Raw genomic sequence first — 136,808 nt, 5'->3', positions numbered from 1 at the left:
TGCCGCCCCAGGCGCTCCAGGTACTCCCTCAGCATCTGGATGATCTGCAACGAGGGGCGGGGCTGAGCCGCTCGGGTTCCAGCTAGGCGGCCCCCAGAGCGCTGCCGGTGGAGCAGAAGCCAAACGGGTCAGAGGGAAGCACCCAGGAACCCTAGGGCTGGAGGCAGCGCCCGCCCAGCGCTTGTTTGCTGCTGTTGGCTCAGCACGAGGGGCACTCACCTGCTTCACCTCCAGCCGGACGGCCTCCAGGCACTGGGAGTGGCCTTCCTGCAGGATGTTCAGCTTCGACTTGGCCAGGTGCAGGGGCGTGCGGCCAGCCCGGTCCAGGGCATCCACGCGGGCCCCTGCGGGAGCAGGCCAAAGTAAGCACAGATGGCATGAGGGCAAGGGAGGAGGGCAAAGGGGAAGGGAGCACATACCTCCTCGTAGCAGGGTAGTGATGACAGGGACATGGTTGGTGCAGGCCGCTGAGGAAGAAGAACAGGGACCTGAGAGTCCAGGACACCAGGGCTTGGCCCTGCGTGCCCGTCGGAGGGAGCAGGACTGTGACTCCCAAGTGTGTCCTCTCGGGTCACACTTCCAGAGATGGCATCACCAAGGCAGCCATGGGGCGGGTCCAACTCCCTCCCTGTACAGCTAGGGAGACTGAGGCTGGGAGATGGGACCTGCCTCACCGCGAGCCACAGTGTGGGGCAGCCACGGGGCAGCCACAGGACAACCACAGGCTGCAGGCTCACCTTCCCTAGCAGAGCCCTGCTGATAACGCAGCTGTGCCCAGGGAATGGCCCCCTGGTGACCGAAGGGGAAGGCCAGGGGACACAGCCTGGGGGGCCCTCGGGGCTCAGGTTCTCCCCAGATGACAGGAGATCCTGCTGGCAGTTTGCAGGACCCCAGGCTCTCCATCAGAGGAGCCCACCTGTGCTGCAGAGAAGGGTGTGCTGAAGGCTTCTCAGGCACTTACCCAGGTGCAGTGGCGTGTTCCCCAGCCCATCTCGCTGGTTGGGATCAGCCCCATGGTCCAGGAGCAGCTGCACTGGAAACAGGAAAACCCACGAGGAGCTGTTGGAGGACTTCTATGGACTGGACCCTAACCCCCACCCCTAACCTAGCTAAAGAGGCTTCCTCAAAGTGTGGGACACCGAAAGCAACATGGTTCTCTATGTTGTTTTGTTCATTCATTCAGTCGTTCATTTATTCATTCGCTCACTCCTTCACTCACAGAGTTTACGTGCAGGACTCTGAGGGCCAGGGACTGAGGATTCTGGGAGAGCCTTCTGGCCTATGCAGGACTACGAAAGGACTGAGCTTTTAAGCGTTAAAGAAAGTTCTTTCAATAGCAGTGGCTGCTAGTGAAGGTTCTCAAGGACACTTTCTGCTCTTTCCACAGCCAAGTGCCACAGTGGGAATTAGGCCAATAGCTGATGCTGATCATCCCCCTCCCTGAGTCTCTATGCCACCTCTAGGGTGGGCTGTGGTGTCGCCAGGGGACATCAGTTACCCAGATGAACATGCAGGTAGACTAATGCATATGATGTGGTCAGGCTGAGCCGCACGCCATGTACAGAAACAAATGTGAGACGCATCATAGACCTACATGTGAAAGCTCTAGTCTGGCTTGTAGAAGAAAACAAGACTATATCTCCTTGACTTTGGAATAGGCAAAGATTTCTTAAAGAGGTCACAGAAATGTCAACCATAAAAAAGAAAAGATGGATACATTGGATTCATTAAAATTAAGAACTTGGGTTCATCAAGACACCACTCAGAGAACAAGGCAAGATCAGAAAAGTTAAGTCATTTATATTTGATAAATGATTTGTATCCAGAATATATATAAAGAATTTCTACAAATCAATAATTAAAAAAAAAAAAAAGACAACCAGGCAGCTTGTTTTAAAACGTGGACAAAGTTTAAAAAAAAATAAAGATAAAATTAAAATAAAACGTGGACAAAAGACTTGAACAGGAACTTCACAAAAGAAGATACAAAAATGGCCAATATGTACAAAAGAGGCTACAAAAATGGCCAATATATACATACTCAACATTCGTGGCCACAAGAGAAACGCAAATTAAACCACAATGAGATGCCACCATGCCAGAATGGCTAAAATTAAAAAGAGACAATACCAGGCACGAGCAAGGCTGGAAGAAAATGTGGAACTCTTACACTGCTGGTGGGAGGGTACACTGGGACAGCCACGAGGGGAAATAGGGTGGAAGTAGAGTACATTTAGTACATTCAGTACTAAAGCTAAATGTACTCGTTCCCTGGTGAGCCACAACTCCATGCCTGAGACAGTATCTAACACAGTTAAATGCTTATATCCACAAGTCACAGGTACAAGAATGTTCCCAACAGTGTATTCATAAGAGCCCAAACCTGGAAACAATATAAACGTCCATCAACAGTAGAATGGGTGAACTGTGGGAAATCACACAATGAAATACCATCCAGCAAGAAGAAAGAAGAAACTCCTGATACAAACACTCAGGGATAAATCTCAGGGATGTAAGTTTGAGTGAAAGAGAATACAAAAGAGTGCATACTCTATGCTTCCATTTATGTGAAATTCAAAACCAGGAAAACTCATCTATGGTAAACAAGGTCTACACAGGGGTAAGGACTGAAAGGGGCATCAGTAGGCTGCTGGGGTGCTGAAACTATTCTTTTTTCTTTCTTTTTTTTTTTTTAAAGTAGGCCCTATACCCAACATGGGGCTTGAACTCATGACCTTGGGATCAAGAGTCACATGCTCTACTGCCTGAGCCAGCAGGGTGCTCCTGAAAATATTCTTTTTTTTTTTTAAGATTTTATTTATTTATTTGACAGAGAGAGACACAGCGAGAGAGGGAACATAAGCAGGGGGAGTGGGAGAGGGAGAAGCAGGCTTCCCTCCGAGCAGGAAGCCCGATGCGGGGCTCGATCCCAGGACCCTGGGACCATGACCTGAGCCGAAGGCAGACGCTTAACGACTGAGCCACCCAGGCGCCCCCTGAAAATATTCTTTATCTTGATCCAGGTGGTGGTAATGCCAGGGCATACATAGAGAGTTCACTGTTTATAAGTTATACCACATGCGAAAAGGACTCTAAAAAGGGGGAAGGATGTTTGTCCTGCTGGTGCCTTGGCACTGAGTAAATGTTGCCTGAATGTCTTGAAGGCCTGGCCCCAACCCTGGCTGTGCAGACGCAGATCTTCCCCCAGCACCTCGGCCAGCCCTGTTCCCTCCCTCCTGCCCAGGACTCACCGATCTGGTCGTTGCCATTGCAGGAGGCGAAGTGCAGAGCTGTGCGGCCCTTGTCGTCAGCTGCGCAGGGATCGGCGCCATCTTCCAGAAGCTGCTGCACTGACACCACCAAGACAGAGGGGCGGGGGGACAGAGAGGCAGTGCTAGCTAAGCAGCGGGCCCCAGGGCGTGAAGAGGGATGCTCAGGGGCACTTCCAGGCAAGGCACTGAGAAGGCAGGGGAGAGCTCTTCCCGCCTGGATGCCAAGACAAGGGACTTGTTCTCCTGAGGGCATGACTGAGGACCACAGATTCTGGCTGCTCGAACTCTGAGTCTAGGGACAGAACATCATAGAAGGGTCTTGGCCCTCAGAGTCAGGAGTTCTAGCGTCACAGAAATCCCTAGCACAGACTCTGGCCTCACATCCACTTGGATACACATCCATTCCGGTCGGACACAGCTGCTTGAGCTGTTGGGCGATGCCTCCTTTGCTCCTGGGAGGTGGCCCTCCGGAGAGGCCAGAGTGCAGATGTGGGGCTGCACCGACCAAGTCCCAGGCTCAGCTGAGCAACGAGGACAGGAGTACGTTGCCAACAGCATGGGGCAGTGGAAAGAGCTGGGCTGGGGGTAGGAAGGCCTGAATTTGGGTCCCAATTCACCAGCAAATGGGAATAATCGCCCTGCCCATCTCCAGAGCTGCTATGATGAGAATAATGGATGTGAAATGCCTTCTCTGCAAAACACGGAGCCATTATAAACTGTGAGGCATTACGCGCCACATGTGTATGTCCAACTGAAATGTAGAAATTGCTGCCAGACATCATTTTAGAGCCACCAACAGTTTAGTCTCCGCCAGCAAATCTCTCAAGGACTCCAGACAAAGCCCAGAATCCCCTCCTCCTCTTTCTCCTCAGGCTCAGGTGGCCGCTCCAGCTCCCGCGTCTCCTCAGGGCCCTGTTCACCCTGCTACTCTAACGTGAACAGGCTGTGCCATTTTAGGGCGTTGGAGCGTACGTTGAGCACCAGCCTGGCACCAGGCACCTGTCTGCTAAGCCCCCTGCCCACCCAGCCAAGCATCATGTCCATTTCACAAACCAGGAGAAGTGTCCCATTCTGTGAAGGGCCCCAGGTACACTCACCCAGCTACCAGGAGGCAAAGCTGGGAATAGAAACCCAGGCTTCTCTAGCTCCAGAACTTCTGCCTCTCCAACTAAATACATAACTTCAGTTTTTCTGGGGGTTTTGTTTTAGAAAAATGGTATCACTTTATATTGTCTCCAATTATATCGTTTTGTTTATCTTAATACCTAGGATCAAGATCGGACTTGTTCAGCTCCATGAATGCTGTTGACTGATTGAAGAAATGAATAAAGGTGGCAGGAAAAGGTTTATGAGAGTGGAAGAGAAAGAAGAGCTTCCAGTCAGTTCACCAAAAGCTAGCCAGCCAAAGAGATAAGACAAAGCTAAAAGAGTCCCCTCTCTGTTAGGACTTGCGCAGTTAGTCTTCTTGGAAAGCACTTCGAGAACTCATCAAAATACGCACACCTTTGGACGTGATAACCCCATACCTGGGAAATTATCTTAAAAATGAAAAACTGGGGCTCAGTTGGTTAAGTGTCCGACTCTTGATTTCAGCTCAGGTCATGATCTTAGGGTTGTAAGATCGAGCCCCACGTCAGGCTTCATGCTGAGCATGGAACCTGCTTAAGATTCTCTCTCTTCAAAAAAAAAAAAAAAAAAGATTCTCTCTCCCCCTTTCCCTCTGCCCTCCCCCGCAAAAGAAAAACCATTGTGCAAATATATGACTGACTAAATAACTTTTGCTTTGTTCCTCTGAAGGCCATAGTGGGCATCCATTATAAATTGTGGTTATAACTGGAGAATGGAATTATAAGGTAATTCCTGCTTTTCACCTTATAAGCTTAAAAAAAAAATCATACAGCCATGTATTCATTCTGTCAATAGGGAAAAAAAGACATTTCCCTTTTGAAAAAAAATGAATGGTTACAAAAATCATGAAAAGTTACGCGGGATACAAAATTGTGTATCCGGCACAGTTTGCAAGCCCATTTCTCTGCATAGGAAAAAGGACTAGGATAGTCACCAATATATTTACAGAGATTAGTTCCTGTGCTGATTATGGATGTTTTTCTTGCATATTTCCCTCATCTCCCAAACATTTTAAATGTATATTTTTTTCATATATATGAAAATATATTATGATTTAACAGTAGCAGGGCATCAATTTTGTGTCCATTACAACTGCTTAACTACACCAAAACCCCAACAAACATGCAGAGAAGGAAAAGGAAATGCAAACCATAAGAGAAAAGGAACAGAGCCTAACCCCACAGCCAGGGTCACCAGCAGAGTCCTGCAAGAGGCTGGTCAATCTGATAGCCATTTAGCTTTGAACATGGGTGTGTTAGAGACTCTGACTGGAACATTACAGCATTTCTGTCAAAACACTGAAACCACCATGTGTGTACCTGATTCAAGATGAACTAGGCTTTCTGTGGAAGGGAAGTATAATTCAAATATTCTCCAGCCACACACTAGAGATATTCAAAAGAGAACACTTATCATTTTTCCTTGAAAAGCTATCTAGGTTGCTGTTCAAATATTCCAAAATATTAAAGTTCATGGAAAAGAGACCAAAGTGAAGAGAGCTGGGGTAAGGGAACCATTTTAAGGCCCACATTTTAACACCCAGCCCCCTGAGGTAAATGACTTCCTCTCCACGCCGGCTGTAAATGGGCTCTCTGATCCCACGGCTCTCAAGCGACGCTCACGTCTTCTCTGTTGACTGTAGCAAACCACCACCACCAAAACAGAATGATGTCCACTTGAGGTAGGTAGGATCACGGCCCCCAAGATGTCCATGTCCTAATCCTCAGAGCTTATTGGACATGTTACCTTATGCAGCAAAGAAGACTTTGCAGATATGAATAAGGTTAGGGACCTTGAGCTGAAAAGATCATCCTGGATTATTCAGGCCCAAACTAATCACATGAGTCCTTAAAATCAGAGCACCTTTCCCTGCTGTGTGAACCAGAGACACAGCAGTGTGAGGACTCAGTCAACTGTTGCTGAAGATGGAGGGAGAAGACTATGAGCCACAGAGTGTGCGTGGCTCCTAAAAGCTGGAAAAGGCAGGGAAACAGGGTCTCCCCTAGGGCCTCCAAAAAGAAATGCAACCCTGCTGACATCTTGCTTTCAGCGTGGTGAGACCTGTGTTGGATTTTTGACCTCCAGAATTATGTGCTAAGAAATTTGTGTTGTTTTAAACGACTATGTTTGTGGTAATTTGTTGCAGCAGCCCTAGAAAACTCGTATCTGGATAAAATTACAAGTTTTCCCCTAGAACTTGTCCTTGTACCTCTGATGTTGCTACTGTCCTGTCAGCCAAGGAACGTTGGGGAGCAACAACAGAAAACCAGAGTGGCGTCCTGCTGGGAGACCCTCCCATTCCTGTCTGATGTTCTGTCAACTGAACAAGTTTGAGACCACTGACCCAACTACCACAAAGCTTTGGGGAGCAGTTGAAGGTGGTGGCTCTGTTCCGACGGTGGCTCTGCTGGCAGCTAAAGCTGACTGTCCATTCCCAGGAACCGGAAGTTCTAAAAAGCTTCTACCCTGCTGCTGGCTGCCAGGGATACAAAAGCAGACATGGTCCCAACATCAAGGAGCCCACAGAGTGATCAACACTATGACATCAGGAAGTTCAGGGTGACAGAAAAGCACAGGAAGAGTAAGCATCTAAGCCAGACTTATCTTTTGCGAGATGATTACAGTTATAGAATATATACAATGAGCCTCGTCCACAGGGTGAGCGGGCATACTGAATTCAAGCACTGTCTTCCCAGGAATGGGTTGCCCAGATTTTGCTTTCCTTAACCATCCCACGGAGTTAGACCTGGCTTTGCACACTCACCTGTTTCCACATCGTTGGCATTGGCCGAGTCCCTCAGCCTCTTCAGAGCTATAAAGAGAGGAAAACAGTTCCAGTTAAAACCAAAATAAAACAGTCATGATGAAGCTGAAAGTGGATGGCTGCCTAGTTAATCCACAGTTCACCCACGACAGCATCTAAAGGGAAAGAAAGGTACCAGGATACAAGAGACACTGGGAACAAGGAAAGACCGGAAACGTGGCAGAGCTAGTGAAAAAAGCCACATTTTGTAGCAAATCCTTCAAGGCCTTTGGAGCCAGATCTTGGCTCTGCCACTTATAGTAGCTGGGTGACCTTGAGCAAGTGAGTTAACCCTCCTGGGCCTCAGGTTTATCATCTGAAGAAAAAAGAAAAAAAAAAAACAAAACAAAACAAAAAAAAAACTTGAGCCCTGCCCTAAGAGCCCGGAGTTGTAAAAACAAAATGAAATGTTTAGATTGAAGCTCTGTGTGAGTCGGTTACACGGATAATCTTAGATTCTCCAAAAGAGGCCATTCCCAAATAACTTACTTAAATTTGGTAATTCCTAAGCAGAAACGTTTTTCTACTACAATGACACTACCTCTGTATTAGCGGCTAATAGAGTCATTGGAGAAATGGTCAAAATTGCAACCCAGATACATTTAATGATTCCTTACTTTTGTATAGCACTTTATGGTTTATATAGCACTTTCAAAGTCTCATTTAATTTCTACAGCATCACTAAGGTGTGGGTGGAATCACAGATACTCCTAAAGGGGACACTAAAAGGCCCCATTCTTAAATCTGTCAGGGCCTTGATTTCCATGTCATCCACAACATGTGAAAAACAGTACAGTGGACATAAAAGAACAGGAGTCTGAGTCTGGCAGAGGTGGGTTCTGATTCCAGCACAGCCACTTACTAGCTCTGTAACTTGGAGCAAGGCAATCTCTCCGAGCCTCAGTTTCCTCTTCCATATAATGGGGACAGTATCTGGATCTCAGTGAGTTATTGTGAGCATTAAAAATGATCACATACCACCCAACCGTGTTTGGCACACAACAAAAGCAGAATAATCTCTCCGGATTCATCACCTTACTTAACTCTGGCAACATCCCTGTAAAGCAAGTATTGTACTCATGTACAGACGAGAAAACTAAGGCTGAAAGGTTCTAGTTTGCCTGAGGCTTCAGCGAGGCAGAAGAGTCCAATCCCGGTCTGTGCATTTAAACAAGCTGGTAGAACTTGGCTACAGGCTCTGGCCTCCCTTCTCTGATAATAAAAGCATTCGCCAGTACCCCAACCTGTTTTTTGTTTTTTTTTTAATCTAATAAACACCTGGAGTCACGAAAAGTTTCTATTCAGGAATTACCAAGCGCTTCAAGACCGTCTCTTTCACATTCACGGTCCTTAGCCGCTCTACATCCTGATTACTACTAGAAGGAGACTCCGGGGTCACTGTGGGCCCGGAGCTCGGTCGTGCGAGGACCCCGTCCTGGTCGGGGTCGGGGGAGGTCAGGGCCCCGCCTCCCGCCGCGCTCCTCACCGTGCACCTCCTTGCCCGTGGGCCCGAGCCGCCGGTGCGGCCTGGCGGCGCGCCTCAGCCGGCCGGCGGGAATCTTACAGCGCAGCTCATCGCGGGGCTCCGCGTCCTGCTGCCACAGGACATGGAGGTAGCGCAGCGGGGACTGGGCCCCGCCGGACGCCCGGCCCGGGAGGCCCGCGCCGCCGCCCAGCGCGGATCCGAAGTCCGCGAAGGAGAAGAGGCCCTCGGGGCCCGTCAGCGGCTCCGGCGCCACGGCGCACTCGCCCTCCGAGCTTGAGTGGCCCGAGCGCGGCTCGTCGTCCGCGCCCCCGGCGGCGGCTGCCATGGCAACGGCTCTGCGCGGGCCTGGCCGCGGGAGCCTCGTTCCCGACCGACCAACCGACCCGCTTCCTCCGCCCAAAGCCTCGCTGTCAGCGGGCGAGCGGGCGGGTCCGGCCTGCAACCACGGCAACCGAGCGAGGGGCGAGCTCCCGTCTCCAACAGCCAACCGGGCGTAGTACGGGCGAGAGACTTGAGTTCCGGCAGCATGATTGACGGACATAAGAACCAATCACGAATTTGAACCGCCCACGCCCTCGCCGTACGTCCCCACCGGAGCCAATAAAACAGCTAAGCTTATGACATTCTCTCTCTCTTCCCCCCACCCATTTCCCCCACCGGGTCCTGGGAAAGATAACGGGCAGATACTTTAACCAATACCGTTAAGATGATCTGCACCCAATCACTAAGGAAGACGAAGAAGCCGCGCTATAGGGGTAAATACAGATGCATTTTAAAGCAATGGACGTAAAAAAAGGACTTCCTGGTGGGAAGTGCATAGTGTGACCAGCAAAGTGAGGGTCAGACTCGACGCTCGCTGAGGTGCTCACAGCCCTATGGGGGCGGACGGAGCCGCAAACACTGAAGGGTTCCGTGCGCGGTGGATGAGCTTCGCAACCCCTCTGACAGCCAGTACCCCATAAACACTTCTCTAAGGTGGACAAGGAGGACCATCCCTTTTCTACAGATAAGGAGTTGAAGCAAGAGAGACAAGGGACTTGTTATGGATGCCCAGCTCTCTTTGGACCAGGGCTTTTGTCCAGGAGAAGTTCTTCCTTCTCATTCGACCCAGTAAAAACATAATCTTTCTCTGACTGTTGAAAACCGCTTTCAAAATTTGTAGTGCTCTCAGAACACCACTGTGAGGTTTCTCATGGTGCTGTATGGAGACAAACGCTGTTTATTTGATCTCCTCTGCCCCGTAACAGGTAAGTACATATATGCCAACTCCACTGGTAGCTACAAGGAAACCGAGGAAAGAAATGAACACTGAATATGTGTCATATTCCATATACCAAGTGCTTGATATATATTACACCATTTATTTCTCCCTTACAAGAACCTTAGCAGGTAGATATTATTATACCTACTTTGCCAATCAGGAAATTGAGGTTCTGAGATGTTATATGTACCCTTGCACGGGGTTAGAAAGTTGAAGAACTAGGATTTGAGCCCCCAAAAGTCCTCTCTTTCCATCACACTGTTTTCTTTAATGAAGAGCCTGCTGGAACCCTGGGTCCAGAGAGTTTAAGTGACAATCTGGGTATTTATACTTTACTCCTGCTGAATGTACCTGGAAATAATTTCATTACTCATTCCTCCTCTTTTTCCACGTAATAACCTCCCAAGTAGCCTTCATCCCTCCAGTCTCTCTTTGTAGGATTCAAGGTGCTCCTGCTGGCTAAGGCACAATTCTCTTTGTGTCTGTAGGATTTGTCTACCCATTGAGTTCAGGTTTAAAGTGCAAACCCTTTATCCTAGCAGTCAGCCATTGTATTCCTCCTACTAGCGGGGCTGGTCCTCAGTCAATCTAGTCTACTAAATATGTGTGCGTTGGTACAGTTTTTTCATTTGAACAGGATCTCTAAACATTTAGAGGTGATTGTTACTTCTCATTTTTAAATCAACTTTGTTGGGGCGCCTGGGTGGCTCAGTCGACTGTTAAGCGTCTGCCTTCAGCTCAGGTCATGATCCCAGGGTCCTGGGATCGAGCCCCGCATTGGGCTCCCTGCTCTGCGAGAAGCCTGTTTCTCTCTCTCCCACTCCCCCTGCTTGGGTTCCTGCTTTCGCTATCTCTCTCTCTGTCAAATGAATAAATAAAATCTTTAAAAATAAATAAATGAACTTTGTTGAAGTATAAATTACATAGCCCAACCTTCTGTGTGTTTCATGAACCACTTGTTATTTGGATTTGAAGAATAGGATGTGTGTTGAATATGAATCCAGTTAGCCTCAGCCTCTGGGCTTTAGACTGGAACTTGAGCCGTATTCCCCCATAATGCCTGGCTTAGCATCTGGCACCACCACATTGTAACCACCACACTGACTGACTGAGTGACTGACCTATTCATTGAATGAATGAATGAGTTAACGATAGTATAGCCCAGTGGTTAAAACCATCAACTTTGGAGCCATAAATATGGGGGGCTATGGCTTTGAGCAAGTGACTTTACTTTTCTGAGCCTCAATGGAGGTAATAGCAGTACCTATGTCATATGCTTATCACAAGACTAAATGATATGATGTGAGTAAAACACAGAGCTTGGCACAGAACTAGTGCTCAAAAAATGGTATCTAGTGCTATTATTATAATAAATAAGGGTAGAATGCAGGCTAGGGCCCATGCAAATCCTATGCAACAGTGGGCCCATCACACTGGCTTGAACTTTTACCTAAGGGTACTGCAAGCATTCATACTAGTCATTTTTATTTGGTTCGTCAGCAAATAAAACATAAAGCACTGGGTGGGAGACAAAGAAAGTACTTACAATGTTTGCCTTTCGGAAAAACCTTCTACCTGGGAATCCAGGGACTTGGGCTCAAAGTCCCATCTGGCCCAAACTCACCTCATGGTGTGAGGTTAAGTGTTTCCTTTCTTTAGGCCTCAGTCTTCCTGTAAGAAGGTATTGTTCTAGGTCAGAAAGTGACACTGGCTCAGGCTAGATTCAGTAGGACTTTCCTTTCATTCTTTCCCTCATTCTGTTGGCCTTCACAGTATTTTAGAGCAATTTGAACTGATTGCCAACATTTAAAAATTGAGAGCTTTCACGGACATTTTTTAGATGTCCAGATTCTTTTTTTTTTTTTTTTTTAAGATTTTATTTATTTATTTGACAGAGAGAGACACAGCGAGAGAGGGAACACAAGCAGGGGGAACAGGAGAGGGAGAAGCAGGCTTCCCGCCGAGCAGGGAGCCCAATGCGGGGCTCAATCCCAGGACCCCGGGGCCACGACCCAAGCCGAAGGCAGACGCCCAATGACTGAGCCACCCAGGCGCCCCTAAATGTCCAGATTCTTTTAAAAATGGGGAGATATGGCAATACAGGACCAGCCCTCCCACATGGCAACAGATGGCTGGAGCTGCACAGCAACTTTCCCCTTTAGATGGGACATGGTGTTGTGGCTTGCCACAGTCCCCACCACTCCCTGTTGAGGCTTAAAGGCAGTTGGCATTTATTGCCATATTGTGCTGTTGTTTTTCTTAGGCAGAGTTAACAGGAAATGAATATATGTCTTGTCTTCATTAAATATGGAATATGAAAACTAGTGTGGAGGGAAATGATCTAGTATCTGAAAATATGTCATATGGTGATTGCGTGGCTTTTTAATATCATGCTAGAGAATTGCTCGTAAACCCACGTAAGAGCCATCTGACCCTCTGGGGAAATTTAACTTTGACTAACAATTGATTAGCATCCAGTGATGTTTTCTAACTCTGTAAAGTTAGAAGTTAGCTTGTAGGAAACTAATATGATGCAATAATTTTTGCGTGTCTGATGAAGGAAATAATCCCAAAGATTACAGTTGTATTATCCTATAGGGCATGAAATATGATCAGCAATCATAACTCAGTATTCTTTACTCTTCCCAAATTCTTTCCAAACCAGCTCTGTCAGGCTGTTGGTTCCTTCATTAACAATTAAATAAGCTCGCTCTTTATTGGTATGAGAATTATTTCTTTAATTTCTTAAAGGTATTAATCTTTTGACAATGACATTTTTAACAATGTGAGAATTGTTCTTTTAGGCTAGAGACAGCCCTGTGTTTTCAGAAATGTAAGTGATTATTGGGGCGCCTGGGTGGCTCAGTCAGTTAAGGGTCTGACTCTTTTTTTTTTTTTTAAAGATTTTATTTATTTATTTGACAGAGAGACACAGTAAGAGAGGGAACACAAGCAGGGGGAGTGCGAGAGGGAGAAGCAGGCTTCCCGCCGAGCAGGGAGCCTAATTCGGGGCTTGATCCCAGGACCCTGGGATCATGACCTGAGCCGAAGGCAGACGCTTAACGACTGAGCCACCCAGGCGCCCCAAGGATCTGACTCTTGATTTGGGCTCAGGTCATGATCTTGGGGTCCTGGGATCAAGCCCCATGTCAAGCTCCAAGCTCAGTGGGGAGCCTGCTTGGGGATTTTCTCTCCTTCTCCCTCTGTCCCCCCCCCCCCCCCCGGCTCATGGTCTCTCTTTCTCTCTCTCTCAAATAAATACATCTAAAAAAAAAAGTGATTATTTATTGGGTTAAAAAAGAGACAACAGGGGCGCCTCGGTGGCTCAGTTGGTTAAGCGTCCGCCTTCGGCTCAGGTCATGATCCCAGGGTCCTGGGATCAAGTCCCACATTGGACTCTCTGCTCACTGGGGAGCCTGCATCTCCCTCTCTCTCTGCCTGCCACTCTGCCTACTTGTGCTCTCTCTAATAAATAAATAAAATCTTTTTTTTTTTAAGATTTTATTTATTTATTCATGAGAGACAGAGAGAGAGAGGCAGAGGGAGAAGCAGGCTCCCAAGGAGCAGAGAGCCCGATGCAGGACTCGATCCCAGGACCCTGGGATCATGACCTGAGCTGAAGGCAGTTGCTTAACCAACTGAGCCACCCAGGCGCCCATAAATAAAATCTTTAAAAAAGAGAGAGACAACAGGTTCCAAAGGGAGTCACTTGTGCTAAGTCCTACATCAGCAAACCAAAACTTAATACCTAACCTAATTGCAGCTTCAAACCCACCCCCCACCCCCCAGAATGTAGCCTTTAACCAGTCACCATAGGGTTACCTGGTCAGCACTAGTGAAATAATCTGCCGGAGAGAGCCCTTCTGTTCTGCTTAGGAAGGAGACCTTGCCTGCAAGTATACATTCTTTGCAAATAATTTCTTTTTACTGTTCCCTTTCTGCTTTTAAAAAAAAATTTTTTTTTAATTTACATTATTTCTCTTAAAGTTGTAAATCTTACTTTTTTAAAAAAGATTTTATTTATTTGAGAGAGGAGAGAGAACACAAGTGGGGGGAGGGCCAGAGGACTGGAGCTGACACAGGGCCCAATCCCAGGACCCCAAGATAATGATCTGAACAGAAATCCAGAGTCAGACAGTTAACCGAGCCACCCAGGCAACCCCCACCTTCTGCCTTTTAAAACTTTTCCTTTTCTTTTTTTTTTTTTTAAGATTTTATTTATTTATTTGACAGAGAGAGAGACACACAGCCAGAGAGGGAACACAAGCAGCGGGAGTGGGAGAGGGAGAAGCAGGCTTCCCGCCGAGCAGGGAGCCCGACGTGGGGCTCCATCCCAGGATGCTGGGATCACGACCTGAGCCAAGGCAGACACTTAACGACTGAGCCACCCAGGTGCCCCAAAACTTTTCCTTTTCTACAGCTCAGCAGAACTCTTTTCTATTGCTAGATGGGCTACTGCCCCATACATGAGTTGTTGAATAAAGCCAACTTGATCCTTAAATTTACTCAGTTCAATTTGTGTTGTGAACAGTGGGCAAGAACAATAGTCTTAATGTCCGCAGTGAAAGAAGGGATACAACTTAGCATGTCAGGAAACAGCCTGCTACTTCACTGTTTCTGTTTTTTGTTTTTTGTTTGTTTTTTGTTTTTTTGGTCTAGTGGACTCCTTGTACCAGATGACCCCTAAGGAACCTCTAGTTCTGCCTTGTAGAGACTGAGCTACTGCTCTCCCAGGGCCCACATAATACTGCAGTAAAGGAGGGTGGCAGGAGTTTGTGAGACCATGCTCAAGAGAGCGAAATAAGCAGGACAGTAAGTGAACTATAGACAAATGCAGGTTTCTTGGGAAGAGGAGCTTGAAGTGAACCCTGTTGAAGAGATCAGGCAGACTGTAAAATGTAATGGTTTTTCTGAGTTAGAGAGTTTTGGCCTCAAATCCCAGGCAAAAGAAGATCAAGAGAATCAGGGCAGCTTTTCAGCTGCTGAATCCTCTCAACGACTCCCCCAGGTAAAATTATTCCAGGAGCTTTGGTCTGTCCACAGTTTCTTTGCCTTTGAACTACTGCTTTTCCATTAACAAGGGAGCCTTGCAAAATCAAACACTCTGTGATCAGACCTTTCATAGTCTGTAATGGGGTTCTGGCTGCTTTCAGGTCAGGTTGCATTTCTTTCTTCCTTCCTTCCTTCCATTATTTATTTTTTTCAAAGTTGTGTTTCTAAGCAGGCTTAAGGTGCTGCCAAGCAATGGCCTAAGTTTCATTTCAAATGCAGTTCTACAAATATGGATTGAGAATTGCAAGCAGGAAGTGTGAAGTAGTATTACAATACTAATGAGATGATAGTGGTTTGGACAAGAATGATGGAAACAAGGTGGTAAGAATTGAGAGGGAATATTTTGAAGGTAGAGCCAGCAAAATGCAGATGCACTGAAATGTGTGGTATGAGAGTCAAGTCCATGGTGGTTCTGAAGGCTTTGGCCTGAGCATCTGAATGCATTGAAGTTGCCCTTAACTAAGATGGGGAATACTGTGGGAGGAACAGGGTGAGGTAGAAAACCAGAAGCTCCACTGGGACATGTTAAGTTTGAAGTGCCTTCAGACATGCAGGTACTTACATGGGCCATTGAGCCCACTTCTGGGGTGGGATCTGGGATGGAGATATAAATGTGGGGAGTCAACAGCATATGAGTGATACTTAAACCTACTGGACCGGACAACCCACCCAGAGAGTAAAGGGAGATAGAGAAGAGACCAAGCCCAGGGAGAAGAAGCAGTCCACTAGTTAGTGATTGGAGAGATGAGGAGAAATCAACAAAAGAAAGTGAGAAAGAGGGGCGCCTCGGTGGCTCAGATGGTTGGGGCAGTTGCCTTCGACTCAGGTCATGATCCCTAGGTCCTGGGATCGAGTCCTACTTCTGGCTCCTGGCTTGGCGGGGAGTCTGCTTCTCCCTCTCCCTCTGCCTCTCCCTCTGCTCATGCTCTCTCTCTGTATCTCAATGAATCTCTGTCTCAAATGAATAACTAAAATCTTAAAAAAAAAAAAAAAAGTGAGAAAGAGTAGCCAGTGAGGAAGGTCCTCTCAGAGCCTTACTATTCTTTAAGTTAGAGTGTACATCCTGTAAGAGGTAGAAAGTAACAAATACATACATGTACATGAATATACACACACACATACACATAATTAGATGGTTATAAACAAGGGATCCAAGTTTCTGGTGACTGAAGCTTACCCGAGGAATAATAAAGAATAAGAAATTACAGGTGCCTGGGTGGCTCAGTTGTTAAGCGCCTGCCTTTGGCTCGGGTCATGATCCCAGGGTCCTGGGATCGAGCCCCGCATCGTGCTCCCCGCTCAGTGGGAAGCCTGCTTCTCCCTCTCCTGCTCCTCCTGCTTGTGTTCCCTTTCTTGCTGTGTCTCTCTCTGTCAAATAAATAAATAAAATCTTTTTAAAAAAAGAATAAGAAATTACAAAAACCAAACTAGGTAAGAAAGAGAATGTTTATTTAGTACAAGAAATCACAACACAAATTGTGGGAGAAATCAGCCCATTACAAATTACAATTTGTAACTTCACCCAAAAAGCTGACAAATAACACAAACATCACAAAGTCCAGAAAAGAAACATGTTTGTTAGTTTTCTTAAACACCTCCATAATACTTTTTCTTTTTCAGGCTGAATATGCTTTGATCACCTCTTTATATGACAACAATTTTGATCATTTTCCATAATGAGTGGAAAAATAATTTCCTCTAGCATGTTAGATCAACATTTTTTATTTTTATTTTAAATTCCAGTATAGTTAACATACAATGTTAGATTAGGTTCAGGTGTAAAAAGCAAAGCAAAAAAGCGACCCAAGGGGCGGGGCAGGGCATCGCAATTCTAAACAGGATGCTCAGAGAACTGAAGGTGACAGAGCCAGCCTTGCAGATATCTGGGAGGAATGCATTCTATAATCTACACCAGTAAATGTGAATGCGAAAGACCACAGGCAGACTGTGCCTCACAGGGAAAAGAAGGAAGAACTGTTTGCACAAGAAGCAGCGGAGGCTGGGTCCTAAGATGGGTTATACAAATTCCTGGTCACACAGCAAATCAGTAGCAGAGCAGGGACTGGAATCCAGATTTCTATCAGGTGTTGTGGATGGCAGACGACCGTACGAACGTCCTTGATCCACATGCTGGTTTCTGCTGGTTTTAAAACCCCATCCCTAACTCGAGGGTTCTCTGGGAGGCGAACCTACCCTACCTCCCGATGGGAAAATGACCTCAGCCTAAGCGTGGATGCTGCCGGGGTGGGTCCCAGGACTGCCTCCTGGGCCCCACACCACAGCTGGCCTCACACTGCCTGCTCCAACCTTATTGTCCAAAGTCGGCAGGCGCCTTTTCTCAATGACCTCTCGCCTGCATGGGACCAGTTCTCAACTTTTACACCAGTAAGTTCACCCTTCTGAGGCCGAATATTTCAAGACATGTCTTGCCGCAGGCAAACTTAACTTACACCTAAAACCAACAAGAGGCCCCCATACCCGAATTTCCCTTCTCGCGAGAAATCGCCTGAGGAGGCTGTCAGCCATCTTTTGTGTGGCATTATTTCTGGTGTCTCTTACTTTGCCCATTTGTTATGCCGAAGTAGTTCAACCTTATTTCTGAATTTACGCAAGCGCTAAAGAGTTACGCTTCTTTGTAGAGCCCCTGTTTGAAGAAAGAAGAAAAATTCAGGGGTTTGTTGTCTTCGTCCTTCTTAATATGGCGGTCTCATATCGCTAGGGGCTTCCTAAAGACTTCCGGCTTCCCGGCGGGCCCTGGAGGGCTGAACTTCCGGCCTCACGACGCAGGCGCGGGCCCCACTTTTCGTTCTTTCCGGCGGTGTTCCTGAGCCCCGCAGCCATGTCTTATCCGGCTGATGATTACGAGTCCGAGGTAAGCGGGTCCTGCGCGTGTACTGGGCTCCGCCATGGAGGCAGGGTTCTCTGAATGCTGGGCCCCGCGGTGAGACGGTGTCCGGGCCTCTCTGCCAGCCTCCACGGGCCGCGACCAGCTGCGGTCTGCCTTGCGGCGTGCGCGGCCCTCACGCTGTTTCCACTGCTTGCGGCTCCTCACCGGCCGGGTCTCTGCCCGCCCACTTCGCAAGTCCGGTCTCCTCGTCCTCTCGTTTTCCGAGATCGGAGACGGAGGCTGGTTATGGGTTGTTTCTGTAACTTAGTTCCTGTGGGCTTGGCTCACTTGTCAGTCCCCGTTGGTTCCCACAGCCTCTTGTGCTTTGCTTTGTTGCACGCGTAACGTTGTATTTTCTGCTAATTCTCCTTTCTCTCACGGGCATGTGAGTTTCTCAAAGGTCGGGATTGTGTTTTATCCACTTTTGAATCCTTAGTACTTGGCACATAGGTCCTCGAACGAGCATTTTGGATTCATGAATTGGTGACTGTTCCTATCTCTCTTTCGTTAATAGGCTGCTTATGATCCCTATGCATACCCAGGCGACTATGATATGCACACAGGTGAGACTACGGGCTTGTCTGGCTCGCTGGGTACTTCTAGGGTTTGGCACCTTTTTGAATGTCTCAGAACAGCTCTGACGGGCATCTGTGAAACACTGCTTCTCCATGGTCCAGGTTTGGAGTCAGTTATTAGTTCTTAGAAGGAGGGTGGGATAGAGCCTAATAAATCAGGCCTTTTTCATGGTCCACCTCAAAGTCTCAGAAGGGAAGGCTTACTATCCTGGCTGTGGCTTCCTTATTAAACTACTTGCTGAAGAAGAAAATCTTGTTGTGAAAAATTAGTGATTCATACCAAGCCCAGATGAAATCTTTTTGGAAGGTTTTGAGGTTTCCTGAAATACTATAATGAGTTGGCTTGGCTTAGCATTTTGTAAGTGCCATGCATTTTTACAGGTATTTTGTGCGAAGTGTTTCGTTTAGTCCTTACAATAAGTACCTAAATTAACGTTGTCTCCATTTTCTCAGATGAGAAAACTGAGCAGAGAAGTTTAGTAACTTGCACTGTTGTGTAGGTAGAAAATAGCAGTCATTCATTCAATGAATATTAAGTGCTGGGACACTGGGTGGCTCAGTTGGTTAAGTGTCCAACTCTTGATCTCAGCTCAGGTCTTGATCTCAGGGTCTTGAGTTCAAGCCCCCTGTTGGGCTCTATGCTGGGCATGGAGCCTACTTAAAAAAATATATAAATGTATATATTTAAAATGTATGTGTATAAGTTGTCTCCTACTTACTTCCCCTTCCCACGGTTTTCCCCTCTCTTCCAACACACATATAACTGTTTTAGGTGCGAGGGTATACCTGAGTACAAGACAGACAAGGTTCTTGCCCTCATAGGATTTAGGTTCTAGTGGAAGTAACAGATAATAAGCAAGTATGTAATTGTAAATAATGGTAAATGTTCTGAAGAAACAGGACGATGGGATTGAGAGTGAGTTGGGGACAATTAAATCTTTGTTTAAAAGGGAATTGTACCTGATTTTATAGACTTGAGTTTTGTTTGGGGGATGGTCTTGCCCTTTTGTTTTGTAACATATTGGGTTTGAAAACACTTGGTAAAGTATTTATTATATCCAACCTCTAGGAGATCCAAAGCAGGATCTGGCTTATGAACGTCAGTATGAACAGCAGACCTATCAGGTGATCCCTGAAGTGATCAAAAACTTCATCCAATATTTCCACAAAACCGTCTCAGATTTGATTGACCAGAAGGTGTATGAGCTGCAGGCCAGTCGTGTATCCAGCGATGTCATTGATCAGAAGGTATATGAGATCCAGGACATCTATGAGAACAGGTACAGAGTGCTGACTGAAATGACCCTCTTTCTGGGTGGGACTGGTTTACTGATACAGCCCCTAAGGGGCGGGGGGGGGATGCTGTTTAGTCATTTCTCTGTAAAGAGAGTGCCCAAGGAGTTCTGTAATTCCTTGTGAGGAGACATGTTATTTTTTTGGACTGTATTCCTAGAACTTGTATAGGGCCTAAAATAATAATATCATTATCAGTAATCGTAGCAGCAATTAGTATGTCTGACCAGTATAGATCAGGCAGTGTTCAGAATGCTTTTCCTGTATTTACTCATTACTCTTCACAGTAACCCCATGGAGTAGGTAGTATTATTTTCTTTATCTTACAGATGAGGGAAAAAGCATAGAAAGGGTAAGTCATATAGCTAGTTGAGTGCATATGTTGAGTTTTGAACCGGCATAGCCTGATATCAGAGCCTAATTTTTTTTAAAGATTTTATTTATTTATCTGAGAGAGAGAGAAGGAGCAGGGAGAGGGGCAGAGGGAGAAGGAGAAAGCAGACTTCCTGCTGAGCAGCGACCTGGGGACCTGGGGTTGGATACAGGGACTCCAGGATCATGACCTGAGCCAAAGGCAGACACTTAACTGAGCCGCCCAGGTGCCCCCAGAGTCTAATTTTTAAGTTACTGTACAAGTTAATGCATAACAGGGTGAGCCAAACTTTGAGTGGTTGCTTCTGTTTTGAGGGGATTGCCCTTGTGTAATTGCATTAGAGATGAGACAGGTTAGTTAGGGTTGAGATAGTCAGAAAAGACTTCACCAGGGATATAGAATTTAAACCATTCCTGGGAGGGGTGCCTGGCTGGCTCAGTTGGAAGAGCACGTGACCCTTGATCTCAGGGTCGTGAGTTCGAGCTCCATGTTCTGTTTTTTTTTTTTAAAGATTTTATTTATTTATTCATGAGACACAGAGAGACAGAGAGAGAGAGGCAGGCTCCCCATGGAGCAGGGAGCCCGATGCGGGACTCGATCCCAGGACCCCGGGATCATGACCTGAGCGGAAGGCAGACGCTTAACCAACTGAGCCACCCAGGCACCCTCGAGCTCCATGTTGCGTGTAGTGATTACTTAAAAATAAATAAATAAATTTAAAATAATTAATTAATTCCTGAGAGGGTGGGTGGACAAAATGAATAGCCAAAGGCTTTTTGGATTAATGAATAGAATTAATCCATGAACTGTTTTTTCTTTCATCTCCAGGTCTTTCTAGTTGAAGTATGTAGATCAGTGCTGTCCCATAGAAATAATAACACTAGCCACAGGTGTGATTTAATTTTTTTCATCAGCTGCATTTAAAAAATGTAGAAGGAGGGGTACCTGGCTGTCTCAATCAGTGGAGTGTACCACTCGGTCTCAGGGTTGTGAGTTTGAGCACCACATTGGGTGTAGAGATGACTTAAAAAAAAAAGTGAAATTAATTTTCATAACTTCTTTTTTTTTTTTTAAGATTTATTTATTTGAGAGAGAGAGAATGAGAGAGCACATGAGAGGGGGGAGGGTCAGAGGGAGAAGCAGACTCCCTGCCGAGCAGGGAGGCCGACGCGGGACTCGATCCAGGGACTCCAGGATCATGACCCAAGCCAAAGGCAGTCGCCTAACCAACTGAGCCACCCAGGCGCCCCAACTTATTTCAACATCTAAAATATTACCACACATAATCAGTATTAAACTGTTAATGAGTTACTTTACTTTTTTTTCATGCTAAGTCTTCTAAACCCTATCTTTTGTATTTATACCACATCTCAGTTTGTGTATGTTGGAAATACCTGATCTCTATTTAGATTTCATAGCATTTACAATAGAAAAAGCAGATTCACATAACCAGGTAACTTAAATTTACTTGAATGTTTTCCAGTAACTAAGTATTGGTTTTTTGGTTAAAATTAACAAAAATTTGAAATTCAGTTCTTTAGTCAAAATAATCACATGTGGCAAATAATTACTGTATTGGACAGTACAGGCAGATATAGACTAGTTGAAGCCAAGCATGTGGTAGATCTTACTGTAGGAGAATGTGTGGTGAGAAGAATGGCTGGTGCCTTGGAAAATACAGTGTTACTGAGATGCTTTGTGTTTTTTTATATATTTTGAAGTGGGGACTTGAATATGTTTCTATGCTAAACTGAAAGATCTGGAGAAGAGGAGAGGTGGGGCTTAAGGAGAGTGGGAGAAAGCTGAAGTCGCTCCTGAAGGGATCAGGGCTGTGAGGCATCTTGGGCACCAGTGTTTGGGTTGGGTGCTGTGGGTCTGTTGTGGCATCAGACTGCAACAAACAGACTGATTTTCTTCCAAGTTTGGATAGGGGGAGGAGGCACAGTGCTCTGGGAAAGTAGGGAAAATATTGCTAAGGGGGGAAGGGTGGGAGTGTCTAAAAAGTAGTTACCAGATCAGGGAACAGTAAGCTGTTATGTATGAGTAGAGTTCATGATACAGAGGCAGGAAATGATCCTAAAGAGCATGGTGGTTGCATAACTGATAAAAAGGAGAGTGTTCACCGTATTAAGAAAAGTTGAGGTGTAGCTTTGGGTTGAGGAAAGTTGTAAACTTGGAGGGTTCTGGCCCTGACTTTGTTTCTGTGACATCTTCCTCTTTATGAGCCTGGGTCCTTATCCGTAAAATGTGTGGGTTGCCTCTTTGGTGCTTCCTGTTTTGGGGTTCTAGAATTTTTCTGCTTGATTTTCAGCTGGACCAAGTTGACTGAAAGATTCTTCAAGAATACACCTTGGCCTGAGGCTGAAGCCATTGCTCCACAGGTTGGCAATGGTAGGTATGCATTCTTTGTGTTCTGTATGCTGGATGGGATTCTGTGACTGAGGGGTCATGAGGAAGCTCAGAATAGTATGTCTGTTTTGCTCACTGCTTTGTTTCCTCAGGGCTTGGTACATAGTAGACCCTTAGTAAAGAACTTGTTGAGTGAAGGCGGAATAAACAAAGGGGACAGAGACATCTCACATGTGATGAAGCTGAATTTGAGATCTTTGTCCTGACTTGTTTCCATTTCCCCCTGTGATTTTGCGGGTCATTACATTCACTTGGGAATGGGCTGTCTGGCTTCCTCCCACCTTTCACTTTATGATGGTGTTTATTATATATGGTGTAAAATAGGAAGATCCAGCTTCATGCTTTTGCATGTACATATCTAGTTGTCCCAGACCAGTTTTTGGAAAGACTATTCTTTTTCCACTGGATTGTCTTGGCACCTTTGTTGAAATTGGTTATCACGTAAATGTAAGGATTTATGTCTGGACTCTCAGTTTAACTCCACTGATATGTGTCTATCCTGATGCCTGTGCCATACTGTCTGGATTATTGTAGCTTTGTGGTAAGTTTTGAAACCGGGAGGTGGTAAGTTCTCCAACTGTGTTCTTCTTTTTCAAAATTGTTGTTGGTCTTCTGAGTCCCTTGGATTTCCATATGAATTTTTTTTTTTTTAAGATTTTATTTATTTATTTGAGAGAGAGAGAATGAGAGAGAGCAAGCACATGAGAGGGGGGAGGGTCAGAGGGAGAAGCAGACTCCCTGCCGAGCAGGGAGCCCGATGTGGGACTCGATCCAGGGACTCCAGGATCATGACCTGAGCCGAAGGCAGTCACTTAACCAACTGAGCCACCCAGGCGCCCCTAATTTCCATATGAATTTTAGGATCAGTTTGTCCGTTGCCGCAAAGAAGTTAGTTGGGATTTTGATAGTGATTGTATTGAATCTGAAGATAAATTAGGGGAATATTCCCATCATATTAGGCCCTCTAATTTATGGACATGCGATGTCTTCCCATTTATTTAGGTGTTTATATTAATGACATTTTATAGTTTTCAATGTACAAGTCTTGTACTTCTTTGATATAGCTAGCATTTTTGGGGAACACTTTATTTTTAGTATTATTGGTACACAAGTTTAGAACTCATTTTGTAGGAGGTGTTATTTTCTGTGTTGCTCAGACCATAAGCTCTGTTTAATATGTTGTCTATAAAGAATGTAATATTGTGTGTGTTAACAGTAGCAATCTCAAAATACAGTTGACCCTTGACAGCATGGGTTTGAACTGGGTGAGGCCACGTACACATGGATTTTTTTTGATACAGTCCTGACCCTTAAGATGTTCTTAACATTTTCTTCTCTTTAGATTACTTACATATTGTATACCGTGGTAATAGAGTATATAATATGTATACCATACAAAATATGTGTTGACTGTTTATGTTATTGGTAAGGCTCCTGGTCAGCAGTAGGCTGCTAAAGTTAACAATTAAATATTTGGGGACTCAAAAGGAGTATGTGGGTTTTTGACTGTGCGGGGTGGGAGGGGGTCTATGGCCCTAACCCCCACATTGTTCAAGGGTCAACTGTGTATAATTTTAAACAGGTAAGTAATCACAGGGCTTAATAGTATAAAAGGAGATTTGATGTAAAAATCCTCCTCCCTCTTCCCTCCTCAAGTCTTCAGTTTCTCTAGAGCCATCTAGTGTTAACACTTTCTTCTTTATCCTTTCCGTTATAGTCCATGCATACGTAAGCAAATAGGAATGACTTGTTTCTTTTTTACATAGACCAAATGCCATTTTCTTGCCTTTTTAAAGTTTATTCTATTTTTGGAGAGTATTCTGCATTTCCAGGATTCCCAAGACCACCCCCAGGTTTGATGATTTGCTAGGACTCTGGGTATAGCTGTACCCACAGCTACAGAGCAAAGTTAGTAAAGGGAAAGGGCACACAGAGTGGAATCCAAAGGAAACCAGGTGCATGTATGTTATCAACAGTCCTTTCCTGTGGAATCACTTGGGATGTGCTTAATTCCTTGAGCAAAGAATTGTGACGTGTGAAAAGTTGTCTATCAGAGAAGCTTATAACACATTCAGTGTTCGAGGATTTTATTGGGTGCTTGTCTTGTGGGTACACCCTCTGCCTAGCATGTACCAAAATTCCAGGCTCCCAGAAGGAAGGCAGGAGTTCAGCATAAACCATAGTGTTGCACAGTTTAGGCTGCGCAGATTGCCCTTGTCGGGGTACTGGGGACCCTCCTGAAATCCAGGTTCCCGGATGCCAGCCAAGGACCAAATTTACTAGCCAAAGGATAGAAGTCTCAGACCTACTTTGTTAATTCTTTTCTGTACAGCGTCTGTACCCAAAGAACTTTTTTTCCTCCTTTCTTTTTAGTGGTTGTATCATGTCAATAGGATAAATTCTTTAGAATTTCTAAGTCGAAAGTACCCATGTGTCTGCAATTTTGATAATGTGACATTGCCTTTTTTGGAGCTATTACAATTTATTTATGTGTTGGTTTGCTAAGCAACTGGATAGCAAAAATCTAAGTGGCTAAGGGAAATGGATCTGAATGAGATTAAGATGAGGTTGAAAGATAAAACGAGGGGCTCATGGGTGGCTCAGTCGTTAAGCATCTGCCTTCGGCTCAGGTCATGATCCCAGGGTCCTGGGATCAAGCCCCGCATCGGGCTCCCTGCTCAGCAGGAAGCCTGCTTCTCCCTCTCCTACTCCCCTTGCTTGTGTTCCCTCTCTCGCTGTGTCTCTCTGTCAAATAAATAAATAAATCTTAAAAAAAAGGTTTAAAAAAAATGATAAAACGAGAGATGAATTTTCCTGTTGCATGTATTCTTGGGGTGTATTAGAATTTAGATTTCATTTTGTGTCTTAAATCATGTTTATTCCTCTCTTCCCTTCAAAAGGCTAAAACTGCCTGAAGACCCTAGTTGTTTTGTGGATTACTAAAGCAGCTCTTTGCCATCTCTTTCAGATGCCGTCTTCCTAATTTTGTACAAAGAATTATACTACAGGCACATATATGCCAAAGTCAGTGTGAGTATCTAACTGTTGTTGGTTCTATGCCATTTTTGCCTTTGGAACACAATCATTAGTTTCTGTTGGTTCAGTGTCCAAGAGTGGTTGGCATGTGTTTTGAGTGTTGAGAAATGACAGAGGGAATGATTGAATCCAACAAGTTGGGTGTCTGTCCCAGACAAATTGTGGTATGGCATAGCTTGTCTGTCCTTTTCAGTTTCTCCATCCCCACAGTTCCTGACTCGGCACTCACATTGATTGGGTTGCAGGATGCCATCCTAATGGTGTGTTCCCAAACACCTTCTATTGCCTCAGCTTGTGATGCCCTTGCTTTTTACCTTCAGTGCATGACTATGAGCCTTCTGCTCTCTGAAACACACATGAAACTGTCGCTGTGTGCCAGGCATAATACTAGGTACTTGGCAGGCATCTATACTCTAATCCTCACAGTAGTCCTGCAAGGCAGGCAAACTGAGGTGCAAAGAGGTTGCTTTTTCTCAAATTCATGCAACGAGTAGGTGGCAAAACTCCTTGTACCCAGGCCTGGCTTATTGTGATACCAGTGTTCTTTCTACTGTACTCTCCCAGCTTTGGGCACTTGTTTGATTCTTCTCTCATTTCTGAATTTTAGAATGCGCAAGTCTCTTAAAATAACTGTACTATTTATATACACCATGACTGAAAATCTCTATTTTTAGCCCCTGTTTATCCAAATCCATACTTGTATATCCAGCTGCCTATTCCACATCTCCACTTGGCTGTCTGATAGTCATCTCAAATTTGGGTGTTTTGTTTTAAGATTTTATTTTGGGGTGCCTGGGTAGCTCAGTCGGTTAAGCATCTGCCTTTGGCTCAGGTCAGGTCCTGGGGTCGTGGGATTGAACCCCACGTCAGACTCCCTGCTTGTCAGGGAGTCTGCTTCTCCCTCTTCCCCTCCCTACCTTGTGCTCTCTCACTTGCATGTACTCTCTCAAATAAAGTTGTTTGTTTGTTTTTTTTTTCAAAGATTTTATTTATTTGACAGAGACCGTGAGAGAGGGAACACAAGCAGGGGGGTAGGAGAGGGAGAAGCAGGCTTCCCGCGGAGTAGGGAGCCCCATGTGGGGCTTGATCTCGGGACCCTGGGATCATGACCTGAGCCGAAGGCAGACGCTTAACGACTGAGCCACCCAGGTGCCCCTAAATAAAGTCTTTAAAAAGGTTTTATTTATTAGAGAGAGAGAGAGAGTACTAACAGGGGGAGGGGCAGACGGACAAGCACACTCCTGAGTGAGCAGGGAGCCTGACAAGGGTCTCTATCCCAGGGCCCAGAGATCATGACCTGAGTCGAAGGCAGATGCTTAACTGACTGAGCCACCCAGGCACATCATATCAAGTTTAACATACCCCAAACGGAAGTCTTATTTTCCCTCTAAGCCTGTTCTCAAGTCAACCAACTCAATAAATAATACCACCATCCACCCAAGTGACCACCTTGGTGGTGGTCTTTTTTTATTTTTTTTTAAAGATTTTATTTATTTATTTGAGAGAGAGAATGAGATAGAGAGAGCATGAGTGGGGGAGGGTCAGAGGGAGAAGCAGGCTTCCCGCCGAGCAGGGAGCCCGATGCGGGACTCGATCCTGGGACTCCGGGATCATGGCCTGAGCCAAAGGCAGTCGCTCAACCAGCTGAGCCACCCAGGCGGCCCCTTGGTGGTGGTCTTGACTTTTCTCTCCCTCCAGCCTTGTAGCAAATCCTGCTCAATTCTGTCTTCAACATACTTCTTGAAACTACCCACTTCTCACCTCCATCACTGCCGCTGCCCTCGTTCAAGGTGTTATGTCGTCTCTTGCCTGAACCATGTAGCTGCTTCTGGTATCAGTTTCCACTCTTCACTTGAGCTTATTCTCAGCCTAGTAACCTGCAGGATCCCTTTGAGACATGGTCTCGTCAGGTCATGCTCTCCGTCACAATCCTACCATGACTTCTCATCACACTTAGAATAAAATCCCAGGTCTTCGTCATAGTCCTGCTTGATCTGGCCCCTGACTCCCTTGCTGGTCTTTCTTACAACTTTCCTTCCTTTCTTGGGCTCCTGGCCATACTCTGGCCCTGCAGAGCACACATCACTGGCTGACACTGTAGTGTTTGTTTACTTGGGTTTTGTTTGCTACCTGCACTAGAGGGTAAAACACCACCAGGGCATGGACTTCTTCTCGTCACTGCTATAATCTGGTGCCTAATCCTTGATGGTGACAGGTTAATTGTTGGAGCTTGTATGTGTACGTGTAAATGAAGGAACCTGGCACCATGATCTCTGCTTAGAGTATTTCCACCTTCTCACAGTCAACTTTCATCTCTCTGAAGACCACCTGACCTGGCTAGATCTCCTACCTTGCCACAGGAGCCACCGTCAGTGTAATGTAATGTAATGTGTAATGTAATGTAATGTGACACCGTCAGTGTCAAAGTAATGCAGAGGGCCATGTTTTTCTGGCATCCCAGTGAGATCTCTGACTACCTCATCTGATAGAAAGTAAAGGTTCCCTCCTACCGTTGCTGCTCTAGCTCAGGTACTTTGTGGACTAGGTTGAGAATCTAGCTAGCCTGTGTAACATCGCTTCTTTGGGAAGACCATGGCATCAGACCCACAGTACAGTTGGTTTTACCACCTCTCATCTTCCCTTTGGTCTGTAATGAAGATTCAGCAGAAGTTTATTGACTGTATAACCTCTTTGTTAGGTACCAAAGTACTTTCATATATATGATCCGTTTTAAACCCGGTGCGGGGCAGGGGGGGAGCTTATTGAAAGAGCATTTATTAACATTGGGCTCTTTCACTACATAGTCTCATGCTACAGAGGGATTGAATACTGTGTCAGAAGCTCACAGTTAGTAAGCACTGGGCCTAAAACTCCAGGGCTGTGTTCTTTCTAGCTCATCACAAATAGTATCATGTTGTTCCCCAGCTCTGAAATCTTCAGTGGTTGTCAGTTGCCAGCAATATCAAGTCTAGATTGGGGGTCAACAGCCTTCTGTGTAAAGGGCCAGATAGTTTTTTGGATTTGAGGCCATAGTGGTCTCTGTTGAATCTTCAGCTCTGCCTTTGTAGCAGCCATAGACAATGAGTGTATATGGCTATATGCCAGTTGAGCTTTTTATTTGCAAGAAACAGGTGATGGTGGATTTGCTGATCTCCCTGGCCTAGATTCCTGTTTGGCGCTGAAAGACCTCTACATTCCTAGCCTGTTGTAGTCTAGTCCAGCATAGTAGCGTTATCTGCGCTTACTCACCATCCTTCGAGCACCATGATTTTAGTTCTTTGCTTTTGTTAGTACTTCTGTCTGCTTCACCAGATCTGCATGCATGTTCTCAAATGGTCAGTTGAGGTTGTTTGCCATAAAGCCTAATCATTGTGGTCAGATACTCGGTGCCCTTTTGAACTGCTCTAGTACTGCTGTCTTCCCTCTGACTTGAGTGCTCTTTGCACAAGAAGGGGAGATTAGGCCTTGGTTCTCATGTGTGTTCAGCTCTCATGGCAGACCATGAGTAAAATATTTTAATATCTGTCCTGATGTCTCTGTTCTCTTTACAGGGAGGGCCTTCCTTGGAGCAGAGGTTTGAGTCCTACTACAACTACTGCAATCTCTTCAACTACATTCTTAGTGAGTTTGAGGTTTGGCCAGGGTGTGAGACTACGATGAGGCCTATTGTTAGCCTCCAGCTCTTTTTAGCAGGATTTTAACATGGGAGTGGGAAGGAGGGATGTCGCATGATTCATAGTTCTTTCAAGAGAAAAATTACAAAATGCATTCTGTAGGCTTACTAAGTGAGCATAGTCATTGCTTTGCGTCTGACTTTTCTGTGATCTCCTGCACAGATGCTGATGGTCCTGCTCCCCTTGAACTACCCAACCAGTGGCTCTGGGATATCATTGATGAGTTCATCTATCAGGTATCTGGTCAGCCTTGGTCTAATTTGAAATAACTAGTGCAACAAAAGAGCAGCTGTTATCATTGTTTGTGTTGTTAAAAACATGCTTGGGATAAAAATGTCCCATCACTGTGGGAACTATCCCACTGTGGTGGTCTTTGATGTCATGGTTTTCTGAAGAGCCAGGCCTAAGAGCTCTGGATATGAGCTTGGAAGGCAGCAGAGTTGAGCTGACTTGAGAGTTGATCTGGTTAGAAAAATAAAGGCGTCATAAGCTTTGGAGTCAGTTACTTTGTTTTTAAGTCTATATTCTGTTTCTGAAGAATAAATCTGAGGGACGCCTGGGTTGTTGGTTGAGTGGCCAACTCCTGATTTTGGCTCAGGTCATTATTTCGGGGTCCTGGGATCGAGCCCCGTGTCTGCTGCACGCTCAGAGTGGAGTCTGTGCACCTGAGCCCTTTCTCTCTTAAATAAATAAAATCTTAAAAAAACCAAACCCAGAACAATTGAATTTGGAAAAATACTTGTTTTCCATGAGTTTTATGGGGATGGTATAACTCTCACTGGGTGTTTCAGGAGAAATGAGTTTCTTAATAAAGCTGTTATTTGAGCTGCGTAGACCAAAGAGACTTACAAAGTGCTGGCAGATTGCGATTGGTATGCTGAAAAAGCCCCCCTAAGGCCCATTGAGAGAGAGGCTTATGAGGCTTCGGTGCCTTTGCACAGAGAAGGCCAAAAACCACACTGGCATTGTTTGCCTTTTCTGGCTCCTTGGTTTGTGTCAGCCCCTTTGGCATAATTTTAGAAGGTTGGTGGTCCTGTTGACTAATAGCAAGTCAAAGGAGGATCATCTGTGCTAAGGTTCTTCATCCTTCTTAAGACTATCATAATCCCTTGGGTTTAGCTGGTGTTCTCTTAAGGGGCTTAAAGTGCTCTCACTCTAGCAAAGACTGGCCCGCAAGAGCCAGGTGTGATTCCTCCCGGCCAGGTAGATGTCACATGGGGTAAGTGGCTTTTCCCTGCCACTCTGCTTTCATTTATTTTTATCAGTACAGGTAATGTGTGAATGTGTCATTACTGTTTAAAAACTTTGTGTTTTTCAAACTGCAGATAAAGTTTATTTTTATCTTTATTGTTTTTAAGATTATTTTCTTAGAGTGAGCGCCACAAATGCGCCCGAACCTCTGGGGAGAGAGGCATAGGGAGAGGGAGAAGCAGACTCCCCGCTGAGCAGGGACCCTGATGTGGGGCTTGATCCCAGGACCCTGGGATCATGACCTGACCCGAAGGCAGATGCCCAACCCGCTGAGCCACTCAGGTGGCCCCAAACTGCAGATAAAGTTTAAAGTGTCTTCCTTGGGGCGCCTGGGTGGCTCAGACGTTGGGTGTCTGCCTTTGGCTCAGGTCATGATCCCAGGGTCCTGGGATCGAGCCCTGCATCGGGCTCCCCGCTCGGTGGGAGGCCTGCTTCTCCCTCTCCCACTCCCCCTGCTTGTGTTTCTGCTCTCTCTGTCTCTCTCTAACAAATAAAATCTTTAAAAAAAAAAAAATAAAGTGTCTTCCTTGCCTTTGCGGAGGCATCGGTTATTGTCTGGAAAGATAGGCATTACATTCATGCTTCTCGGGCATTTATATAAACGTACGTATAAAATACACCATTTAAAAATGGTATTATGTTGGGGTGCCTGGGTGGCTCAGTCGTTAAGCGTCTGCCTTCGGCTCAGGTCATGATCTCAGGGTCCTGGGATCGAGCCCCGCATCGGGCTCCCTGCTCGGCGGGAGGCCTGCTTCTCCCTCTCCACTCCCCCTGCTTGTGTTCCCTCTCTCGCTGTATCTCTCTCTGTCAAATAAATAAAAATCTTAAAAAAAAAAAAAAAAAAGTGTTTCCTTAAAAAAAAAAAATTAAAAAAAATGGTATTATGTTGTGTAATTTGCTGTGATGTGGAACACTTAACATGTCTACGTAGAGATGGCTTTATTTTTTTTCTGCCATGTACATGATACGGATATACCACTGTTTTTGTGATGAAGCTGTGGGTGTACAGTTTCCACTATTAGAAACAGTCCATGAATATTCCTGTATGTGTTACACATAGGTCTGTCTGTAGAGATCACCAGAGGTAGAATTGTTGGTTGAAGAATTTTTGCTTTTTACGGTTTTTTTTTTTGTTTGTTTTTGAGAGAGTGAGAGAGTGTCTGCGGGAGGAGGGGGGCAGGGGCAGAGGGAGAGAGAATCCCAAGCAGGTTCCACATCTAGTGCAGAACCGAGACTGGGCTTGATCTGACAACCCTGAGATTGTGACCTGAGCTGAAATCAGGAGTCAGATGTTTGACTGAGCCACCCGTAGGTGCCCCGCTTTTTAAGTTTTTTAAAATCAGCTTTATAGAGTCAAAATTTGCATACAGTGAAATACTGATTTTAAGTGTGCTGTTGATGAGATTTAACAAATGTGTGTGCACCACCACAGTCAAGATGCAGAACACTTCAATCACTTTGGACCTTAATAAATAGTAATACCGTGTCCTCTCCAAGGGCTGTATCAAATTACATTGCTATCTGTAGCATTTGAGAGTTTTTCTCTGCTATGGATGTTATTGGCCTAATTTTTGTCTGTTTGATGGGAAAGAAATGGTAATCTCATTTTAATATGCATTTCTCTGATATGTGAAGAGATTAGGTATTTTCCCTGTTAATTAACCAATTTTGGTTTTCTTTGAAGTAATCCTCAGTATCCTTTGTTCATTTTTCTATCGGATTATCTTGTTCTTACTGAATTATGAGAATTCCTTCTATATTCTGGATACTCTTCTGTTTATTATAAATCTGGAAACTTTTTTCTGTGTTCTTAGGGGAAGGTGCTAATTTGGACTTAATTTGAAGAGCATTTTTGGGTCAGGTCATCTAGGACCTTGATTCTGGGTCACTGGTTTCCAAACTTGGTGTGCACCAGAATCGACCAAGGAACTTTTAAAAACTGGTCGAGAGGCGCCTGGGTGGCTCCGTCAGTTAAGCCGCTGCCTTCGGCTCGGGTCATGATCCCGGGGTCCTGAGATCAAGTCCCACATCGGGCTCCTTGCTCGGTGGGGAGCCTGCTTCTCCCTCTCCTTCTGCCCCTCCCCCTGCTCATGCTCACTCTCTGTCAAATAAATAAATAAAGTCTTAAAAAAAAAAAAAAAGACTGGTTGAGTGGGTAGATCTTTTGTGCTGTTCTCTGGGTGACTGAAGGCACCAGCCCATTCCTGGTTCCAGATAGAACCACTGCCTTAAGGAATACCTGTGGTGTGGGCCCTAGATGTGCCTTCCACTTGGTGAGGCCCTGTGGTCGATACAGAGGTGACTCAGACTGGGTTCCTGTCCCTGGTGAATGGATGGTCAGCTCCAGTAGGCAAGACTCACACATACAGACACCTAACCCTGTCTCCACCATGTTGTCATTCGTAATCCTGACTCGGGCATGGCACAGCCTAAGAGAAAAAGATCTATTACAAGCCACCCAGTTCTGACAGCCAGATCGACTGCATTGTGAAGCCCAGAGACATTAAATGACTCTAGGCTGTGTTTGACTCCAAATCGAATGTTTTTTCACAAACTACCTTTCATCTTAGAGATTTTTATTTAGCTGTGGAAGAAGTGACATACTTAGTAATGAACACAATTCAGTGTAATCAAAGATGGGTTTGCAAAAACAAGTAGCATACAGAACAGTTTAGCATGAGATGTGGTGCTGTGCCCTCCCCCTCGGACCCCAGGCACTGTCCCCCCATTTCAACATCGTGCGCCACTCCTGCCTCTCTCCCTTCTTCCCCACAGTTTCAGTCATTCAGTCAGTACCGCTGCAAGACTGCCAAGAAGTCGGAGGAGGAGATCGACTTCCTTCGCTCCAATCCCAAAATCTGGAATGTTCACAGTGTCCTCAATGTCCTTCACTCCCTGGTAGACAAGTCCAACATTAACCGGCAGCTGGAGGTGTATACAAGTGGAGGTGAGTGCTGCTTGCCATCTGTTCCAGGGGAAGAGCGGCCGTGGGGAGCGTGGGGGAGCCACGGCGGATTAGGTAAACGGCTGCGTGTCTTTGGTATTGGCTGTGAACAGCAGCCAAGGGCGGGTGCTGAGGGCTGTCGGGCTTGGCTGTCTGTAGGCCAGCACACTGAACCAGCCGGCACTCACGAGGTCTGATTTGCAGACACTCCTGTATCTCCAGGGCCTTCGTGTAGGTAAGCGCTTCTCACACTTTTTGGTGTCAGGACCACTTTACGATCTTTAAAGACTAAGAATCACAGAGTTTATCCGTATACATTTTTTTCCCTGTGAGAAGAGTGCCATTTTTGCAAATCTCCTTAGCACCTGGCATAGTAAGAGAGCTGGATTCTCATTCTGCCCCTGCCTTCAGTCTGTTAGAATTACAATATGCGGTTTGGGTTGAAGTATATGAGGGAGACCTGGCCTCACCCAGACATGGAGTTGGGAAAGGGAGGAGTATCTTAACAGCCTTTTCAGGTAGTTCTGCTGTTCTTTGCTACTGCATCCAAACTTGACAATGGGGGTTTCATACTGGTAAATTGCAGTGAGGAATCCGAAAACTTAGCAGTGAACTTTTACTTGGTTATGTTAAGGTTTACTGGTTTATCCTGCAGCTTGAATGGATCTTTTTACTCCTGCACAATTTTGTAAAATACTGGTTCATTGAGTTACAAAGATTTTCTCAATGTTGACATATTTTATTATACAACCTAGAAATACCACTTTCATCATCAGCCTCATTAGATAAGTCTTTATTTAGAAGCTGTTGGGCTCATAGTGGCAGATACATGTTTTTAAAACTAGAATTTGCCTAAAAGCTCACATTTTCATCGGCAGTGAGCACTCTCCCTTGTTTTTATTGAAGTGTAACAGGCTCACCTCATTCATTTTTGAAAAAATGTCTGCTAAATACCCAAATCTAAGTAACCGTAATTTGTGTGTCAGTCATTCAAGTAAAAATGGTGTTTTGTGGAAAAGTGGCTGGTTCTTTTACCACATATGGTGGGAAGGAACACAGTAATTACTGATAGAGTTTGCTGCCACTGCCTGGTTTATGCTAGGTTGTCAGTGGTTTTACCCACTGTTGTTTCTGCACCATCAGTGCAAATGGCATTTCAGTGAGAAAGACAAATAGCATCTAAGTGTTATTAGGAAAGTAGCTTTGACCTTATGAACTTCCCGAAAGTAGTGGCCTTGATGAGTAACTGCTCCTGATAAAAGGGGCCATTTCAGTAATCTCAGGGGTCTTGGAACCAACCAAACAAACAAACAAAAACCTGGCCCCCCGCCCCCCACAACTCTCCTTGGTAAATTTAAGGTTAGTATAAGGCCAAGGACACTTGGCCGGTCAGTCGGTACAGAGTATGTGACTCTTGATCTTGGGGTCATGAGTTTGAGCCTCACGTTGGGTGTAGATTACCTTTAAAAAGAAAAAAAAAAAAAGATGCAGGTCAGGCATGCTGCTTCTGGGTATTCCTTTGAAGGCAGTTATTCCCTATTGCAGGAAGCTTTAGAGGCCAGTAGTAGGTGAAGAGTCGACTCAGTGACACTCAAGGCTTAGGTTTACCTTCCTTCACCTGCCCCTATGGTCATAGTGTCTGTTTCTTTCAGGTGATCCCGAGAGTGTGGCTGGCGAGTATGGACGGCACTCCCTTTACAAGATGCTTGGGTATTTCAGCCTGGTGGGGCTTCTGCGTCTGCACTCCCTTTTGGGGGATTACTACCAGGCCATCAAGGTGCTGGAGAATATCGAACTGAATAAGAAGGTGATTACCTGTTTCCCCCTACCCCCCTACCCAGAGCCAGAGTCTGCTTTCAGAGACTCTGATCTATAAGGACAAATTTCAGGGATCAAAAAGAGGATTCTTCCCCAGGCTAGTTGAAAATTGAGACGTGGGGGAAGCACTGTAGTGAACATCTGCACGTAGACAAGGTGCTTTCTCTTTGTTGCTTAGTAACACTCAAAATGTTCAGTCTTTGATTCTACTTTCAGAACAATGATAATGGCAGTTTTTTACTTTTCATATTTTTACTATTCAAATTTTACTAGTAAAGGGATTAGTAAGAGGCTTAGTTCTAAGATGGTATAGACAATGATGATTAGCTGTGGTGGTTTTTCTTAGCCACAGAAAAATCAGTACTTTTTTGTTTGTGTGTGTCTTTGTCTTTCAGTCTTTCTTGTTTATCTGTCTTTATTGGGTTTATCTGGAAAAGCAAGGAAGAATACACACCTGAGGTGTGGAGGGATTTGGAGCTGAAAGAAATGTTAGGGTCACCTGATCCAGTGCTTTTCTGTTACATCTAACAATATGGAGTTCTCAGGTCCTATAACTTGATCAGTAAATGGTATGGTCTGAACTCAGAGCCTCTAACTCCGGAGCCAGGGCTTCCCTGGGTAGTTCAGGGCCTCTGTAAGGGGCTTCCACCTCAGCTGACACTGGGCCCTGCCAGCTTCCAGACTCTCTCTGGGATGAATTGGTTTTAGGACTCATGGGTGCTTCTCCCTCCCTGCACAGAGCATGTATTCTCGGGTGCCTGAGTGCCAGGTCACCACATACTACTACGTCGGTTTTGCATATTTGATGATGCGTCGCTACCAGGATGCCATCCGGGTCTTTGCCAACATCCTCCTCTACATCCAGAGGACCAAGAGCATGTTCCAGAGGACCACCTACAAGTATGAGATGGTAAGGAAGCCTCTGACCAGCTTGACCCCTTGGCACCTAATCCCCACAGTTTTTGGTAAACACTATCCAAAATTTTCCTTTTTGTATGTCTTTTCAATAGGATGATTTCTTAATGGCTGGCCTACTCTTAAGTTTCTTTTGTTGTACCTATTATTTCAGATCATTAACTCCTTGACGATAAGGACAGTATCTTTTGTTTTACTTTTGTCCCCCAGCATTTATTCAGCAACAATTTGAGTGTTCACTGGGTTCTGGGTATTTAAAAAGGAGTTAGATGTAGGTATCATCCTCAAGCAGTTTGCCATGGAGGAGGGAGGGTCCAAGACGTGCATAGAATTGGGAGGTTTCTTTTCTTTCTTTTTTTTTTTTTTTAAGATTTTATTTATTTGACAGAAAGAGATATCGAGAGCAGGAACACAAGCAGGGGCAGTGGGAGAGGGAGAAGCAGGCTTCCCGCTGAGCAGGGAGCCCAACACAGGGCTCGATCCCAGGACCCTGGGATCATGACCTGAGGTGAAGGCAGATGCTTAATGACTGAGCCACCCAGGCGCCCCAAATTGGGAGGTTTCTAGGCAGAGCAAAAGTGTTGAGACTTGGAAGTATGGTGATGTAGCAGGACAATGAACAGTTTTGTTGGAGGGTTGTAGAGTAGTCAAATTGGGGTGTTAGGTTCTGGGGTAACCTTCACTACCTAGCTGAAGTATTTAATTTTTATAGGCATTATGGTGCCATCAAAATTTCTGGATGACTCAGTCATAATAGTGTGGGAGGATTGATCTGCTGGTGAAGGATGGGGTGGACCAGGGAGAATTAGAAGGAGGCCCCAGTGAAGAATCCAGGAGCCAGCTGAGGAGGCCCCAGAAGTGGGCTGGAAGTTCAATAGAGCTAGAGGGTGGATTGGGAGAGACTTCGGGAAAGTTAACTGACCAGTGCAAGACCAGGGAGAAATCAGAGGTCTGTGCAGCGTGTTCTTGGGAGGGTGGTAGGGCCACGTTGGCAGTGGGGACCTCAGAAAGTCCATCTCATTTGATCCTGCACCAATTTCTCGCACCCCTAGATTAACAAGCAGAATGAGCAGATGCACGCGCTGCTGGCCATTGCCCTCACCATGTACCCCATGCGAATCGATGAAAGCATTCACCTGCAGCTGCGGGAGAAATACGGGGACAAGATGCTCCGCATGCAAAAGGGTGACCCACAGGTCTATGAGGAACTTTTCAGCTACTCGTGCCCCAAATTCCTGTCGCCTGTGGTCCCCAACTATGACAACGTGCACCCCAACTACCACAAGGAGCCCTTCCTGCAGCAGCTGAAGGTGTTTTCCGATGAAGTGCAGCAGCAGGCCCAGCTCTCCACCATCCGCAGCTTCCTCAAGCTCTACACCACCATGCCTGTGGCCAAGCTGGCTGGCTTCCTGGACCTCACAGAGCAGGAGTTCCGGATCCAGCTCCTTGTCTTCAAGCACAAGATGAAGAACCTGGTGTGGACCAGTGGCATCTCTGCCCTCGATGGCGAATTTCAGTCGGCCTCTGAGGTTGACTTCTACATTGATAAGGTATGGCTGCCTTCCAGCCTAGGCCTCTGGGGCCCTCTCTCTTCATCTGTTCAGCAATCAGTGTTTACTAAGCACCCACTCTTCTGAGCATTTGGGACTTAGCAGTGAACAAAATCAGCAAAGGTTTCTGTCCTCACAGTGACATTCTAATGTAAAAAAGTGGACAATAAACATTATAATGAAGCAGACCCTGTAGTAGGTGTCAATGCAAAATGAACAAACTTTTTAAAAATTTTTTAAAGAAAAGGGCACCTGGGTGGCTCAGTCAGTTAAGCATCTGCCTTTGGTTTGGGTCATGATCCCAGAGTCCTAGGATCAAGCCCTACATTGGGCTCCCTGCTCAGTGGGGAGTGTGCACCATCTCTCTCCCTCTGACCTTCTTTCCTGCTCATGCTCGCTTGCTCTCAAATAAATAAAATCTTTAAAAAATTTTTTTTAAAGATTTTATTTCATTTTTGAGAGAGAACGAGCCGGGGGAGGGGCAGAGGGAGAAGCAGCAGGGAGCTCGATGTGGGACTTGACCCCAGGACCTGGGATCGTGACCCGAGCCGAAGGCAAGACCCTTCACCGACTGAGCCACCCAGGCACCCCAACATTTTTTTTGAAGAAAAAAAAAGTTTCATTCTAGTCCAAGTTAAGATAGCTGCCTGGGATATAGTCTTCACAAAGAGGAGAGTGCTCCAGGGAAGGAATAGTTGGTGCAAGAGTCATATATGGTTTTGTTTTTGTTTTCGTTCTTGTTTTACATAGAGTTACAAGTTGTAATGAAAGACTTTCCAGAAAGGCTGTAAAACTGGAATCTTATGGGAATCAGCAAGTTTTTTTCTTATCTTTATGTTTGGAATGTTCCTTTTTAGTGGGTTTTTGTTTTTTTTAATGAAGCAGATGTACAGTGTGTATTTGGGACAGGAATAGAGCCCATGTTTTGAGGTTTTGCCAAGTCATTTTTGACCTTGGGTAAATGTTTTACCAGGAGCAGGGCCTACAAACATGAAAAATTAAAAGTTTCCTTTATTTTATCGCAGGTTAGAAACTGCCAAGTGCCGCGCAGTTAAGGGTAGTGGTAGTGGAAGGCAAAGGTTGCAGTATTACATAAGGTGCTCAGGGTAGCCTTTGTCGAGGAAGCGAAATTGCAGCTAAGACTTGAAGGAGGTGAAGAAATTCGCCAAACACATATCTGAGGGAGCAGCATTCCAAGTAGCTGGAGTGGTAAGGGCAAAGGCCCTGGGGCAGGAGTGGATCCAGTATGTTTGAGGGACAGCTTCATTGTGGCTGCAGTGACCTGGGATAAGAGGCTGTGGCAGAAGAGAAGATCAGAGAAGAAAGCGGGAAGGTGAGGTTAGACTTTCAGAAGTAGTTTAGCGAGTGGGAGCCATTGTCCTGACTTGTCCACCCTAGATTAGTGCTGTCTAGTTTTGAACTTCATGTAATGGACTGACAACAGCATGTGCTCTTTTTTGTGTCTGGCTTCTTTTCCTCAGTGTTAGATTTGAGAGCATTGCCATCCAGCGTTGCCATGCCCAGCAATAGTCCGTTGGTGCTTACTGTTCTGCGCTTGGCCCCCTGCTGTTGCAGGAGTTGGCTGCGATTTTCCCATTCTAATGCGGATGGACTTTTGAGTGATTTTGGTTATTACAGAAAGCGTACATGGTTTTAGAAAGTGGCTGTCAGTGGTGGTTCATTGAAGATGTTTTTTTAAGTGATTCATTTATATCTGCTTGAGAATGCAGAGTTATTTCTGGAAGGAGGCACAAGCAACGTCCTAGGCTCCTCTCAGGGGGAGGGGCAGGTTGAGGGGCAGTGTGAGTTTTCACTGTTGGATTTTAAGTTCAAGGTAACATTTTAATGTGCTTAATGAGGTTTTTAAAATAACTAAGTTCTGTTTTGTTTTCCTAGGTGAGTCTTTTTTCAGATTTAAAATATGCTAGACTCCTAGAATTGTTCTTTCCATGAAGTAACACCCTCCCCTCTTTGTTAACCCATGTGCGTACACTCAGAAGTAAAGAAGATGTACTACTCAGACATATGTGGAACCCCGATATGAACTTAAAACAGTCTGCTGAAATGAGTAGGCTGGTGTCTTTCATCTCTTCTAGAATATTTTTAGCTAATATCTCTTATTGACTCTGCTCTGTTTTCTTCTGGAGTTCTTACTTGATATATGTTAGACCTCATTCTGTCTTCGTGTTGCTTAAACCCTTCTTCCATCTTTTTTTGTCTCTGTTCTGGATAATATTCTTTTGATTGATTACTCTGTCCTTTTTGATCTCTTCAGCTCTGTTTTTGCTTTCTCTAATTTTTTAAAAATTCATGATCAAGTGTTTCCTTAATGTGCTTGGTTATTTATTTATTTTTTTTACTACATACAGTTCGTTGTTCTTGAAAAACTTTGTTGGCATTTTTTGAAGTGTGGGATGAACATTCATTCTTCTAGAAGGGATTTGCTTTTGCTTCTTCAAAGTGCCTGGGAACAAGCCCAGGCTACAGATTGTCAGAAGAATCACCTTGTGTTTATAATGTCCCCGGGAATGGGTCTCTCTCTTTACTTTTTTATGTTCCTCCCCCAACTTGGTGAGCGTTGCTTGGTGTCTGGAGTGGGATGGCTGCCCAGTCCTGGTCTGCCTTTAGCTTGAGGGTGTAGCCCTGTAGGGACCCAGCAGTGCACACAGGGTCTTCTGTAAGACTGGCCCTGGCCTTGGTTTGTCCCTCTGCTCGTCTTCTGGGATTGATGAGCAAATGCCCTCCGCGCAGAGCAGGCTTCTTTGTTTTGCTTAGAATGGTTTATTTTCTCTTAAGTAGCTCTTTACTGTCAGCTCTTCGATGCTGTGAGGAGATTTTTAAAAATTATTTATTCTGTATTTTTAGTTGTTTTGAGAAAAGTGTTGGTCTAAACATACTATTTTTTTGGGCAGTTTTTTAAAGGTATAACTTGTATAGCATAAACTTCACCATTTTATTTTATTTATTTATTTTTAAAGATTTTATTTATTTATTCATAAGAGACAGAGGCAGAGGGAGAAGCAGGCACCCCGCTGAGCAGGGAGCCCGATGCGGGACTGGATCCCAGGACTCTGGGATCATGACTTGAGCTGAAGGCAGACGCTGAACCGTCTGAGCCACCCAGGCGCCCTAAACTTCACCATTTTAAAGGATGTAATTCTGTGGTTAGTAATATATTCACAATGTGACACAGCCATTTCCACTGTCTAATTCCACATGTGCACAACTGCCTACTCATTAGCAGTCATACCCAAGTCCCCTTGTCCCCTAATCCTTGGCAAACCAGTAATCTGCTTTCTGTCTCTCTGGATTTGTCTTGTTTTTGATATTTGCTATGATAAAATATGTGGCCTTTTCGAGTTTGACTTCTTTCATTGAGCACGTTTTCGGGTCTCATCCAAGTTGTGGTGCATATCAGTACTTTATACCTTTTTATGGCCAGGAATTACTCCACTGTATGGATACACCACTATCCATTCATTAGTTGATGGACAGTTGAGTTGTTTTTACCTTTTGACTATTGTGGATAACACTGCTATGAATTTTTATGTACAAGTTTTTGTGTGAACATATTCTCTTGGGTGTATACCTACTTGGGGAATTGCTGGGTCAGTTTGGGTAGTTTGTTTTGAAAACTCATCTTGCTAAACCAAACCTTCTCATTTAGAGTTTATGGCTTTTGGAAGACTTGATGTTTGGCAGAACTTAGCTATCTCTGACATGAACAATCTCACTGAAAGTAGAAACATGTCAATAGGGAAGTTTTCCAGTGTTTTATTCATGCTTTTAAAAATCAAAACTATCCCTTGTAGTATCACATCAACTAAAGTTCTTTTCGAATTTATTCTCAGTGCCTAACATACATTCTTTGGCAGTATCGGTAATCTGCTCCATTCCCCTGTCATCACTTTGTAACCCCGCTGAAGTAGACCCAATTATCTGGATGGTCTTTAACAAAACACTTCTCGGGGCGCCTGGGTGGCTCAGTTGTTAAGCGTCTGCCTTCGGCTCAGGCCATGATCCCAGGGTCCTGGGATCAAGCCCCGCATCGGGCTCCCTGCTCGGCAGGAGGCCTGCTTCTCCCTCTCCCACTCCCCTTGTTTGTGTTCCTTCTCACGCTGTGTCTCTCTGTCAAATAAATAAATAAAAATCTTAAAAAAAACAAAAAATACCCACTTCTCCTGGGATGCCTGGTGGGCACAGTTGGTAGAACATGATTCTTGATCCTCAGGGTCATGAGTTCAAGCTCCACCTTGTGTAAAGCTTTGCTTCAAAATAAATACATAAAATACTTCTCCCAGGAATTAACAATTTGGTTATTACAAATAAAATTTTTATGAGGTTGTATTCATGTATTAATTAAATTACAACATAATTAAATACTAATAATATGATTCAAAAGTCCACACGTGAAAAAGTATTGTTTTTTTTTTTTTAAGATTTTATTTATTCATTTGAGAGAAAGGGAGCCACAGCAGGGGCAGAAGGAGAGGAGGAGGGAGAAGCAGGCTCCCCCCTGAGCAGGGAGCCCAAAGGAGAGCTTGATCCCAGGACCATGGGATCATGACCTGAGCCGAAGGCAGATGCTTAACTGACTGAGCCACCCAGGCACCCCATGAAAATGTTTTTGATTGCATGTTTTTGGGGTTATTATTTCTCTTAACTGGTTCACGTTTGTCTTTGGCAAAATGCTGCTTTCTGGGTTGTTGTTGTTGTTGTTGTTGTTTTGGTAAAGATTTTATTTTTATGTAACTCATGACCCAAGATCAAGAGTTGCGTGCTCTGCTGACTGAGCCAGCCAGGCATCCCTGCTTTCTTTCTGGCTTTTCTTTTTTCATCCTTGATTTAAAAAAATCCAGTCAGGGGCACCTGGGTGGCTCAGTCGTTAAGCGTCTGCCTTTAGCTCAGGTCATGATCCCAGGGTCCTGGGATCGAGGCCTGGCATTGGGCTCCCTGCTCAGCAGGAGGCCTGCTTCTCCCTCTCCCAGTCTCCCTGCTTGTGTTCCCTCTCTCACTGTCAAATAAATAAATAAAATCTTTAAAAAAAAAAAAAATCCAAAGAGATTCAGAGAGTTCTTGGGCCTTAACCTAGATTATGCAGGAATTTACAAGTAAAATGGTGTTCAACCACATTTGAGCTAAAAAACAAAATTTAGAATCTGGACTCATTTGCATCCTTACACTCCTAAACAGTATATGAGAATAAAATGCTGTCTTAAATGTTTTTATTGCTGAAAGATTTGTGTTCATTAAAAAAGACTTGAAAATAAAAATAGGGGCGCCTTGGTGGCTCAGTAGGTTAAGCACCTGCCTTCAGGTCATGATCTCCAGGTCCTGGGATCAAGCCCCGAGTTGGGCTCCCTGCTGGGGGTGGGGGTCTGTTTGTCCATCCCCCGCCAAATAAATAAAATAAATGGGTTAACAAGAAAATAAAAATCAAGCATCTGGAAAGAAAGAGCTGCTATCAACTGGTAATGCTCATAGGGTTCCCCCGCCCCCCCCCCCCCCCCGTTTGCTTTTGAAAAGCACCGTAGGGGTTTATGTAGCACTTAGCAGCATGGTTACTTGCAAGTCTTAAGTGGCTGTACCTCACTGCTTGCCTCTGACTCTGCTTTGCTTTTCCCATAGGACATGATCCACATCGCAGACACCAAGGTCGCCAGGCGCTATGGGGATTTCTTTATCCGGCAGATTCACAAATTTGAGGAGGTGAGAAGTCAGAGAGTGGTGTATGGGTTGGAGAAAGAGGTTAGGAACTAGTGGGGAGTTTTGAAAGTTTTTATTTTTCACTTCAAGAAAGCCTCGAGTTGGCCCTTTTTAAAGTTTCTGAGCGAGACTGGCTGGCTGCTTGGGGTTTGGGGAGTGGGGCTGGGCCTGTAGCATTTGCTGTGTCAGCCTTCTCTAGAGCATCTCTTTCCAAGATCTCTCTCTGCGGGTGGCCAGCTCTCCTCTCCCTCCCTGGTATTTCCTAATATGGGTGGATTCCCTGCCTGCTCTTACCCATCCCTCCCCATTTGGTAGTTATTCTCCGACCTAGACAGGTCTGGCCAGTTCTTGGAGGCAGAGGACTGGAAAGCTGTGTTTTGACAGACTTCATGTGTTTCACGTCTTGCCCTAGGAGAGGTCTTGTGGGTCAGGCCAAACGCTACGAGGATGCAGGGTGTGTGCATGCGGGTCTCCCTGTGGTCATAGCTGGAGCCACTTCATCCTGGTGTTCTGAGTTCTCCAGCAGAGGTCACTGCTATGCTCTGGTCCAGCCATGAGGCTCCTTCTGCAGGAATAATGCAGCCCTGGCAAGTTCAGCCTCTCTGAGCCTCGTGTCTTATAAAATGGACAGAGCAGTGTAGGGGGGTGGGGTGTGTGTGTGTGTGTGTGTGTGTGTGTGTGTGGTAGAAGAACAGTCTGCATGAATTGTGTAGGGCCATAGGAGTGTCAGGAGTGGAGCAGTGTAGGGGGGTGGTGTGTGTGTGTGTGTGTGTGTCAGGTAGAAGAACGGTCTGCATGAAATGTGTAGGGCCATAGGAGTGTCAGGAGTGGAGCACCTAACTGGGGCTTTATGCACCCAAGGTGGACACCCATGCCCGCATCAGAGACACCCCTTCCTGACTTCAGAGGGGCGGCCCAGGGGTCTGTCCTGGTGATTGTGCACACTGGAGGAAAAGGGTTGGTGAAATCTCCATATTTAATTTTGCTTTTCTTTTTCTTCTAGCTCAACCGAACCCTGAAGAAGATGGGACAGAGACCCTGAGTACATTCACACTCTTGTTAGGAACTTATTTTGAGGTCTTTGTAGGTGGGCATATTTTTGTCACCGTGAAGCCTTTACCTAGATCAGCCATCAGCCATTCAGCTGAATTGAAGTTTATTTGAATTAAGGACTGAAATGCTTTAAATAGGTCTCAGTAAAAGATCTTTGGAGCCAGATTTGTCATCTCATCATTGTTGTGGGGAATCTGTGGTCGAGGGCGACAATATGTGATTTCCTGTGACACTTTTCTCCTGATGCGTCAGTTGTTGGTGTTTCAGTTGAATTTGCAGTTCACAGGACATTCTCACATTCAGTATCTTATTTGCACCTCACAAGAATCCTGTGAGCATTAAGTGCCCTGCTATGATATGCGTGCATGTTAGCAGAGGTGCTGGGTCTTAGGCAGAAACTTGAACACCTCCTGTGGCCATGAACTGAGCTGCGAGGAAGCCAGGTACGCTGCTGACACCTCACGGCGCAGGCTTAGCAGTCATAGGCCCACTTCGCTGATGAGGAATCGCACTCAGGTTGTAAAGTGACTGCTCAAGGCTGTGTAGTTCTTTTTTTTTTTTAAGATTTTATTTATTTGTTAGAACGAGAGAGAGGGAGATAGTTCTAAAAAAGCTCCCAGCGACTACTTTTTCCTACCATTTTCTGCTGCCCATGTCTTTTATGCCTCACACTGAAAACCGTGACTTACGTTGTGTGCAGCCTCTCCCACCCTCAGTGAGTTTGATAACAGCTGCTTGTCAACACCTTCACGGCCAGTCACAACTGAGTTGTGTGCTTTTCACTCTCTGCAACTCCTTCCTTAAACGCCCAGAGGGTCTCTGCCATCTTGGGAAATTCCCTGGGAAGAGCCACCTCAAAACCTGGCAGCCCACACTATTTACTATCAGAGCCAATTTCTAACCTTTTTTTTTTTTAAAGATTTTATTTATTTATTTGATAGAGACACACAGTAAGAGAGGAAACACAAGCAGGGGAGTGGGAGAGGGAGAAGCAGGCTCCCCGCGGAGCAGGAAGCCTGATGCGGGGCTTGATCCTAGGACCCTGGGATCATGACCTGAGCTGAAGGCAGACGCTTAACGACTGAGCCACCCAGGTGCCCCAATTTCTAACCTTTTAACAAAACACAGACACAGATCTATCATTGTTGAAAATTTAGATCGTTGAAAACTTCACTGAAGCTGGTTGCCTCAGGTATCTCACCGGACCTACTCAACAACGTTTACATGTTCTTGTCGCTGCAGAAGCTTTGTATTCAGGAGTAAATCCTCAGGGAGGTCTGCATAAAGTTTATGCATCATCTCATTTATTCTGCAGCCAGGTAGACTTGGTATCCTGATTTTATTAATGAGGAAATTGAGGTTTGTGATAATCACATAGTTTGTCCAAGATCAAGGTAATAGTGAAAACAGGTCTTGTTTCCCCGATCTACTTTTACTTTACAAAGTTCTGCCCTAAGACTGGTAGGAAGAGATGAAGGAGCAATAGATAGCCCGTGAAAATCTGCATGGTCTATAAGCCCTAAAGCGAAGGCGTATTTCCTGGAACTTGGCAGGACAGGACTGGCGAGGCTGCTCTGTGTGTCCTGGTAACAGGGTTGCTAGGAATTCTTGAGCTAGACTTTGTGCTCACCTGGTATGCAGTGGGTTTTGTTTGAGTTTTCGGATTACGAGCTTAAGAACATGGAAAGAGCCACTGACACCTGGATTCGGGTCTGAATCGTGTCACTCAGGCCATGTAGCTCCTCTGGGCTGGTAGCCTAGTCTGAAAATGAAGGTGTTTCCCCAGGTTGTGAGGGGTGAATGTGGAAGTGCGATGTTGCCTGCTGATGTGCAGTGCCCTTGAGGGGTCTTCATGCCCGCCCCCAGGCAGAGCTGGGCCTGCTGCAGGTGCTGTCGTGGGGATTTGGATGGTAGGCATTTGCTGGAGTGAGCTGCGTGGCTTCCTCCTTACCCTCGGTGTTAGCGTGGTCCCTACCACCCTGAGGTGGGTGCCAGTATGGCTCTCGGTGGAAGCCCCTCCTTGTAAGTCAAGGGTAGGAGTTAGCATTTTGAATAGGGTAGCAAAGACCACACTGATGGGTGTCATTTGGGCAGAGACCTGAAGGGGGCGAGGAGGCAACCGTTGAGCTACCTGGGGGAGGTGTTCCAGAAAGAGGAAACTGCAAGTGCGGGCCATGAGGCCAGAGCATGTTTTGTGTGTTGAGAGAACATAGTGAAGGGGCCAGTTGGAGCGGAGTGAGCCAGGGAGGGAGGGAGAAAGGGGCCAGAGACGGGGGGACCTTCCCAGTCATCTCTAGGCTACAAGGACTGTGACTGAGTCTGAGTGAGGTGGGAGGTTTTCACCAGGCAGGTCACGGAACTTGGCCAAGAGCTAGAGTGGAGCCAGGATTTGAACCCGGGTCAGCCCAGTGTTCGAGCCTGTGCTGTCTCTAGGACAACCATCCTACCACTCCGCCCCACCCCCCAATGGGGGAAAAACAAAAGCAGCCTCTGTTAATGTAAGTCCAAACATTCACGGAGCTCTTGGTAGCCTTCCAAGCACTTATTCATCTGTTACCTTGCTGGATCCTGACAAGTGGCAGAGTCTGGATCCTGCCATGCGTTTTGATTGCCAGGCCAGTGCCAGCCAGACCTTACCCCTGCGGTGCCAGTCTGTGGTTCTCCGGCCTCCTAAAGGATGGCCTAACCAGCACCAGCCCTTAGGCTCTTCCCCCACCGTGAGTACTGAAGTTCGGCTCTCATGGCTCAGGAATTTAGACCCACCTGAGCAGCCCCCTGGGCTTAACTTGTTTTACATTCAAATCCAGAGTCTCATAGTTCATGTCAGTCTCTTGTCTCCATCATTAAAACTATGCCAGGTCAAGGTGTGTGGTGTCTGACACAGCCTTTCAGCACTCTCCTTACTGTGCCAGGGGACAGGCCATTTCAGGAGCTCAAGGTCACACAGACCCAGTGTGTGAGCGCTTGGCTTGGGGCCACTTCCCAGTAGCTTGGTCTGGGCCCAGCAGCAGTGCTGGGCACCCAGCAGCCCTCGGGGGCAGTTGGGGGGGGGGAGGCACAGCTGAACTCTGCCTGGTACCGCTCGAGGAATGCAGGGCATTCAGCAGCTGCGGCCAGCTTGCAGCACTTTTATTCCAGCTTGCCCAGAATGGAAGAAGCAGGGTTATGGGCCTCCCACACATACAGGGAGTGCGGGTTTTGTGAGGGAATGGGGAGCCCCGGGTGGTGCCCGTTACCAAAGTTCTGCACCAACAAGACAAGGCGGCATAGCAAAGTGCGTGGGGTTGGGCTTGGGCCAATCTGGGTTTGAATCCCAACTCCATATATATGGGCTGTGTAATCTTGGGCCAAGTTACTTAGCACCTCATTGTCTCACACACCTGCCTTAGAACTGTTCTGTTGATTAGATTATGCAAAGTACTTAGCCCAGCACCTGGCCATAGTGTGTTTAGGGATTAGCTGGCCGTGACCTTGGAAGTCAGAGTGCTAGATTACAGGGGCAGAAAGGTCTTGTGTAGATCTGCATGGCTAGTTTGGGGTGGAGCTGGGACTCTCAGCCTCCAGATTCATCCAGGGGCTTTCTCCACTCCCTGTTCTCGGTGCCCTCAGCGGCAGGCCTGTGTAAAGGCACTGAAGAGACCGGTTCACAGAAAGGCTGAGGCACCTGTCTAGAGAGGCCAGCCACAGAGGAACGGGCCCTCATGCAGTGGCAGCTGCAGGCATGGGGGGAAGTGGGAGACTTCGAGAGCGATTTGGGGAAGTCACAGAGGACGGGACTTGGTAGTTGGCTGGAGGTGGAGGCGGAGGGGAGAGAGCTGGCCAGTCCTCTGGCTTTTGCAGCTGGGGAGATAGTGAACTCTGAGATGGGGGAGTAGGTGGAGCAGGTTTGGAACAGGAGGCATGTGTAGGTAGGTAGAGAACTGGGTTTGGGCCTGAGTTTGCGGGTCCTGTGGGGCATCCAGGTGGAAATGCCCAGGGTGTAAGAATTTAGGCAGAGGCAGTGAACAGCTGGGGCTGGAACCCTGATCTTCAGACGCCAAGGCTAGAGCTGGTTCCTCGGTACATAGACCAGCCTCTGGCGGCCTTGGCTACCATTCCACGGTGTCTCTGTCTGGCTTCCTATACACTGGGCTGCAAACCAAAGATGGGGTTTGACCGGCCGTGACCTTGGGTGGCTACTGATCACCTCCTCATCTGCCTAATGAGGTAGGGAGCCCAGCTGTTCGAGGGCTGCAGCATTCTGGGTAACATCCTAGGACTCAAAGGGGCCGGGAGTCCCTCGAACACTAGAGGCAAGAGAAGCAGCACTTAGGAGCCATGTCCTTTGCAGTAGGGAGAATAAGCTGAGTGAATGATGAGTGCCTGAAAAAGTGAGTGAAAGAGCATTGAATGAAACAATGTAAGTGTATGAATAAGTGATGGGAGTGTGCCTTACATCCTTTCTGGAACGGAGAGGCAGAGAATGAATAAATGATGAATGTGCGTACTATCTGGCAGGCTTCAGCCGGTGGGAGCTGTGTGCCCGTGCTGACTCCTCACAGCGGCCTTTCCTCCCCACCCCCAGCCTGCCTGCAGCCTGCAGAGCTGGGGGTCTGGGTCCGGATGGCTCTGGGTCCAGAGCCGCGCCGGTGTGGGGGGGAGGGCATCAGGAAGAGGCTGCGGGGGAGGGGCACTCTGAAGGTCCAAAGCCTAACCAGCAATTTCCTGATGTTTTCCGGAGAGCAGGGGCTATGGGAAGCTGCAAATCATCCTGGTTCCTGTGGCTCCACATTCCTGTCCAGCCGGCAGCTGAAAATCCCAGCTTTTCCTTATTTCTGGCCCCACCCTGTCCCTATCGAGCCACTTGATCAAGATCAAGGTACCTCCCTTCTGCCCCCACCCCCACCCCCTTATGTTCCCCTGGGGCCAGTGGACATGGGATGGTGGCCGCCTTTCTGGTCATGGTTAGGAAGTGGCAGGGAGCCTAGGTCCCAGTCCTGACACCGCCCCCCCTCACAAGCAGGGACATACCTGGCGCGTCAGTTAACTTGTCTGAGACTCGGCTTCCTCTTTGGTCAAATCCCCCACCTGCCTCCTGGGTCCTCTTAGTCTTAGCATATAAAGCTGGGGAGTGTGCTGTGAGTGTTGGGTTTACATCCGTCCCCAGGCGTGTTGTGCTGCGTCACCTGGAGGAGAGGCATACCCTCTCTAACCTCTGTTCTATTTAGCGGAAAAAGCAACTCCCTCTCGGAGCTTCCACAGCAAAGTCTCACTTTCTGTTTCAGACAGGAAGAGCTGCCTTGCTCACGGTTCCGTGTAGATAGGTAAGTGGGAGACAAGCAGTCCTTTTCTAGTGTCTGACAGCCTTGTCAAGTGGTCTGACCTCTGGCTAACCGAACTCTCGCCAGCCTGATAGCCCCTCCCTTGTCACTCGGTCCTCAGAGGAGAGGTGACCGTCCAGTGTCAGAAGGGCTCTGAGTCCATTTTCTGCTCTGTCTGCTTTTCATCTGCAGAGCTGGCCAGGTAGATAAAGAGGTGTCACGGGGAGGGCTCCAGCATTCCTCATCTCCACCAGAACCCCTGGTCACCCCTGAAGAGTCAGAGCATAAGCAGGGCGGGCTTTGCAGACTCAACTCTGAGTCAGGCCTTCCAGTCTCCCTCCTGCTCCTTCCTGTCCACTTTCTGCCCTGAGCCCCTCCTGTGGACTGTTAGGATCTTGAATACCATATCAGCACCCAAGCACGAACCCTGCTAGAAGAATCCTAGTACCAGTCATGTTGACTGTAGTTGGAAGTGAGATGGAAAGTCACAAGCACAGCCAGGCTGGAGGCCTTGGGGGCTCCCTGTCCAGGGTTGGTCTCCAGCCTTGTGGACAGGGCCTCCGGAGGCTCCGGGGAGGGTTCTTGCTCACCAAGCTCACAGGTAGATAAGAAGGAGTGAATCCGTAGTACAAACGAGGTGTGTGGTGGTGAACTGGACACAGAGCCTGCCTCAATACACCAGTGACACATCTTTGTGGTGAAAGTTCTTGGTGAAGTCAGAGCTAGGCAGAATGGCTTTAAACAGGCTTTAACCTCTCAAAGCCTTCTCTTTATCAGCAAATGGGGATCCTGTGATAGGCCCTAGCCCATAGATAGAGGTGCTGTGAGGAGTCAAAGAGGTAATGCACTTTAACAACAAAAACGCGCGTTAAGGATCTCACAGTCCACTGGGGAGAGATATATGCCCAAATAAATGCCACACAATGTGAGCAACTGTTCAAATGCCACCTCCTCCATGTGGCCCTTGGGGATGTACCCTGAGTCCCCAGGCAGGAGATGAGAGGTTCCTTCTGGAAGCCCTGTTGCCCTTTGCTCATTTCTCCATCGCATCCCTTGTCTTTCTGTGAATGTTTATTGCAATTGTTTACATATCTGTCTTCTACAGGGTCTGCCAGTCCCTCCAGGGGAGGCATGTGGAAATTCCTTCCTGAAATCGGCAAGGATAGCCCCTCTAGGTTCCATCTAATAGCAAGGTTGGGATTCTGTGAGAAGGCCTGGAGTTGTGGTTTCTGTCTGGGCCTATCATGGAAGGCTTCAGGGAGGAGGTGATGTCTGCACTGGGCCTTGAAGCCTGTGCAGGATTTAGAACAACAGCCATAGGCATTTCAGGGGCAGCCGAAAGGGGTGAGGGACCGGGTGACAGCCTGTAGCACAGAGAGTGAGGGTCAGGGGGATGGGGTTCAGTCCCAGTTTCCCCTCTACCTCTACCACCCTGGGCAAACACCTCCCCTCCCTGGGCTCTAGTCTCCTCTGTCAGTATAATGAGGGGGCTTTGCTAGCTAGCCCCTAGTAGTCCTTGCCAGCTTGGATATTTAGTGGCTTCTTTGACCTGCCTCCCCTCCTGGGATAGACCCAGATGGCAAAGTAGGAGTATTTCCTGGCTCAGAGAGCACCCTCCCAGTGACAGGCAGCATGTGGTCCTCTCTGTTCAGGAGAGTTTAGTGGGAAGGTTGTTTGGTTTTAGGGTAAGGATAGAAGCCCTCATGCCTAGTCCCAGGTGGATTTTGCTGAATGTGTGTATGTGGGGAGAGGCATGGCCTTTGAAGAAAGGTCTGGGATAGCTGCCTATCCTCAGACATAGCTGGGATTCCAGGGGACCGAGCTCACCCTGGCGGGCCGGGGTCAGGATGCTGTCCTGGCTTGCTCAGGGCATGCTTCTGGCCCGGTGAGGACGAAGAGGAATGAGCAATGAGCAATGAAGCACCTGCTGCTTCTGCCACCCGAGCCTCCCACACACCTCCTGCTGCTCCCAGGCCCCAGCTCTGAGGTCCCACAATGCTCCCATTGTCCACCAGCTCTGCCAGGCTGCCCCAGGGAGCAGCTCAGAGCCAAGGGCCTGGGCAGGGCCCTGATTCCTGGGGGCACAGCCTGGGCAGAAACGCACAGTCGTCACACCTACATGGAACTTGGAGAATCGTAGAATCTGGCAGAGAAGCTTAGAAGAAGGAGATCTTAGAATAAGAAAAGCATGGGTGCTGAGGCTCAGGGAGGGATGGCCCAGTTCCATGGCCCCACTCCCTTGTGTTATTTTAGTTGTTAATCTAGAAATTTATACTTGCCCCACCTGACCTACCCAGATTTCTCGTCTTTCCTGTGATCTGCCCCGTGGTCCTGGCGTCATGTGGACAAATTTCGTCTTGCTGAGGTGGGGCTGGTTTTGCTTGAAAATTAGAGCCCTGTTTTCTTCTAGCACTGTTGATTACATTGCAAACAATGTTGTGTTGGGATGAGAAAGTTAAAGTGAGTGTTTTCAAGTGATTGGTTAATACCGTGACCAGAACAAGAGTTTAAAAATTAACCAGTATTGCATGACCCACTTATAGGAGGTACCTAGTGCAGTCAAATACACAGAAAGTAAAATGGTGGTCGAGTGCCAATGGGTACAGAGTTTGGGGCATGATGAAAATGTTCTAAATAGGGGCACCTGGGTGGCTCAGTTGGTTGAGTGTCTGCCTTCAGCTCAGGTCATGATCCCAGGGTCCTGGGATCGAGCCCCACATCAGGCTCCCTGCTCAGCAGAGAGCCTGCTTCTCTTTCTCCCTTTGCCTGCCGCTCTGCCTACTTGTACTCTCTGTCAAAAAAATAAATAAAATCTTTTTTAAAAAATGTTCTAAATAGTGGTGATGGCTGCACAACTCTGTGAATATATTAAAAACCACTGAACTGTACACTTGAAAAGAGTGATTTTATGGTATGTGAATTATATCTCAAAGCTGTTATTTTAAAAAGTTATACCTCCTATTGTCATAAATTCAAAGCATAATGACTTTTTTTTTTTTTTAAGATTTTATTTATTTATTTGATAGAGAGAGACACAGCGAAAGAGGGAACAGAAGCAGGGGGAGTGGGAGAGGGAGAAGCAGGCTTCCCGCAGAGCAGAGAGCCCGATGCGGGGCTCCATCCCAGGACCCTGAGATCATGACCTGAGCCGAAGGCAGACGCTTAACGACTGAGCCACTCAGGCGCCCCATGACTTTTTTTTTTAAGAGTTGGCTCCAGTTTTTGCTCTGATACGGAGTTCAAGGTTTTGTTTTGTTTTTTTTAAGATTTTATTTATTTGACAGAGACAGCGAGAGAGGGAACACAAGCAGGGGGAGTGGGAGAGGGAGAAGAAGGCTTCCCGCGGAACAGGGAGCTCAATGTGGGGCTCGATCCCAGAACCCTGGGATCATGACCTGAGCTGAAGGCAAACGCTTAACGACTGAGCCACCCAGGCGCCCCTCTTCCTGATGTTTAAAAATTCCATATGTATGCTCATGGAAATGTTTAGATACATAAATATATATGATATGAAATATCTATCACATACATATAAGTTTTGTTTTGCAAAAATGGGATCCTTTTATACCTATTATTCTGCAGCTTGCTTTTTTCACTTCTTTCGAGGATGTATTTCCATGACATTCTTTTTAACAGTTGTGTGGTTTTCTGTCATGTAGCTGTGCTGAATCGTAATTACCCAGTCCCTTACTAATGAATATTTAGCATGTTTCCAGTGTTTGCTGTTAGCAAACAAAGACCATATTTGTGTGTGCATCTCAAGGCCCCTGGGATAGTATTTTGGAGGACAGAATCCTCCACCTTTTATAGATGTTGACGTTGAACTTGGGCAGATGACATCTTTGTCCAGTATCTTCAGGCAAGTGTGTGGCAGAGAGGGGTGGTGGGTGAAATGGGGCCAACCAGGCCTCCCCTCCCACCCCCAGGAACTGCACATACATACATGGAGTTCTCTGGCTCTGAGAGAGAAGCAATCCACCGGCCTCTGAGCAGGTGCAGAATCAGATGAACTCAACAGCTAGAGGTGCCTAGTGGCGTCCCCTCTAAGGCTGTCTTTTTTTTTTTTTTTTTTTTTCCAATCTCTCTGCCCAACATGGGGCTCAAACTCAAGCAAAGATCAAGAGTCGCATGCTCTACTGACTGAGCCAGCCAGGTGCCCCCAATCCCTCTCCCTTTTATCTTTCTGAAAGTGACCGTGAGATCTGCATGGGAAGACAAATGTAAACCTTAGGCCCTGGTCATTCCCTCACTCTTCGTTCCCACCAGTGTTCATCCTATATTAGCTTCTCCTACCCCAGTGGGTTCTGGTTTTTCATCCTGTCTTTGCCTCTGCCTCTCCACAGCCCTCCTGCAAAACAGGTTGGTAGAAAGAATGGCCAGTGGAGAAAGCAAGGTGCTCTTTCCCGAAGTAGTCCGGGAGCTCCCCTGGACACCTTCCTTTCCCTTGCCCTTTATCGTGCTCGACAAAGATCACCCAGTAGTCTGTCTCACTCACCAGACTAGTCCTGCCCCACCACTGGGACCCCTGCAGCTGTTAGCCTGGATTAAACCAGAAAAGATTCAAACTCTACCTGCAAGGACATCGCTCACTGGCTTGCATTCAATGTGCTTTTTTGTGGGATGGGTGTTCTTCAGCTCAAATGTCCCCACCTCAAAGATGCCTTCCCTGGTGGCCCTGTCTATCTCCACGGCTCTCTCACAGCGTCTTTTCTATTTTTTGCCCCAGCACCACTCACCATCTGAAATTATCTTCGTTGATTTGTTTTCTTGTTCCCTGCCTGTCTTCCCTGCTAGAAAGTTAATTCCATGAGGGCAGGAACCCTGTCTCGTTTACTCTTCTTTCCCCTTGAATGCCCAAGCTGGGAAGTGGGTGCTCAGGGAATCTGTGTTGAATCCATGTGTGAATACAAACGCATGTACAAGGTCCGAAAGGATAAGTTTCAAACTGACAACTGTGCCTACCTCTTAGAAGGGGACTGGATCTGAGGGAGGCAACTAGGAACTTTAGCTTTTATTTTTCAATTTTTGATGAGGAGAATGGGATCCCTTAATTGGTAGTTAAAAAAATAAAGAAAAACACTGAATTAAGGGCCCAGATCCCTCAGTCCTAATCCTGAAATTATGGTATAATTTGGGGCCAGTGACTTGACTTGCCTAGCCGTCTGTGGCTTCTGACCTCACCTGTAAACGCAGTCCCAACACTCACCTGAACCCTAGATTTACAGTCTGCCCAGCACTTTTTTTTTTAAAGCAAGTTCTATGCCCAGTGTGCAGCTTGTACGTACCACCCTGAAGATCAAGAGTCGAGCGCTCTACCGACTGAGCCAGTCAGGTGCCCCGTGTGCAAGTTTGTCATCCATTATCTTAGCTGATGACCCACACCCCTGGGTTGCAGGCAAGGCAAAGATTATTATCCCCATGTTATAAGGTAGGAAATTGGGGTTCCTAGGGGCGAGCTGTCTGGCCTGCAGACACAGCTGTGCTCATGCAGGTCCTTCTTTCCTATTGCGGTGAGCTGACTCAGATAATGAGTTTATAAAGCCCACAGATGGGCTAACGGGGACCCAGAGGGCTGTACCATATAAGTTATTATTACGGCAACGGGATTAAGGTCTGCTCTGGAGCTGTCTTTGGGGACCTGGGGGGAGCCCCTTAGGCTGGTGAGGACAGGGATATAATCCCTCCTGGGTTTTAAGGAAAGAGTCCTGGTGGTCTTTGAAGGCCAAGGTGGGTCCTGAGGACGAGTCTCTGATTTAATGAAAGGAACCTTCCTTTCCTGGAGTTGCTCTCTCAAAGGGGACAGGGCAGGAGGTGGCAAGCACAGGCTGGTGAGGGGCCAAGAGGGTTCGCTAGGCCACCTGGCCCACGGCAGCCACTTCCTAGGTGGCCTGAGAGAGTCCACATTCTGGGCCAAGAATGGGCCTTCCAGCCTTGAACAGATCTAAGATGGCAGGCTGGCCCAGTTGGGGTCATAACGGCATTCTGGACTTGAGGCTTAGGAAGTCCTTGAGGAGGTGGCAATCCCCAAGTGGGCTTCTCTCCTCCATAATTTCCTCAAAAGGCCCACGTGAGAAGCTGGGTACAAAATGTTTTCAGGGGTGCCTGGGTGGCTAAAGTCGTTAGGCGTCTGCCTTCGGTTCAGGTCTCAGGGTCCTGGAATCGAGCCCCACATCGGGCTCCCTGCTCTGTGGGAAGCCTGCTTCTCCCTCTCCCGCTCCCCTTGCTTGTGTTCCCTCTCTCGCTGTGTCTCTCTCTGTCAAGTAAATAAATAAAATCTTTAAAAAAAAAATGTTTTCAATCCATTTTGCCACACGTTTAAATACCAGGTTACCAGGTAACAAGAATTAGAATTTATGAGTGATGACTGAAAGGTCAGGCACATTATATCTTAATCCTCTCAGCCACTTTGTAAAGCTAGAGTTATGCCTATTTTTTTTTATTGGAGAATAATTAACATGCAGTGTTATATTAGTTTCAGGTGAACAATATAATGATTCAACAATTCTATACATTACTCAGGAGTTATCCCTATTTTTAAGGTATGGAAACTGAGGTGAAGGAGAAGGCACAAGATCACACGGCTGAGGTAGTGGGGAAAGACAGGATTCCAGCCTGGGTGCCTAGGACTCCCAAAGCCCTGTTCTTTCCAACCTCCGAGGGCTGAGGGGTGACAGAGGTGACTAAGACCCTGCTCCTTCCCATGGGGGGTGGAGCGACAGACCCACCCCAGCTCACTATTATACTGGTCAGAGTGATGTCACCACCAGCGCGAGTGGAAGGCTGATTCATCTGAGGTCAGGAGGGACCTCTGGGGAGGAGCGGCTGAGCCAGGTCTTGGGGAGGGAAGCAGAACGAGGCTTGGGGTTCCAAGGCCTGAGACCCAGAGCCCCACTCGACAAGAGCCTGCTTCCTATGGGTTCTGCCCACAGGGGCCCCACCCACCACCCTTCTAATGGGGCGGGAGGAGATCCCTGAGCCTACACAGGGGCAGAGGAGAACTCTGAAGGACCAGTCGACAGGCTCACTACATCGCGGAGTGCACACATGGACTGATGGGGGTGGGGTGGGAGCATGAAGTCTCCCTGGCAGGCGATGGGGGAAGGGGATAGTGGCAGATAGAACTACGGAGGTCAGGGGCGTTTTGGAGTGGTGAGACTGCGTCAGGGAAGGGCCCTGGATCAGGCCATCTGGGGTGCTTTGGGGTCAGCGGGGCAACTGCCCGATTGGCCTGAGGTGGGGGGGAATGCCTGCCCAAAGTTTCAGGCAGGAAAGGTGAGTGGGTTTAGGGAAGTCAGTGTGGGGGATCTGCACGTCCTTAGGCCAAAGAGTGGGAAGAGGGCAGGCTGGGAGAAAGGAGAATTCCAGGTGGGCAGCGTGGTGGAGGTAGTCGGGTGGAAGACGTCATTGTGGGACGGGCGAGTTCGCAGTGGGTGAGGGGTCCAGGGGCTGTCCCGGAGTTCTCTGAGGGGTTCCCGAGGAAAAGCGGTAACCGCGATCGCCCAGCAGAGGGACTGCGGGGTGTCCGGCCCTCGCGTGGGCGGGGGCGCGTCTGGGGGCGGAGCCGCCGCTGGGTGGGGCGCCAGGCCCCCGGGGCTCCCGGCGGCGGCGGGCGGGGACCGAAGCCAGCGGGACGCCCGCGCCCGCGGCCGGCCCACAGCGAGGGGGGCGGGCGGCGGTGAGTAGGCGGCGGCCGGCCGGGCCGGGCCACGCGGGCGGCGGCTGCTCGGGCAGGTCCGGGCAGGGCCGGGCGGGGAGCAGCGAGCCCAGCCGGGACCCCGCGCCGGAGCCCGAGCGCGGACACCGAGGCCGCGGCCCCGCCTCCTCCCCGCCCTGCGCCCGCCGCCCGCGGGTCGGCGCCCGCAGCTCGGAGCGGCGCCGGAGTCGGAGCTGGAGCCGCCGCCGGAAACCGGCCGGAGTCGGGCCCGGGGGTGAAGCCTGATCCCGGAGGCGCCCGGAGCCTGTCCCGAGCCCCGCGCGGCTCATGGCGGGGCCGCGGGGCGCGCTGCTGGCCTGGTGCCGCCGCCAGTGCGAGGGCTACGGCGGCGTGGACATCCGCGACCTGAGCAGCTCCTTCCGGGACGGCCTGGCCTTCTGCGCCATCCTGCACCGGCACCGGCCCGACCTGCTGTGAGTGCTGGGGGCGGGGGGAGGGGCGGCGGGCGGGCCGGGGCGCAGGGCGGCGCGGGCCCGAGCTGGGGACCCCCGCCCCCCTCAGTGACGCGGAGCTCGGGCGGTGGCAGGCGCCGCCCCCACGGAGACCGAGACGCCGACCCTACCGACGGGCCCTCAACGACTCGCGGGTCACCGAGCACCCGTTCCCCCCCCGGGGGACCCCTTCCTCACGAGGCCCCGCCCCCGCCCACTGGGACACTGAACCTGCCCCCCATACTGGTCCCTGCACAGAGGGCCCTGGCCCCGCCCACAGGGCACTGATTTCCGCCAAAGAGACACCTTAGCCCTCCTTGGGGACCCTGGGCCTTTCCCGCACCACTCAAACAGGCGCACTGAGCAACCCCCTCTCCGCGAGGCATTGAGGCTCGGCCCTCTGGGAGGGGGGTCCTCTGGCTCACTTCTCTGATCCCCCCGCCCCGTGCCGTCTTGTGTCTAGTGCCTGGCACAGAGGAGACCCTGGGTTAATAGTGGTTGGATGAATGGATCCACACCCCCTACCTCCCACCCCAGTTAGGACACAGATCTGCCTCCCAAGTGTGTACCCACAGCCCTACGGTCCTCAATGGGGCAGGGAGGCTGAGGGAAGATTCCCAAGGTCTGACTGACAGCCCCCGGGGCGCTGCTCCAGGGTGTGAAATGGCCCCTTCTTGCCCCCAGCTGCCAGGTGAGGTTCTCATGGAGATATTTATTCAGACCCCCAGAGCAGTCGACTTGGGGCTTCTCTCTCAGCAACCCCTGCCTTGAACTCTGGAACCTCTTCATTTATTCACTCATTCACTCATTCATCAAACACGGAGTGAAAATTAAGCTGGGGCCCACCATTCCTTGGGCTTCCTGTCTCATCTGCAACTTGAGACCCAGAGACCTGGTCTTTGCCTCTTTTGCCAACAGCGCCCCCGACAGGGCTCCCCGAGCCTGGCCGGGTCTGGGGTCTTTGGGTGTCTGTCCCACTGCAGACCTGTGCTCCCGCTAATGGCACCTGGCAGGGCCCCGATGGAGGCGACAAGGGAGGAGAGAATGGCCTCAAGGATCCCATCTGTGTGCTACCGTGTCTGGGTGCTGGGGCGGGCCCCGTGTTGGGCCGTGGAGGAGAGGGTTTTGGGGGGGTGCGGCTGCAGAAGCGAAGGAAGACGAGGTGGAGACGTCCATGGGCGCCTGCCCGCTGTGGGGTGGGTGGCAGCCGCTCTAACACAACCATGGGCTGGGGGCGGGGGAGCTCAGGAGCGGGAGTTGGAAGGCTGGAGGAAGGGCGCCCAGATTGGACCCCTGTGTTGGAGCAGAGGGCTCAAGGGGCCTTCGGTTGCGGCTGGGGAGCAGACAGTGAGGCAGGAGGCAAGGGACAGGGCCAGTGTGTGAAGGGACCTCAGGGTCAGGCTAAGGTGATCGGTGGACCTGAGCTGGCCAGCATCAAAGTGCAGGCTGTTTGGCTTCGTTCAGCCACTCCGTGTTCTAGATGTGCGAGCTGGGGTAAATCACTGGACCCCTCCAGACATCAGTTTCCTCATCTGTACAGTGGGGTTGATAATAGGATTTATGTCACAGAATTGTTGTGAGGATTATATGAGATAATGAGTATTCAGTTAACATGAGTTATTACAAGTTGTGTGATTAGACAGTAGGGTGTGATGAGGGTATGTTACTCCTTCGTTTGTGCCGGGCCCTGCCTGGTAATGGAGATAGCAGGAGCCAGGGGCTCCCCCTACGAGGGAAGGGTGTTCCCGCGGCCAGAGGGGGCCACCTGAGCAGAGCCCCGCGGGGGTGGGGGTGGAGCACTGCTGGGGCCCATAGCATGGGGCAGGGAGGATCAGGAGATGCAGCTGGCCCAGAACGCCAGGGCCTCTTGCTGGCTAAGGAGGGTGGATGGAGCCATGCGGAGCTTTGTGGGTTTTAAGCAGGGGAGGGCAGCTCCCCTCCTGAGAAGAGGTTCAGAATCATGTGTAGACATTCATTTGTGGAGCGGGCCAGTTGCCTGGCTACCAGCCCATTGTGCAGAAGAAAAACTGAGGCCCAACTGCCACAGGAGGCATAGGGAGGATCTCCATGAGAGTAGGGGTAGGGTAGGGGCTGGGGGCAAGTCATCTGAAGGGGTTCAAGCTCTTGGAGCTGTGGGCCCTGCCGCTGCTGGGGGGCGGGGTTTGTCATGCTGGGGGGCCTGGTTCATTGTTGGCCACCCCTCTGACCCCCAATCCAGGCATCTTTAAGCTCCCTTGAGGGCAGAGACCATGTGGGTTTCATTTTTGTGTACTTCATCTCCCCCAGAGCCAAATAGAACTTCCCCAGCTTTTGAAAACTCTCAGAAAATATCTGTGTTACCAAAGCCCAGATGTTGATTAGGGACAGAGATGGGAGTGGGGAAGAAGCTGCAGGAAAAATCAGCGTCTCCGGGGTTTTTACAGTTTTCACAGAATTTATTCATTTAATAAATATTTGTTGAGCACTTACTAAGTACCCGGAACTACATAGGGTGTTGGGGGCACAGGGTGAACAAAACGTGAGCCCAGCCTTCTAAGAACACTGTGGGGGAGACTGAAGTTAACTGCCAAGACAAGTTGCTTTTGTGTCCTTTGGTCTCTGAACAAGCCTTTGTTGTGGCTGGGCTGGTGTCCCCTCACCGGTTCACAGGGTCACAGACTAGGAGGCTGAGGTTTAGAGACTTTAAATAGCTTGCTTATGGTCACACTCTTAGGCAGTGGCAAAGCAAGTGTGCCTAGGGACCCAGCTTCGGCTCGGGTGGGGTGGGGGGTAGGGGCAGGGGTGGGGGGAGGGGGGAGGGAAGAGGCCTGGCCAGAGGTGGCAGAAGGGCTGAGGCTCATTCTTAGTCAGCTCCCCTGTCCTAGTCCACCCAACCTTGGGGCACCTCCCTCTGGGGTTCTCAGGCTACCCTTTCTCACCTCGGCCTACCGTTCATCTGTTCGCTCATCGCTCATCGTACCTGGACTCTGCCTGGAGCAGTTTGGGGGCAGGAGGCGGGAGGCATGCTTGCCTGCGCCCTTGTATCAGTGAGACCTGCCCTTCCCAAAGCCCAGACTCATCCAGCCCTCCCCACCAACCTGGGAGGGGGTGCTAGAGCTTCCCCCAACTTACAGATGGGAGAATGAAGGCCGAGAAGACTGCTGACCTGCCCCAGGTGTCACACAGCCAGGCCTGGAAGAGCCGAGTCTGGGACCCTGAGCTTGGAGGTGGTGCTAGCCTGTTCTGATCTCTGGGCCCACCATGTGGGAGAGTCAAGGCTGCAGTTTTCAGCCATAGAAGGGCAAGACGTTGGGAGGGTGCCCCCAGGAGGCTGCCGAGCCAGAAGGCTGTGGTGCCTTTGCCCAGTTTCAGCCACTTGAGCAGCCTGGGGCGCTGAATGGGAGGAAGGGGACAGATAGAGGCGGCAGGCTGGCCAGGTGTCTCCCGCCAGGGTCCCCAGGGCAGGCCCCGCTGCCTCTCACCTATCCCAGCTTAGAAACTGGGAAACCCTTTACTGCTCCCCCAAGGGAAGGGGTCCCCAGGAGTGGCCCAGCGGGTCGGCCAGACGTTCTCAGTAGCTCTGGAGTATGTACAGTTTCCAGTCGGATTCAGACTTGTTCTTCTATTCCTGGCCCCATTAAAAAATTACATTCGTCTCTGGGCCGGGTCGGGGATTCGGCAAGTCGGTGCGGCTCCTCTGGGTTTGTGATAGCCGGTGGAAGGTCCAGAACTGTGGATCCTCGGGGCTGGGTGGCTTCCCCTCTCTGGGTCTCAGTGTCCTCATCGGTAAAATGGGGTCAGTACCTGCCAAGAGAGTTGCTATGAAAATAAACTCCCGACAGGAGCTCAGCACAGTGCCTGGTGTGAGGTCAGCAATCCGTGGCCGTCCCCGTCATTACATTAGTCCTGGTCTCGGTTTTGTCTTTGCCACTGACTCAGGACATGGCTTGCCGGCATAGTGAGAGATCTTAGACTTGAAAGGTTGGACTTAAAAAAAAAAAAAAAAAAAAAAAAAGCTTGGACTTGAGCCCCACCCCTTCAGAGTGATTTCCAGGCTCTGCTTGGATGCTTGGGGCGGTGTGGGGGCCATGAGCTCCTGCTCTGCGCCCACCCGGCAGGCCTGGCTCTGTTAGCCTGTGCGTGTTGCCTCAGTTTCCTCGTTGGCCATCCACAGACCCCTCCCCCAACCCTGCTGAGGCCCACGCTGGCTGGGATGAGGTCACCTCCGTTCCTGCCAGACCCACACCCCTGCCCCTGTCACCTCCTCAATGCTCCTCCTCCCCTTTACCTCTTGCAGAGATTTTGATTCGCTTTCCAAGGACAATGTCTTCGAGAATAACCGTTTGGTGAGTCCCCAAACAGATGGAAGGCTTAGAGGCTGTGAGTGTGTGGAGGGGGGCGGGGTGGGCAGGGGTTCTGCAGAGTAGGAGCTGAGGCGAGGGGCTCCTGGACTGGCTCTCTGAGAAGCTGCTTTGCACTGGGGCCCTTGCTGCTCCTCTCCCCACCCCCCTTCTTCCTTCTGGCCCATGTATGCCTGGGGCACCCTGTGCGGCCAGAGCTGAGGGGAGCCCGTAGCCCTGGACCCTTCATCCCACTGCGGGAAGCTGGGCCTAGGCTGCAGGGCACTAACCCTAACCCTGCCTCCTCCTCTTCCTGTTGTGGCCGCTTTCGCACCCACCCCCGCAACTCCCCCCCCCCCCCCACCGCCCCGCACCTGCCCCCACTCCCACCCCTGCCCCATCCCCCCACCTTCCCCCACTTTACCCCACTTTACCCTTGCCCCCCCCAACTCCCACTCCCCTCACCCCACCCCCTGCACCTGCCCTCACCCCAGGCCTTTGAAGTGGCTGAGAAGGAGCTGGGGATTCCCGCTCTCCTGGACCCCAATGACATGGTCTCCATGAGTGTCCCTGACTGCCTCAGCATCATGACCTACGTGTCCCAGTATTACAACCACTTCGCCAGCCCTGGCCAAGGTGAGAGGGAGGCTGGCCCTGGGCGTGGGGCTGGGGAGGTGCCGGGCTGCGGAGCTCAGAAAACAGCACATCATTTATTCACTGGATCATTCATTCGGTCGTTGAAATAGGGATTGAGTAAGACAGCACTGTGCTGGGCCCTGGGGGTGCTGGCTGTCCTCGTGCAGCCCACAGTCGTCTGGGCAGCAAACCCCGAAACCAATCACTGAACGAGAGTAAAAGTAGACAAAGCAGGGTGCGCTTTCGTTCATTCGCTGTGAGTTCCCCTCTCTGGCGCCCACCCCCCCCTCACTTCCTGTTTGCAGACACTTCCCTGGGGCTTTTCCTCCAAAGCCAGCAAGTGGCCCTGTGGGGCTGTGGTGCAGCGTTGTCCCCTTGAAATGACCTTCAAGGTCTGAGAACTGAGAGGCTGGGGACCTGGGGTGGGGGTTGAGAGAACCACAGGGTGCTTCTCTGAGTCATCACTGGGTGGCTCCTGAGCCTCCCACCTGGGGCATCCTCCTGCAGGAATCTCTCCTGGGGACAGCTGGGCCTCTCCTTGTGCAGAGAAGAAATGGGCCCAGAGAGGAAGCAAGGAGGTCAAGGTCACACACAGGAAAGCTGAATGGCGGGACTAGAATCCAGGTGTCCCCACACCTGTGCTGGGTCCCTGGGGGCCTTGCCCCTCCCCTGTCCCGTTTTGGTCCTCCCCCTTGCCTTGGCTCTCCATGTGGACAATCTCAGCCTGTCTCTTTAAGAAAAAGTGTTCTACTAAGTCAGGGTTTTTATTTTTATTTTTTATTTTTTTTTCTTACTAAGAGCAAACCATACTTACTGTAGAAAATTGAGAACATAGCAAAGAGCATAAAAATTAAGATAACCTGTTACCCGCCCCCCCAATGATAGAGATCAGTATTAAAGTTGAACAAATAACATTATGTGTGTTTTAGTAGGAATCAAAATGAAAGTATTTCCCGGCCACTGAGTCTTTGGTGAGAGGCAGTAGGGTGGAAATTAAGAGCATGGGTGTCCTTGACTATCTGGATGACAATGGGCCACCATGGTCACCTGTCTACCTCAGTTTCTCCTTTGAAAGGCAGGTAAGAACAGTGCTCCATCTCTTAGGGTTGATGTGAAGAGTAAGTGAGGAAGTGTGCACCTGTGTCTGGCCCTTATTTAGGGCTCAAGGTTCACATTATTATGACTCCTTTATTTCACTGGTTAGAGTGTAGCTTGCTTACTTAGAATCACAGTTCAGTCTCACCCTCTGGAAGGTTCCCTGTCTCCAAACCCTAACCTCTTTCAACTAAGCTCTTTTCTGGAGGGCCACCCTTCCGGGGACCTGCGAGGCGGGAGGGGTGGGCAGCGGCTCCCCACAGTACTGTTGGTGGTGCCCGCTGGGTTCCTGGGTCCTCACGGGGCAGCCCTGGTGGGCCCAGCTCCCCTAGCCGTGCCTGGGAGGGGGCACCCCCCCTGGGCTTGTGGGGGTTCTTATTGATAAAGGTACAGTTTGTGCTTCTCATACAACTTGGCCTCTAAACGCGAACTGTTTGTATCCCACCCACTGCTCCGCCAGAGGAAACAGCAGTGTGTTCCCACCCTGGAGGCAGAGCTGGCTGTGAGACTCCCCTAGATGGTCCTGGGCTGTACTTTCTGGGTGACTAGAAGGATTTCAGGGGCAATCTGGACCAGACTTGACTTTCCCTGGACCGGGTCGCTCTGGAACCTGGCCCTGGCTAAGACACAGCACCATGCTGAGTGTTCGCTGGTGCCAGGCTCCATGGTGCCAGTGACCCTGGGCCCAGCCACTGACCCTTCCTTCCAGGAGCCACGGTGTGGTCTGGGACCAGAGTGTGAGTGAAGGACACCCAGCGGCTGTGTGAAATTGCAGTCACGGGGGGCAGGGCGAGTGTTATCCAGATAAAATCCAGCTTCTTTTGTTTTGTTTTGTTTTGTTTTGTTTTTGAATAGGCCCCATGTTGGGCTCCACGCTGGGCATGGGGCCTACTCAAAAACCCCAAGATCGAATCCTGAGCTGAGATCAGGAGTTGGATGCTTAACCCCCAGTGCAGCTTCTTAGTGGGGCCTCTGAGGGTCTCTCCCCACTTACCTTGAGCTACTCACTGCCCCAGCTGTAGGCATACTAAATTTTTTGTGTTTTGAATACATCATATTCCTTCTCTGCTCAGCCTTTCTTCCTGGTGATCCTCCAGCCCCGAACTCCATTTTCTGTTCCACTTCTCCCACCCACAAACATTTCTTTCCTACCCATCCTCTGATCTTCACATTTTGCCTCCTCTAAGCAGCCTGCCCTGATTTACCCCAGGTGCTCTTGCGGCCCCCAGCCTTGTGGTGAACACAGAAGACTCTGGTCAAAATAGTTGGATCACCCCTCCCTCTTCCCCTGCAGACCATCTGTGTTTGGTTCCCAGCTACGTAGCCCCCAGCACCTAGTACTTACTCATTCATTTAACAAATATTTATTGAGCCCCTACGGTGTGCCGGGAACTGTGCTAGGTGCTGGGGAGAGAGCTGAGAATAGGAGGGAGAGAGAGAGAGAGAGCACAAATGAAGAGTTAGTATAATTTCACGGGAGTCCAATGAAGGAGACAAAACGATGGGATAAAAAGCAGTGGGAGGGGACGTCTGGGTGGCTCAGTCGGTTAAGCGACTGCCTTCGGCTCAGGTCATGATCCTGGAGTCCCGGGATCGAGTCCCGCATCGGGCTCCCTGCTCGGCAGGGAGCCTGCTTCTCCCTCTCCCTCTCTCCCTATGGGCCGCTCCCCCTGCTTGTTGTACTCTTTCTCTCTCTCTCTCTCTCTGACAAAACAAGTGAATAAAGTCTTTAAAATAAAAAATTTTTAAAAAGAAATTTCTTATTAAACATACTCACTAGTCCTTTTTTATATATATGCACAAGACATATATTACATTTTCTTTAAATAAATCAAAAAGAGGGGCATCTGGCTGGATCAGTCAGTAAAGCACATGACTCTTGATCTCAGAGTTATAAGTCTGAGCCCCATATTGGGTGTATAGATTACTTAAAAATCAAATCTTTAGGGACGCCTGGGTGGCTCAGTCGGTGAAGCATCTGCCTTCGGCTCAGGTCATGGTCCCAGGGTCCTGGGATCGAGCCCCGCATCGGGCTCCTGGCTCAGCGGGGAGCCTGCTTCTCCCTCTGACCCTCTCCCCTCTCATGCTGTTTCTCTCTCGCTCGCTCTCTAAAAAATAAATAAAATCTTTAAAACAAAACAAAACAAAAAAACAACACAGCAACATGTGATGCGTGGAGATATTTTCTATTTCACCTTTTAAATGTGTTGGTTGTAACCACTAACTTGATTTCCAGGTCTGCTAACGGATTGTGATCTAGTTTGGTAAATGATATTTAAAAATTTTTTTTTTTTAAGATCTTATTTATTTATTTGACACACACAGAGAGAGACACACACACTGAGAGAAGGAATACAAGCAGGGGGAGTGGGAGAGGGAGAAGCAGGCTTCCCGCGGAGCAGGGAGCCCGATGCGGGGCTCGATCCCAGGATCCTGGGATCATGACCCGAGCCGAAGGCAGCTGCTTAACGACTGAGCCACCCAGGCGCCCTGGTAAATGATATTTTAGACGACGGTAAGGAACTTGGATTTTATTCCTAAAATCATCAAATGGTAAAATTGATGTTTTGGGGTATACGGCTTTCTGAATTTTCATTTTTTATTTTCATCACTGGGGACAGAGTAGGTGCTGCGTGAATATTTGCTGAAGTAAGAAAGGAGTGGAGTCTCCGAGGGGGCTGGTGGGCTGGGGTGGGTGCGTTTCTTCTGCCGTGAGGGCATGCGGCCACACCAGCCCATTTTCCTGAACCTTGCAGCCAGCACCACGTGGTTCCTCTCTTTGCCTTCCCTCCCATCCCCTTACCCTGCTGGGACGGAAGCTCCTGGTCCTGCTGCGTGCTGGGCACCTGCCCATTCTGTGATTTTACTGTTGCCCTAGCATTTCCACTGACCCCGTGTGGTCAGTCACTGTCCTACTCTGTGGTGGCTCGGGGAGGTTAAGCAGCCTGCCCTTGGCCCTTGGTTTGGAAGAGGAGGTGTCTCCTGGCCTGTGTGAAGTGGGAGCCTGCTCTGGTCTGGCGGTGTTGGGTAGTCTTCCCAAAGGCCATAGCTGGGGAGTTCAAGTTGTAGGCCGGCTGGGGGCCTCCTGGGCCCCAGGGTCTCCACCTTCCTCAGGGTCTCTTTCCTGTCTCTTGGCAGCTGGTGTCTCATCACCTAGAAAGGCCCAGGCACCCTCCTCCCCGCCACCCGAAGCACCTACTGCAGCAGAACCAGAAGACAGGGTTCAGGTAGGCGGATGCCTGGCTGGGGGGGAGGCTGAGTGGGTACCATTGCAGTGTTGATTCTTGGTCCTTTCCCCACTGGCTTTGGAAGTAGAGCCTCAGGCTGAGGGGGCATGGGCCAGATTCCGGTCCCATTCTGTGGGCAGGGAGCTCCATTCTTTCTCGAGAGCTTGGGGCAGGATCAGGAGACACCAAGCCTAGGAAGGGGGCATCAGACAGTCTGCCACACTGACTTTGTCATCCTGGCACTGACAGGATTTACACATGTAATGTAGCAAATATTCTCCTTGATTCCTGTCAAGACAGAGCTTTTAGCTTCCTAGCATGATTCCGTTTTGTCCTCTCAACAACCCTGGGAGGTGGGTGGTGTGAGTCCTGTTAGATGAGAACCCTGAGGCTCAGAGAGGTTTGGTCATTTGTCTAAGGTCAGCGCCCCGCTCCAAGATGCTTAGAGTGACACCAGCCCTTCACATCTGGATAGCACTTCCCGGGGTACAAAGGGCTTTTCCCACCTGCTCCCCGATTTGTCCTTGCTGGAGGAGCTCCTGAGGGCCCGGGGAGCCTGGCCCGGCGTGGGTGCCCAGTGAGGTGGGGCTGAGACAGGCAGGGGTTATAGGATTCCACTGGCAGCTGGGAACCCAAGGCCAAGGGATGTGAGCAGCTTGCTCAGGTCACAGTGCTTGGAAGTGGAGACACTGGGATTTAAACCCTGCTGCAGCTGTAGGAGGGGAGGCAGAGAAGGCAGATGAGGTGGGCCTAAGACGAGGTCAGGCGTCAGGGGCCAACCTGCAGGGATGGGACAGGGGTCAGAGCAGCCAAGGGGAAGGGAAGTTACACAGCCAGCAGCCATCTTTCTGGCAGAGAGGGCCCCAGAAACTGGAAGTCAGGATTTCTGTTTCCATTCTGACTCAGTGACCTTGAGCAAGTCTTTCCCCCCGCCACCGCTCTGGGCTTTAGTTTCCTCATCCACAAAGCGGCGACTGTGTCCCTCCCTCTGTTCCTCCGGGGCCCTGATGATGTGCATTAGCACCGTGAAGCTCGTGTGCACTTGGGGGACAGCGGCTGCTGGGAGGGGAAGGGGGCTGTTCTAGAACAGGGAGGCTGGTGACCGTGGCCCCGCGCCCCTCTGCCCGCCCCGTTCCCTGCAGGGTGAGGAGCTGTCATCGGGCAGCCTGTCAGAGCGGGGCGCCCAGCAGACCCCCAGTAGCACGTGTGCTGCCTGCCAGCAGCACGTGCACCTGGTCCAGCGCTACCTGGCTGAGGGCAAGCTCTACCACCGCCACTGCTTCCGGTGAGTGGCCGTGGGAGCCTGGGGGGTGGGGGGGGCGAGCCCCCCAGCACCCCATTTCCAAGGAGGGGAGCTTCTGTGGATCCAGCATCACAGTGTGCCAGGCACACTGCAGGGCCCTTCATGCCGGAGCATCTTGCTTATCAACCCATTTTACTGATGAGCCAACTAAGGCTTAGTGAGGGGAGAAGCCTTGTCAGTCACAGAATCAGAGGAGCTGAGCTCAGGGGTTCTGCCTCCCGCGCCGGAGCTCTCTGAGGCCAACGACCTGATGACGATTGAGGAGCTGCTTTAGAAGCCCTTGAAAAAAGAAAGGATTTTTTTAAAAAATCACAATAACAACTTGCTTTCAATGTGTGGCTCCCGGAAGAAGCCAAGTTTAAAGAAAATGGAATAAGAGACAGGGAAAAGACAAATAACTTAGAACATGTATGAAAACATTTTTTAAAAAATATTTTATTTATTTATTTGAGAGAGAGCGTGAGCGAGCGAGAGAGAGAAATCAGGAGCCGGGTGGCAGCGACAGAGGGAGGAGAAGCAGACTCCCCGCTGAGCAGGGAGCCCCGTGCAGGGAGCCCGGGATCGTGACCTGAGCCGAAGGCAGACACTGAACTGACTGATGCGCCCCTGAAAACATTTTATATGTTGCAAAAAAGCAAGCAGAAAATAGTCAAGGGTGGGTGCCTGGGTGGCTCAGTCATTAAGTGTCTGCCTTCGGCTCGGGTCGTGATCCCGGGGTCCTGGGATCGAGCCCCGCATTGGGCTCCTTGCTCTGCGGGAGGCCTGCTTCTCCCTCTCCCACTCCCCCTGCTTGTGGTCCCTCTCTCGCTGTCTCTCTCTCTGTCAAAAGAGAAATAAAATCTTAAAAAAAGAAAAAAAAAATAGTCAAGGGAAGCCAGCGACTGAGTTCCAACATGCATTCGACTGTGGGTTAGTGTGTGTCTGTGTGTCTGTGTCTGTGTGTGTGTGTGGGTGTGTGTCTCTGTGTGTCTGTGTATGTCTGGGGGGGGGTGTGGGGGTGTGGTGGCCAGGCCTGGAACCCCAGGGGCCTGACTGCAGAACTGAGGCGTCACGAGGGCAAAGCTCAAGCAGGGGCACCCTTATACTAACACATTCACATCTGGCCGTGAGGACAGCATTTTAAGGACTTTTTCCAGGGACCCCCAGTAAGAAATACATGTGACACTGTGACCAGTTGTGAATACACACCTGAATAAGACCCCGCGTAAATAGACGCACAACTGGAATGAGAATTTTCTCAAACAATATATTCTTACTTGTGCGGTGCACTCCGGTATGTTGTATTTTACTCTGTTTCATAAAAAACAAAACCAAAAAAACCTTGCTTGGTTGACAACGACTCAGTCGGTTTCCTGAGCCGCTGGTGACCGACGGCCCCGGCACTGGCTGGTACCTCCGCGCGGGGACAAACCTTTGCTTCCTCTTGCAGCACAAACTGAAGGCATGTTTCACAATTTATGTTGCTTGATTTCATGTGATTTTATTGTTCTGTGCTTCTGGCGGTTACCCCTCGCCTCCTCCCGTGGGAAGGCCGCGGTACAAGATCCAGGCTGGCATACGCGAGGAGGGAGGGCAGGAACAGCGGGGGCTCCTGGGGGAGGAGGAGCCGGTGCCCCGGGCCGGGTGCCCGGCTCCGCTGAAGCCTCCTCCCCACCTTCTCCCTGGCAGGTGTCGGCGGTGCTCCAGCACCCTGCTCCCCGGAGCTTACAGAAGTGGGCCTGAGGAAGGCACCTTCGTGTGCGCGGCGCACTGTGCCAGGCTGGGCCCGGGGGGGCGGTCGGGGGCCAAGGCCGGGCCCCATCTGCAGCCAAAGCAGCAGCAGCTTGCAGAAGAAGTCAGGGATGTGGACGGAGGCGGCACGGGTGGTAACGTGCCCGCAGGGGCTGAGGTGGCTGTCCCCAAGGCCAGCCCCGAGGCCCGGCCCCAGATCCCCACCAAGCCCCGGCTTCCAGGCAAACCACAGGACCTGGGCAGCGCCCCGGCCGGCCGCCCCACGCCTGCCCCGAGGAAGGCCCCCGAGAGCCCAGCCCTGACACCCCCCACGCCCCGGCCCCGGTCCAGTCTGCAGCACGAGAACTTGGCCGAGCAGGGTAGCAGCAGTGGCCTAGTAAATGGTGAGCAAGGGTCCAGCGGGGGCCGGGCACTTGCAGGGGCGCGTCTGGTGTTTAAATGTACGTGCGCATCGGGAGTATTCGTGTGTCCGCATTCTCTGGGCCTTGTTCAGCTCCACATCCACGGGTGGGGGGGGCCCGCTCTGAGCCCAGGCCCTGGGGACAGTCCTGTTCAGGCCTATTTGTGCCTTCGAGGCCCTGCCAGGCTCAGTGGGGAGACAAGCACAGATAATAGAGATTTCTATAGAATGTGGAAGGCTGTTAGGACAGGGGAAGCAGAGGCTACTGTGGGTTTCATGGGGGACACTAGGGGGTCAGGGGAGGCTTCTAGGCTGAGTTAAGGCAGTGTTTCCTGTCCACATTGGGAAGTGTCCGAGGGACACTTGGGTCCCCCCTTCTCGGCTGAAATGCCGATGGGGTTTCCAGGAATCCTGGCCTTGCCCCCATGACCATTCTTTACCTGTTACCTTTGGTGCTTATCTAATCTCCCCAAGTGCTGGGTGGTGCCAGGTGGGAGGTGAGGTGGCCCTGGCCACCTGGAGTCCCGGCTCTGCCAGGTAGAAAGGGAGGGCACGCCGTGGCTCCCCAGTGCCCGGCTCTGCTGCCCAGCCCACAGCCGCCCATGAAGAAGGCCTGTCTGACTCTCCTTTCCCATCTAGGAAGGCTGCACGAGCCCCCTGTCCCCAAGCCGAGAGGGACGCCCAAGCTGTCAGAGAGGTACGCTGGCTCGGAGAGGCTTTCCCATGTTGGAGGCCCTCGTGCTGGGAATGGGGGTGCCCCTGGGGTCTGGGGGGTGGGCAAGGCTTCCGTGGGCACATGAGTCACCAGCAGAGCCTCCCGAGGACGTGCAAGGCTCATTCTGGGTGGGTGACGCTGGGGCTGAGTGCTGGGCCCACATCTCCTTCCCCGGGGCTCCCCTGGGATCCCCACTCCTGTGGGGAGGACTCCTGGTAGAGACAGTGCCTCTGGAGCCCCTGGACCTCTCCACGCCCCTGCTGCTCTGTAACGTGGGAGACGTAGGCCTCACTCACAGAGCTGCTGTGAGAAGTGGCAGCTGGGTCTAGAAAGACGCAGAAAAGCTCCGCTGTGTACCTGGCTCAGGCCCTCCAGACTGGGACTCTGTGTCCCGTGTGAGGACAGCTATTTCCAGCCGTTCTTTGGAGCTGTGCGTCCCCTGGGAGAGTGGGCCCCAGCTGTAATAGTAGTTAATGCTCAAAGAGCACTTGCTGTACGCAAGGCCCTGTGCCCATTGGAGCCTTAGAATGCCCTTGTGAAGGTTACTGTCCCCATTTCATAGGTGGGCGACTATGGAGAGGGGCCAGGTGACTTTCTCAGCCTCACACAGAGAGCCCCTGTGGGTCCTTTCCTGGGCCGGGCTGACGGAGGCTATGATGTGAAGGTTCACTCTCCCCATTTCAGCTTTGGGCCCAGACTAACCCCACGGGGCTGGGGGAGAAGGGTGCAGTTTCTCATCCACTCCCTTTGAAATGGACTTAAAACTCTCCAGAGAGAGGAGGATGCTGCCTCCCTCCCCCACCCAGTGGTTTCTGCCTCTTCCCACCTCCCTCCAGGACACCAGCCCCCAGGAAAGACCCCCCATGGATCACACTGGTGCAGGCAGAGCCAAAGAAGAAGCCAGCCCCCCTCCCCCCGAGCAGCAGCCCCGGACCTCCGAGCCGGGACGGCAGGCAGGTGGAGAATGGAGGCGGGGAGGAGGCAGCCCAGCAGAGCCAGGTGACAGGTAGCCCGGAGCCCAAGCCCTACAACCCCTTTGAGGAGGAGGAGGAGGAGGAGGAGGACCCCCCAGCTGCACCCAGCCTGGCCGCTGGCCCTGCCCTGGCCCCGTCGGCCGAGTCCACACCCAAGTCCCTGCACCCCTGGTATGGCATCACCCCCACCAGCAGCCCCAAGACGAAGAAGCGCCCTGCCCCCCGCGCGCCCAGCGCGTCCCCACTCGGTGAGTGCCATCTCTGGGAGCTTTCCTGACGAAATGCTGGGCTCGGGGGCCGGAGTCAGCCCAGGGCTGGGGAAGGCTGTGTGGTGCACTGGGGTCCCCACCAGGCCGGGGGCCACGTGTGTCCTCGCAGCTAATTCAAGAGCACACCTGTCGGGTAGGTAGCATGCGCCCATCTTGCAGTGAGGAAGGAGGCACAGAGAGGGGTTTGCCCAAGGCCTCATAGCACTGAGCAGTAGAGGCAAGATTTGACAGGCAGGAGGCCAGAGGCTCCACGCTCTCTCCTCCTAACCCTCCGTGACCCGCCTCACGGTGAGGTGTTGTGAGGATGCGATGTGTGCCTCAGTGAGGGGCTCAGCACCGCCCGGCTCCCGGAGAGCATGTGGCCGGGGTTCGCTTGAGTGCTGCCTGTCTAGTCACTACCCTCCCGTCGCCGGGCACCTTGGGCCCTGACCTGGCTGTGTGTGACCTTGAGCAGCTCCTTCCCTGTGTCTGCCTACAGTGTCCCCATCTGGAAGACAGTGGTGGCGGGCCAGCCTCGGGGCGCTGTGCCTCCCTCCAGCCATGCCCACTCATCCAGCCTCGTTGTAGTTGTTTTTTAAAAAGATTTGTTTATCTATGTGAGAGAGAGAGACCGGGAGAGAAAGAAAGAAAGAGAGAGAGAAAGAGAGAGAAGTGGGGGGAGGGGCAGAGAGAGAGAGGGAGAGAGAATCTCAAGCAGATTCCCCACTGAACGTGGAGCCCGACTCGGGGCTCGATCCCAGGACCCTGAGATCATGACCTGAGCTGAAATCAAGGGTCGGACGCTCAGTTGACTGGGCCACCCCAGGCACCCCCTGTTGCAGTGTTTGTCTGTCACCATCTTGGGGGCTTCTCAGGCCTCAGGCCTGGTCACCTGCCATCATGGCTGGGGTGCGGCCGCCTCCAAGACCTCAGCTGGAGCCCCTCGGACAGGGGGGCTGAGAGTGCATGAGAGATGCGGGGAAGCAGGGCTCAGGTGGCCCGGGGCTCCCCGCTCCGGCCCCTGCCGGAACCCCGGGACCCTCCAGCTACGGGGGATGGGCAGCTGCAGGACGCTGAGTGCTGAGCCACACACAGCTGTGTCAGCCCCGGCCCTTGCCGGGCAAGTGCCTTCCCTCTGAGTCTGCCGCCTCATCTGGAAAAGACAGATGGCGATGCTTCGGAGCATGGTACCCATCACCCACACGAGGATTAACGCGGCCCGGGGCGGTGCCTGGCCAGGGCCGGCGCTGCGAGGGCTGCCGGTTCCTCCCCTCTCCTGCTGGTCCAACGCACAGGACGGGCCAGCCTGGGCTCTCTGCCCTCTCCTCCCCCGGCAGCCTCGCCTCCTCCCCTGGGCTTTGCTTTGGGTCAGATCAGACCTGGGAGGGGAAGTGGAGGCAGTGGGCACGTGCAGGAGGAAGTGAGGGGCAGTGAGGGAACCCAGGACCACAGATGTGCCCTGAGGTGGTGCCCCAGATCCCGAAGGGTGGGCGCTGAATGTGGACAATTCGGCGGCTGCTGACCTTGGTCCTGTCATGCCCTTGCTGCTCTCTGGGCCCCGGCCTTGTCTGCACATGGAAGCACTCTGTGGAGAGGGGACGGTGTTGGGGGGGCTGTGCCTCCTCGCGGGGTGCTCATGTGCTCACTTGTTTGTTCAGCTCTGCACACTGCCCGCCTGTCACACTCAGAGCCGCCCTCGGCAACTCCGTCACCAGCCCTCAGTGTGGAGAGCCTGTCCTCTGAGAGCTCCAGCCGGACCCCCTCTGGGGAGCTTCTGGAGCCCCCAGTTGTGCCCAAGAGCTCCTCAGAGCCTGCAGTCCATGCCCCTGGCACCCCTGGGACCTCTGCCAGCCTCTCTGCCGACTCCTCCTCCCTGTCCTCCTCTGGGGAACTGGTGCAGCCCAGCGCAGACCAGACACCTCAGGCCAGCCCTGGCCTTGCCCCCGGTACTAGGGGCAGCCCGGCTCCCCAGCCAGCCAAGCCCTGCAGTGGCGCTGCCCCCACCCCTCTCTTACTGGTTGGAGACAAGAGCCCCGTGCCTTCCCCTGGAACCTCGTCCCCGCAGCTCCAAGTAAAGGTGAGTCCTCCCCCTTGCTAAGAGCTGCTGTCCTGTCTGGTCTCAGGGCGGGAATGTCCAGGGTCTTCCATCTTTGCTGGCCTCTGACTTCTTTTCTGACCTTGCTGTGTCCATCTGCCCATTCCTGACTCAATTCACTGAGGCACAGATTGATCTATCCATCCTCGCATCCATCTCTTCACCTGTCCACCTGCCTGGTCCTTCATAGAGTGATGCGTCTGGGCACCTGTTTACTTGCCTATCCCGTGTACGTGCCCATCCGGGACCCATTTCCCCAGCCACCATCTATCTTCACATCCTTTCTGTTCACGAGGCCCTGTTTATGCCGAGGCCCCCTCCCAGGCCCTCCTTGCACTCCGTCTCCTCTCGGGGGCACCCATCTCAGGGAGCTCGTTCTCCAGGTGACCTTTGTGGCTGTTCGTGTAATTGTTCCTCAGTCCCATACCGGGAACCGGGGGTCATCAGGGGTCCAGGACACTCCTCTGGGCATCTAGTTCCTGAGGGCGCCTCTCTTGTAGCCATAGTCCTTTTGGGCCACCAGGTTCTGATTGTCCACGTCTGTGCACACTCTGCAGCCCCTGAAGGCCCAAGGCTCATGTGGCCCCGGATGGAGGGTGTCAGGACAGCTCAGGTAGGGCGGCAGTAGTCATGGTCTGATGGACCTGACAGAGGTTAAGTCTGGGGAGCGGGCTGAGCTGTTGGTCCAGCTCTTACCTGTGCACCTTTCAGACATTTCACCTGCCCTGACCTGGCCAGTAGCCTCCTGTCCAGCTCTGCTACCCACCTGCTGTGTGACCTTGAGAAGACCCTGCCCCTTCTGTGGGCCTCAGACTGCTCTAAGGAGGCCCAGGGTTCCCTGGTGGTGGCAGGTGGGGGAAGAGGTCAACTTTGGACACCCCGCCCTCCACCTTCAGGTGGCGCCTTTTATTTATTTATTTATTTATTTATTTATTTATTTATTTATTTATTTAATCTTTTAAAAGATTTTTATTTATTTGACAGAGAAAAGGAGGGAGAGAGACAGAGAAAGCGAGAGAGCACAAGCAGGGGGCGTGGCAGAGGGAGAAGCAGGCTCCCTACTGAGCAGGGAGCCCGCTCCCAGGACTCCGGGGTCATGACCTGAGTCCAAGGCAGACGCTTAACAGACTGAGCCACCCAGGCTGAAAGGCTGAGAACCCTTGGGGACTCAGGGGCCTCGGGCTGTTTGACCCTGCTGGGCCCCTCCACTCGTTTGTTCAGCTCTGCACACCACCCGCCTGTCACACTCAGAGCCGCCCTCGGCAACCCCGTCGCTGGGGTTGGGCCCCTCCAGGTGCTGCCCTGTGGAAACCAAACCCTGCCATGCCTGGACTCAGGCCCTGGTACTTTCCCTGCTCCAGAAATCCCAGGGCAACTGCCTGCCTGAAAGAATCTCTCCATGGGCTAATGTGGGTGGGGTGAGCAGGGCTCCCTCCAGCCTCCCTCAGCTGCTGGGAGAAAGTTGGGTAAACACTCCTGGGAGCACTGCAGGCCTCAAGCAAGACCTTTCCATGGGGCCCGTCACGACGACACTGTGTCAGATGAGCTGGGGAAAGCAGTTGGAGGACATTGGCGTTGCCCGTGGGGCAGGCGAGGCCCCGTCCCGGCTGTCTGGCTGTGCTGACCTCAGGGGGCAGGCTCTCCACAGAGGGTCAGACAGATGCAGGGCTGGGGTGCATGGAGCGGGGTGCAGCAGAGGGGAGGGGTCTTTCCTGGACAGGGAGGAAGGAAGCTACTCTTTTCCTCCATCTCCCGGCCAGATGGAAGGTGGGATCCCTGCTTCCTGTCAGGGTGACACGGGCCAGGAGCTTCATTTCCCTCTCTGAGCCTGAGAGTTCCTGCTAGAAAGGGGTGGTTGTGAGGCTTGAGTGAGTGAGCATAGCCATCTGGCCCTAAACTCCACGTCCTGACCACTGCCCCCGGTGCTAGACGGCTGCCCCGGCCCTAGCTTGGGCCCTTAGGAAGTGCATGACCTTGAGCCAATTAATTAAGCTCTCTGAATTTGAGTGTATTCAGCTATAAAATGGCATTACAATACCCATTTTGCAGAGAGGTTGGGAGAAAAGTGTGTATAAAGGTATCCAGCGCAGGACTGGAGGCGGGAAGCCCGTGGAAAGGAAAATGTTTGTCGAATGCCTCTGTGCACCAGAGCTGGAGTGCTAGGGGAGTCTCTCTCTCTGCCTGGGCTGCCCCCTCCCGGCCTCCAGGCCCTAGTCCCATGTAGTCAGGCTGCTGGGGGTCTTACTGTCCCCCCCTCCCCAGACTTATCCTCTGCCATTCTCCCTGCCTTTAGTCTTCCTGCAAGGAGAACCCTTTTAACCGGAAGGCGTCACCCACAGCATCCCCAACCACAAAGAAGACCACCAAGGGATCCAAGCCAGCCAGACCACCTGCCCCAGGACACGGCTTCCCGCTCATCAAGCGCAAGGTACCGGCCGGCAGCCTGCAGGCGCTTGGCCGCCTCAGGTGTCCTGGGGACTCTTGAGAGGATGGGCTGTCTGGGCAGCTGCTTTTGGGGGTGCCGAGAGGGGCACTTGGGGGGGCCCCGATGGGAAGGTTTAACTTGCAGCCAGGGGGGATTTTGAGCAGACCAGCTGTTCTCAAGCTGGAGCGTGGCTGGTGCATTTCACTTGTTACTAATAATAGTTTGAGGATGGAAGCACTCACATGATACACTTGGAGTTAAACAGATTAGAGTGTTCTTGAGTTTCTCTCTCCCCTAGGGTCACTCTCTTACATTGTGATATCAGTTCTGGAGTGGCAGAGGAGGGGGGCGGGTTGCCACGAGAGGCAGGAGGTTGTGCGTCCCTCTGGGGGTGCCTTTCAGCCCTGGGGTCGGGGGCACGGAGGGGTTGGGGCCCCTCTCCAGAGCGGCCCTTCCACACACCGGGCTCCTGCACCCGGCCGCGCTGGGGTGTGGGACAGAGCCCAGGCCCGGGGTCTGTGGAGGCCAGTGCTGGCCCGCGAAATGGCAAAGCGCCCGGCAGCGGGCAGGTGGGACGGGTGGGCTGTCCTTCCGGTGACCGGGGCATTGTCGGGCAGGTCCAGGCCGACCAGTACATCCCCGAGGAGGACATCCACGGAGAGATGGACACGATCGAGCGCCAGCTGGATGCCCTGGAACACCGTGGGGTCCTGCTGGAGGAGAAGCTGCGGGGCGGAGTGACTGGTGCGGGAGCTGCTGGGAGGGCCTGGTGGGTGGGGCTCGGGTGGCGGGAGCCTCCCTCCCCGACGGCTCCTTTGAGGGCTGCAGGTGCTGCCAGCCCTGGCCTCAGTGGGCATCTGGCTTCCAGAGGGCCGTGAGGACGACATGCTGGTGGACTGGTTCAAGCTCATCCACGAGAAGCATCTGCTGGTGCGGCGGGAGTCTGAGCTCATCTATGTGTGAGTCCTCCCCGCTCGGCCCCCTGCTCGGCTCCCCGGAATCCGTGGAGTTCAGCACGGAGCACCTTCCCTGCCTTCGCTCCTCACTGACGGCCCCGGGGCAGGGCTAAGAGTTGGCTGTTCCCACCCTCTAGTTTCAAGCAGCAGAACCTGGAGCAGCGCCAGGCGGATGTGGAGTACGAGCTCCGCTGTCTTCTCAACAAGCCAGGTGAGCATGCCCCCCCACCCCCGTACTCCTCTGGCACCTGCCTGGGGGCCTGTGACATTCACGAGTGGGCCCAGGTCTTACCCTACCGGCCCTGATGGGCGAGAGGGCCAGGAGGTGCAGTCTGGGTCCTAGCAGGTGATAAATAGGCTCGAGTGATGGCAGGAGAAGGAACAGCATGGCCAGTGTGGGGGTGTGGCCTCATGTGGCATCAGGGAAGACAGGCTCGCAGAGAGCACCAGGCCCAGGAGCAGGCTGGCCTATCTCCTGGGACTTGTGGGTAGACAGGTCCCCGCTGGGGAGAGCCTTCTGGCTCCAGGGCCCAGGGCTGCCCCAGATGAGTGGGTGACAGCAGAGGTAGGTCGGGGCTCATGGCCGTGAGGCCAGAGCACAGCCAGACTTCACCCGTGGTGGGAGGGAAGGTGGAAGGATCCCGCGCACACTGTGGCTCAGAAGGACTCTGGGGGTGCCGGGTGGGATGGGGTCAGAATGGTGGAGGGGCAGCGGGTGGGACTGGGTGTGGAGTTACATAGTCCTACGGAGTCCTGTGTTCTGCCGTGTTCCACCGCGAACATGCTGGAGGCAGGGGCCAGGGAGCGGGGGCTAGGCAGGTTTCTTAGCCTTACTGAGCCTTAGTAGCTTCAAGTGTAAGGCAGGATGAAGGGACCCGCCTTGCAGGGTATTCCTGGGACAGGAGATGGCGGATGGGAAACCCTCCGTGCCCCCCGAGGGGCTGGTGGTTGATGGTTATTATGTGGCTGAGTTGGGGTCTGTGGCCCTGATGTGTAGTTGAGCCACAGGCAGGCAGAGAGACCACAGGAGCCAGGGCTCTTGGCCACTTCCTCTGGCCCAGACCGTGGGCTTCACTGTTTCCATTTCACAGGTGAGGAGATGGAGAGCCAGAGATTGAGTCTTGCCCATTGGTGCTGGCGCTGGGCTTCTAATCCCTGTCTCTGACTTGGCCTGTCCCAGCGCACGCAGCCCCTCCTGCCTGCTGGGACAGTGGTCCTGCTTCTCCACCGACTAGGGAACCTGGGAGGCTAGATAAGACGCAGAGGCAGAAGTGTCTCTGGAGGCCACTCCACCGCCCTCTATGAGTCATGCCCACATCTCCTGGAGGCTGGGGCACGGCCCCCACCAGAGGGAGCCACAGTGAGGCCCTGTGGCTGGAGTGGGCGCAGTGCGTCCTGTGTGTGCGCCCCAGGCCAGCCTGGCCCTGGGCTTACTGTGTTGCTTTTCTAGCCTGTGTGATGGCTGCACGTCCTGGGCTTGTCATCCTGTCCTGGAGGTTGCTTTTGCAGGGTGGGCCTGATTTATAAGGCCCCAGGTCGGTTAGGGACCCATAAAACACCATAAGGGCTGAAGCCTGGGGATGTCAAGCTACCCAGGATCAAAGACTGGCTCCACCCTTGCTGTGTGACACTGGCCAAGGACCCAACTTCCCTGAGCCTCAGTTTCCCCACATGTAGTGTAGGGACATGACCTCCCCAGGCCCCACATTTGGGAAGTAGCAGAGGGATTTGAATTGGGATGGTGACTCCCATGCTGTCCCCAGAACTATGCTGGGCCACCTGCTCCTGAGCTCTGGCAAGGTGAGGTGTAAGGACATTGGAACATGACCGGGTTGGGGGGGGCTGTCCTCAGGATGTTTATTTCAAGATAGGGAGGCCTGTGGTGGCAGATGTGATAGAGGGAAGGCTAGGTGTGGGCACCCTTCCCCTGGGAGCCTATGGGCTGGTTGAAAGGGAAACTAAGGTGCAGGTGGGCCCTTGGGTGGTCCTTTGGGATGGCTCAGGTTCTTGAGGCTGGTGGGGCAGCAGGTATATGACACTTCAGGGACACCTCCTGGCTGGGCTCACCACCTCCAGGGTCCTGTCCCCTCTAATCTGCCCTCCTTCATGGCATTATATGAAGATCCCAATATGCCACTTGGGTTACATTGTTTCTATTGCATAAGGACCCCTGGGGTCCCCTGTTACCTCCCCAGCCCTGCCCTGCTCTGGCCAGCCCGCCCTTGGAGGCTCTCAGCAGGCCCAGCCTGAATCCTGCCTCCAAGAAACCATCTAGTGAACATTCGTTGAATGAATGAGCAAAAGCAGGAGCCCCTTTGGCAAGAGCTGGTCTCTGTTCTCAGAACATGTGTTGTGCTCGCCGTCCCGGAGCCCCCTTGAGGGGTTTTTTGGTAGGCAGCCTAGTATCCTTGGTCTCTTCCTGAACAACCTTCATTTCCCCCAAAACTTGTCATCCCTCCCCAGGTGGGCCCTCCTTCCTGTCCTCACAGGATCCAGCATGTGGCTAGGCCGCAACCACCTCAGCACTTAGGCGTTGGTCCCTGGCTTCCTGGGAAGGCAGGAGGGCTTCCCCCCGACTCAGTTCCCCAACTTTTCTCCTTGGGCAGAAAAGGACTGGACAGAGGAGGACCGGGGCCGAGAGAAGGTGCTGATGCGGGAGCTCATGACCCTCATCGAGCAGCGCAACGCCATCGTCAACTGCCTGGATGAGGACCGGCAGAGGTGAGGTGGCTGGGGAGGGGGGAGGTCCCTGTAGGAGGGGCCCAGAGTGGGCCAGGCCAGCTCTGTCCTCACAGCAAGCAATTCCAGCACACCCTCCCTCAATTTGTGGGAGGGACTCAGCCTGGAAGGGACTGAGAGAATATGTGTCCTTCTTCCTGTGGGACACTCGACTTCCCTTTCTCATTTTAGGGAGGAGGAGGAAGACAAGATGTTGGAAGCCATGATCAGGAGGAAAGGTGAGGCCCCTCCCAGGGCTCTGGTCCACCCGAACTGTGGGAGGGCAGGGGGCAGGTTGAACAGAGGGTCGGAGTGGGCACTCCAGGGATGGTGTGTGCAAACTCTTAGCCTCTCTCTTGAAGGGAGGGCCATGTGTGCCGAGGCAGGCTAGCCTAGAGGCTGGAAGGCTGTGGCCTGGGCTCAGAGGGTGGGCTACAGGGAGGGCTGGGGTGGGCAAGGAGCACCTTCCCAGGGCGGCTGCCTGAAGTCAGGAGTTCCTCCTTGATATCTGCAGCTGATCTTGGAGAAGTTTGTGGGCTAGGGGTGCCTGGGTGGCTCAGTCAGTTAAACCCCTGACTCTTGATTTCGGCTGTGGTCACGATCTCATGGTGGTGGATGGAGGCCTGCGTCTGGCTCTGTGCTTAGTGGGGATTCTCTCCCTCTGTCCCTCCCCTCACCCGGGTGCTTGCACATGCACTCTCTCTCTCTCAATAAATAAACCTTAAAAAAAAAAAAAGAAGTTTGTGGGCTCAAGCAGCCGTGCCTACTGGAGATAAGATGGTGCCCGGAACAGCTAAAAGAGCACTGGCCTGGGAGTCAGGAGACCTGGTTTCATCTTGGTTCCACCAGTGACTCATTTTGTGGCCTTGTGGTTAGGTCTGGACTCTAGTCAGGCTGCTTGGCTTCCAGGCCCAGCTCTGGAACTTAACTATCTGGGTGACTTGGAGCCCGTCATTTCAGCCGTGCAGGCCTCCCCCTCCTCGGCTGCAGCATGGGGGTGCAGAGCGTTCCCGGGATGGTGCACAGAAAGCGCTTCGCCCTGGGCCTGGCGCCCATATAGAGCTCAGCGGGTGTTAGTCCATTTCAAAGGCCCACAGTTGCCTTGTGAAAACTGAGGGTGAGGCAGATGATTTTTGACGTTCCTTCTAGCTCTGTCAGTGTCCGTGTCATAAATCCATGCCATGCTTCCGAGTTCCAGATTGCTTCCACAGTTGTTTATTTCTGGATCCTTGCCAAATCACTGGGACAGGGGCACGGTCCCCGTCCTGCGGGCTCACAAAGGTGAAGTGACATGCCCAAGACTCCAGATGAGCTGGAGGAGAGGAGCTGGGCCTTCGTCACTGCCCCTGGCCCGCCCCGACGTACCCCCCCTTCCCCACGTGCTAAGCGCTCCCCTTTCTCTTCTGCAGAGTTCCAGAAGGAGGCTGAACCCGAGGGCAAGAAGAAGGGGAAGTTCAAGACCATGAAGGTGCTGAAGCTGCTAGGAAACAAGCGGGATACCAAGAGCAAGTCCCCAGGGGACAAGAGCTAACAGCGAGGGCAACCAGCTGGGACTTCCACCCCCCCCTGGAGCACGCAGCCCTTGGGCTGTGTTCTGCTGGGGGGGCACCCTGCTTCCCATCGGGATCAGTCCCGGGGAAAGATGACGTCACGGGAGGGGGCCTCTGGGTGACAGCCTCTTCCTCCTCAGGGTCCTCTGGCTGGTCTGGGCCAAAGAATTTTCTTCCCTCTTCTCGGGGCCGCACGCAGCTGTGGCTCAGCCCTGCCCGGTCTGGTTCTCATGACTCTAGAGGCTGTGACTGACCCAAGGAGCAAGCAGGGCCCTGGGTCCAGGGAGCGGCGGGGGCTGACCACCCCTGCCTTGCGTCCCACCCACCGCCTGCCGTGACGGGCAGCCCCTGGGTCCCTCTTCCCTTCTGTACCATGTCCAGATGGGATTGTTAGCTGGCAAAGTTCTGACCCGAAGGTCCTTCCACTCACGCGGTCTGCCCGTGGTGGACCTCTGGCCCGGTTCTCCTGCCTTCAGGGCTCTGCTGCTCTTGGCAGGCCGCGAGCCTGGCTTGGCCGCCCTGGCTTCTTCCCGCCCCAGCCCTGGCTCCGAGTCCCCGTTTTCCTTCCAGTGCAGGTGGCCCTGAATCTGTTTCTCCTCACTCAGGAGCTCTATTTATGAAGTCTAATTAGGTTTGAGCTTGTTACTGTGTCCTCAGACACAAATGGGCCTGATGGACAAATGCCTCCCTCTGTCCCTCAAAGCTCTAGGAGGTGCTTCTCTTGTCCCCCCTCATTCCATCGGAAACCTCAGCTCCCAGGAATGGGGGCTGGGTGGCCGTGCTGGGCTGGGTGGGTGCCCTAGAGCTGAGTCCCCAGGGAGGGCCTCTGGGAGACAGGCCCCAGGGGCAGTTCTGGTCCCCGAGCGTCAGCGGAGGGAGCTGTGCTTCATGGAGGTGCTAATCCTGGTTCCTTACCACGCTGTAGTCTGACCCCTCATTTAGACTTGCCCCCCGCCACCCCAGGGTTGGGGGATGGTGGGCCCATCCCTGGGTATGGTCATCACCAGTCTGTCTTCTCACACTTGACTGTTGTCCGCTCTCTCCCGACCTGTCCCCCCGAAGGACTGATAGCCACTCACCCCTCTGATGGCCACGGGAGAGGAGGAGCCGACGGGGACATTTGCCTTTTCCCCAGGGAATGTGTCCAGCAGCCCCCAGTCAAAGCCCTGTTGGTATAAGCTATCTCTGGGGCGCTCTAGGGCCCCCTCCCTCAGCACCCCTCTGGGGAGAGTACGCACTGTATTAACTCGCGAGGATTTTCCTCACCAACAATAAATGGAGACCACCTCAGTTGCCAGTGCCCCGGAGCCTCGGGCGCTTTGCCCTCAGCCGGGTCCGCCTTCTTCCCTGCCTCCGCCATGCCCCGTGGCCGGGCCGCTCTGGTCGCCCGGAAGAGGGCGACTGGGGCTGTCCACGGCCAGGGGCCTTGGCCTCCAGGGCCTGCCAGGGGGCAGGACTCCTCCTCTGCCGGGAGGGGCAGCTCCCGCCCCTGCACAGCCCCTGGTGGTCTCCTTCCAAACATGCCCGTTGACCTGGAGCTGGTCACCAACCCCAAAGGCTTTCAGGGCCAGGCAGGTCACACACCTGACCAGGCTGGGTGTAACCTGAGGGGTGGCTCTGGCAGGCTGTCTTGTGTCTGGAGACTCAGGTAGCGGGGCCTGAGGTGAACTGGGGTGTCTGTGCCCTAACTCAAGGGGGAAGTTCTTCCTTCCTTAAGTCACTGTAGCCTGTGGGAATGCGGGCCCAGTGTGGCCAGAGCTTTCCATTTTTCAAAAGAAGCTAGAAATCCAGATTGTGTGTGTGATTTGTAAGTGTTGGCAACTAATCTGAATTTAAATCAAGGGTAGGCTGTGTTGTCACGGGTGGGCCCGAGGTGTCCTGGGCTTCTCCAGTCTGCTGCCTCGGAGCTACATGAGGGGGCCTTGGAGGTGGAGGAGAGCTGTCCTCACCACGGTGTAGCCTCTGCCCTCAGGTTCTGGAGGGTATGTGACGCAGGCTTCCCATGGAAATGGCCCTGAACCAGCCCTTGATCTGGCCCCTTCCGCTTACCTGTTCGAGGCTGTGGGGCCATGTTTGCTCTGCAGCCCCAAACTTGGGTCATGTGGCCTGTAGGATTACACGAATCCCTCCAGGTGGGAGTGTTGGTTGAATTTTCCAAACTGTTTTGATGTATGGGGATGGGGAAGTGAGAGGCTCCTGGAGAGTGCAGGGCTCGTGGTTGCCAGAAGACACGGGGACTTGCGTGTGGTCCCGGGGCTGCCTCCCTAGCCCTCCGAGGCAGGGCCTCACCGGGGGCAGCGGAGCTGAGGCTGTGGTGCTGCCCAGCCTCCCAGGGCACAGGCTGGGGTTGGAGCTCCGAAGCCACGCTCTTTTGGTCTCTCTCTCTCCCACCTTTGTGTTTCTGTGGGCTGGGGGGTTCGTGGAAAGCCCGAGAACGAACTTTTAACCCCGAGTGGGCTCCTTGCCAGTTGAATGACCTTAGTGACAGCGTCTTGGGGAGCCTCAGGTTTCACACAGGGAGAGCGAACCGTCATCGGAGGGTTTTACTGAGAGAATGAACCAAGTGAAATTCAGCACGACACAGTGCCCGGCCGCGGGGTGTTCAAGAAGTGTTGGTTCTCATTTCCACTTGAGATCTGCAAACAGCTAAAACACATCTGTGCTTGAAAAATTCTAACTCCTTGAACAAATAGTCTATCCTTCTGAAAACAAAACAGTGTATGCAATGACCTACGTTAAATGTGTCTTACTGGCCAATTAATCATGTGGTTAAACATTTGCCTAAGGCTGTAAGAAGTCAAATAAGTAGGTCCTAAGGCAAGTAGGAAGGAAGGAATCGTATTCATTCTGAAGTTCTGAAAACATGTAGGACACACAGTGGGTGTTGGGGCGGGGGAGGAAGAGGCCCATTGGATGCCCTCGGACACACACCCAAAATGGTGAGATTGGGCCTTGCCTTCACTGTGTATGGGCTTTTCCCCCGAGAAAAGACTAGAAGTCGTGTGTGTGATGGTGTGTGTGTGTGGTGTGTGCGTGTCTGTGTCTGTGACTGTGGGTCTCAGCAGCTCAGCTGACCCAGGCTCCCTGGGCAGAGTCTTGAGGAGAACCAGCTCATTCCCTGAGAATGGCCCATTTTCTAGGGTGCCGTGTGTGCCCAGGGTCCCCTGGGCCAGGACAGTGCTGCATGACCATTTGATGTGACTGAAGGCCAGGGTAGGTGGGCTGACCGGGGGGTGACTCTGCTTGGCCAGGGGGTGGGCTCCAGTGGTCCAGGATGAGCTACTCTGCCCCTGTCTCTGGAGACAGATCAAGGGGTGGCAAGAGCCTTCCCAAGGTCCTCACTCCTCTTGCGGTCAATGTCTTCCATTTCCCGTAGCTTCTGCAAAAGGCATTAGGGAAAGCTGGGGATCAGGGAGGGGACTTGAGGAGCCGCTGCTGTGAAGCTAGAGTGGACTCCCAGACCTGGGCCGCAGCTGCCCTGTCCACTCAGTCTCCGCTGCGCACTCATGGCCGACCCTCCCCCACCCCTTCCCTGTTGCTTCTCCTACCTGGGAGATCTCAGCAAGGATGATCCCTCGGTACTGTCTGCCCTGCCCCAGTGCCTCCATGCCAGCCAGGAATTCTTTCCTCTCCTGGATTTCCTTTACCACTAGACGGGGGGAGAAGGGCCGTCCGTGTACAGGGCAGTAGGGGGCCAGCAGGCTCCTGGGATGGGTGGTGGGGGCAACAGGTTGCTTCTCGTGGGGAGAGGAAGCAGTTCTGTGGCCAGTGTTTCTCACTCTGGCCGCAGGTTGTGGGCCCCTCCACACCCCCCACCCCAGCATAAGTGGCCCTTCAGTGGCTTACATTCTTCAAAGCGGTCCGGCTCAGGGGCCGAGTCCTCCTGTTGCACCTGAGGGGGCTTTCTTTTCCGTTCCTCTGAGTCCTTCCCAGTGGCAAAAATATTTTGGAGTCTTCGCTTCTCCTTCTCCAGATCTCCTGTAGGGCCCAGAAACGGCCTCATTAAGGCAGGCAGGGCACCCCCTTCATCGCACGCTTGCTCCAGGGCCCCTGGGCCACACGGAGCGGGCTTCCGCAAACCGGGCGCCTTCTACCCTGGGCACCCCGAGCTTGTGTCAAGACAGGCAGGAAGGGGAAGGGCTGGGGGAATGGAAGTCAGAACCCACACGCGGCTCGGGTGCAGAGCGAGGCTAAGAAAACATGACTGTCGTGATGGCAGCCTGGGTACCGAGGCTGCAGGGAGCTGTCGGCGGGTCGGGGCCACGAGTCACATCGGACGCCCAGTAGGGAGGGGGACAAAGGCTCCGTGGAGGAGGCTGGCATGCAGAGGAGCTCTGGATTGGAGCGACTGTGTGACCTTAAAAGAGCAGTGGCCGTGAGACCTGACAGCCAAACAAACGTTCCTCAGGGACGGGTGGACTCCAGTTAATCATTACTGAGTTCTAAACAAAAAAGGATCACCTGACTGGTTTCCCCCATACCCTGAACACCCCAAGCTAACAAGTGCCAAGGTTCAAGCACATGAGTATACACAGCATGAGAATTCACTGGCCCCCTCGGGGAGGGAGGGGGAATCGGGGCTCTCGAGGCCCTCTCACTTACGGGGGGCTTGAGGCCTGAATGGTTCCCGGCTGTAGGCCCCGCGGGCTTGGCACAAGCTGGCAGGCCGGAGGTGGGGCCGGGCCGCCAGGATGGGAGGCAGGTAGATGTCTGAGGCTGGCTGTTTGGAAGGCAAGACCCTCTGGCTGGATGTTGGGCTGCACCGTAGGGGCAGAGTGTCTCCTCCTGGGGCAGGAAGGTTCGGGTGAGGCGCGGTTGGGGGTGGGAAGCCACCTGGGTTGTGTTGTGTTTTGTTAATTTATAAGTGATACTGCCTTGCTACAACAAGTCAAAGAGTATAGAAGTCTTCCCTTCTGCCCTCTGATCCCCCACCCCCACCCCCACCCCACAACGAGCAATTGGTAGAATTTGGTGGTCTTGTTCCAGACTCTCTGATGTTAATACAAACATGTTCAAAGATATATGTGCGTATATGACCTTCGTGTTTCAAACACTGGATCATACTGTATTATATTCAGTAATAGACCCTTCACTTAACAATTTATCATGGACAACCTTCCAGATCACTCCATTTATATATAACTTATTTTTTATAGCTATATACTAGTTCTTAGAATGGACACATTATTTATTTTATTCAACTAGTCTCCTAATCTCAGAAATTCAAGCTGTTTCCTTCTTTTTTTTACTACTTCAAACAATGCTGCAATAAACATTCTTGTGCATCAAGCCTCTATACTGGTGCTTTTATTTCTATAGATGGATTCCTAAAACCTGCTTGGTCCACAGGCAGGGAGGGATGGTTTGGATGGTAATACACACCAGTCCCTCTCAATCGCCCCAAAGCCCAGCTCAGAGCAGGCCCCACCCGTTATTTTGATCTGGTTCCCATCTACCTCTTCTACTTTTCCAATCTTGTATCATCCACTCAGCAAAGACATACTGAACATCTGCTCTGTGCCAGGCCCCGGACACTGGGGGTAAAGTAGTAAAGTAAGACAAAGTCCTGCCCTCAGGGAACTTACATTTGGGGTTGGAGGGGTGTGCATGATGATTATGTAAAATACATAGATTGTGACAGTACAGGGATGGAACAGAGTATGTCAGAGCAGGATTTACAATTTGACAAAGGATAGGCAGGGAAGGCCTCATGAAGAGGGTAAACTTGGAGAGAAGACCCCAAAGGTGAGGAGCTCTGCTGTGCAGATACTTTGGGGAAGAGCATCCCAGGCAGAAGGAACAGCTAGAGCAAAGGCTGTGAGGTGGTAATGTGCCTTGAGGGTCTGAGCAACAGCCAGGAGGCTAGGGTGCCGGGAATGGGGTGAGCAAGACGGGGGATAGTGGGAGTAGAAGTCAGAGGTCAGGGAGGGCAAGAGAAGTATAGGGCCTTGTAGGCCTCTGGAAAGACTGACTTTTACTTTGAGGTGGGAAGCCATCAGAGGGTTCTGAGCAGAGAAGTTACATGGTCCTTTGGCTGCTGAGGAAAATACGGTGTGGGGACCAAGGGCAGAGGTGGTCAGAGTCAGGATATGGTTTGAAGGGCAAGCTGACCCACGCAGATGGGTTGGATGTGGGGTCTGGGAGAAAGAGAGGAGTCAGGCACCTGGGTGGCTCAGATGGTTAAGTGTCTGCCTTAGATGGTTAAGTGTCTGCCTTCAGCTCAGGTCATGATCCCAGGGTCCTGGGATCGAGTCCTGTATCGGGCTCCCTGCTCAGCGGGGAGCCTGCTTCTCCCTCTCCCTTTCTCTCTCTCTCTTATGAATAAATAAATAAAATCTTTAAAAAAAAAAGAAAGAGAGGAGTCAAGGATGGTTCCGAGGTGTCTGTCCTGAGGGCCTGGAAGCATGGAGTCACCGTTACATCCCACTAACCCTCCCCTTCCCAGAGCCTCTACCTAGAGCCCCACCACACCTTTCCCGCTCTTCTTTGAAGAGATGTTATGCTTCCTAGAATGTCCCTCCCGCTCCCTCCACGCCCTATGTCCGCCTGCCCAGGGCCAAGTGCTACCTCCTCTGGCCCGTCCTCAGCAGATGGTTACAGCCCAAGGAATTCTGGGAGTTCAGGTGAAGGAGAGGCATTTGCGGCTTGCAACGGAATCCGAATGAAGCCGCAAAGCAACAAGTAGCATTTGGTTAAGAGGAGAAAAAAAGAGAGGGGATTCTAGAAGAAAGCTGTCTCAACACCAATGCTTGGAGGCAAGTTTTTAAAAAAGAAAACTAAGGGGGCACCTGGGTGGTGCAGTTGCCTAAGAGTCTGACTCTCAGTTTTGGCTCAGGTCGTGATCTCAGGGTCTTGGGACTGAGCCCCGTGTGGGGCTCTGTTCTGAGCGTGGAGATTCCTCCCTCTCCCTCTGCCCCTCCTCCCATTCTCTCTAAAATAAATAAATAAATCTTTATAAATAAATAAGTAAGAAAAAGCAAACTTAGGAGAGTAAAACTGTCCAGCAAACCCGTTCCTTACCTTGGTTTCCCCACTAATCAAATCAGTCCCTTAGTAAATATCCAGCACCTGGGCACTGGGGGTACTGGGGTGAACAAGGCAGACATAGTCCTTGGTCTCCTGGAATTTACTTTTATTGGAATTTCTAGCACCTTCTCTTTGTAGTCATGCGGCAGTGGGCACCAGATTATTTGTGGACTGCCGAGTGCAGAGATGGAGTGATGGGATGGGGATGTGCTACGGCTCTGGGCTCTGACAGCCTGAGTTGTCCTTGTCCCCAACGAGGAGGATCTTGACCCCTGTGCTGGCATGGCAGAGCCTGCCCTGGCCACTGCTGGACACGTACTGCCCATCTTTGCCTCTCTGGTTCTCCCTCCCCTTTGCTCCTGTGGCTGCTCAGGGTGTCCTCCCACAAGCACATCCTTCGGCACCTAAGGCCATCACTTCTGGTAGACTCAGTAGAGAAGATTCTGACATTCTCTTCAAGGCCACTTCCCAGGTCTCTGTTCTGATCCATTAAGTGCGGATTCAGTTACAGCTCAGGAAGGTAGTGTTCAAGATCTTGGAGAGCACCTTCCTATCGCACTCATGTCCTTCCACTTTTTGGTTTTTCTTCAAAATAACTAATACGGTGGGTGGCCAGAGGTGAGCTGTGGGAAGCCTTTGTACACTCTTCCTATGTTGGAATTCTGCCAATTGTTTTGTTTCTGCTAGTTAAGCTGTGACTGAATCAAACTATGAGTAAGACACACACACACAGTCCTTTCCTCCAGAGAGCTCATGTGGTATGTGTATAACAGGAAGGGACTGATGGCAGACATGACCATGTGGAGACTATTTTGGCTGGGCAGGATGTTTCGATTGGGCTGTGATCTCTCGGAAGGCTGGCCAGAGATAGACCGCAAGAGGCTTGTTGTTGTGCTAGGACCCATGTCCTGGGAAGAAGCAAAAGCCCTAAAAGGTCAGTTCCCCAGGAGCAGGGGTCAGAAATACTCCTCAATTTTTTTTTTTTTGGTATTTTAATTTTTTATTGTTTTTTTTTAAAGATTTATTTATTTTTAGAGAGAGAATGGGAAAGAAAGAGAGCATAGGAGAAGGGGCAGAGGGAGAGAATCCTTCAAGCTGACTCCCCGTTGGGTGGGAGCCCTCATGGGCTCAATCTCACAGTCTATGAGATCACGACCTGAGCCTAAACCAAGAGTCAGACACTCAACCAACTGAGCCACTCAGGCGCCCCTTCTTTGGTCTTTTTATTTTTTTTTAAGATTTTATTTATTTTTTAGAGAGCGAGCGAGAGAGAAACAGCATGAGAGGGGAGAGGGTCAGAGGGAGAAGCAGGCTCCCCGCTGAACCGGGAGCCCGATGTGGGACTCGATCCCAGGACCCTGGGATCATGACCTGAGCCGAAGGCAGATGCTTAACCATCTGAGCCACCCAGGCGCCCCTTCTTTGGTCTTTTTAAATGAAGTCCCTTCCCTACCCCTTAATATGGAAGAGGATTAAAAGTGTGGTCCAGAGTCCCTCTGCCCAGGAAGCCTCTGTGGACTGCCTCTTACTTTTCATGGTGTCCATGATGTGGCGCTGTTGGAAGTTAGTCAGCTTGGATTCCTTCATCATCACTGCAAAGATAAAGCACCTCTATGAGGTCTCCTGGGTGGCAGGCAGAGCCCTTCATCTCACCCTATTCCAGTGTAAAACTGTATCACCCCCAACCCCATTCTGCACCTGAGTACTCCTTCTCTCCTTGTTTTTTTCTGGAGCACTTACTACCATCAAAATTCTATATATTTTACTTATTTATTGTCCCCTTCCTACTAGAATATTAGCTCCATGAGACAGAAAGAATTTTTGCTGTTTTCCTTTTTTTTTTTTTTTAACTGCTGTGTCCTCAGCACTTAGAGCAGTGTCTAAAGCACATGAAGTAGGTTTAAAATTTTTGCTGTTGTTGAGTGAATGAATGAATGGACAATATTTATTAAGCATGTGCCAGGGGCTGGAGCTACAGTTGTGAGCCCAAACAGGCAAAATCCCTGCCCTGATGGAGTTCATGGTCTAGACGGGTAGATGAATATTAATCCAATGGGAGACAACTAAATATCTGACTACAGGTTGTGTTGTCCACTGAAGGAAAAGGTATTTGGTGGTGTGAAAGGGCGGAACCACTGTGGTGGTGGTGGGTGGGGAGGAGATAAGGCTTCCTGGGGAAACTGAAAGTGTGGTCTAAGGGATGCACAGGAGCCCATCTCTTTAAAATTCTAATTTCTTTGACTTTTGGCCACTTGCAAGTTGTAGGGTCCCTGAACTTTTCTGAACCCCAGGCTTTTTATCTATAAAATGACAAGAGCAATTGCTAAGCCACAGGTCATGTAGGGGAGAACAGAGGGTAACTGTTACCACCACTCTTCTCCTGTCCTTTAAACACACTGACCTCTGAGCAGCTCGCAGGTCCCCGGGGTGTAAGTGGCCGGCTTGGGGCAGCGCCAGAACTCTGTTCCTTTGGTCACTGCCTCCACCCTTTCCTGGGAAGCCATGGGAAGGCTCTGAGGAGGGAAAAACGCAATGGCACAACCCCCGTCTCCCAGGTCCAATCTCTGCTCGCGCACCCCACAGTCACCCAAAGTCCTGGAGCCACAGGAGAATCGTGACGTCGCCGTCAATTTCGCGACAGTGCCCTATCCTCCTACCCCGAACAGAGACACAGGCAGACCCACACACACGAACGGAGACCTCATCCTGACCCGACGCCTGCGGCAGGGAAGCGTCTCTGGAGGAAGGGGGCGTTAGGACAGCAGTGGTCCGGACAGGGCCCGTTGGGGCATACGCCGAAATTGAAACCTCACCCTAAAGTAAGACCCCGGCTGGCTGTCCCCCGCCACAGAGAGCGGCTGGGCTCGGGAGACCGTAACCACAGCTCCGCAGCGGCACCGCGCCTGGGCCCCGCACAAATACTGGCAGATCTCGGCGACCAGAGCCGCCGCCAGCTGCTCTGGCTACCATGGTAACGGGCACACGCCTCTCGGCGCGTGCGCACAGTTACGGCTCCGGCCTGCCTCCCGGAAGTACTTGCCTCTGGGTCACGGCGCAGGCGCAGAGTACGCGGGGCGCCGCGCGAGGCGCAGGCACGCTGTTTGCGGGTTTCCGCGCGGGTCTTGGGCTCAGAGCCGTGTCGCGTCGGTGTGGGCGTCATGTCAGACAACGAGGACAAGTGAGTGCGGGGGCTTCGGAAGGAGCGGGTGAAGCGGGAGCCTGGGCCGAAGGAGGCTGCGGAGCCAGGCTCGAGGGGCAGTGTCTGAGGGGACTGTGGGTGCTGAGGGGGCTCGGGGGGACTGGAGAGGGGAAGGGCGGGGAGCCAGGAGCAGAGACCCGCCGGAGGCTGGGCACGGAAAGGCCCGACTCGAGGGTCCAGAGAGGAGCAGTGAAAAAGGTCTTTCAGCAGACTTCCAGCGGGCCGGGCTGTGTGTTTTGTAATGGGAGTACTGAGGTGAATCCGGCATAGTCCCTGCTCACCGGAGAGGGGACAGGCCCAGAAACAGATAGTACGGGCTCGTGTGAGAGTACGCGGTAGAAGTGTGTAGTATCGAAGTCATCCAGGGGAGAGTGTGGTGAGACCCGGGGGTGGTAAAGGCCTGGAAGGGTTGCAGTAATCTCGGTGAAAGAAGGTAGTGGCTTGGACTGGGGTGACGCTAGTAGCCGTGGTGACAAGTGGTTTTGAATTCTGGATTGATTTCGAAGCTAGGGCGCGAAGATTTCCGGATGTGCGGGATCGGAGGAGAGTCTCTTCTGAAGGTAAAAATAGTGGAATCATCAGCATAAGCATATTAGTCAAAACTAAGAATCAGGTGAGATCACCAGGGGAGTGTCAGTAGGGAAGAGTAGATGGCTGGTGATCGAGTTGTTGGAGCATTCTAGCATTGAGTACTCGTGGGAAAAGAGGGGAAACCAGCAGAGGAGACCGAGATGGAGCAGCCAGTGAGGTGGGGAACCCCAAGAGAGAGGAGGCCTTGCAGTCAAGTGAGGAGAGTATATTGAGTGGTGGTGGGGGGGAGTGGGGGAGTGGTCTAGTGTGCCAACTGATAGATCAAGCCAAATGAGAACAAGAATTGTCGATTGGATTCAGCAACGTGGCAGTCGTTAATGAACTTGAGAAGAGTGGTTTTGCCGGAACTGTGGAGGTGAAGGTCTTACTGGAGTGAGATTATGACAGAATGGGAAGAGAGGAATTGGAGACAGGGAAGATGGGCATCTCTCATGAATTTTGCTTCTAAGAGAAGCATGGAACTAGGGCCCTGGGTGGTATAAGAGAAGTAAATTTTGTTTGTTTGGTTGTTTTTAAAGATTATTTGAGAGAGAGCGAGAGAGAGGTGGGAAAGGGCAGAGAGAGAGAGAGGGAGGGAGAATCTTAAGCAGACTCTGTGTTGAGCGCAGAGCTCCACATAGGGTTCCATCCCACGACCCTGAGATCATGACCTGAACCGAAACCAAGAGTCAGACGCTTAACCGACTGAGCCACCCAGGCACCCCTGTTTGTTTTTTGAGATGGGGAAATAACTACATGTTTATACGTTGATGGGAATGATCCACTAGAGAGGGAAACAGTGATGGTGAATGAATGAGTCCTAGCAAAATTTGTGGGCTGATGGGGTATGGATGAAGGAGTAAAACGGAACAGAAGTTTGATTCACTCATTAACTAGTTATTTATTATTGAGCCCTTTCTACATATCAGTTGAGACAGAGATCTCTTCTTTCTTTGATTGTAGTTTGATGCTCCAACTAACTGATCCCTTCTTCTTATACAGTTTTGATGGTGACGACTTTGATGATGTGGAGGAGGATGAAGGGCTAGGTGACTTGGAGAATGCCGAGGAGGTGAGTATTTAGCTGTGGGCTCCCTTTCTCTGCAGCCCAAGCTGCCAAATAAGCGTCGGTGATAATTGCCTGAATGAGTGAGCAGTGTTCCAGTACTGAGCAGTGAAAAAGTCCTACAGGGTGGGCCATAACTTGTGGCTTTGGGGGCAGTTGGTTTGCTGATGGGTGAAATATTGTCATTCATTCAGCAAGCATATGTTGAATGTTTATTATGTACTAGGTGCCCAGTGGGCAGGGTTTATGTAAGGAGCCAAGCGGGGGAGTGACCTGGGATAAAGCTGGAGAGGTAAGGGCCCACATCAGGCAGGATTTTCTAGCCTAAAGGCACTGGAAGCCACCGGCAAGTGTTGAGGCAGAGAGTGGCATGATCCAGTTTACACTTTAGAAAGGGCATTCTGGCCCCAGGGTGACGAGTGAGTTGGGGAGGAGCAGGAGTAAAAGAGACCATTAGAGTCTCTCCATCCAGGTGAGAGACCTGTGGCTTGGACTTGGGTGCTCATAATGTAGGTGATGAGAAAATGGATGAAACATATTTTGGTGGATTGGATACGGAGCTAAGAAAGTGGGAAATGACAAAGGCGACCCCCAGGTTTCCGGCTTGCGTAACCAGGTGGATGGGTTGCTAACTTCATGAAAGACATAGAGCTTTCTGTCCTGTGACTGATGGAGGAAGAACTGCTTTATGGCTCCCATAAAGTGAACGATCCCTCAATTTTTTTAGGCTTGGAAGCCAAAGCCGCCCTTTTTGGTTTTTCTCTTTCTGCATGGCATTCTCAGGTACCTATTCACTGAGTCAGAAACCTCCTCTCCATCCTCCTGGTGCCCTACCATCCCTATTTTGTTGATTCTGCTTCCCACACATGGTCCGGCCCTGGTTCTGTTTCTCCATTCTTAGTGCTTCAGCCTGCTTTAGGTCTTCATTGCTTTTCACTCACTTTGTTGTGGAAATGTGTTACTGGTTTTCCTGCCTTCAGTCTCCTGCTACGGTGCTTGATTTGCCATTCTGCTGCCAGAGTGGTCTCTCTTACCTGATGGATTACTACTGGTCTTCCTAGAGGGTCTGCTTCTGCCCTTGCGCTCTGCAGACTATTCTCAGCAGAACATCCATAGGGATACCTTTAAATCTTACTTTTTTTAAAAGATTTTATTTATTTGAGAGAGAGAGAGAGCGTGTGTACACGAGCAGGGGGGAGGGGCAGAGGGAGATGGAGAAGCAGGCTCCCCGCTGAGCAGGGAGCCAGATGTAGAACTCTATCCCAGGATCCTGAGATCATGACCTGAGCTGAAGGCAGATGCTTAACCGACTGAGCCACCCAGGTGTCGGGATACCTTTAAATCTTAAGTCAAATTGTGTCTCTCCTCTATTTGGAACCCTCATCCAGGGGTTTCCCGTCTTATACAGAGTAAGTGCCAAACAGAAGTACAAGGTTCTCCATGCTCTGGCCACCTGCTTTCTCATCTCTCCTTGCTGTCCCTGCCAGGTCACTCCTGCTCAGGATCTTTGATTACCCGGTTCCCTCTTACAGGAATGCTTTTCCTGTAAATATGCACATCACCTACTGCTCACCTCCTTCAGGCCTTTGTCCAAGTGTCCCCTCAGTGAGGCTTCCATGACCATCTTATTTAAAGTGGCAATGTGCTCCCCCTCCTCCAACACACCCATTCTGGCACTCCCTGTCTTTTTTTCTGTTTGTTTTTAATTTTACTTATTTTTTCTTTTGTTTTTATACTACATATTTTACTTGATTTTGTTATCTCTTCTCATAACATCAGCTCTATAGGGGAAAGAATTTTTATTTGTCTTACTCTTCTATTTCAAGCACTTAGAACACTATCTGACATGCAGTAATACTCAATATTTGTTGACTTAATTCTTTGTTGTTTTTAAAAGTTTATCTATTTATTTTAGTAATCTCTACACCCAACGTGGGGCTCTAACTCATGACCCCAGGATCAAAAGTCACATGTTCTACCCACCAAACCAGCCAAGTGCCCCTAATTATTTATTATAGAATTTACTCTCCTGCCTAAAACGCTATGCTCACCTTTTGCTCTAATCATACTTCACAACTAGTACATTCTCTCCCACCCCTGTGCTTTTATGCATGCAACTTGGCCTGCCTAGAATGCTCTTCTCTTCCTCATTGGCTTGGCAGCTCCTACTCATTCTTCTTAAGTAGCTCAAGTCTCATCTCTGGACTGTCTTTCTAACCCCCACACTTGCATCCCTTTGTAGCACCTGCTGTTTTGTTTACCCACGTCTCCTCTCCTGACTGAATTCTTTTTTTTTATTTAAAGATTTTATTTATTTAATTGACAGAGAGGGAGAGACAGTGAGAGAGGTAACACAAACAGGGGGAGTGGGAGAGGGAGAAGCAGGCCTCCCCCGAGCAGGGAGCCCGATGGATCCCAGGACCCCGGGATCATGACCTGAGCTGAAGGCAGTCGCCTAACCATCTGAGCCACCCAGGCCCCCCTCTGACTGAATTCTTTGAGAGCAGAACTGCTTAGCTTGCTGTCTTATCACCCATTATGATGATGTTTGGCACATGACAAATGCTTGATAGGTAATTGTTGAATACATGTGAATGTGTGTATATTTCTGCCGTCACTTTGACTTTTTAGCCACTTGACCTATTGATTCAGTTACCTGTCTGAAAGATGGAGTGCTTTCTCCTTGTCTCCTGCTTAGAGAGATTTGTTGTCTGTGCTCAAGGACTTTGCATACAGCTAATGTTCTGGGACCACCCCATCTCCAGGCTATCTGCTTCTCTCTTCTGGATGAGGCAGCTGGCTCTGGAATCCCAATCATGGTTCTTCTCTTTCACTAGGTCTGAGACTCTGGCCAAGTTAGCTTCCACTCTGAGCCTCTGAAATGGGCACTGTCACCGTACCTTGTAACGTTACTGTGAGGACTAAATGAGGTGTCACTAACTACAGCAGCGTGAGCGCTGGCATGTAATAAGCGATCGTGGTAGCGGTGATTGTCATCGTTGTCATCATCATCCTCCCCCTCAACCCAGAACATACTCCCTGAGACTTCCCGTCTTTTCTGTCTTGGTGTCCAGGAGGGCCAGGAGAATGTTGAGATCCTCCCCTCTGGAGAGCGACCACAGGCCAACCAGAAGCGAATCACCACACCGTATATGACGAAGTATGAGCGAGCGCGTGTACTCGGCACCCGCGCCCTCCAGATCGCGTGAGTGTATGTCCCTTCATGGTCTTTTCCGTCGGTCAGGCCATGGTGAGCTTCCGAGCTATTGATGTGGCCCAGCAGACACCTGAAAACACTCTCCCTGCTCTCACGTGCTAAACAAGGCTGGTGCTGTCTCTGTGTGCCAGGCAGTATATTAGACTCCTGCCCTCAGGGAGTTTGTGATCCAATGGGAGAAATAGAACATGACCATCTGAGAAGCCAGATAACAGTATAGTAGGAACATAAAAATACAGAACTTGAGTGCCTGTCAGGTTAGTGAAGCAAAACAAAGAAAGAAAGAAGTGTGAATACAGGGAGCCATAGACCCTTGTGGGCTGGTTAGTCAAGGGGGCTGTGGCAGCACCTGTCTGGCTTAAGGTGGTTCTTGACTCGAGGTAGACTGTGGCCAGCCCCGAGGAGTGGGGATCCCCTCCACGTAGAGGCAGATCAGACCGTTCCTTTCTTCCCAAGTTTGGAGCCAGGTGAAGAATAACAAGATTTAGGAACTAGCCAGTAGACAGGTAGAGATCAAAATGTCCGATGATTGCATATTCACCCTGTCAGCCATAGCCAGTGCAGGCATCCAGGAGCTGTGTCTGCCAAGCCAAGGTTGTGGGTGAACAGACCTGAAAACACCCTCCCTTGTAGGCAGGTGGCTTTGAGAAAGCAGGGACTGTCGACGCTGAGCTACAGGTAACAGCTTTTTCTCCCAGAATTTCCTCTTGGGAGTTATTCCTCCTTCCTGGGGAGGAGTGAGTCGGGGGATAGAGAGGGGGCAGAAGTGTTATTGGTTACTCTAATAGAATGTCCTCCCCAGGGAAACACAGGCTGAGGAAATGAACCCCCACCCAAACATCTTATAAGCTGGTGTGAGAAATGGTGGGTATCTGGAGGAATGGGTGCTTTAAGTAGGGAATAGTGGAAAATTGGCTAGAAAGAAAAGCTGGGGTCAGCTCTGTGGAGTCCTGCATGCTGGAGGAGATTCTAATCTGTGTTCCCTTCTTTGTTTTCAAATAGCATTGGGCTTTATCCTCCCTAGTCCTACGGGGTAAAGATGACCACCGTATCCACTTTGAACAGGATTTTATGGGTGGGCAACACTGTTCCTCATCTTCAAAGTAGTAGACCTCTCTAGCCTGGTGGTACTCCTGGCTGGTCTGGGTGGAATGAGAGCTGCACTCACTATGATAATTTTGATAATTTTTGGGTCAGGATCCTCTGGGTCTGTACCATCAATTATGGTAGCCACTAGCTACATGTGGCCATTTAAGTTAAGTAAAAATTTTTTTTAAGGATTTTATTTATTTATTTGTCAGAGCGAGAGAGAGCGAGAGAGCGAGCATAAGCAGAGGGAACAGCAGGCAGAGGGAGAAGCAGGCTCCCCACCAAGCAGGGAGCCTGATGTGGGGCTCGATCCCAGGCCCTGGGATCATGACCTGAGCTTAAGGCAGATGCCCAACCGACTGAGCCACCCAGGCGCCCCTAAAAGTTCAGATTTTCAGTCTAATTAGCCACATTTCAGGTGCTCAGTAGCCACATGTGGCTAGGGGCTCCATAGTGGATAGTGCTGATAGAGGACATTTCCATCATTGCAGAACATTCCAGTGGGCAGCGCTTGTCCAGGCTAAAAATGATCCAGCAGAAAGAATAACTTCTAAATTATTTTTCAAACAAGTGAATGATTCTCTGCAAGCTTAAAGTCTTTCAGCATTGAGTGAGGTACTGTGCTCGCACCTGTTGCGGAGGTGAAGCTGACTACAGATGGCCCCAGACCCCCAGGCCTCCAGGTGTTCGCCGCCTGCTGGGGGAAGATGGCTCACAAAGAACCAGAACCCACAGCAGACGGGCGCTGTGCTTTAGAGAAGGCATGAGGAAGGAGGGAAGGGAGTCACTATAGGGGTGCCTGGGAGAGCCCAGGATGGGTAAAGGCCGGTGGTTTTGAGGGTATACCAGGTGCCAGAGACAGCACAAGGAGGGGCAGGCAAGGCATGGATTGTGGTGGGGGAATGGCAAGTAGCTGGGCTGGAGAAGACTGGAAAAGATGTCACTGGTGCCTTGAGTGACAAGTTCAGAAGATCAGCGTGCATTTGGTGGGCAGTGTGGGGCACTCAAAAGTTGGGAGGCAGACATTCAGTACACTACCAAGTCCCAGTGTCCTGCTTTGTTTTGAGAGAGAAGCTTGGTTCAGCTTAGTTGGGTCTATTGTGCTCCTTCTATGTAAGGGCTAGGACGCTGTCTGGTGGTTCCCCGATTGCTGTAGGCCCTCGGACAGCCAGGGCTGTATCTTGTCACCTAGTACCAGGCATGGGACCCTGCACCTTGTAGGTGCTGAACAAACATTTCTTGGATTTTTTTTGAAGTCTCACTCTGGTTCATTAGCACCACCTGGCGGCTGATGTTTACCACAGCCATTTCCTGAAGATCATTGCCAAGTTTGTGGGGTCCCTGGTGCAGGACAAAATACCCAAGGGCACACTCATGATTCCCACGTTGTATGCACAAGGCTGGATGAATGGACTTGAATTATTTATATCTTGAAAGAAATAAGGTGTACGCAGATCAGGAAAATAAGGTATACGCTACATTCTTTAAAGCTTTAAATTAAAATACTTGAGAGGGGATATGGGGAAAGTTAAACATTTGGTCTCTGCCCCTGGGAAATTTTCAGGCTTTTGGGAGTAACAGAAATCAAAATAATAATAAAATTAGTAAATTACATTGTGTAAACTGGTGGCCTTCAGACTGGCTATGATCACAATCACCTGGTGAGCTTTCAAATGCAGGTTCTCAGGCTTCACTAGAATTTCTATTCAGAGAGTCTGGAGCAGGACCTGAGAGCCTGTATTTTTAGCATGTTCTCCTAGTAATTCTGATGATTGTCGGGTTTGGGATCCATTCGTGTAAACTTGTGTTGAAATCATGAATGGTGGCTTCCTAGAGGAGGTAGGCCTAGAATTGGCATTCCTCTTGTTCATTTTGAGAGCCTCTGCTGCGGGCCGAGTGTTGTATTAGGGCGTGTGGTCCCGGGCCACCAGGTGCTCATGGTCTAATGCAGAAGACTTCAAATAAGCAACTACAGTACAGGGAGATTGAGAAGCTTATGTGAAATGTGTCAGGGCGCTGAGCATTGCCAGAGTAGGGATTTCCAGGGCAGAGACTGCCAGAGTAGAGAAATGTGAGCCTCTCCCAGACTTGTAAGGAGAGGAAGAGCTTATAAGAGGATGCAGAAGGGAGCCAGCAGGGTGTGTCCGGGGAACCATGGGAGTTTGGTATGGTGGGAACATGGGATAAGTATAGGCAAGTAGCATGAGAAGGTGCTACCAGAAAGGTGAGCAGACTGGCTTCTGCCTGATGGCCGTGGGGTGTCGTGGAAGGGTTGTAAAGAGGTGAGCACCTGACCACAGGCCCTGTGTGGAGGTTGGAAGACCAAGACCCTGAGGGGTGTTGCCTGGATAGAGGAGGAAAATGAGCTGGCTGGGCCCTGAGGCAGGCCTGAGGAGTTGGGTTAGAGCTAGCCTCTGCATGGCCAATCCTTTGTGCTGGAATACTCTGCTGTGGGGGCCAGGCTCAGGAGTCTGTGGAAGGCCCTTGGCAAGCAAGGGAACTCACAAGAAGAATGTCATATGGCCCATTGTCAAAAGCCTACATGCGTCCTGTTCACAGTACCTTTCTTTTCTTTTTCTTTTTTTTTTTAAAGATTTTATTTATTTATTTGACAGAGAGAGACAGTGAAAGAGGGAACACAAGCAGGCAGAGTGGGAGAGGGAGAAGCAGGCTCCCCGCTGAGCAGAGAGCCCGATGCGGGGCTCGATCCCGGGACCCTGGGATCATGACCTGAGCCGAAGGCAGACGCTTAACGACTGAGCCACCCAGGTGCCCCTCACACAGTACCTTTCTTAAGTTTATGGATCTTTATTTTTATTTTCTAAAGATTTTATTTATTTATTTGACAGAGAGAGAGTGCACGCACAAGCAGGGGGAGTGGCAGAGGGAGCGGGAGAAGCAGGCCCCCTGATGAGCAGGGAGCCCCATGCGGGGCTCAATCCCAGGACCCTGGGATCATGACCTGAGCCGAAGGCAGACGCTTAAACGACTGAGCCCCCCCAGGCGCCCCCAAGTTGATGGATCTTTATTAATGGGAGGTGTTACAGCATAGTGGGTAGGAGCATATGGGATTCCGGTCTTGGCTCTGCCACTTACTGGTTCTTTGAGCTTGGGCAAATCACTGATCTCTGTTCCTTAGTTTCCTCCTCAGTAAAATGGAAATTAGAGCAGTCGTCACCTCAAATGAGATCCTCTATGGAAAGAGCTGAGAACAGCATATGGGACTAGGTTAGTCAGTAGTGTTTTCATGTCATTGTAGGCAAGTCAGGGCTCTTTGTCTCCCATTTTTGAGTGAAGATACTGAGATTTGGAGAGAAATTCAGTGTCTCTGGAGGCAAAATTTAAATCCAGTATTCTGGCTCCCACTTGCTTATAGTCACTACGGCAGTGCCCCCGAACCCTTTCCCACCCCCCACGCTTGCCTGCCTCCCTAGAAGGTGACCTTTCCCAGGGAGCACTGGGGTGCTGATCTGATCCTGTTTGTGAAGTGAGCACCGCCCCCCCCCCCGTCTTCCTGCTGGGCCTTTCTCCCCCAACACGTGTCCCTATACCTACAGGATGTGTGCCCCTGTGATGGTGGAGCTGGAGGGGGAGACAGATCCCTTGCTCATCGCCATGAAAGAGCTCAAGTAAGTCACCCAGACCGTGGTTCACTGCCTCAGAGCCCTGGGAGGCATCCCTTGGCCTCTCTGCTGCACACCCCCACCCCCACATCCCTGGCTGGGGAGGTGTGATTCTTGTTCCTGTCGGTCCTTAGTTTGTTCAGGAGGCCCGCTACGAAGAGGGGTGGGAGGGGCAGGTGAAGGGGGAGGGCTTTAATGAGACACGGTCCTCTCCTGTCTGTCGAAATCTCCCTCTTCCTGCTGCCCTTGGCTTTACCAGTATCCCTCCCCGCTTCTTCTTTCTCCCTTAAGCCATAGGATGGCAGAGCCTTTCTGGACCCACTGTCCCACACTCAGGGATGCAGGAACTTTCTTTTTATTGTAATTTCTTTCCCACAGAGTGCCCTCATAGTCCCAAAAGGATGCCGCTAGGACTTCTCTTTCTTGGCATTGTGCACACAGTCTGTCCCATTTGCTGTAGAACTGGGGTCATCAACCCTCATATACTTGTGACTTCTCCCCGCCACAGGGCCCGAAAGATCCCCATCATCATTCGCCGCTACCTGCCAGATGGGAGCTATGAAGACTGGGGGGTAGACGAGCTCATCATCACCGACTGAGCTGGAATCATCTTCCTGCCTGTGCCTCATCCTAATTTCTATTTTCACATTCTTTCTACATGTAAATAATAAACTGTTCAACCTTTCACCCCGCTCTGCCTCCAGCTCTCTGTGATGCCCACTCGCTACTTCTCTGTTACTGCCCCGCTGCCTGCCATTTGTGTGGCGCCGTGACCGTTGGCGCTGAGGAGCACCAGGGGCCTTACTCCTTGTGGATCCCCCGCATCCCTCCCTCCATCTCCCCGCTCACCAGCGCAAAGGCCGCTGCAGGGAGACACCTCAGCTGCCTTCCCAGCAGACAGACGAGTCTTTGTGCCCAGGGAGCTGGTTGCCACGGAAACCCCCAATTTCCTTTCCAGTGGGGACTGGCTGCAGGGGCTTCTCCCTTCTCAGGAGTATCACAGAGCAGGTCTCATCAAGCCACCCATTGTTTCCTGAGGACCTGCCTCGAGCCTCTTATCGTGGGCTCGGATCCCCTTTCAGGAGCTAGTGCCCCAGCAGGAAGCTTGGGGATGCAGTGATCTCCCGCCCTCCCCAGGCAGAGCCCTGCTGGGCAAGGCAACAGCTGTAGCAAGGACCGAACACCTGTCCTCACTCTGTCCCCACTCCTTAGGCCGCTGTCCTTCATGGTCTTCTGGTCCGCCACACCCATCCCGTCTCCTTCCCCACCTCTGCAGGATGTCCTTTCCCTTCTGTGTAGGGCCCGTGCCCCTCCAAGGCCTTGACTGGGATGACGGTGGGCAGGGAAACAGGGCTCCCGGGTTCCAGGTGTGACATGAAGTCGAGACTGGCGCTTCCTCTGCCCTAGGTTCTGGGTCCTGCTCTCTTCACCCTGCTTTACCCAACCCTTAGTAAGACCAATCCCATTGCTTTCTCCCTCCCTTGGGGGGACAGGGAGAGGGTGTATATTGATACCAACAGAGATAGAGGCAAAGTTGGCTCCCTGAATATTCCAGCCTTGACCTCCATTCTGCTGCCGGTTTCCCTTCCAGGAAGAAGAGGAGTGGGCTTGCCTGACCTCTGCAAGAGGCAGGGCCTCCGGGGTGGGCGCACCGTGGACAGAGTGGGAGTGACGAGTGTCCCCAGGAGTGGGAGGGGTGCCTGCAGCTCTGGAGAAGGGTTAATCCAGGGAGCAGTGGACTCTGCACCCCCTTCCTCCCTCCTCCAAGCCTGTGGAGTCCTTTAATCAAGTAGGGTGCTGAAATTCCAGCTCTGAAATGCCGCCTTTGTGCTGGCGTCCAGCCGGCCGCCCCGGAGTGCGGGGTCACTTTCTCGGCCCCGATTCTCTAAATGGTCTCTTTGTTCCTGCTGGGCCGCTCAGTATCAGATGTGATTAAAGGGAGATGGGGTTTGGGCGGGGGAAGAGAGAAGGGGCTGAGAGAGGGAGTAGGGGGTTAACCCTTAGGGGATAGGGTGTGGGGGAGATGGAGAAAGGGGTGGCTTTCCTCCCATCTCTCCCTTCCCATCCTGCTCCTCTTTCATGGAGTCAGTCCCTTGCTGCTCAGCTGGCTAGGCCTGGGCACAGCCTCTTTAATCCTTTCCAGAAACACCTGGCCCCATCTCTCCACACATGGAGCCACTGCCTTCCTGAGGCCCAAGCACATCCAGAACCTTAGGTCTAAAGGGGTCAGCACAAGCCAGGTCTTCCGACTTCTCCAAGGTCATTTGTCCTCTCTGGGGCCATTTTACCTCCTCCCATATCCCCATCTCCATCTCTTAAGAGGCAGGTCCTGGAAGTGTTGGTTTCATCTTGATGTAGCCCCTCCCTTCTGCCCTGCTGGCTCTGTGTCCACAACCCCACTGAGAGCAGGAGCAATGAACACCTGGAAATGGACTAACAACCTGCTTTGCAATAGAGGGGAACGGGTGGGTCGTAAAAATTAGGAGAACCTAAGGTTAGTACTCCTTGACCCCTAACAAAATTCTAGAATAGGTTGTTGCGTATTTGAGAACACATAGGTAAATAAAAAGGAGATCCAGGAGCTAGCAGAGTTTCTAAGAATATTGCCACATGAATCAAATTTCCTTTTCTCAAAGGTTAGTAGTCTGGTAGGTCTGGTCTGGTAGGTTGGAGGAATGCGACAGATGCAGCGAATCTTGATTTTAGCAAGTCATCAGGCAGTCTTCCCATGTAGCTATGACGGAGAAGTTTGTACTTGTGGCGATATAGTTAGATTCAAAATTGATTGGACAGTCTTTCCCTAAGAGTGTAGGTAATAGAATTGATGATGGAGAAGTACTTAGTTGTGGATGTGGGCCTGTCCTCTTCATTTCAACCTTTTTTTATTAGTGACTTGAATAAGGTTATTCAAGTTTGCAGATATTTAAAGCTCAGAAGGAGCGCCAGTAAGTTGGATTCAGAATTCCAAGAGTGAGTATAGGTGGGAAAATGGTCAAATCCAACAAGATGAAATCTGTTAAAAATCAGTATAAAATCCTGCCTTTATCCACAACGCAACGAAAGAAAACACCAGAAAATAGTTTCTATACAGTTTGGGGTGATCGGACTTGGCAGCAGATATATCTATAAGAACAGGGGTTTGTAGTTACCACTAAGCTTCATGGGAGCCAGTGGTTGTGGCTGAAGTTGGCAGAAGAGCCCACATGACGCAGCTTCCAGATGGGAGTGTGGCCAGCCTGGGGGACTGGGCTAGTTCTTGGTGCTCCCTGCCCCACCCCAGGTCCTGACTAGGCGGTGAGGGGCTGGAGCCCACGGATGGAAGAAATGGATAAGGGAGCTGGGGATGCTGGTCTGGAGCAGCGGAAGAAGCATCACTCCCGATGACAAGCAGAAGTGAGGCCTGCAAGCCATGGGCAGGGTGAAAGAGGTGACAAGCTTTGGAGTCAGCTGGCTGCAGATTCTGGTACCAGTGCTTCTTAGCATCAACCTCTCAAAGTTTTAGCTGCCCATTTGGAAAATAGGGATAGCGAGTGGACCCACTCTCTCCTGGGCCTGAATGATAATAAAGCGCTCGACAGAGCACTTGGTCAGGGAGCACTCAGGGCACGGGAGCTGTTCCTGTCATTAGGAGCCAGGTCTAAGGGAGACTTCCAACCCCAGAGCCATCCATGAGTGGAGCATGGCGGTAAAGAGGTTTCCCTTGTCCCTGAGGAGTGGCCTCTGCCCCCGAGCACAGGTTGGAATTCCACTGAGGGGAGAGCTCTTAGGGAATGAGCACTGAAGGATGAGGTTGCATGTCTGCCATCCTGGGTTCACACCCAGACACAGGCAACTGCCAGGAAGACTTGGCTAGATCCCGGAGCAGACCAAGGGGTGTATATGTGCTGGAGGAGGGGAGGCACAGAGAGGGGGGCAGTGAGAGTCCACACATCCTAACGGACAGGACTGCTGGCTGCAGACAGCCAGACATCAGGCTTGACCCACCTCTTTCAAATACGTGTGCCTTGAGTTCTTTCAAGCCCCACCCCTCTGCTGGACAAGTGAAAGGGGCTACTCGGAAGGTGCTCTTGCTGAGCTCCAGCTGGAACGGCAAGTGACCCACCTACAGTATGGGCACAGCTGGGCTGGGAGAGAGCTCCCAGCGGAGGCCTCAACCCTGGGCACCCACTGACCCCATTGGGATGCTAGTTGTCCCAACACACTGCAGGGCCCCCACCTTCTCACGGGAGAGAGGAGACCTTTGCATTATCTGTCCTTTGCATTCTACCCCCTAGCTGTTTCCAGAAAGAGATTCTGAGGAAGCACAGGTGCAGGGATAAGAGACCAAGAGACAGGCCAGGTCAGGCCCACCAAGCAGGTAACCGGAACCTTTAATTTTATTATGTGGAATGCTTAATGCAGAGTTAATAGGGGCTGGAGTACCTAGGAGGAGGGGAGAGGGGAGAGGGTTCTACTGAGATAAATAAGGGGGGCAGTAATGAGTTACATGTGGACTGTGGGGGCTGCAGAACAGGAAAATAGGGGCAGACAGAGCTACATACTTTATTCAAATACCACTGGGAGGCAAAGGGCAAAAGGCCAGGGCAGAACGTACATGTCAGGAGTTTAGTGTCTTCAGCCTGCTGCCAGCAACCTGGGTGTCAGGCCCTGTGTCTCCTCCTGGAGCTGAGGGCTGGGGCCCGAGCAGCTATGACGCTCTGGGAAGCCCGAGGAGTTGGGGCTGACAGAGCAGGGACCGCAGAGCCTGGTGAGGGGAGAGGGAGTTGGCGGGGAGCCTGGGAGGAAGGCTCTGTGAATTGTCTCTGAATCCTTTCCTGGAGCCCCTGCCTCCTCATCCGGGAGGTGCCTCAAGGTCTGGGAGGTTGTAGTGGAGTAGGGCCGGGGTGCTCTTTCTCCGTTAGACAAAGAATGAAGTGATTGGCACAGAATTGCATCTGGAGGCCTCTGTGCCAATTCCTCCCTGTGTTCAGAAAGGGAGGGGGCCCTGAGGGGATGAGGAGCCCTCCCTCTGAGATCCCCCCCAAAGCTGTTCAAAACTGTCCTCAGCCCCCGAGGGGCAGTTGTAGCCCACTGTAGGCACTGATGCAGGTCTCTGGCCGGCTTTGATCTTAGGCACGTGGCCCAAGTGGCACGGATTATGTCAGACCCCTCATTCTCCACGAGAGCGCGAACACGGGCACAGGTGTGGCAGGGCCTCCGATTCCCATCTGACCCTGGATGCCTCCCCTACTCCCAGAGGAGGGTGAGCGGGTCTTTCTCAGGTCCTGGGATGAGGGTCATTCCTGGGGGGAAGGTGCAGCCCCTCATCGTTCATTCTAGGGGCGACAGTCAACCTCCTTCTCCTCTGCCCAGTCTAGTAGCCCAGGGCTTTGCCTGGGCTGGAGCCTGGATAGGACGGGGTGGGGTCATCAAAGGTGGTGAGCCAGACAGAAAGCCTTCCCTCAGCTGTCAGCCTCTGCAGCCTCCTCCACAGCCACCAGCAGGCCTGAGATGGGTGAGGAACAGGGCACGAGGGCTGGGGGAAGGGGCTTGCTACCCAGAGGGGCCGGGCAGGGTGGTGATGACGGGGCTCGCTCTAAGGCCGGGACAGCGTCGTATATACCGGCTGCTCCCAGTGTGTGGGGCTGTGGGACTGGGGCCCTGAGGGGCTGGGGTCAGAGATGGCCGTGTAGAGGGGCCGCTGCGAGGGCCCCATGTAGGAGAAGGCCGAATAGAGGCCAGAGGCCTGGCCTGAATGGCCATAATAGGGTCCTGAGGGCTGATGGTCAGAGTAGTCAAACTGGGGGCGGGAGATGGAGGGAAAGGCGGAGCCGTAGTGGGGCAGGCTGAGGGAGGTGTAGGCGATCTGTGAGGTGGATGGTTGGTCGGTGTAGTGTGGGGGGCCCTGGGGCCCCGCGGTCTCCGTCTTCACCTGGGCTTTGGCATCCACACTGGGTGGCGAGACCGTGGGCAGAGCCACGCCTGGTGGCTTGGAGATCCAGGCAGAGTGTCCACTGGCCACAGCCAGGGCGCTGCCCAGCCCGTAGCCGGCTGCCGAGTAGCTGCCCACGTGGCCCGGGTGCCCGTTGGGTGGCAGGTACTGGTCCAACTCAGCCACATCAAAGGTCTCCATGTTGGACATTACCTCGTGGCTGATCTCACCGATGTCCACGTTGCCGAAGTCGATGTGAGGCTTCCCGCCCTCCCCCATGGAGCGCCCATCCCGCTTGGGGTCTGCCTTGCCCGACTGCAGCTCTGTCTTTGGGGTGGTCGGAGGGGTAGGTGGGCCATGGCTCTGGCCTGGGTGAAAGGGAGACAGAAAGTGGGAAGCGAGGTCAGAGGCTTCTGGATTCTGAAGGTTCACCATCAGAAAAGATGCCTCCAGGAGGCCGAGGATGGATCACTGCATGACCTTGTAAGCTTTACGTGTTTGGGCAGCCCGAGTTGGCACTTAATTCTGTAACGGTCTAGAGCTGGTCTCCAGTTGTTTCTGAAATTTCCCATTCTGAGGGGTGCGTCTGCCTCTTCCCCCAGAGCAGGACTCCCTCTGTCACCCACCTCCTAGACAGGCGTGCTGCATTTTGAAAAACCTTCCCTGTTGGGAAGTTGTTCCTCAGATCAGCTGAAGTCGGCTTCCTTCCCTGCTCCCACTGCTGCTTAGCTGTCCGCCCTGACGGGTCTGGCCCATCGCTCTGTGCGTGCCTGTTCTCTTGAACGCATGCTTGGCTTCTGCCCGCTGCTCTCCTTGCTGCTGACCTCGCCTGCCCTCATCACTACTGACTGCTTCACTTTGGCTAGCTTGCCTGTACCTCCTACCCCCACCCCCTCTGCCCTTGGCCCCCAAACAGCCATGTGTCCCCTCTAGCCCCGTCTGTCCTCCCAAAGCCCGCTCAAGGGCCCCTCACTCCAGGAAGCCTTCCCTCTGACTCTGCCCCACCGGCCTCTCGCTCAGCTGTGCTGCCCCTCGTCCCTCCAGCTGCTTTTCCTTGCTTGATCAGGAGGACACTTAGATAGCTGACTTGCTCCCCCCCCTGTTCCTCTATTTTCTCGTTCACATATTCATTCAGCAAATGCTTAGGGGGCACGGTGCCAGGTGCAGGGCATGCAAACATAAATAAAATGGGTCCTATCTTTACAAGCTCAAGAGTCTTGGTGGAGGATCCAGAGACACACAGAACTGGAGGGCAGCATCAGAAGTGACAGGATATGCAGAGGGCTCAGGAGACCAGAGGAGGAAGCCACCCACCCTGTCCTGGGGACCTGGGGAAGGTCTCCCTGAGGAGAGGAAGCTGAGCTGGCCTTGAAGGCTGAGAAAAAGCCCATGCCCACAGTTATATTCTGAGGTGGCTGTATGGTATGTGGTCTGGGGTCTTCTGCTCTGCGTGTGTGTGTGTGGTGTGTCCCTGAATCTCTGAAGATGAGGTATGTAAGTGTGTGGGAGAGACAGCCGGACTGGGGATCCCATCGGGGAGAGAACATGTCCATGGTCTGTGAGACTGGGGGCTCCTTGAGGGCCGGCCCGTGTCTCCCTCATCAGACCAGAGGCAATGCCAGGTCCTGCACTGGCCAAGTGCTCTGGATTTTGAGAGCTGCCTGCGCTTGAATCCTGGTTCTATCACTTACTGTGTGATCCTGGGAAAATGCCCATCTTCTCTAACCTGTCTCCGTATCAGTAAAACAAAGATGATACCGAGCGGCTCAGACATGGCCTCCTTCTGGAGGTACAGGCTTCATGCACACTTGTTTCTTCTTCATTCGTTTTCATCCCTGTTCCTCCCTCTAGACTGTGGACCTCCGAGACCAGGGAGCTTCTCTTGTTGGTGCCCCTGGTGTCCGCTCCCAGGTCTGGCACAAAGGAGGGCTCGGGCATGTCTCCTGAGGGCAGAGCTGTGCTTACGGAGACTTCCTGTGTGCCCAAGCCCACGTATGGCATATTCTATACGCTGTACGAGCGTAAGCGGGGCAGCGGTGGTGCTGGCAGGGGCCCCAGAGTCCAGCTGCCTGGGCTCAGACTCAGCTGTGCCCGTTTTCTCATCTAGGACATGGGAGTCACTTGTCACACAGCTGAAGTCTGAGCCCAGGCAGTGTGGCTGCCTCATCACAGCTCAGAGTGATTGAATGAGTTATAACACCTAAGGCAATTAGGGTGCCTGGTACACAGTAGGTGCTCTTTTCATAAATGCAAATGCAACGAGATGCCCTGTGTCTGGCCCCTCCATGGCACTTGCTCAACATCACATGCCGTGGCTCCCGGCAGTGATCTCTCCTGCATCTGATCTCCCATTTCTCAAAATCATTCTGTCTCTGCTTTTCCAGTTGTAACTCACCCCTTGGCCTCCACGGCCTCCTTAACTAGCCTCTTCACTCGGCAGCTGCACCCTCTTCCATCAGCCGGAGCCATCGTGCCCAGCCACTTCCTTTGGCGTCTGAGTTCCCACTGAGCTCCCTCCGGGACCCTGCACCTCAGCTGGGGCTACTGTGCAGCCTGGCAGCCTCCCCAGCCCCCAGGCCGGTTGTGGGTCCGGGTCTCACAGCAGCCAGCCCTCGCCTCTCCCCAGTGCCCAGGCTCTCCCCACCCACAGCTCGTCATCAGCCCAGCGCTCACCTGAGGGGTGCTCGGGGTTCCCGTCTGACATGGGGGAGCCCTCTCCTGGGTGCCGGTGGTCCAGGTGGGCGCTCTTGTAGTGGGCTTGGATGGCGGCAGCCCCGCCCTGCTCCGCCTCCCCGCCAGGACACTCTGACTCCCCCTGGGCCGCCTTCCCATTCTTCCGCCGCCGGGGCTGGTACTTGTAGTCCGGGTGGTCCTTCTTGTGCTGCATCCGGAGCCGCTCAGCCTCCTCAATGAAGGGGCGCTTGTCACTCTCGTTCAGCAGCCTGGGGTGGTACAGTTGGGGGAGATAGTAGAGGGGCCAGCGTGAGTCTCTGCCCTCAAACAAATGAGGTCCAGGGATGGCAAGCCCAGAGGGCAGGCAGGGCCCAGGGCAGGGGCTTGCTCTTTGATTTACAAACTAGGAAGTGAGGCCCAAGGAACCACAGGCTCAGAAGGCTGTGATCTCTCTCCCTAAACTCTCGGGGGCTGGGGTGTGAGAGGGATCAGCCTGCTGCTCCTGGCAACCCTGAGGATGGAGTTAAAAGTAGGAATAGAGCTTTTTCTTTTTCTTCTTTTTTTTTTTTTTTTAAAGATTTATTCATTTATCCTAGAGAGACAGTGCGCGAGTGCAAGCACACAAGCGACGGGGGGGGGGGGGGGGGGGAAGGGGGATGGGGAGGGACAAGCAGACTCTGCTTGAGGAGCCCAAGATTGGGGCTCGACCCCAGGAGTCAGGAGAAGCTCACAACCTGAGACGAAACCAAGGGTCAGATGCTCAACTGACTGAACCACCCAGGCGCCCCAGGAATAGAGCTTTTGAGGGACACAGAGCTTCAGTTCAAGGAAAGAAAAAATTTTTTCATCATCAAAGCTGTCTGCAGGTAGAGCTGGCTGCCTCCTTAGGGTGTGAGCTCCCTGGGGCTGGAGGTATGCAAACTGAGCAACAGTGTAGTGAGGGGGAAGAGTCCAGTCTCTGCTACTGGCTAGCTGTGTGACCATGGGCAAATCACTTCTATGAGCCTTAGTTTCTTTGCTTATCAAATGAGGATGATAATGCTTACTTCAGTGGGTGTGGGATTGGCCGAGGTCCTGGGTGTGAAGCACTTTGCACAAGGCCTGGGGATGGAGGGCGGGCACCTTGAGAAACAGGTGCTGTTCTACTACTGCTGGGGGGCTTGGGCAGGAGGACCTGGGGTGGGCCCTCTCAACTCTGGAATGCTCATTTTGTGAATTCCAGTGTGGTGTGGCCGAAGGGGCAGGATGTAAGTCCCCTTCGCTATGCGGGGTCACGGCATCCTGGGGGAGATCATATCTCCTTGTCCAGGGGGTGACAGAGGCTAGAGGAAGCTAGACTTTCTTCCCAGACCCTGGGACAGAGGCCCACAGACCCTCTCCCCCTGCCCCTAGGTGAGGAGGGCGGAATAGGGTACCTTGCAGAGGGGGCTGAGGGGAAAGAACAAACTCATAGAATCCTAGATGTGAGGGACAGTGTGGGTGCGACTCTGTCCTGCCCAAAGGGCCTCTCTCTCCAGCTGCCCACCCCCTCCCCAGTGGGTGCCCTCTTCCCCCAGTCAGGAAGGCCTAGCCCTCCTGCCCAGGATGGGAGGGGGTGGTCATACCAGGCACCTCCTAGCCGGCAGCAGCATTCCTGTGCAGCTTAGCCTCCCCCCCCACCCCGCCACCCCCTCCCTGCAGGCTGCCAGAACCCAGCCCTAAGGCAGCTTTCTCCAAGGGTCCCTCTAGCTGAGTGATGGCATGAAGACCCCAGACCAGCGCCTCCTCCGGGGTGAGGGAGTGGGCTGCAGCCTTCCTCCCCGAGCCATGCAGACCAACCCCCCACCCCAACCCCCACTCCAGCCAGGCCTCAGGGAGGCTGGCCAGCAGAGAGGGGCGGGCCCTGAAGGTGTGTGTGTGTGTGTGTGTGTGTGTGTTGGGGGGCGGGGAGAGAGCTGCACTAGAGGGCGTAGAGCAGGCTCAGCCCACAGCCAAGGGCCCCCGCACAGAGGCTCTGGAATGGCTGGGGACACTGAGCTTCCTCTCCTACCCCAAACCTTCCTTGTGCCCTCTGTCCAGCTGGCAACTGGGTGTGAATCAGCCAGAAAACAGTAGGGGGCATGGAGAGAGGGAAGATTTAAACACAGCACACCCTGTCGCCTCCCTTGCTAGTTCCCAGCAATACCCTAACCTTGACAGAATCCTGACCCCCGGCCCTCCCAACCCCCAGCCCTCAGCACCCACCCCAGCCCAGTCCCTCAACAGTCCCAGTCCTTCAGCAGCTACAGTTGGCTAACGAGCCTCCAAGCCCCGACCCCAACCTCAGCTCTGTTCATTTTCTCCTAACCCCAGGCCCATCCTGCCCCCACCAGGTAAACCACCTCAAATCTAATCTTGACCCCAGCACCAGCCTCGCTCAGCATTGCCCTCCAGGCCCCCACGTCACCCAAAGCTCTAACTTTAAACCTGATCCTCATTTGCTCTCCACCTGGCCTCTGTCCTCTAGGTCTCCAAGGTTTGGAATAGGGGCCAGGAGAGGGTAGGCTGGTTACCCCTGCAAACGGGGAATCCCGACCGGGGCGGGGGCTCCCAAGGTGGGGCACCGGCTGCTGTTCCATCTGCTCTTCCTGTCAGGGAAGGCACCTGTGGACTTGGGGGTCAGGAGAGGCTCCAGCCTGTGACCCCCTTTCTAGTCTCTGGGGTCTAATTACTCTCTCCGGGCACGTCAACCGATGTACAAGCGTCAACATGTGATCAGCATCCAGCAGTCCTTTCCCAGGTGGGCCCTGAAGGTTAGCCTGACTGTCAGAGCTCACATAGCCTCTTAGGAGCCAGGACCTGGACACTGGTGTGTCCGACCCCAGCCTGTGGGCATAGCCTGGAAAACAGGGCCCTGTTTTCCAGTTCTGCCTGTCTAGCCCATCCCCCTTCCTGGAGGCCTGGGAGTCATGAGCCTGGGAGGGATTTCAGGAGGGGTCCCCACCCAGGACCCAGGTGTCCCCCCCACCTGTAGGCATAGCCTTTCATCCTTGTCATTGTCCTGCCACCCTCCTACCCCTGGGCTTGGGTCCTGAGCAAGCAGCATCCGCTTTCCTGATGGCCCTATGCTAGACTGGCCCTTGGGGCCAATCAGTGATGGCCAGAAACTAGTCCCCTGAGAGAGCCCGAGCCCAGGGTTGTGGGCTGGGGGAACAGGGACAGGGACAATGGCAGGTCCAGTCTTAAATCCTTCACAGTGGGCTGAGGGAGAAGTGGGGGTCCATCCTTGCTTTGATGCTGTCCCTGGGCTGGTGCTGTGGTCGGTTCCTGATGCCCCAGGTCTGCTCGATCTGCCTGTCTGTCTCCCTCCTGGTTGTCTGTCTCTCATTTGCTCTTCTCTGTCCCACAGCACCAAGGGTACTGGCCTGGGCTGCGCCCTACCCAGGTGCAGATGGACCTTGGGCAGAGGAGCTAGTTTTGACCTCTGCTCTTGGGCAGAGCTGGAGCCTCTGAGTTGACACAGCAGGCTGGCCACTAAGCCCAGAGCCTGCCTGCCCAGGATGAGCAGAGCGCTGAGGGCTGGGTCGGGGAGGTGAAGGGGCACCACGCCATCAGCAAACACATGGGGCCACGGGGCTGGATGTGAATCCCTCTTGGGTCTCTTGGGGGACCTTCTTGCTTCTTCTACTACTCTAAACCGTTGGCCTTCTAGGCCCAATCTCCATTATGCCGGGGCCCACAAGGGGTGGGCAGCAGCAGGAGGGAGGCAGGCTCCTCTGAGAAGCCCCAACTTTCTGAAACTCAGGTATGCCTCACTCCTGCTCTCCCCTTCTCTGCCCTACCCCCCCATCACGCTTTAGAGCGAAGGGTGACCCGCCACTGTCACCAAGGACAGTGTGGGGGAAAACCACTAGACGAAGAGTTAGGAGACCTGGGTTGTGGCCCTGCTCTGCCACCAGCTGTGTTGTGGCCTTTGAGGTCCCTTTGCCTTTCTGGGCCTGTCTCTTGGGCAGTCTAGTGGGGAATCAGGTGGTCTCTGCAGGCTTGCATCTCTTGGAACCCCTGTTCTTTTTCTGAGCTGCCCAGGACGCCTGAGGTGGGAGGTTGTTACCCTACTCAACACAACCCAAGGTTGTTACCCTGCTCAACATAACCCAAGGGGCCAGGCTGAGCCCCAGACCTGAGGTGAGGGGTGGCAGACTTCCTCTTTGGGGGGCATGTTTTTCCCCAGAGCTTTGGGCTGGACCCAGGGAACCAAGGACTCTGAGGCACCCTGGGTAGGAAGAGGAGCCAAGGTTTCCTCCTGGCCAGGGCTCTCAGCTCCAGCTCTGGGGCTGGAGGGGTAGGAGGTTACTCAACGCTGGGTGGGGCCCTGGAAAAGAAGATGGCGCCGGACTGGGGGAGGAAGGGAGAGAGAGGCAGGCCTGGCAGCTCTGGGACAGGGTGGGAGGGGAGACTTCTTTCTGTGTCCCCTTCCCTAGAGGATAAAGAGAAGAGCCCCCCCCCCCCCCAAAGGAGGGGAGGATAAGGAAGGCACGATGAAGGTAGCTGGGACAGGACAGGATCCTGCAGTGATAGATTTGCCCTTGGCAGTTCTCCATCCCTCACTCTTTCAAAGACTCCTGTCTGAATTCCTTATTTTCCTTGAACTGCCCCCCAGTTCTCCATCTGGCTGCCTTAGTTTCCCTGCCTCTCCAGCCAGGCCTTCCATTCTTTCCCAAGCATTTCTCAGGCATCCCCCTGACCACTGGGGCCAGTGGCGGTGGCTCCCGCGAGTGTGCTGTGCCGGCGGGAAAGCCGTTGGTGAAGACCTTTGGAGTGGGGCCCTCGGGATCCTCCCCTCCCTCTCGCCTTCACCCCCCCAGCAAGAAGCTCAGGCCCTTCGCCTGCCACCGACAGAATTCCAACCACGAGGGGGCGCCCTCCGGTCCGCTGCCCCGGGTGGGGAGCCTTGCCTAGGCCGCTGTAGTTCTAAGCCAGTGCAACCTCAAGGGGGTACTCATGGGGGGAAGGGCGGGCCCAGTGCCCACACCTGGTCTTCCAGTCCCATCAAAGCGGTGGCTGCCCCCGCGAGAAGGGCCCGGGCAGTGCCGGTCTAGCCTGAATCCACCCGCAGCTAGGGGGCCCGCGGGAGCTCCCCGGAGGCGAGTCGGGGGCGCTCACCTCCAGAGCTTGCCTAGCGTCTTGCTGAGCTCGGCGTTGTGCAGGTGCGGGTACTGGTCGGCCAGCTTCCTGCGCGCCGCCTGCGCCCACACCATGAAGGCGTTCATGGGCCGCTTGACGTGCGGTTTGCTCTTGCTGGCGCCGTTGACGCGCACGGGCATGGGCACCAGCGTCCAGTCGTAGCCGCTCAGCACCTGGCTGACGGCCTCGCGGATGCACACGGGGAACTTGTCATCGTCCGCCTCGCCGTCCTGCTGCTCCTTCTTGACCTTGCCCAGCTCGCCGGGCCCCGGGCTGGCTCGCAGGCCCGATCCGCCGCCGCCGCCGCCACCGCCGTCGGGCCCCAGCGAGGTCGCGCTCCCTGGGGACAGGCAGCGGGGCTCCTCGGAGCCCACGGGGCTCAGCTCCACCTCGGATAGGTCCTGCTCCTCCGCCATGTCGCCCCCGGCCGCCGCCGCCTCGGCCGCCTCCCCGGGGCCCGCCGCCGGGGTCCTTGCGAAGAGTCCAACGCCCACCTGGACGGGAAGGAGGGCGCGATGGAGCGGCCGAGCGCGCAGCCCCGACGGCAGCCCGAGACGCGACACGGGCACAGCCCCGAGGTGGCGCCCGCTCGGCTCCCCCTAAACTCGCTAGAGCCCCTGGGGCCCGCGCACATGCCAGACCCGGGCTCGGCCTCCTAGCGCCCGCCTCCGCGTCTTCCCACCACCTGGTCCCAACCGTCTCTTGGTGTGGGTGGGTTTGGGTTTTTTTAAACCTCTTTTTGGGTGGAGGTTTGTTGATGGAAAGGAAGAAAAACGGACTCTTTATTCTGCTCTAATCCTGGCTCCTGGAATTTCCCACCTTTTCTCTCACCTTTCCGTCTTCCCTTCTGCCTGCCCCCCGATGGGGTCTAGAGGAGCTGGGTGGGGGGCAGATGCGGTGTCAATCTCTCTCCACCCACGCCCCACCGCAGGGTCCCAGGCCGGGGCCCACGAAGGCAGGAGCCGAGGAGCGGTCTGCGCACTCACTCACCTCCTCGGACCTCTCCTCCAGTCTGGGGCTCGTCCTTAGGAAGTGGAAAACCGTGTCCCAAGGTGTGCGGTCCAGCTCGGGGCTTGGGGGTGACGCTGGTGGGCTGGGAGGGAGGGGCTGGGGGGCCCTGAGCCTCAGGCCACGGCCTCGTCAGGACGGAGCCTGAAACCTCACCACCAACCACCCTGGCCGGACAGCCCGAGACTGACTGAGCACTGAGCTGCTGCGGAGGGCTGGGAAGGAAGGAGGGGGAGAGGGGGAGGGGGAGGGGAGGGAGGGAAGGGCAGAAGGTGGAGCCTCCAGCGCTGTCCTTCATCCCCAACACTCAGGGCTCCTCCGCCAGGCCCCCCCATCCCAGCTCCAGGCGCTGCTGTCCCAGGCCTGTCTTGGGGCCTGGGCTTAGTCAGGGAGGTGTAGGAGTGGGGGTGGTTAGGCCAGGCAAGCCAAGGGATGCAGGTGGGCAGGGTCAGAACCTGTTACTTGCAGGAAAATTGGGCCCAACTGGGACCCCCAACCTTTGCCTCAGGTGGTGGGATGGGCAGGTGGCAAAGGATTGGGGCTGGATGAGGAGAACACGGGTGAAGTTTCTGTGGACATCTGAGGGCGGCTGGCCTGCATCGCTGGTTTAAGACTCTTAGGGAGTGCCTACTGTGGTCGGAGCGACGCTGCTTCTCAGCCTGCCTCGCCTGCCTCCCACCCCGACCCAGGCTACCCTCTGCCTCTGCTCATATGGCGAGAGAGCACACGCGGGTCCATACCTGGTGAGGAAGGGGCAGCTAGATACGCCCTGCCCAGGGCAGAGGCCCTAGCTGCCCCCCTGGGCCCTTCTCACCAGATGCGCAGCACTTGTAAGGGCTGGGCGGGCTCAAGGTAGAGAGGCAGGACTGAAGTTCCTAGGGGGCTGGCTGTGGGCCTGGGCTGGGGGATCCTCTTCAAGTAGGTCCAAAAGGCTTCTGGGGCCGCAGCTCCCTCCACACTGGGTTCATGCTCTCTTGGTGTGTGGGGGGGTCTCAGACCGGGTTGTCATGAAGTCCTGCACTCCCCCACCCCCCTCTCCCGCCTCTCTGCCCACTTCTGTCCTCAGCCACCTCCCTAGTGAGGTGATTGCTCTCCTTTTTCTTTCCCACCCATCACCCAAGGCTCCTTTTCCTCTCCCCTTTCCCAGATCTCTCCCCCAAAGGTCACAGCCCCTCTCTCTTCCCAGAGGGTGGGTGTCGAGGCAGAGGTGCGGGTGGGCATGGAGGGGGCAGATGGAGCCCGGGCCGCGCTGGCGACCATGTACGATTCTGAACTCAGCGGCTGGGCAAGGCCCTAGGCCCACCCCAAGGGAGTCTTGTCTGGAGTGGGCCTGCAAAGGGGGTCTAGGCAAGGCCTCATGCTTGGGAAAGGCCAAGGGGGTGGAGGGGGTGGGTAATGGGACACAATGAGGTAGTCACACGAGGCAAAGGCATGTTGGGGGTGGGGGGAACGGACATTGGAGTACACACACACACATGCTCGCACACACAACCAGCCAGACAATCGGGCCAGTGTGTCTGGGGCCTCGGAGCCCAGTGAATTAGGAGTTTGATAAGGGTTTTCTCTTTCTCTCGCTTGCCGGCCTTGGACAATCTCCCCCCAGTTTTCCTCGACGCCACCCCCGGCGCTGCCAACCCTCCTCCCCCCGCCTCCCTTCTCTTCCCTGTGCCCAGACTCTTGTTCGGGGCCTTGAAACAGTGAGCTGTCTTTGTTCGAAATACAGGTGAACGGCAATCATGTGATTAACACACACACACATAAAAAGCTTTTTAACAGCGCCCGCCCGGCCTCAGAACCGCCCAGAGAGGAGCCGCCCTGGGTGGACAGAGGGACGGAGGGACGCGCATCCAGCCGGTCGCGTCCAGCTGCTGCAGCAGTCTCCAGCACTCGCTGCTGCCGGCCCGCTGCCCGCCTGCCTGGCATCTCTCGATCCCGGTGGGTCCCCACTCGTCCTCCCGTCCCCTTGGTTCCTCCTCTTCAAGGGAAGGACTTCCCTGCTCCCCGTGGTGTCTGAGACCCCCTGGGCCGGGAGGGGTGGCTGTGGAGGGAGAGGGCCCAGGGTAAGAAGCCCGGGCGTGGGGTCCCACAGCGCCCCTCTCCGGCTCCCCGCCTTCTCCCTCACCCTCCTTGGCCCAGCTGTGCCAGGATGGGGGTGGGGGTGGCAGTGGGCGCTCTGGGTCTGCAGAGAAGCCACGCTGGACAGAGGGGGCCTCTCTCTTCCCCTCCCTCTGTCTCTCTCTCTCCCTCTCTCCCGTTTCCTCATTGCTGTGCTTGGGCTTTCTGCTGAGAGGTGCTGGATAAGGCAGGTGGGCCTTCAGGGGTGCAGGGAGGGGCTGCCAGATGCCCAGAGCTGTGGGCATGGAGGGGGGTGAAGGGGAGGGGGAACCCCTGCCGTGACCACCCCCATGCTGACAACTGTAATCCTCTCCATCCCATCCCAGGCCCTGGGGGCCCCAGCTTCCTCCAGCAGAGAGGGCAAAGGCCCCAGCCATCCCTGGAGAGCAGTGAGTTTGGAGAGCGGGCACTGGTGCTGGGTGAAGATACCCTGGCTTCTGCCCTTGGCAGAACAGCCACACCCCAACCAGTCTGCCCATCCTCACTGAGGTGTGGCGGCCGGTGGACTCTGTGGCCTGCCCTCTCTCCCCAGCAGAGACGGGGGCCCACAGTGTGAGCGTAATGGTGCAGAGTTAGGTTTCCTTCCCTGGGTGGAGAGGACTTTCAGGAGCTACAGGCTTTTCCTGGGACCCCGCCTGGGTTCTGTTGCCGCCAGCCCCAGCCTTACTGCTCAGACAGCCCTGACAGTGAATGACAGCCCCTGGCCGTCAGACGGAAAGCCCGCTGAGGACCCCGCCTGGCAGAGCTGCTTCCGTCAGCAGTGACCCTTAACCCCTTAGCTTCTCTTCCTAGGGCATTGGGCCTGCTCTGTGGAAGGCTCTGCCCTGGGCTCCCTGCCCCGGGTCTCAGGCCCTTATCTCTCACCTGGGCAGTGACCCCCAGTGCCTCCCTGCCTGCCTCCCAGGACACACTGAGCTGAGATGGGGGAAATCTGCTCTTTAGTGGGGCTGGGGCTGTGTGAGGGCGAGGGTGGTGCTGGTCAAGTCGAGCCTCTGCTCCAGCCTCGGTTTCCCCAGGTGGGCATGACACTCTCTTCCTGACTGAGGACAGATGAGGGGACACTGGGAAAGCACTTTAGCACCTCCAGGCACCTGCCTGGTCTAGGCTGTCACTCCCTCATTCCCTCAGGCCTGTGGCCCCCTCTCTCAGTGCTTTAGATACTCACTATCCACGTCCAGTGTCCTGGGGCCGGGGAGGGGGAGGAGATTCGCCTTCATCCCTCCCTGCTGGTTTGTGTGGAAGCCGGGCGTCGGCCCAGGGCAGTACTTTTCACCATAAAGGTGTGCAGCACGCTGGCTCCCATTCTTCAGGTCTGGGATGGGACCTGCCAGTCTGCATTTCTCACCAGCTCCTGGCAGGTGTCTGGAGGATTGGTTCTAATTCTTGCTGAACTTTAGAATCATGTGTGAAGTTTTTTTAAAAGTACTGAAGCCTGGCTCCCACCACAGACCGGCTGATTCTGAATGGGGGGGGGGGGGGGGACAGTCCAGATGTGTTTACTTTTCGAGCTCTCTGCGCCTTGCTCTCCCTCACTGGGTGTCTGGAGCCCCGAGGCTGTGATGACCCCCTGCAGAGCCCCAAATCTCTGGGGAGAGGGCAGGGGGCCAGGGCTCTGGACCCCAGAGCTGGAGGTCAGAACTGCAGTCACACTGGAGTGTGTGGGGATTTGGGGGATGTGGCAGGGGAGGGGCTGCACATTGGGGTGAGGGAGGGCTCAGGGGCACAGGTCAGGGGTCAAGGGTATGGTAGTGACCTCGACAGAAGCTTAGTCTGGGTGAGTGCATGGGGAGTGTGAGAGCTCCCTCGAACATTTCCTAGGCTCCCACTGCCTCTGGACAGGCTGTGTTGTTTGTGGTTTGGAGGGCAGTAGAAAGAGCACTGGACTTGGAGTCAGGAAGTTGTGCCATTAGCATCCACGTGGCCTTGGGCAATTTATGCTGTTAGCTTCTTGGGATTTGGTTTTTGCATGTGTAAAATGCTGATAATATTATATATCACTACATGTGGGAGTGGATGGGAGAATTAATTAAGAATATGCACACACACACACACATGCACGCACGCACGCACACAAGTACCTGGCTCAACGTTTGGTATGTAGTAGTAATTTATGTGCTGGGAGGTGGGAACGGTGCTCACATCAGTTCAAGTGCGCAAGTGTTTACTGAGTAGCCACTGTGGACTTGCCTTCAGGAGTTTATAATCTGCCCATCGAATCCCAGCATCAGACCAGGGTGGTGTGTGATAAGCTCCTCGGGGCCGGGCCTCCCCTACCCTGTGCCCCCTTGACAGCAGAGACCCACACTTCCAGAGCCTCCTGTGGGCCAGCCCAGCTCTGAGCGCTCTGTCCTCTCAGCAACCCAGTGAGTGGGTACTGTTATTATTCTCCTTCTAGGAAAGAAACTGAGGCACAGGAGGTTCAGTGACAGGCCCGAGCTCACCCAGCTAGTGATAGGTGGGAATGCACTGGCACCCACAGTTTACCTCCTGAGCCCAGCCTCTGACCACTCTGCCCCCCTGCCACTAGACCCCAGGTGCCACCATGGGCCAGTCCCCTCCTCCACCCACCCCCCAGGCCTTTGCACTTTCCCTGTGCTCCCCATCCATCATTGCTTACAGCCCAGCTTGGAGGCCCTGTCTTCAGGGATGCACTCCTGGACACGAACTCAGTTGGAATTCTCTTCCTGTATTACTTTCCAGTGGGGGTGGAGATGGCCTTGCACCTCCCCTTACACAGCCTGGCGTCTGGCCGGTCTCCACCTCCTATCTGGAGCCCCCTGAGGGTAGGGCCATGCCTTCCTTCTTGGTGTTGGCCCCCCCAGGGCCCAGCATGACCTCAGGGAGTCTTTCCTGAGTTGAGTTGCTGTCAGGGTTCCAAGGAGGAACAGATAGGCGAGGCTGGAACCGGCAGGACTGGCTTCCTGGAGGTGGAGGGCCTGAGCTCTTGTGGAGGATGAAGGACGGCAGCGTTCCAGGGCTTGTCCCAACAGGGGCTCTCGCCTGTCCTTGTTTCTTCTGGTCCAAGCTGAGGGTCCCACCCCAAGCCAGGAAGGTAGCTCCTGGGGCCTGAGTCTTCCTTTCCTGCCCTGCCCCACTCTCTCTGGCCACAAGGAGGCTGGGCCAGTGCCTCGGGCAGCCTCAGGGCCGCTGGCCTCTGCCCTTTTCTCAGAAGCGCTCCCAGAAGGAGACTGCTTGTTCTTGTTCTTGTTCTCCAGACCCTGCTGCTAGAAAGCCCTTCCTGGTGTCTGCCCCGGATCTCTCACGCTGAGCTGAACTTTCGGGGATGTACTCTGTATGAGACACGGGAGCTCAGAGTTTGAGGGGAGAGGCCTACACAGATACCCAGTGCCTTGGCACAACCCAGGGCCTCCAGGGCTGTGTGGGCCACGGGGACTCCGAGGGCTGGGCTTGAGTCCCGGCTGGGCTGTGGAGGCCCTTTGTTGCCCCGGCCACCTCTACCCTCCCCTGGCCTCAGTTTCCCTATCCATAAAATGAGGGGCAGACTGGGTTATCTCTGAGGGCGTTTCCAGATTTGGTAGCACGTGAATTATGTTTCAGAACGAGCGTCCAGTGCCTGAGCTAACGTTTCCAAGCCTTGGTGTTCCTCAGAGATGGATTGGCGTCTCTTGAAAAGGCAGTTTTGTGGGCAAATAAGTTACGGAAACCCTGCTTTCCACTTCCTCTTTTTAGAGATGCAGGGCCTGTCAAAAGCTCTAAGTTCTGCAGTTAAGAAATGGATCTTTGTTTAAAATACTTATCCCCGGGACGCCTGGGTGGCTCAGTCGGTTAAGCGTCTGCCTTCGGCTCAGGTCATGATCCCAGGGTCCTGGGATCGAGTCCCACATCGGGCTCCCTGCTCGGCGGGAAGCCTGCTTCTCCCTCTGCCTGCCTCTCCCCCTGCTTGTGTTCTGTCTCTCTGACAAATAAATAAATAAAATCTTTAAAAAAAAAAAAATACTTATCCCCAACTCCTCCTCAGCCCTGTGTACTCTCCCCACCCCCACTCTGCGGCCCAGGCCCCAGCGGCCAAGCATCGCTCAGGACACCTGGTGGCAGGGCCTGGAGCCTCCTCCGACTCCTGCATCCCTCGCCTTTCCAGCGGGACCTTGTCCCTGTGAGCTGGGTCCTTCCCGCCTTCCAGCATGATGCCTTGCACTTAGAAGGTGCCCAGCGGTGCGAATGAACGAATGCCTCTCGAGGAGATAAACTTGCCCAGGCAGCAAGATGTGCTGCTCTTGAGTCGGACGGCTCTGGGTCTGAATCCTGCCACCCCCACTTATTAGCTGTGTGTCCTTGGCAGAGGACGTGACACCTCTGAGTCCCACTTTCCTACTAGGCTGTGCGGAGGATGAAACCGGATGTAGTGTGTAAGCACTTAGGATGGTCCCTGGCACATTACGGGACTCAGTAAATGGCAGCTATTGTTCTCAGCATCTAGGGGTCGGCCCTCGGAAGGTGGCTGCCAGTTGACCTTGGGTTTGACAGTGGTCCTTGCCTCATTCCCTGTCCAAGTGCTGTTGCTATCACTGGATGTTCTCCCGTCAGCCCCTAGTAGCTGGGGGCTGGCAGAACAAGGGCAGGGCCATCGTCCCGTTGAACAAGAGCAGAAAGGGAAGCGATTGACTGACTGAGGTCACATGTCTGTTTAGTCTTGGAACTTGACCTCTTTGCCCTGACTTTTTGCCCCAGGTTTCCCAAGGACCCACCCCTAGGCAAGGCTCTGCTGTCTGGGGTAATAGAGAGGGGCGAATGGTCAGCTTGTCTTTGAGGAGCTTGTTGATGAATGGGGAGTTGGGTCATTCATTCACACATTCCCACACCTATTAGGGCAACATGGTGCAGACATGCTTGAGGGTGACGAGATCGGGTTGGGGAAGGTGGAGAAAAGAAAGGAAGGGTGGGGGAGGGCCGAGGGTGGCTTTTTTCAGAGGGGACCCTGGTATTGACCTGGAGGGGGCTGCTGCTGTTATAGCAGGGTGGGCTGAGTGTGGCTAACGAGGGCCTCTGAACCTCCATCACCTGGGCAGCTTGGGGCGAGGGACTCGTCCAGGTGGCCCAGTTTAGGGGGTGGCTGGAAAAACCCAGATCTGCCCACACCAGATACCCTGTCATTTCACTCTGTCATCCAGGGTATGACCACGGACCAGGGCTGTGGATGCTGAAGGGCAGGGGACCGGGCTGGGCGTGATGGGAGTCAGGATCACCCATTTGAGCTTGGCGTTGTGAGTGTATCTCTGCTCTTGCAAAGTTCCCCTCTCTCCCCTGAAAGTGAACACAGGGTGATCTGGTGGGATTTCAGTGTTTGTATGAGCTCGAAGGGGCCCCTCCACAAGAAAGTTACCATTTCTTTTGATGATGTCACTTTATAATGACAAAGGAGCTGAGTGATGAGCCTGAGATCTGGAGCCAGAGAGACCAGGGTTCAAATTCGGTCCTGCCCCACTAATCTGCTGTGGGATTGGGCTGCTTACTTATCTTCGTAATGAATTACTTCATCTGTAAGATGAGGATGCCAATACTTGCCTCCTGGGAATGTCTCAAAGATGAAAAAGCAATGAGAAATAGCAAGTGTCCAGCAGATTGCCCGAAACAAAAGGTAGACATGGCCATTCACTTCTCTCGTCGGTGTCCAACGTTTTCCAGGTAGGACGGCTAATGTATTGGATATGATAATGACTTGGATATAATACACTCAGGAAAATCTCTTCCGTTTGTTGGGGGAGGAGACGCATTTACCACGATAAGACCGAGGGACTCAGGCACAACCCTAGGGGTGTGGTCGCGTGTCCGGGTGCTCTGGTGCAAGCAGAAGTGTAATATATCCGCAAGGCTGCCAGGCATGGGGATTTTGCATGTCTCGCCCCCTTACCAGGTGGCAGGCTGAGAAGTCAGAGAGTTTGAATGTCTTCCGTTTGGGGCTAGAACCCTGAGTGGAAATCTCAGCTTTGGCAGGTACAGTGGGAGGAGCTGCTCCCAACTCTGCCAAGGTCCAGACTCTTGCTGTGTGACCTTGGGGTAGTCAGCTGCCCTGTCTGGGCTTGCTCATCCATTCCTCTATACAATGAGAGAGTTGGCCTCTGATCTCAGGGGGGCTCTTTCAGATTTACTAGCAGGGGTTTCAGGGTTCTGTAGGAAAAGGCCCACATCTGGTCTTGTCTCCCCCGAGGCAGCTGCTCAGGCCTGGATGCGGGTGTACACAGCAGGTGCTCAACAAAGACTTGTCCAACCTCGTTGACCAGAGGGATAACCCACTAAGAACCTTGTGCTACTTCTCCTCTCCTCAGGCCTGATCACGTCATTTCTATCTGACCCTTTGGGGCAAGACCCACGAGTTCACACCACAGTCAGCTGTTTGCTCACTCGGTCTAAAGTGCACAGATGTGGCAGATGCACGTGCACGTAGGGAAATAACACTTCAAATCAGAGATGGATCAAATACATATTTCCTTCTCATGGCTCTTGGGATCAAAATCCCAAATCTTGGGGCGCCTGGGTGGCTCAGTTGTTAAGCGTCTGCCTTCGGCTCAGGTCATGATCCCAGGGTCCTGGGATCGAGCCCCACATCAGGCTCCCTGCTCCGCAGGAAGCCTGCTTCTCCCTCTCCCACTGCCCCTGCTTGTGTTCCCTCTCTCGCTGTGTCTCTCTCTGTCAAATAAATAAATAAAATCTTTAAAAAAAATCCTAAATCTTCAGCCTGGCCCTCATATCCTGGCCCCACTCTCATCCCCAACACTCCAGCCAGAGTGGCTGCCAAGCCCCACAGATGCCCTCCCTCCACTGAATGCACTTCCACAGTCTCCTCGCTGGCTCCTCCTGTGGGCTCAGCCTCGAGGTCGTGTCTACAGACACCGCCTGATTCTCTAGCATCAGTTATTTCCCTGTGACAGCACTCTGGCCTTTTTCTTTAGAGCGCTCACTGCAATTTACGATTTTAAGTTTATTGTGAGATTAGTTATTCATTGTCCGTCTTCCCACAAGGATGTCAGCTCCACGAATCCTTGGTGATCTGCTGAATGCCTGGCATGCTGGAGGTGTCCAATGAACGAATGGGTGAATGAATGAATGAAGGGGTGAGGACCGGTAGAGGAAGGGGTGGGAGGCCTGGAGAGGGGAAAGGAGCAAGGAGGGAGTCTGAGTCTGAGGGTTGGAGGGAGGAGACTGGTCCAAGGTCTCTGACGTGATGGAGGCAGGCGGCTTGATCCCTAGTCCGGTATTCTTCTTTCTTCTGCAGCTGGGGCTCCTGGAGGGGCAGGCTGGGTTTAGTGAGACGCCAAACCCCTGAGGACCTAGGGAAGGGGGATCTGAGCCAGCTCCCCAGCCAGCTCCACCCCTTCCCCTAGCAGGCAGGAAGGACAGGGCAGATCTGTCAGCTTCAGACACCACCGCCCCAGGGGACCCAGCCCTGAGTCCCAGGAGGCCAAGGGAAAGAGGGGGGCACAGGAAGCACCCGGGTCTCCCCCTCCTCCCTCCTGCCCCACCCTCCGCCCCCATCTCTGGCTAGAGCTCACAGCCCTAGGCCTTGGCACTAGGGGGACGGGGGTGGGGAAATGGGGGACAGAAATCCTATTCTGGCCCAATGCCTTCCTTTCCCCCATTTGATTTCTGGGCCTCAGGATGGTGACTGACCTGGCAGCCCCCAAAGAACTGGGCCCTGGCCTTGAGGCTAGAGGGACGGAGTGAAAGAGAGGGGGCACTGCCCACTTCGCCCCTTCCCATGTGCAGCCCCGGGGCTGGGACCTGGGAGGCCTCCCTGGCTTTGCCAGGAAAACTTGCGTGGCCATCAGCGGCCCCCTCATCTGTTTGCCTGGTTAACCCCGGGGCCACGTGGGTCTGCAGGCTTCCCAGTCACAGATTTAGGTGGGAATCTCTTTTTTTTTTTTTTTTAAGATTTTATTTATTCATTCGAGACACAGAGATACACACACACAGAGAGAGAAAGCATTAGCAGGAGAGGCAGAGGGAAAGGGAGAAGCAGGCTCCCTGCTGAGCCAGAGCCGGACATGGGGCTCAATCTCAGGATCCTGGGATCATGACCTGAGATGAAGGCAGATGCTTAACCGATTGAGGCGCCCCGGGAATCTCTTTTTAAAAGCTCCGCTGTGACTATGGTGCAGCTGGTTGGGAAACTACTGGAATAGATGGTCTCTAAGTCCCCCTCCCCAGCCTCAAAACGCCCGCCTCTGGGGCAGGTCATCCCTCTGGGCTTCGTGGTGCCCTCCCTGCTGCTGTGTGCTGAGCTCCTGGCCCTCCTTCTGCATGCTGCTGGAGCGCCGTGTGCGCGTGCCTGGCGAGCGGGGTGCTGCGAGGGGGCTGCTGGTACCTGCCTGGCAGGGCCCCCTTCCGCCCTCCTCCTCGGCCGGCGCATCTTCCTCCTGACCTTTGCCTTCGGTCTTCTTTTCCACGCCTGGCTCTGCCTCTTGTCCTCTCCGCCCGATTTCCTTCTCTCTGCCCATTGCTTCCTCTCCCTCCTCTTTCTGTCCGCAGTCTCCTGTCTCCAGGAGGCTTTGTCATTTTGACCCCACAGCCAGTTGCTTCTGTCTCTCAGCGTCCTTCCTTTTCTGGCCGACTCTGCCCCTGGCTGGCCGTCTCTGTCCTTGCTCTCCCTCTCTCTCCAGCCCGGGCTCTGCTCTCAAGGCCTCCATCTCTCGCGCTCTCTCTCTCTCTCCACAAATTTCTCTGTCTTCGCCCTCCCCCCCCCCCCCCCCGGCTCCCCTGGCCATCCTTCACCTGCCCTGGCCCCGTCTACCTGGAAATCTGGGGAGGCTGCCAGGGGGTGGAGGGCCCCAGGAAAGCGAGAGAAATGGCAGAGGTGACAAGTTAGAGCAACCAAGATGTGAGCACGTGATTGCAGAGCAGCTCTTGGGGCTGAGCACCCAGGGCTGCCTGTCCTGACCTTCCAGGCCGCACCCCCCCCAGCCTGGCTCCAGTCCACGGTTCAGCTTGCCGGTTCAGCTTGCCGCTCCCCAGGCCGCCCTGCCCTGGCCACCTCCACGCACTGGCCGCACTGCTGCTCTCTTGGGCCTGTGCCCTGCACCCCACCTCCCTCTTCCTCTTCTCAGCTTAACTGCCACTGCCTCTGGGGTCTTCTCCCTGAGTTCCCACAGCACTGTCCGTGATGGGAAGAGGCAAGGTGGGAGGATGGGTTCAAGTCTTTCTGGGGTGGTCCTCACTGAGCTGCAGATGGAAGGATTTGTACCTTGTCCTGGGGCAGGAGGCCGAGGTGGCTGATGCTGACCATAGAGCAGATGTTTATGTTCCCTTCAAGCATGAGCTCTCCACCACCCAGAGAGCCAAGGTGATGGGCTCAAGGTCACACAGCAGGCTTGCAGAACTGGGTCAGTGGCAGGGAGGGAGAGGGTGGAATATGGAAAAGGAGGGGATGGAGGAGAAAGTGTCTTGATTTAGAAGCTAGGGATCTGGGTCCCAGGCTGTGCCACGGACTTGTGGAGGGATGGAGGCCATGCTGTCCCCCTCTCAGGGCCTCAGTTTCCCCACCTGAGCAGGGAGGGGCTGGCCTAGATGGCCTCTGAAGCTCTTCTCACTCCCATTGTCTAAGTTGGAGGGGTGGGGGCCGGCAAAGAAGGGATGGTGTGCTTTGACTCAACAGACCAGTTCCTCCTCTGTTTCCAGACTCCAAAGGCCACGCACCTCTTGTCTCTCATCAGTGACCTGCCTGGACAGGTGACTGCTGCCTCCAGTCCTGTTAACCCCCTCAGGGCCAGGTAGGGCTGAGAGCCCAAGCCCACCAGCTAGCCCCTGAAGGGTCCTCCCAGGGGGACAGAGGCCTCAGGCTGGTGAGGCTGTAGGCCCGGGGCCTCCCGCACTTTGGTGGCGAGACCTTCTGGCCACCAGGGCCTGGCTGAGAGCCTCAGGTGAGCAGCCAGGGTCAGAATCCCTGGGGAATTTTGGGTGGTCCTGCTGTCCCATCCTAGGGATTTCATTCCAGCAACTCTGGGCTGGAGGAGTCCCTGTTTTTCCCAGACTCCCTCTCTGCATCCCACCTCCTGCTGGCCCCGTGGCCCTGGGTGTGGGGACGTGCGGAGGAGCAGCCGGGAGAAGGGTTAAGTCAGGAACTCTTGGGATGGCTTTGGCCACGGCTATTCCTCCGGGAGAGGAGAACAAGGGGCCCATTCTGTGTGTGGGAATTAATAGCAAAGAGTCATCTGGGGTGTCATTCAAGCCCTGATCAGCTCCCAGAGGAATGCAAGAGAGAGAGAGAGAAAAAGAGTTGCTGGTGGGGGTGGCGCGGGGAGAGGCCCAAGGCAGACATGTCAAAGGAAGGGCATCAGGGTCCAGCTGGTAATGGGAGCCCGCCCTGGCGGGTGGGCCCATGGCCCTAAGATTGGAGGTCTGCTTTTCATCACAGATGGACCCCTGTTCCTACTTGGGATGGGGACCCCCTCCTGTCATTCCTTCACCAAGGGTCTCCTCCTTCTGTCTTCCCTCTTTCCCAGGATGGCGACACCCTCCACCACCATGTGACTGTCTCCCCTGAGGCCTGGAGCCCAGCCCAGGCTATGGGCCTGTCGGGGCGGGCCGATGGGCCTGCTCTTCTGGGTGCCCCTACTCTGTCCCTATCTTTGCTTAGGGGTCCTTGCTGTTCCCTTAGGAACGGCCCTGAGGCTGGCACTGTGGAGTACCAGCTCAGGCTCCTGAGTTGTACCCTCTGTCCCCAGGTCTGTGGCTTGGCTCCAGGTCCAGCTCCGACACACTCCTGCCAAGGGACCACAGACACCATCAGCTGCCGGCACGTGGGAGGCACTGGAGCACGTCGGCCCCCACAGGGGTGCAGCCCCCCACGGGCGTCAGCCTCAGCAGCGGCCTGCTGGGGAGGTCTGCAGGCCTCTGGAGACACAGGAATATCACAGCCTGAGGAAGGGCCTTGGCGAAGCTCTTGGTCAAATTCCTGGTTTTGCAGACGTGCTGGCTGAGGTCCCTGGCGGGCACTCGCCTGCCCCTGGGTCATCTCCCTCTCAGCCCTCTGCCCTGACCCTGGCCCACCGAGGCCCTCCCAGGCCACTGAGTGGCAACACGCCTCCACCGCGGGGGACAGACAGAACCGGGGTGATGGGGGGGGTCGAAGGATGAGGGCTTTGGGGCGGTCAGAGCAGGGTGCCCTACTTCCTGCCTGTGTGAGCTAGGGCAGAGCAAGAGCCAGGGGTTCTCATCTGTAAAATGAGATGAGCAGCTTTGTGGGGAGGGAAGGTAACGGGCACGCGAACCACTGAGTGTGCTGCTATTTTTATTGTGTTGCTCATCGTTACTGGAGGTCTGGGCGCTTCCGCCAGCCCTGGGCTGAGAGGCATACCGTGCGTACCATTGGGCTGTCTGAATCCGTGCCTGGCAGCCTGTGCCCGCTCAGGTGGATTTTAGGAATCCCATGGCTGGTTTTGGTGGGGGTGAGCCTCCCGGCTCCCAAACCCCCTCGTGCCAGCATTGCTTCCACACTGGGTGGCTCCTCCTGCCGATCCTGGTGGGAGGTGGCGCCTTTCTCCCTGACAGTGCAGCTTCGGGACACTGTGCACACTGTTCGGCCACCGTGCACCGCCAGTCGGGGTCCTGGAAACCTCGGGGCCTTAGTGCCCTCCTCTGTCACGGGGCCAGCCTTCCTTTCCATGGTGGACCCTGGGCACATTGAAGCCCAAAGGGATCTCAGGGGTTGTCCAGCTGAACCCCCTTAGAGCACAGATGGGGAGCTGAGTTTTAGGAAGGAGAGGGGCCTTGCTTTTTTTTTTTTTTTTTAACGATTTTATTTATTTATTTGAGAGAGAGAATGAGAGAGAGCACATGAGAGAAGGGAGGGTCAGAGGGAGAAGCAGACTCCCCGCCGAGCAGGGAGCCCCATGCGGGACTCGATCCCGGGACTCCAGGATCATGACCTGAGCCGAAGGCAGTCGCTCAACCAACTGAGCCACCCAGGCGCCCGAGAGGGGCCTTTCTAAGGGACTCCGGGGTCCCAGCCCGAACTCTGCCTAAAGGAGCCAAGTGGACCTGGAGGATTCCTTCCCCGTAGGTGGGATGGGGACAGGATCGATGGAAGGAAAGCAGGTGGAGCCTTTTGCCAATTGAAAAGTGCTCTACCTTTGGGGAGTTTTGAGGACGGTCCATTTGGGGCCCCTCGTGAATGTGCCGATCCTCTGGAGAGGCCCTGGGAAGAGGGTGGCAGGTGGGCCAGGCCCATCTCTGTGCTCAGGAGAACAGACTCAACATGGGTGAGAGATGGGGCAGCCCAGGGCTTCCCTGGCTGGCTTGAGAGGGGGCGGGTGCACGAAAGCGACATTCTCCACCATCCTCCAGGTAGAGGATGGCTGGTGAGGGCCCCCGCTGTCTCTCTGCTCTGGGCTCGGTCCCTGCCATTCAGGAGCTTGTGGCCAGGTGACCTTGGCATTCTTCGTTTTAGCTCTGGTTCTCTGCACTGGGCTTGGCACATGGTAGGTTGGTGGGACTGAATGGTGCGATGGTGTGGAGACAGCCCTGCTGCTGGCAGGATGGCGCGTTTGGGCGCAGGATAGGTCCGCATCTTGCCCAGAAGCCGAGGAATGGGACGAGGAGCAGGCTGGGAGTGATGGCTGGCGGTGGGATCTGTGGGTGGCAGGAGAGGGGTGTTGAGGGGAGCTGGGGAACCGGGAACGGGACAGTCCTTCGTTCACTTCCTCACTCCGCAGTCTCTTACTTGCAGGCTAGTTCTCTACTCTGAGCCTCAGTGTTGTTCTCTGTTAAACGGTGATAACAGGATCTACTTCATGAAGTTGTCATGAGGCTCAGGAAAGGTAACATGTGGGCTCCTGACTGTACGCTTTGGACATTTAAACAGTGTGATGTGAGCAGAGATCTTTGGATAAAGTATAGAAATATTTTATAGAGGGGCACCTGGGTGGCTCAGTTGGTTAAGCGTCTGCCTTGGGCTCAGGTCAGGATCCCAGGATCCTGGGATCGAGCTCCACATCAGGCTCCCTACTCAGCAGGGAGTCTGCTTCTCCCTCCCCCTCTGCCCCTCTGCCCACTTGTGCTCTCTCAAATAAATAAATAAATAAATAAAATCTTTAAAAAAAAAAGAAATATTTTATAGAGACACAATTGACAGATACAGAAATAAATACGAGTTGCAATTCATTAGATTCATAGAGAAGAAAGATTTTTAGGGGAAGTCATGAACGTATTCATTCTATGGGCAGTGCCTGAGAGCTGCTCTGTGCTGGCTGACTCTTGGCCACCACGGGCACAGAGAGGAGGCAGGCTCTGATTCTTGAGGTCCCGTGGTCCCTCAGAGAAGATAAGTGGATAAACGCCTAATTTACTACACCCAACAGTGGTCAGCTCTGGGTGCAGTCTTCTTAACCTTTGGCAGGGGGAGCTCAGGGCTCAGGGCCTAGAGGCTTTTTGTCACCCCACAAAAATGTTTGAGAACTAAACACAAAAGCACTAGCTGCAAAATAAGCAAAAAACCCAGCAAAATAGAAATTAAACAAAATTTCAAATGAAAAAAAATCACAAAAATCTTTTAAAACTTGTTTATAGCCAAACAAGTATTTTTAATAATTGATATAGGTACTTTTTCTTTTTCTTTTTAAGATTTTATTTATTTATTTATTTATTTTAGGGAGAGAGAGAGCAAGATGGCTAGTAGGGGCAGAGGAAATCAAGAGTCAGACACTTAACTGACTGAGCCATCCAGGCACCCCGATATGGGTACTTTTTAATATGATTGATATGATGTGAGGTCAGTCTGGGACTTACAAGGGTCTTAGGAAATGATCCTGTGCACCAAGTGCTGAGGGTGCTCAGCAAAGGGAACTGTGCTGGAGCAATCAAGGAGGGCTTCCTGATGGAGGGGATATTCGGGTCAAACCTTAGAGAGAAGGGTCTGAACAGAGGGAAAAGTGGCCTAATGGTAATTGAGGAAGAAGAAGATATATGAACAAAGGTTCAGGGAAAATAAAGCACATGGGGAATTTGGAAGAAGTGCAAGATATTTGGAATGCAAGCTATTTTGGACTTAGGGTATGGAGAACAGGGGAGGGGTCAGAGTGACACTAGAAAGGTTGGCAGGGGACTTTATCCTAAGGACAATGAGAAGCCATGGAGAAACTTTAAGAAGGAGGAAGTGTGGCAACACGATCAGACTTTTTTTTTTAAGTTCATTCTCGGGGCGACTGGGTGGCTCAGTCCTTAAGTGTCTGCTTTTGGCTTATGTCACGATCCCAGAGTCCTGGGATTGAGTCCTGTGTTGGGCTCCCTGCTCAGCGGGGAGCCTGCTTCTCCCTCTCACACTCCCCCTGCTTGTGTTCCCTCTCTCCCTGTCTCTCTCTCTCTGTCAAATAAATAAATAAATAAAAACTTAAAAAAAATAATGAAGTTCACTCTCAAAGCATTATGGGAGATGCATGCTGGCCTTGGAGAGAGGGAGGTGCTGGGAGAGACTGGAGGCAGGGAGTCCAGTTAGGAGGCTGAGATATTAATCCTGGTGAAAGATGGTGGGACCTGGTCTAGGACAGGGTCAGAGGGGAGAAAGGAGGAGGAGAGGCTCAAGAACCAGTCAGGCAGTGGCTGGAGTGAAAGACCTGGAGGCGGGTGGGAATACCAACACAGTGCAGTTCCCTGAGTGCTCACTGTGGGCTCTGCATATTCTGTGATGTGTCTTCTGGATGAATCTTCATCACCTTCCTCATGCAGGGAGAGATGAAAGGCAGGCTTCCCTGTACTGAAGTCTGCATCATTTGAACTTCCAACTAACCAGAATCCTCTCTGCTCTGCAGTGAAAAAGCGATGTTGGAAAGCATATAAGTGACATACATTCATTGTAGATTAAATTAAAAACACAGAGAAACAAAAAGAAGAAAGTAAAACTCCTAATATCATTGTCCAGAGAGTGGTAACAGTTTGGTGAAAATGTTTCAAACTTTTATCCCTAAGCGTGTGCATCTGAATGTGTCTGACTGAGCCGTGAAATGCATAGTATATGAACTTGTCTCTAGGTGGAGAATAGGATAGATGTTTGGGGTACGTCTGAGTACATATCTGAGTATTGGGTTTACGGCAGCTTCACGGTCAGCCAACGGTTCTAGATTCTTTTGTTCATTTGATCTGTGAGAAGACGATCCAAGGCTCCTATTCCCCACATGCTTCAATTCTCCTCAAATTTCCTGTGGTTTCTGCCTTATGGTTGTTGATGCTATTATTTGGTGCATAAGTGTTTATATTTTAAAATCTCTTTATAATGTTTAGCTTTATAAAGTTCACATTCTCATCATTTTTAATGCTTTTGGCCTAAATGTAATTTTGTTCTATCATAGTCAGCAAGCGCTGACTCTCTGTGTTTGCTTGATGTGCCTTTACCATCAGCAGACAAATATACAGTGTAGCTATTTAAACATTTGAACTCCCAGGCCAACAGAACTGAGTTAGAATCCCAATTCTGACACTCAGTGGGTGTGTGGCTTTGAGTGAGTCCCTTAATGTTTCAGATCTCCACTGTCGATGAAAGAGGCTAATAGACCACTTCACAGAGCTGTTGATGATTAAGAGTCTTGCATTAAAAATGGAAGATGGCTATGAGTGGGCACCCACGTCTGCAGGGGAGGATGAAGATGTATGCACACTCGCTTAGAGGGTCTGTCGGGGGAGAGCACGTTCTTGTGCATAACTGGTAACAGTGCCAGGCGGGGCCCCCACTTCTTCATAAGTGGCTGGGAGAGGGGCTGCTGGAGCGTGGAGGATGGAGGTAGGAAGCCTACAGGTCTTCCTGGAGGGCTTCTGAGGGAGGAATAGCTGGGACCGAGAGCGTGGGGAGGACAGAGCTGACTGAAGAGGAGCTGGGGCCAGTGTGTTCCCAGCAGGAGACAGTCCTGATGTGCACAGTGTGCAGACCAGTGGTCCGTGTGGACCCCAGGCTTGTGGGGAGGGCATAGGAAGAGATGGGGCAAGGGTGTGTGTGTGTGTGTGCGCAAGTCCAGCTTATGGAGGCAATGTTAGGTTCAAGAGCTCAAGTCCTAAAGGGGAACCACAAAGCATTTCAGTACATATAAGACACACTTCAGAGCATTTGTAAGCTCACCCTGGATAGGGTTGGGGGCCAAGACCGAAGGTGGGAGAGTGAGATTCTGGCCTGGGGTGCCACAGATGACGGGTCTCACCAGTGAGACATTAGGATGGAAAGAAGTTCATGACCAATTGGTCTGTGTAGGTGGCAGCGTGAGGAGTTGTCAGGCACAGTGGGGATGGGACAGGTGATACTGTCACTGAAATGAGGAAATTCAGAGCAACGTTCCTGCAAGTGAGGTCTATGGGCAGGTGCCTTCCCTGAAGGGATAGGTACAGCCCTTAGACACTCCTGTAACAATCTGCCATAGCTGCAGTTTCCAAGGGAGTGATCGATTTTTAGTCATTTATTTTTATTGTAATTTACAAAAGTATTGGCCCACAAAGGATTGGGTTTATTTTTTTAAATATTTTTATTTATTTATTTATTTATTTATTTATTTATTTATTTATTTATTTATTTATTTATCAGAGAGAGAGAGTGCAAGAGTGAGAGAGTGCACAGCAGGGGGAGCATCAGGCAGAGGGAGAAGCAGGCTTTCTGCCAAGCAAGGAGCCCAATGCGGGACTCATTCCCAGGACTCTGGGATCATGACCCGAGTCGAAGGCAGACACCCAACCGACTGAGCTACCCAGGTGTCCTTGGGTTTAAAAAAAAAATAGGGGCGCCTGGGTGGCTCAGTTGGTTAAGCGACTGCCTTCGGCTCAGGTCATGATCCTGGAGTCCCTGGATCGAGTCCCGCATCGGGCTCCCTGCTCAGCGAGGAGCCTGCTTCTCCCTCTGACCCTCCCCCCATCATGTACTCTCTCTCTCTCTCTCTCTCTCATTCTCACTCTCTCAAATAAATAAATCTTTAAAAAAAAAAAAAGTGTGTCCTTCCCTCCAGTAAGCTGAAGCACTGGCCTAGATGGACAGGTGGTGTCCAGGGAGGGTAGTGAGCCAGTTAGAGAAGGCAGTGAGTGGGCATGGGGGTGGCTCCGCATGCGCCCAAGGGACATTATGATTATTTGCAGGGTCGGAGGGTCAGAGTGATCAGCGGTAGCTGACCGCAGCCGCCTATCCCTCTTCCAGCTGCACTCCTCTGGCCGTTCATCCAGCAACTATTTATAGAGCACAGGACAGGTGCCGTAGCATTTGTATACAGAGCAGAGTGAGCCAGATCTGTCCTTGTCCACTTGGAGCTGACGCCCTCTTACGCCAGTCCCAACTTAGGCGCCTTCAACTCAGCGGAGAGGGCAGTGGGCTGACTTGGGATCCCCGTTGGAGCTCCCGGGGTGCACCCTGCACCTGTCTTCCATGTGTTCTGGGAACCTGCAGGCTCACAAAATCTGAAAGGAACCCGATTTTACTGGTTATAAGTGCTCCATTTCTCAGTGAATAAAACCAAAAGGTCCAAAGAGGGCGAAGGCTGTGCCTGAAGTCCCCAGCGGTGAGCCGCAGCATGGAAACTTGACCCTGATTCCTGACTTGAGGTCCTGCACACAGTGCCGGGCACCCTGGGAGCCTGCAGGGAGCTGTGGGAGCCCCTGGAGATCAGGGACTGCGTCTCCGGCACCCCCGGCCCCCTCCTCACTGGGTCTCCTGACAGCAGGACTGCAGCTGGGGAGTGGAGGCTACTGAGGGCAGTGGGCGGGGGAGGAGGGAGCAGACTCAGCAACAGGGCAGAGGGGTGGGCCAGCAGGATGGGGCACCCAGCTGCAGGGAGTTATGTTCAGGGACAGCAGCCCTGACCTGTGAGGATGAGCCAGAAACAGGAAGGCCCCGGCTCAGACGAGGTGCTGTGGGGTGCAGGAGCCATGGGAGACTG

At 52.3% G+C, this 136,808-nt stretch overlaps 6 protein-coding genes across 13 annotated transcripts in view; 3 read left to right on the top strand and 3 right to left on the bottom strand.

Moving 5' to 3' along the window:
• The window catches only part of ANKRD54 (ankyrin repeat domain 54), a 9,949-nt gene extending 766 nt beyond the window's left edge, over positions 1-9,183 (bottom strand). The window contains exons 1-7 of one of the 2 annotated variants that reach the window (XM_045872557.3): positions 8,690-9,183; positions 7,165-7,212; positions 3,252-3,350; positions 962-1,033; positions 420-467; positions 220-344; positions 1-44 (exon numbers count right to left, since the gene is read on the bottom strand). The exon at positions 1-44 is cut by the window's left edge and continues 64 nt beyond it. In XM_045872557.3, the coding sequence (XP_045728513.1) occupies positions 1-44; positions 220-344; positions 420-467; positions 962-1,033; positions 3,252-3,350; positions 7,165-7,212; positions 8,690-9,014 (761 nt within the window). In that variant the 5' untranslated portion in view covers positions 9,015-9,183. The remainder of the gene's footprint in view (positions 45-219; positions 345-419; positions 468-961; positions 1,034-3,251; positions 3,351-7,164; positions 7,213-8,689) is intronic. The other variant, XM_045872558.3, reaches the window with a different exon arrangement.
• An 8,537-nt stretch (positions 9,184-17,720) lies between these two features.
• EIF3L (eukaryotic translation initiation factor 3 subunit L) lies at positions 17,721-44,651 on the top strand. 2 transcript variants are annotated; one of them, XM_045872554.3, is made up of 13 exons: positions 17,721-17,874; positions 18,404-18,452; positions 19,534-19,744; positions 22,442-22,521; positions 25,508-25,569; positions 29,127-29,196; positions 29,412-29,485; positions 33,276-33,447; positions 35,097-35,251; positions 36,002-36,172; positions 37,230-37,727; positions 43,356-43,436; positions 44,437-44,651. In XM_045872554.3, exons 1-13 carry the CDS (start codon positions 17,842-17,844, stop codon positions 44,473-44,475), a joined length of 1,695 nt encoding a protein of 564 aa, XP_045728510.1. In that variant the 5' UTR covers positions 17,721-17,841; the 3' UTR covers positions 44,476-44,651. The 2 variants fall into 2 exon arrangements, with proteins under 2 accessions (XP_045728510.1, XP_045728511.1); XM_045872555.2 differs by lacking the exons at positions 17,721-17,874; positions 18,404-18,452; positions 22,442-22,521 and having other exon boundaries at positions 19,535-19,744.
• A 12,774-nt stretch (positions 44,652-57,425) lies between these two features.
• Positions 57,426-87,606, top strand: MICALL1 (MICAL like 1). Of its 3 annotated transcripts, XM_045872548.3 has the most exons (17): positions 57,428-57,913; positions 62,208-62,256; positions 62,745-62,886; positions 67,120-67,208; positions 68,351-68,493; positions 70,180-70,625; positions 71,282-71,339; positions 72,194-72,579; positions 74,238-74,656; positions 76,968-77,102; positions 77,717-77,843; positions 77,968-78,058; positions 78,193-78,266; positions 80,662-80,776; positions 80,966-81,012; positions 82,183-82,241; positions 83,386-87,606. In XM_045872548.3, the coding sequence occupies exons 1-17, from the start codon at positions 57,768-57,770 to the stop codon at positions 83,389-83,391; spliced, it is 2,532 nt and encodes an 843-aa protein (XP_045728504.1). In that variant the 5' UTR covers positions 57,428-57,767; the 3' UTR covers positions 83,392-87,606. The 3 variants fall into 3 exon arrangements, with proteins under 3 accessions (XP_064446687.1, XP_045728504.1, XP_045728502.1); XM_045872546.3 differs by having other exon boundaries at positions 57,430-57,913; positions 82,183-87,606; XM_064590617.1 differs by lacking the exons at positions 62,745-62,886; positions 68,351-68,493 and having other exon boundaries at positions 57,426-57,913; positions 82,183-87,606.
• On the bottom strand, positions 85,568-92,315 carry CUNH22orf23 (chromosome unknown C22orf23 homolog). Of its 4 annotated transcripts, none has more exons than XM_045872551.3 (7): positions 92,163-92,315; positions 91,751-91,862; positions 90,879-90,941; positions 86,926-87,108; positions 86,170-86,301; positions 85,872-85,972; positions 85,568-85,702 (listed from the first exon to the last, which is right to left on the bottom strand). In XM_045872551.3, exons 2-7 carry the CDS (start codon positions 91,851-91,853, stop codon positions 85,631-85,633), a joined length of 654 nt encoding a protein of 217 aa, XP_045728507.1. In that variant the 5' UTR covers positions 91,854-91,862; positions 92,163-92,315; the 3' UTR covers positions 85,568-85,630. The 4 variants fall into 4 exon arrangements, with proteins under 4 accessions (XP_045728507.1, XP_045728506.1, XP_064446689.1 ...); XM_045872550.3 differs by having other exon boundaries at positions 86,926-87,156; positions 92,163-92,314; XM_064590619.1 differs by lacking the exon at positions 91,751-91,862 and having other exon boundaries at positions 92,163-92,304.
• POLR2F (RNA polymerase II, I and III subunit F) lies at positions 92,314-102,800 on the top strand. The gene is made up of 5 exons (XM_045872553.3): positions 92,314-92,527; positions 94,121-94,190; positions 97,259-97,389; positions 102,048-102,119; positions 102,622-102,800. Exons 1-5 carry the CDS (start codon positions 92,508-92,510, stop codon positions 102,710-102,712), a joined length of 384 nt encoding a protein of 127 aa, XP_045728509.1. The 5' UTR covers positions 92,314-92,507; the 3' UTR covers positions 102,713-102,800.
• Positions 102,801-106,463: 3,663 nt separating this feature from the next.
• Positions 106,464-117,055, bottom strand: SOX10 (SRY-box transcription factor 10). Its single transcript, XM_045872549.3, has 4 exons — positions 116,830-117,055; positions 115,819-116,333; positions 110,698-110,966; positions 106,464-108,392 (listed from the first exon to the last, which is right to left on the bottom strand). The coding sequence occupies exons 2-4, from the start codon at positions 116,253-116,255 to the stop codon at positions 107,689-107,691; spliced, it is 1,410 nt and encodes a 469-aa protein (XP_045728505.1). The 5' UTR covers positions 116,256-116,333; positions 116,830-117,055; the 3' UTR covers positions 106,464-107,688.
• Between the last annotated feature and the right edge of the window lie 19,753 nt (positions 117,056-136,808).

Source organism: Mirounga angustirostris, unplaced genomic scaffold (assembly GCF_029215605.1).
Source record: "Mirounga angustirostris isolate CCGP_5_RB_7025 unplaced genomic scaffold, mMirAng1.0.hap1 SCAF_5, whole genome shotgun sequence".
NCBI lineage: Eukaryota > Metazoa > Chordata > Mammalia > Carnivora > Phocidae > Mirounga > Mirounga angustirostris.
This window is presented reverse-complemented; position numbering and strand designations above follow the sequence as displayed.

Coding starts and splice junctions, on each gene's coding strand:
- POLR2F (XM_045872553.3), top strand. CDS start 92,508: ATGTCAGACAACGAGGACAA. Junction 92,528..94,120: donor ATGTCAGACAACGAGGACAA/GTGAGTGCGGGG, acceptor CTTCTTATACAG/TTTTGATGGTGACGACTTTG. Junction 97,390..102,047: donor ACCCGCGCCCTCCAGATCGC/GTGAGTGTATGT, acceptor CTATACCTACAG/GATGTGTGCCCCTGTGATGG.
- EIF3L (XM_045872554.3), top strand. CDS start 17,842: ATGTCTTATCCGGCTGATGATTACGAGTCCGAG. Junction 29,197..29,411: donor TCTCTTCAACTACATTCTTA/GTGAGTTTGAGG, acceptor TCTCCTGCACAG/ATGCTGATGGTCCTGCTCCC. Junction 35,252..36,001: donor ATATCGAACTGAATAAGAAG/GTGATTACCTGT, acceptor CTCCCTGCACAG/AGCATGTATTCTCGGGTGCC.
- SOX10 (XM_045872549.3), bottom strand. CDS start 116,255: ATGGCGGAGGAGCAGGACCTATCCGAGGTGGAGCTGAGCCCCGTGGGC. Junction 110,967..115,818: donor ACGCTAGGCAAGCTCTGGAG/GTGAGCGCCCCC, acceptor GTACCACCCCAG/GCTGCTGAACGAGAGTGACA. Junction 108,393..110,697: donor GAACCCCGAGCACCCCTCAG/GTGAGCGCTGGG, acceptor CCTTTCACCCAG/GCCAGAGCCATGGCCCACCT.
- MICALL1 (XM_045872546.3), top strand. CDS start 57,768: ATGGCGGGGCCGCGGGGCGCGCTGCTGGCCTGGTGCCGCCGCCAGTGC. Junction 72,580..74,237: donor GCCCAGCGCGTCCCCACTCG/GTGAGTGCCATC, acceptor TTGTTTGTTCAG/CTCTGCACACTGCCCGCCTG. Junction 74,657..76,967: donor CCCCGCAGCTCCAAGTAAAG/GTGAGTCCTCCC, acceptor CCCTGCCTTTAG/TCTTCCTGCAAGGAGAACCC.
- CUNH22orf23 (XM_045872550.3), bottom strand. CDS start 91,853: ATGGCTTCCCAGGAAAGGGTGGAGGCAGTGACCAAAGGAACAGAGTTC. Junction 86,302..86,925: donor ATTCAGGCCTCAAGCCCCCC/GTAAGTGAGAGG, acceptor TGGGCCCTACAG/GAGATCTGGAGAAGGAGAAG. Junction 85,973..86,169: donor GCCGGACCGCTTTGAAGAAT/GTAAGCCACTGA, acceptor CCCCCCGTCTAG/TGGTAAAGGAAATCCAGGAG.